We start from the raw sequence: 121,896 nt of genomic DNA, 5'->3' as shown, positions 1-121,896 counted from the left end.
TTCCAAAATCCATGAATGCTCAAGTTTCATTATACACAACAGTGTAGTAAATTGGTATCCATTACATAAAATGGCAACACTAAAGTTTGACTTTTCAATTTTTTTAAATTTCAAGGCATGTATGGTTGAAACTATAGATACAGAGGGCCAAGTGTAGTCTCAATGTATTAGAGTTCTGTAGTGTGGCACAGACCAAGCTCTCATATCACATGGTAAACTTTCCTTCTGAAAAACAGCACTGTACCCCTTCTGTAGTTGTTCTCACCTTATGTGCCCCTTTGTGTATTAGCTATTTATCTCTTTTAAATATTTGGTTAGAAAATTTAAAGGAAGAATTCTGCAGACTCCTCTATTGTCATATAGGAAACGAGTTTGACTCAGTTAATAATGAGGTGGCAAAATGTACTCTACTTTCCACCTGAAAGCCCCAGAACACATTTTAAGTAGGGCAGAGATGCCGTGATTATTCACTTGCTGAAAAGAGAATAGGTCCAGATGTATTAAAGCAGTCATCTAAGCAACAAAGCAAAATACAGGTCAGGGGAAGGGTCAAAGTCACTTGTTTCTGCTGTGATAGTTCACAGCTTCTTGAGAATTTTAGTACATAGATATTTGTTGTTATCTGGAGTCTAAACCCCCCTTTTCCAGAATGGCCTGAATCCAGCTGCTAGTCCCAATTATAATATATCCACTGAAGCAACTATTAAGCAGCTATTTCACTGGGTGTGCTCTAGCTGAGGTTACACTGGGTTTATGCTAATAACTGCTGCTATGAAAAACATTTTAAGGTACTTCACAGTCTGCTAAATTTCAAAGAAACTCTGATGTGCTGGGACTTTGAACAGTAAGTATTTGCTTCATCCTCCGAGTTTGCTTACTCTTGTACATTATAAAACAAAGAAAAGTTTGTGCAGATGACACACAACAAGCCACCTTTGGTTCTGTATTAATTTTACTGTACATGTATTAAAGTATCAAAATATACATTTTAAAAAAGACATTTATTGAATACAAAACTCAATTACACTCTGCCTTAATATAAAGTATTACATGCAAAGAAAGTGGTAAAAACAACAAAGATGGATCAGCTTACTAATATCACATGTTTTTTAGAATATAGATTTATCATCTTTGATTCTTCAACCACACATTTCTATGATATTTTAAAACCTGCTGTGCTTGTCATCAATACAGTCATGGAGAAATGAATTGAACTTCACGTTATGACACATACTTATTTGGCATTTGTTCGTGGAGTTTTAACTCATGATCATACTTCTGTGGGCAGGTACTTATTTCTTGATCAATAAAATGCATTAATATTTGGGCCAAATGCAACATTATCCCTGCTCGGACCAGGCCTGCTGAAATGAATGGGACTTTTTTGCACAGAAAAATAAATGAAATCTCATAATTTCAATGGGACTAATCTACACAGGGCCAAGACTGAATTTAACCCTGTGGTGGAATTAGAAAATCTTCCACAGACGACAAGACTGTAAATCACACAGTCATAGTCATCACAGCCCGTGGCTAACACTCATGACTTAACCTCTCAGGTTTTCATTCAGTCAGGTATTCCAGTTTACTAGGCCAAATCCAACTGCTAGTCACAACTAGAATGGACATACTGATTCAATGGGATCTACTTATTCAGAGAGTGATTCAATGTGACATACACATTGGCAATTTAATCCTCTGGAATGAATTTAATATTGCTCCCCACTAGAACAAACAAACTGAAATTAATGAGAATTTCACAAATGATGATTAGCAATATACTTAACTATCATCCCATATTTGAATATACTTTCGTTACAGATACAGCCAAGCCACAATACTAAATTGGCCAGGATATACCACAAAAGTTATTTTCTTTATCTAAGGGACCACTTGGTTTCTTGGTCATGTATTGCCCAGGAACAGCTGGAAGAACATGCAGTAAACATGGCCACTTAACAAAGGGAAGACATAGTTTGTAAGTCAATGCTCTACTTGTTCTTTTCTATATAGAAACCTCAGCTTAAAGATCATCAAGTAAAGCCTTTGGATTTCAGCCAGATCTCACTCTACCCTGTTAAACACTGAAAATGATTAGTGAATTAACTTTTTCTTTACAAAACAAACAAATGCCAGCTTTTTGCACAGGAGTTATACTTGCTTCTTAACTAACCCTAGCCTCATTCATGAACACTGACATTGGTTATAAATCCCTTAAAAACACAACGATTTTCTGTTTTTAGACCAAAAACATCTGAATTAAGCTTATATACAAACAGAAAGTTTTTTAAAAGTACAAAAATAACATTTATGAGTTACCATGCTTTGAAAATGTTCAGATGTATACACATGCAAGATAGTATAAAATTATGGAATTTCTAGTTGGGACATCCGCCTTACTCCAGATTTTAGTAAATTGATACGTATTCTAAATAAATGTAATGTTTGATACTGTCGTTGTTAACAATTGCTGCATGTGTATGTACAGATACATCAGTTTTCATATTAATTGATCTTTTAAAAAAGATCTCTACAGTGCAATACACTAAAATCTATAACAGCTATAGTACATCTGCATGATGTACCAAGTATAAGCAGATAACACGTATTAACATGGAAAACTTAACTGCATCCAACACAATTTTTGAAAGATAAAGTAATTTCCATAAACACTCAGAGCATCAAGCTAGTAGAATCATCCCTGACTTAATACTACGCTGTACCAAATAGGCAAAACAAAAAAATAAAAGGAGACAAAAATATTTTTGCTGGTGTTTGTAAAATATTTAAATCCATGGGAACTTCTCTGGAGACTTCTTTCCTTCTCATTAGATCACGAAATCAGCTAAAAAGAGAAAAGTTTGGATACTTTAAAATCTTTTGACTACTTTATAAATCCCTTTCCCACAAAACACATTACCAATACTGTAAACTCTACAAGATGAATTGGAAGGAAGTTCTAGAGAAATTAAAAGGATTTACTTCCCAGAAAATATTCAAGCTCAAGTTAAGCCTTTGAATGTCCATGGTTCATACACAACTAAGATTAAAATGGAACTAAGCAAATCTATCTTACAATTACTAAATTACTAAGCATGCCAATGGATAAATTCAGAGATGATTCTAAACATTCTGTTGGACATTTGATACTTTCTTACTACCCAATATCTCCAAATGTAAAAAGGAGCTTGTTTTTGCAACTGGATAACCAAATGATCAAGTATTTACCTCTGTCACTGTCTTTTTGATGAACTCTTTTCTGCCAGACAAATCATGGCAGGGATAGTTTTCATATACCTGAAACAACCAATTAAACAAAAAGGTTAAGTCAAACATTTTTCTGATGATTAATGATTCAATTAGAACCAATTCTCACATGTTTTAAGCTTCTTAATACGAAGTATTAGGATACAGAGTGGGGACTTATAATGGGACTACTGCATTAGGGGAATTAAAGTTAAAAACATGTCATTATCCTCTTCAGCTGCAATTCCACTACACAATGGAAAATCGGGAGTGATCTCAAGTTTCAGTTTTTCCCCTCGATAGTCGAATTCCCTGCTCCAGCTATTCTGCCAAGTAGGAATTAATAAATGCCCGAGCAGAAAGAAGTTGAACAAATCATCACTACTTTATTATGTATTGCAAAGGACAGAGGGGATGCAATATTCAATTAGAAACCAGACATTCCACACTAAAATTAGGAACACAAAGTTCAGATCTCTGTTCGGCAACTGCTCCGGGTTGTTATAAAAAGAAAAGAATGCAATAACTGGTCTGCCTCTGTACCACCATTTAACCTTGTCCTCATAAAATCATAAAGTTGGAAGAGACCCCAAGGACCATCAGGTCCAACCCCCTCCATGCAAAAACGCAATCAAAGCACTCCCGATAGATGGCCATCCAGCCTCTGCTTAAAAACCTCCAGAGAAGACGACTCCATCACACTCCGATGCAGCATATTCCACTGCCAAACAGCTCTTGCCATCAGGAAGTTCTTCCTAATGGAATCTTCTTTCCTCCATTTTGAATCCATTGCTCCATGACCTAGTCTCCAGAGCAACAGAAAACAAGCTTGCTCCCTCCTCAATGTGACCTCATTTCAAATATTTAAACATGGCTATCATATCCCTCTCAGCCTTCTTTTCTCCAAGCTAAACATACCCTGATGCTCCTCACAGGACTTGGTTTTCATTTTGGTCACCCTTCTCTGGAGACATTCAGCTTGCCAATATCCTTCTTGAATTGTGGTGCCCAGAACGGGACACTATGACATCCCTCCGTCTCAAACTGTACTTCTATTGATGCAGCCTAGAATCGCATTGGCTTTTTTAAGCTGCTCATCGCACTGTTGATTCCTGTTCAGCATGTGTTCTACAAAGACTCTGGGATCCCTTTCACATGGACTGTTTTCAAGCCAGGTGTTTCCTATCCTATATCTGTGCATTTCATTTTTATTGCTGAAGTGTAGCGCCATAAATTTTTCCTTGTTGAAATTGATTTTGCTAGTTTCAGTCCAGCTCTCTGTTACAGTTATTTTGGATTCTGATCATGTCCCCTGGGGTATTAGCTATCCCTCCCAATTTGATGCCATTTGCAAATTTGATAAGCATGCCTTCTATTCCATTGTCTAAGGAATTGATAAAGATGTTGAATAGCACTGGGCCTAGGAAGAGAACCCTGCAGCACCCCACTGGTCACTTTTCTCCAGGATGAAGAAGAGCCATTGGTGAGCACCCTTTGGGTTCTTTGAGAATGTCCTGGGGAACCTTGTCACAGGCCTCAGTGTTGTTACAAAAAGAAAAGGGGGAGATGAAAAGACTACATTCCTGCCTTGAGCATCTTGGAAGAAGGGAAGGATCTGGAAAATGTAGGTAATGGATCTGGAACTTAAAAACACAAGAAAGATAGCTTGTTCGTTATCTTTTGAGGTGCACCCTAATTACTGTATACACACACAATTTAGATGGCCGTTGACAAAAACAGAAGGGAAACACTGAATTCACTTCAATCTCTTCTTGCATGAAGGGAGTGTAAGAACGTATGAAACACACAATATAGCCAGAGTACTAAACACATAGGCCAAATACATACCTTTTTACAAATCTGTTTCATAGTAACTTCCTCTAGGTTTGCATTAGCTAACAGCTTCTTCACTGTTTCTTTCAGTTCTTCATCTGTAGGTGGCTTTTTCACCTTTTTAATTAAAGGCTCATCATCAGAACTATCCTCAGATTCACTTTCTAAAATAAAAATACTTGGTAATTGAAATACGGATGATGATGCGTCATTTTCTTTTCTCACAAATCAACATTTATGTATGGACCCAAAGAGCTGCAAATTCTAGTGAAAGTGCTTTTGAAGTAGCAACTTCTTAAATAACTTTTCTCACATATCAAATGGGAAATCACTTTACAAATTTCCAAAGCAAGGTTTCAAAATGGGTTTGTGAGGTCTAATTTCTTTTTTTCTCTATTCTCATCTGATCCTCCAACTGTACCCATCCTTAGCCAATGGTCTTCTGCTGCCTTGAACCCGTTCATTCCTCCTGCTGCTCTTGTATACAGACATGTACAAAAAAGTGTACTTCATTGCCACTTATACAAACCACTTGTCTACCTTTCAAAAAAATTTTCCCCATCTTTTCAATAAAGTCTCAATTTTCATATACCCCTGGAACTGTACCAGCATTTCTGCATGGTGTGGTGGTTTGAGTGCTGGACTGTCTCTGAAGTCCAGCATTCAAAGCTTGGTAATTCTGGGCAAGTCACATTCTCTCAGAGGAAGGCTAACACAAAAACCCTTTGATAGGTTTGGTAACAACTTGACAGTATACAACAAGATTTTTTCTCTAATCATCTTTGCTTCTTATCATAATTACTTTAGTTCTGTTTTGGATGTGTTGAGTATATATTGATAGCAATATAATAGAACTAATCTATTTCTTCGTCTGCAGCTACAATGAACAGTATGGACAATCATAGCAGAAAATTGACATTCTGACAGCATTTATTATAGAATCTGTCCCCAGGAGCTTTAATGTATTTCCTGGGAAGCGGTTCTACTAACCTGAATCAATGAAGGAAAGCAGACTTCTCTGTAGTCATAGTGGCCTCTGGATTGTTGATGCAACCAACCCATTATTGGAGCAGGATAAACACAATTGGTGTAGAAAATGTCTTCAAGAGTAATGGGACATCTACTCAATTGGTATAATGTTTGAACTCTACTCTGATCAGCTTTTAAAAATAATGGTCACTTCTATCTTCCACTGTAATATAGTGTAACATTACTGAAAGATTAAGGACTGAAACTTAGATGAGTCCTAGCAAGCTTCAACTGTGGAGTTATGAGCACTTCATACAAGTTTAGCTCAACCATTATTCTTTCAGAGAATCCGTTTCCAGCTGGATAAGATGAAGTTTCTGCTGCTATACTGGCACACTCAGAGATGAACGTGGAAAAACAGAAAAACTAGATAACAGTACTAAGGATTTGTGAAGTTAGTTACTATGTTACGTTAAATGTTGCCTCTTATTTAAGGAGATCCTAGTTCTGTTGCAGGACCTTAGAATCCTATATTAATAGAGTTGGAAGAAACCACATGGGCCATCTAGTCCAACCCCCTCAGATGCGCGTTCTGAAATAGGGATTTACCTTTTTTGGAATTGTTCTGATTCTTCTTGGTTGTGCTGCTATCTGCTTTCTTGACATAAGCAGTCTTTGTGCCCTTTTTGCTTTTTGAAGGTGTCTTCGGTTTGGGTTTTTCTTTTTTCGATGACTTTTTAGGTTGCTGTAGGAGAAATCAAGAACTTTAAAAATTACTACAATTACTACTGACAAAAAGGTATTCGCTTTTACACTATCAGTGATCAGAAAGGTATTTTTCTGCAGGAAAAGCTCACATACTTTCCAGTCAGAAAAGTGACAACTACATTGCACTATGTCATGCGATTTTTGTTCCTGGTTATAAAGGTTATTTCCTAATTGGTTCTATCATAAAAACATGGGAAGAGTTTATTAAACTGCGGTCTGCACAAAAGGTTAAAAATGGCACAAGAAAGGTCAAAAATGACACATTGAAAGGTTAGAAATGGCAGATACAGAAGTTTCTGGAGTTTTTTTCTCTCAAAAAAATCATGTCAGAACTGATGTGGGAACTTACTGTAAGTCGCTTTCTGGTGTGAGAGAATTGGCAATCTACAAAGACATTGCCCGGGGACGCCCCACATGTGTTACCATCCTGTGGGAGGCTTCTCTCATGTCCCCACATGGGAAGCTGACAGACGGGAGCTCACCCCATCTTGCGGATATGCACTGCCGACCTTCAGGTCAGCAGTTCAGCCAGCACAAGGATTTAACCGATTGCCCCGCTGCAGCTCCTTTGTTTCTGGAGTATAACAACTACTTTCAAAGTAAGTACAGCATAATTAAAATGAGGACCAGATTTTTTTCCAAATTTTGTTACATAGTTATCTATATCCAGTTCTACCTACGCTCCCACTTTGCTAGAGAATACAGCTTTTAATTTTTTTTTGCATCAACCTTGTATGATGTAACAAAGAGAGCCTGAGATTTGTGACAAGCACTTTATTCTAAATTTACAGGCTACAATTACTTGAGATCCACTGAACTCATGGGAAATTCCTAAAAGAAATGTGTTACAGAACTTGCCATAATGTAAACCATTTTAATAATTCAGGGAGTGCTTCCAAATATCCAACTCCTAGTATTTCCAGCCATCACTTTGTTACTATGTTTTGTGTGGAATTACCAGACACTAACCATATGGTTAGAGCAAAGACGCAGTTACAGATACAGATTGGTGGAGGCAGGGAGGACAAGTAAGGGAGAGTGATAGAGTTAAACCCTGACTAGAATCCCATCTTTCCTTCCCTCTCCACTAGACAGAATATAGTACTCTCTAAGTACACTTCTTCCTGGCAAAGTGGACAGTACATAGTAATCTTGTTCGTAGCTTACAGCAATGTGCTTTTCCTACTTAACAGGTTTTTGGTGATGATGAGACAGATATGCAAGGAATGGGAAACACAGGCATACAAGTAAGTGATATCTGGAATTTCTAAATTTGCATGGAAGTATGGCCAAGCACCACCTGGGAGAACCAAGTATCTCTTCTACTATGAATATTTTAGAAATACTATGATTATGGAATTACAGCTTTTACTCTGTCACCATGGCACAATAATCACTCAAGAGAAGCAAAGACTTCCAATAAAAGTTGTGTTTCAAGGTGCTTAACTGATGAATGCTTTGTTGGTTAAAAATAAAGTCAAATACACTACACCCCACTGAACAAATTAGAGACTACTATAACCTGGTTACAATACAGGCAATCACAATAGTTTTACCTCTTCTTCACTCTCTTTATCTTCTTCAGATGATTCATCTTTCTCTTTCTTTTCATCTTCTTCACTGCTAGATTCATCTGACAGGATCTCTGGATCTTTGGTCTTTTTGGCTTTTCGCGCTGTTCCAGAACTACCACGTTCTTTCTTGCCACCTTTGCTAGGTGTTCTCTTGGATTTTGGCAATTGCTATTAAATATAAATAAAATAAAGATGATAGTTTTATGGCACTTTCTCGACAGATCACACCAAGTGTTGTCATCTACCTTTTAACCTTCTTCAAAGTGTCACACCACATATTATTTGGAACATGTAAGATTGTAGCAAAACCACAGCCATTTTGACATAAAACCAGATAAAGGAATCTGTAAGCATTTTTCAGACTAAAAATAAATTCATAAGATGCATTGTTTGTACCATTTTACTGTGTATATAGATCTGTCTACTGTTGAGCATAAGGATACAAAAGAAATGAGGAGTGATTTCACTATCATATAGCACAAAAAACTGAAAATTTGGCAAGGGTAAGGTTGTAATTTTTAAAAAGAGAACTAGCAAAACTTTCTTTTATAATAAATGAGTTGCTATATCTTCCTCATGTGGGATCATACAGATCTACCATGGTAAAGCAGGGATAGGGGTGATCAAGCCCTTTGATTGCTACATTTATTGGTTTGAGTGCTCTCCTTGTTTTGATGTTCTTTGAATGAAATGTTAAATCTCAAAATGACAGTACCTGAAAGCACAGTAGAAATAGCGCTTTAAAATATTCTGTTACAGTAAGTGTTCAGTTGCTGAATTCGGTATAAAATAACCAAAGGAAGATACAAATGTGCCACCCAGTGCTAATGCTACAGTCATTCATAGAAGAACACTGCCTTTACATTTTCCTCCTGGTCTCTACTGTTCTTCAGTGCTTTTTATTTTCCATAAATGCCAATGTTTTTCAGGCTATCTGATGTGGGGACTAATATTTTTTCTCTTTAATATGCAGACTACATTTGTGCTTTATGGCATGGACTTGCTGATAATGGCTTATAGACCTGCACTAGTCCAGGGACCATGGGTTGGAGCACACTGTCCATTTTAACTTGTGAATTTTAACCTGTATTTTATCTGTTTATATTTGTTCTGTGTGTTTCAATAGTGTTTTTTTATCTTGCTGTTTTATCTTGCCTCGAGCCACAAGGAGAGATGAGTAAGAAATAAATAAATAAATAACATACACAGCATACAGAAGGGATGGGCAAAGAAACCAAACACTTTAGGTTTTAATTCCCACTCTCTATAACTCACTCCTGGGACTAGTTCAGTCCATGGTGTCCTAGGGGACCAAATACTGCTTCTAAGATTTTCCGGGATTTCTGACTGTAGTATATATAATATTTGTACAATAAACAAAACATTCATGGAAAATTATTCTGCTTCATAGCGAACAAAATATGCAGTTTATAATATCTTCTCACCTTGCCAGAAGGTTTTGGATGCATCAAGAAGTTTAAGATTCGTTTCACCAATTCACTGTTAACTCCTGATCTTTCTAAATCAAGAACTTCACAAATACTTTTCAGCACTGCATTTCTGTATCTATAGAGAGATACATTTATTTAATATGGGTAGGTACATTTAATGTCTCCTTAGTCTATTTGAGTATCTCCATCCAGAATTACACAGCAACTTAAGTTGTTAAACACCCATTTGTTAATATATTACTAAATAAACAAATTATCTGATAGCATCTGCAGTTCCTACTATTTTACAATTTTACCACTGAATATTGTGTCTGTTTGTTGTTATCCCTTCAAAACATAGGCCATAAAAATTATGCAAAGCAGTCAAACTAGAAAAAGTGATCTGTCATGCAATTTAACTGTTTATTCCAATGGCTTTGCACATAATCCCTAAAATAAAATTATATACCATTGTTGACAAAAGCAGTTATTCTAATTTTGACTATAGATATGTGAAAAATATGTGAAAAATTTAAAGTATCCTTAAGTACAGTTAGTAAGTGGCTAGAAATACATTGCTAGTGCATCTACGTTATGTACTGAATTACACTGTTGAAGAGAACACTGGGTTTCAAGCAGTTGCACTGCTTAACATTAAATTGTATACATTAACATAAATTATACCAGTTGAATTTGCCAAGAAGTTTTAAAAGTTTACTTTTTCAACATTTCTTCCTTTTTCTTATATTGGTCACTTCCTTTTTCAAAGGGGAACCCACTGAATTGGCCAACATTCTTCTTTAGCGAAGCAACCTACAATGAATGGTAAGATACATGCATTTTAGAAATAGCAGAATCCTTATTTTTAGTTTGACTCTTTTCCAAATCAAATGCAGTTTAGTAGAGAAAGACATGACTGCTGGGGTTCAAGAGTTCATATTATATTCACTCAAGCCCTTCTACACTGCTGTATAAAATCCATATTATTTGCTTTGAACTGAATTATATGGCAGTGTGGACTCATATAATCGAGTTCAAACCAGATAATGTGGATTATATGGCTGTGTAGAAGGGGCCTCAGTAGAAAAATCAGGAGAGAAATGAGAGGTGAGTACTTTACAAAGAAACTTAGTTAACCCTTACATTTCCTTAACCTGGAAGAAATACATTTCTTCCATGGCACTATCTGTACATAATAAGGTGTGATAAAATCTGCAAAACTATAAAATCATCTTTAATGTCTCAAGAGAAAAAAACCTGCCTAATAGAAGAAAGGTTACTTTCTTCTATTAGGCCCTGGAAATGTACAGCCATAGACTCTACCTAATTTTCCGGGCCTTCTAAAATTGCACTAGCCCGGCCCAGTCTTTTAAATTGCCTTGAACAGGCAGGATTATTTTAAATATATATGTGCTATTGTGGTTTTTAATGCTTATAATGTCTTGTTAATTTTATGTTTATACTTTTTTCCTTGTATGTATTGATTATGTTATTTGGAAATTGCTCTGAGTCCCCTCGGGGAGATAGAACGGTATATAAATAAAGTTTTGTTGTTGTTAATAGCCAGGAGGTGCTGACTGTATGACGTGGGAGATAGAAAAAAATAACAGAGGGGTATATGGTGGAAAAGTTATTACTTGATGGCAAGACAGTTATGGCTGGACAGCAAGAATTCTAAATTAAAACATTCTATTGAAAAGTTTAAAAATCCCAACAGCAGGATCAATGAGGAAAAGCTAGACACTTGAAACTAGATGTATCTACAGGCTTCTTTATAAAGAAGAATTACCAAGTACCAAACATTTTATTGCAGCAATCCACACTTGAGAATCTGTTTGGGAAATGGAAGGGATCTGGGAGCCAAGTATTCAAAACAAATCCAAGCATAGCTGTGGTTACAATATCTGCTTGGATGCAGGACATTTATCTGGACATCACTGCCACTGATTTCAGAAAGTTAGAAACGTACAGGTTTGCTGCTTTCAAAATCAAATCTATTCTATATCCTGGGTCAATTTCAAACCAACTTTATTTGAGACTTCTTACTGTTCCTGGTCTGTTGTAAAGAAGCTTGTGCAGGTTTCGAAGTTCATCTGTTTTTTTCTTGCTTAAAAAGTATTGTATCCTTTCAATCTCACAAAGTTTTTGTCCCTTTCCTAAAAAGAAAAGAAAAGAAAAAAATGTGCTATATTAGGTATCAATATGCAAAACTGTTTAAATAATTTCCGGATCAAACTTATGAGGAAGTGAGAGAACACCTACTTATTGCAGCTATAAGTCACATACTAATCATATATAAGAAACAGTATGTGGCCCAAAAGCATTTTCCATGCAAATATCTCCTCTTAGACCCCCATCACATGCTCCAGTTTGACAGCCAAGTAATAAATTTCAGTCTATGTCTATGGTGTATTGACTACTAGCAAATGTTATTTATTATTGAATACAAACAGTAGTACATCTACTGTATGCAGGAGCTAGAATAACTGTCCTATTTCCTTTTAGTTTGGGTGTGATTTGGTATTTCCTATTTCATAGCTGCAGTTGATCTCTGGCACTTATATAATGAAATACGTTGTTCACAATACCAGTAAAGACAGTTCTCTTTTACAAACTACATGCTTGTACAGAAAGGCAGAAGAGTCAGGCGAATACAAGTTTGGTATGAAGAAGGAAGAGAGCAGTATTCTACAAAACAAAGCAGGAGTAACTCACTGAGCAACACTTCCTTTCAGCCTCTAGATTACTTTGCTGTCTGCAAAGCCAACTGTTGTTTACTCCCATAAAATGTGAAGTTATTCAAAGAAACAAATAAAGGGTGCACCTACACTGCAGTTTAACACCACTTTTATTGCCATAGACCAACATGATGGAATCATGGAAGCTGTAGTTTTATGACTTTAGCTTTCACTGCCAAATAGTGCTGGTGCCTCACCAAGCTACAACTCCCATGATTACACAGCACTAAGTCATGGCAGTTAAAATGTCAAACAACATTAATTCTACAGCGTAGGAGCAGACAAATGATCAGACCTACTAAAATTCATTGTTGATCCTTTCCTTTCTTAGGAACAACATTATAATTTAACATTAGATAAAGATTTCACATAAAAGATAATTCACCCTTAAAATATAATACATTTAAAACAACTTGCCTGGTGTAATTGTAAAGGGTTCCTTCTGCAATGAGGACACTTGCATGGTCAATCTGTCTACTTTTTTCTTTTCCCTTTTCCCTTCTACAATGAGACTTTTTTCTGAAATAGAAAGTCAATTAAGTTTAATTATTTCATAAAATAAAGTTTTTGAATTAACATACAGAATAAAAAGAAGACCAGTAAGATCAAAGTGTTGCCACCATCTTCAGGAAAGCATCCGTACAATTTTGACACATACATCGATTACCAAAATAAATTTAGGAAATGGCATCATTAATTTTTTTCTGGTTTTTATCCTTCAACATTAGTTTCAATCTAATGTAAAATTAACACCACAGACATCTAAAATATGGTAGCAAAAATTTAAGACAACTTTTAAAAAAGAAGCAGACAATTCACAATCAGCAGCTTCACAGTAACCACCCCACCGATATTTAATCAGTATGTCAAATCAGTGACAAATTCACAAATGTTGAAAAAGAAAAGAAAATCTTTTCACATATAACCTTCTGTACAGGTATATTTCAGCACATGGTCAGATTTGTCATTAATTTTTCTGTTTGAACTTTAAATTCAGAAACAGCAATACATCTTTTTTACTTATGGGATGTAATCCAGGAAGCCGACTATTGCAAGAGAATATCTGATAGCATTACCCTTGGGCCACTGACTGCTAGCACATTCAAGCCTTACAAACCCCCTTTAAACATCAGTTTCCTAAATCTTGCCATCAATTTAAGCTCTGTATCACATTTCAGAATTTTTAAAAAAATAAAAAAATTTAATGCCTCGGACTGATACAAAATTGCAGCCAAAATGGAGGTCACAACGGAAAGTCAGCAATCCTATTATTTTGTCTTTCTTTTTGAGTGACAGCAAAAGCTTATTCCTTCTATACTTATTTCAAGCCAACTTGGGTTGGTGTGCAAAAATGAATCCTTTCTAAGACAAGTGGAGCTCTAACTAGAAGTGTATGAAAATGTAGACTCTAACTAAGAGAAACACAAGCATTTAATGACAGTGGAAACATCAAAAAAACTGTTACACATCTAGAAACATTTTTAAAGTTTAGATACCAGACAAAAGCAGTCATATTGCTCTCCCAAAACTGTTATGCAATGTCTCGAGCAAAGGTACTATGTCTGTGGATTTATATACCCGCAAATGTATATATGAAAGGACTAATCTCAAACTGCTATCTGATACTAACCTAATCCCAGTAAGTGCATAAAAGGCTTTTAAAACAAAGTTTTTAAATAATGTGCTTGGCACTGTATTGTAACTGAAGTTTTTTTAAAAAACCTTATACTATTTTAAATTGTGTTATAGTTGCATTAGACTAGTTTTACTATTGCATTTGTTTAATTCTACTCTGATGTTAACTTTTTGTAAATTTAGTTAAAGTATATTGTTCTTTTAAACTATGAGTCAATCCGAGTACGGATCCCGAGAAGGGAGGCAAGGGATTATAACTGTAATAATAATGATAATAACTACAGCTATCTGAGAATACCCAAATCCCAGAAAGTGTATAAAAGGCTTTTAAAACAAAATTTGTAAAAGAATGGCATAGGTGCTGAAGTGTAAATAAGAGCGATAAATCTTTCAAATTGCATGATATCCTTTATCTGATCTGAACTGCTTCAATATCGCTATTTGTTTACTGTAAGTCTAATTCAGCATTTACTTTTTGTATGTTGTTAATTACATTGTTTTTTGAACTGTGAACCACCTGGAGTCCCAATCCTGGGGGAAAAGCAAGTCAATAGCAATAATGATGATGGGAATCATATTTGCACAGACTGAAAAAACCACCATGCATTAGAAAAAAAGTCATTTTATTTTAACATAAACTTTCCAACTTTGATATTAATGTTTTGAATTGTATCGTTCTTTTAAAAATGTGAATTCTGGGGGGGGGGGGAAGATAATAATGATAATGATAATAATAATAATAATAATAATGGTGTTTGCATAGGCTACATACAATCATGCATGAGAAGGAAGCAATCTTTCTTTCTAATAACTTTCTCTATTTTAATACAAACTTTTCTACTATAACATTAACGTTCTGTATGTTTTGAATTGTATTGTTCTTTTAACTTGTGAATCATTTGGGAGTCTCAATCCTGGGGAATGCACAATATTATTATTACTACTACTACTACTACTACTACTACTACTAACAACAACACTATGCAACAAGATTAGCAGTATTTTCTGTTCCTGGTTTGACAGTGTTATTCCTATTTAATTGCGCAGAACTTTAAAAGTAGTTGTTATGCTCCAAAACTTTGTTTTTGTGTCTGCCACAAACTATGTTGAATTGGTCAAGACTCTATGAGACATTTCTTGAAAAACCAGGACCAAGAAGAGAGTGATTTTCTTTTCTTTCCCACAAATTTGCCTACTCAATGCCACAGGGAAGTAGCAGCCAGCAATGAAAGGACCAAGGCATTGACATCTCCGGCCCATCCTCTGTTCGGGTATCAGCCAGCATGCTAACGACTTAAATCAAGATACAGCTTCCTAAGATCTACAGAGATATTTGCTGGAACATCTCAGCAAGTGAGAGCCCAAAAGTGATAGGTAAAAACCCAGAATATCAATCAGTGGGTGATACCAGATAAGAAACTCCCTCATGGGCACACAGAAGACTGTGCAATTTGGAAGGCGCTGAACAAACTGCGCTCTGGCGACCTGAGCTGCAGAGGCAATCATAGAGTTTGAAGAGACCTTGTGGGCCATCCAGCCCAACACCCTGGAAATCGCATTCAAAGCACCCCTGACAGGTGGCCATCCAGCTTCTGCTTTAAAAACAGGAGAAAACAAGCCTGCTCCCTCCCATGACTTCCCCACAAATATTTATATATGGCCATCATGCTTCTTTTCAGCCTTCCCTTCTGCAGTTTAAATATGCCCATCTCTTTAAGCAGCTTCTCACAGGGCTTGTTCTCCAGACCCTTGATCATTTTAGTTGCCCTTCTCTGGGCACATTTCAGCCTGTCAATATCTCCCTTAAATTGCAGTGGCCAGAACTGGACACAGTATTCCAGCTGTGGTCTGACCAAGACAGACTAGAGAGGTAGCGCGTATTCCCTGAATCTAGACACTATACTCCTATTTATGCAGGCCAAAATCCCTATGGCTTTTTAAGATGTTGCTTCACATTGTTTGCTAATGTTTAACTTGTCCATGAGGACTACAAGATTTTACACGTACTGCTATCGGGCCAGGCGTCCTCCATTCTGTATCTTTGCATTTCATTTTTTTTTTGTCGAAGTGGAGTATCTTGTTAGTTCATTTTGTTAATTCATCTTAAGAAATGGAGCTACAAAGTGGAGCCCATAACATGAGAGTGTGGAGAAGAGCAAACCACAGACCACTTAATACAGTGGTTCTCAACCCTGTGAATCCCCAGGAGTTTTGGCCTACAACTCCCAGAAATCCCAGCCAGTTTACCAGCTGTTAGGATTTCTGAGAGTTGGAGGCCAAAACATCTGGGGACCCACAGGTTGAGAACGACTGACTTACTACGATGCAGTCTGCGCCCTGCCACATGCACAATGGAGGACTTCCTTAAAGCAACAACAGAGGCACTCAAAGTGACCAGCTTCTGCTCAAAGGAAATGTAGCATAATGCCAAGTTTTTAACTTTGTTTGTGGGTTTTTTTTAATACAACTATATTCTAAATTTGCTTCTGATATGATAAATAAATAACATTTTGTATATTTCGTACCGTTCTTTCAAATAGAGGACCACTTCCCTGGGCAGGATTATAATAATATTTGTACAGGTTCGGCAAACTTGGGCCCTCCAGGTGTTTTGGACTTCAACTCCCACAATTTCTAACAGCCTACCGGCTGTTAGGAATTGTGGGAGTTAAAGTCCAAAACTCCTGGAGGGCCGAAGTTTGCCCAGGCCTGAGCTAAAGGCTTTCTCTTTTCCTGCCTTGAAGTCCTTTCCAGCCCTATTTGTTTGTATGGAGACAAAAGGCAGCTGCCTTGAGGCGCTCTCCCTGCACACACGGACCTCTATTTACATGGCACACCCTGTTGCTTTGGATGTGGCCACGCACTTACCTTTCTCTTCCTCCTCTTCCTCGCTCTCTCCCACTTTGTTTTCGGCTTCTGAGCCCATTTCTTCCGCCTCCTCCGCGGCCTGGGAGCCGTCTTTTTCGGAAACAGACGTCATGGCTGGTTCTCCTGCAGGGAGACACAAGCAGGGAGGCGTCAACGCAGCCTCGGCCTTGAAAACGCCACGGGGTTCGACCTCTATTTGACAGAAAGGGCGCCCGGGCGGGCTTCGGCCTCTGTATCAGGGCCTACTTCGCGGTCTGGGTTGAGCGGGAAGAAGAGCCCGCCATTATTTTGAGTTGGGAAGCGGCCTACCCGACGGCGGAGGCCCGGCCCCTCCTCCTCCTCCTCTTCCTCTCCCGCCTTCTTTCTCTTCTCCTCAGACGAACAGCGCGCCTACTGAAACCTCTTCGCTCGAGATGGCGTCGAGTATAGCATCGCGAGATTTCCGCTGTCCCGCGACGGCTGACATCTCGCGGGATCCCCTAGTTCTGTTCTCATTCTCTCGCGAGACTCGAGAGGCTTTCTATAAGCCTGCCTCCAGAGTTGTTGTTCTTATTATATTTGGGTTGCTGTGAGTTTTCTGGGCTGTCTGGTCATGTTCCAGAAGCATTCTCTCCCTCATCTATGGCAGGCATCCTCAGAGGTTGTGAGGTCTGTTGGAAACTAAGCAAGTGGGGTTTATATATCTGGAATGTCCAGGGAAGGGGGAAAAAACTGTCAGCTTGAATGTTTGCAATTTTGTGTTTTGTCTGTCTGTTTGTTTTGTTCTGTTAGAAATGTAATACAATTGACTGGTTGCCCTGACACGACAAATAAATAAATAAATGCAATTGGCCGCCTTGATTACCATTGAATAGCCTTGCAGCTTCAAAGACTGGCTGATTCCTGCCTGGGGGGATGCTGGACCGCACTAACCACCACCATGTCAGACTACACAGAGAACTCTTAACTACACAGATCATAGAATCAAAGAGTTGGAAGAGACCTCATGGGCCATCCAGTCCAACCCCCTGCCGAGAAGCAGGAATATTGCATTCAAATCACCCCTAACAGATGGCCATCCAACCTCTGTTTAAAAGCTTCCAAAGATTTAAAATTATTATGTCCTGTTGCTGTAAACTTCAGTAAAAGTATCAGTTCAATTGATCATGAGAATACTCAATTCATATAGTACACAAGCATAGGGAGCTATTTACAATGGTGTAACAAACCTAATATTCATGAAAATGAACAAAATCTGGCTACCAGTATTTTTTTAAAAACTCTAAAATCAGGACAGTAAGTAAAGACTCAAAAAGCCAGGGAAGTCCAGACAATCCAATCAGGGCCAGCTAACACCTCATAGAATCAAAGAGTTGGAAGAGACCTCATGGGCCATCCAGTCCAACCCCCTGCCAAGAAGCAGGAATATTGCATTCAAATCACCCCTAACAGATAGCCATCCAGCCTTTGTTTAAAAGCTTCCAAAGAAGGAGCCTCCACCACACTCCAGGGCAGAGAGTTCCACTGCTGGACGGCTCTCACAGTCAGGAAGTTCTTCCTCATGTTCAGATGAAATCTCCTTTCTTGTAGTTCTTGTCCTAATCCCCATGGAAGCAGTAAACAAGCTTGCTCCCTCCTCCTTGTGGCTTCCTCTCACATATTTATACATGGCTATCATATCTCCTCTCATCTTCTTCAGGCTAAACATGCCCAGCTCCTTAAGATACTCCTCATAGGGCTTGTTCTCCAGACCCTTGATCATTTTAGTCGCCCTCCTCTGTACACATTCCAGCTTGTCAATATCTCTCTTGAATTGTGCCCAGAATTGGACACAATATTCCAGGTGTGGTCTAACCAAAGCAGAATATCTATAAGTACAATGTAAATACAGAAATGTCCCCAGAGTGACTCACGCTCCCACCTCCTTCGCAGGCGCTATTGGTGGGGACGAGGGAGAGTGCCTTCTCGGTGGTGGCCCCCCAACTCTGGAACTCACTTCCCAGGCACATCAGATATGCCCCAACTCTGGCAGTCTTTAGGAGGAGCATGAAAACGTGGTTGTTCCAGTGTGCCTTCCCAGAATAATGAAAACTCTCAGCAATATGCCCTCAAAACGCACTTTACCACTGATTTAGGACTGACTGCATGCCCTCATTTCTCTCTGAAAATCCTATCCCAGTTATATCCTACCTTGTTCACGTCAGCATTATTTTTTTAATTTTAATCTATTACATTTGGCCCGGCCATTGGTTTTAAATGCTTGTATGTCACTGTTGATTGTTTATTGCTTATTTTTTGTTTATGTGATTTATATGAATTGTATTGTATTGATTGTTTTATTGATGTTTTGTTTATTGATGTATTGTGGGCTTGGCCTCATGTAAGCCGCTCCGAGTCCCTTGGGGAGATGGTAGCGGGGTACAAATACAGTTTTTAAAAAAATTATTATTATTATTATGTCCTGTTGCTGTAAACTTCAGCAAAACTATCAGTTCAATTGATCATGAGAATACTCAATTCGTATAGTACACAAGCATAGGGAGCTATTTACAATGGTGTAACAAACCTAATATTCATAAAAATGAACAAAATCTGGCTACTAGTACTAAAAAACACCCTCTAAAATCACGACAGAAAGTAAAGACTCAAAAAGCCAGGGAAGCCCAGACAATCCAATCAGGGCCAGCTAACACCTCCCAACAAAGGATCCCCCAGGCAGCAACCAGTCAGGCATTGAAGCGACAAGACCATTAAATGCTAATCAAGGTGGCCAACTGCAACATTCACACCTTCCTCAAGCAGACAAGAGTTCTTTCTCCTACCCTGGACATTCCACAGATACGTAAACATCCTTAGGCAACAGACCTCACCACCTTTGAGGATGCCTGCCATAAATGCAAGTGAAATGTCAGGAGAGCCCAATCCCCTGAGAAATTTCTTTCTACTCATCTTCCCCCCTCTAAACCAACTAACCCCCAAAAGTCCCAGTGAAAAATATTTTGTTCCAGTTTTAGTGGTGGGGGAGGATCTATGTGCCAAATTTCGTCCAAATCCATCAATGATGAGGCTCGCAGTGGTCTCTGGATGTGTGTGAAGGTACTGCAACTCCCATCAATTTCTAATTTCTATGTATGGTTCTGAAAGTAGACAGTTAATTTTTTGTGCCCATTTTTACTTTCAGTATTGTTACAATAGGGCGAAGACCAACTTTTTAATGATGTTTGTAGATTGGTCTATATAGCTTTGCATTCTGTTTTGACCAGAGTCCCCAGTGTGACTCACAAAATAAAAACAATTTCATTAAAGATTAAAGATGATTACAGTTGTTCATTTGTTCAGTCATTTCTGACTCTTCGTGACCTCATGGACCAGCCCATGACAGAGCTCTCTGTCGGCTGTCACCACCCCCAGCTCCTTCATGGTCAATCCAGTCACTTCAAGGATGCCATCCATCCATCTTGCCCTTGGCCGGCCTCTCTTCCTTTTTCCTTCCATTTTCCCCAGCATCATTGTCTTCTCTAAGCTTTTCTTTCTTCTCATGATCTGGCCAAAGTACTTCATCTTTGCCTCTACTATCCTTCCCTCCAGTGAGCAGTCGGGCTTTATTTCCTGAAGTATGGACTGATTGGATCTTCTTGGGGTCCAAGGCACTCTCAGAATTTTCCTCCAGCACCACAGTTCAAAAGTGTCTATCTTCCTTCGCTCAGCCTTCTTTATGGTCCAGCTTGCACACCCATACATTACTATGGGGAATACCATTGCTTTAACTATGCGGATCTTCATTGCCAGTGTAATGTTTCTTCACTATTTTATTGAGATTGCCCATTGCTCTCCTACCAAGAAGTAAACGTCTTCTGATTTCCTTGATGCAGTCTCTGTCTGCAGTAATCTTTGCGCCTAGAAATACTAAGTCTGTCACTGCCTCCACATTTTCTCCTTCTATTTGCCAGTTATCCATCAGTCTGGTCGTCATAATCTTGGTTTTTTGATGTTTAACTGCAATCCACAATTTCTTCTTTCACCTTGGTTAGAAAGCTCCTCAATACTGTGTTAAACAATATAATGTATTATGAAATAATACCTGAGAAAAATAAATTAAGCACGAGCTCTGATCTGTAAAATGATCAGATAATAGAAAAGGACTGTAGTGCCAAAAGGATCTTCAGAGGACTTTCAAAGTTAAGAGAAAGATTTTTTCTTTCAGACATGCATAATACACTTTCCCCAAAACAAATGGGAAGAGATGCTTTTTGAAATATTGGGAACCATGCTGTTTAGAGTTTTACAAATAAGCACCAGTACCTTGAGCTGGACTTGGGGGAGCCCTTATAGTGCATTCTAACTTGATGTACTGTGTCATGAATGTATCAGAATAAACCAGCCTGAGGTACAATGCTTTTGAATTCTTTTCATGGATGGTGTGATGTAATACAATAAATCAAAATTAATGAAAATAAATATTATTGTATAACGATTGACTGATCAGGAACCGCCATGCGGCTCTAGTTCAAGGATAACAAAAGAGGCAGAAACACACTACCACTTCAGGATAATTATGTTGAAAACACAACTGAAACAGAATGCTATAAAGAAATGCAGATTCTGGCAAGTGGTTGTCTTGAAAGACAACCCTCTGCTCTGTAAACAGAGCTCTGTCATTAATCTTGACAAAAATAAGACTGTAGATAGTACTCTGATGTACAATGGGCTCCTATGGCTAAGAAGCTAAATTAGTAATTAGGTTGTTACATACTTTTGAAAGAATGGAGAGTACTGTGAAAGTCCAAAATTAAATATAATTACCACGTAACTGAGTTTTTGTACCTGCATAATGGTTCTCTCTGCAGGTAAAAAACAGAAACGATCTTCTGTATATATGGTAAACATGATCTGCCCGTAGTTTGCAGTGGGTAACTCTACTGGCTGGCATCCAATTTTGATCTTTTGGATTGAAGGGAAAATAATTAAGTACTTCATAAATCATCATAACTGCATCACCAAGAGAAATGTTAAATGATTTTTTTTGATAGTTCGTATTTCAGATACTATTACTATTATAGGTGGTCTAATGTTTTTTATTCTAAGAATTCGCCTACTTAAAATTAATGCATAACTCTTGACTTCTGTGTTCTGGTTTTGTCTATCACATTGGGAAGATGGGTTTTTTGCTTTATTATCATATATTCTTATTATGTCAGAATTAGGACCACAGTATTTGGTTATAATTATGGTTGATTAACATATTCAGACAGGAGTCAGCATGATGTATACTTTAGAGCAAATTAAAATCACAACACCTTTGTACTTTAGTTCTTTCAGCAATGATAACTCCAGGGGTGTGCTGCTCAGGGCCCTTCCACACAGCCATGTAACCCAGAATATCAAGGCAGAAAATTCCATAATAATTGCTTTGAAGTGGGCTATCATATTCCCCACCATTGGCTATGCAGTCCAACATTTAGAAAGCCTCATGATTTCTGTCCCTGGTGCAACCAGTAACATGTTGTACTGACTTTTACTTACTTTTCAAAGTTATTTAAAGAGTATTTTGATAGGCATGTTTCAATTTCTCCCTTAAACAATCCATAATGAGTGCCCAGTATTCATATTGGCTAGTAATGCATATTGACAGAAAGAAAAGGAACAAAGTGGTATTTTAGTAATAAAACTAAATTAGTAAAACTAAAGTATAGATTGTTAGATACTATACAACAGCTCTTCCCAACCTGGGACTTTCCAGCTGTGTTGGGCTGCCAGTCCTAGCTAGTAACAGGATTGTAGGATTTGTAAACAGCTGGAACGTGCTAGGTAATTTAAACTTCAATAGAAGAAAATTGGAGAAAAGGGCTGCTTTCTGGTGTCCGGATTAGCCAAAAATTATATGCTGTTTTCCTCTGCCAGGCTTCGAATTTTATGTCAGTAATTAACATAAAAGCAACTCGGTGCTCTTTTCACCAGAAGTTTTGAATTTTAAAAATAGGGGATTGTATTCACTTTTTGACACCTGCATCAGTTTGAATGAGGAAACCCCTTCCACACAGCTGAATCAAATCCCACATTTTCTGCTTTGAACTGGAATATATGGCAGTGTGGACTCAGATAACTCAGGGCCCTTCCAGACAGGCCCTATACTCCAGGATCTGATCCCCGGTTTTCTATTCATCCCAGATTATCTGGCAGTATGGACTCATATAATCCAGTTTAAATCAGAAAACCTGGGATCAGATCCTGGAATATGGAGCCTGTCTGGAAGGATCACCTGTTCAAATAAAAAAATTGTGGGATTTTCTGCCTTGATATATATGGTTATATGGCTGGGCCCTCTGTCCAGTATTTATTTTCTGAAACTAAATCTGAGGGATATCCACTAAAACACGTGAAGAATATACAGTACCTGTGGTCACATATCTTAAGCATATTACCCTTGATCTAAATAATTTGAGTAATGACTGCACCCAAATTACTTCAGCAAGCAACATGGAGAAATTCGGTTTAATCGAACATCTCCCCCAAAATATGCTGAAATATTTAATAGCTTCTGGAAAACAGCAAATTATCTGTTGGCAAGAAAGCAAGATTGAGGCTGCCTCAACAGGTATAACCTCAGATTTAGACCAATTAGCAGTATAGTCAGATAGGGTCCTATGGGTATAAATTAATTTTATCAACTCTGATAAAGAAGATTCAATTGAGAAACACACAGCAAAAGATTAGCACTCACAACACTCTGCCTCATTCTCATGCTTTTCACGTGTGTACCCAGAAAATAACTAAACGTGTTAAAATTTCCCAGCCAACCTAATCTAGTAATTGTAGAAAGTAATTCAACTTCATGCTCCTTTTGTCCCACTAGAAAGCGGGAGAGGAAAACCCTTTGCACGCAGGCGTTTGGTGAATAAGTTATTATGGAATTAGACTTCAGCAGCCTGAATAATGACTTTGGACTTTGGAAAATGACTATGTATGAGATCAAGTCTAGGCAGTTTATATGGGTTTAATCTGTTTTTAATTGTTCATATGTTTAACTGTTTATAATTTGATGGGGTGTGTTATGTCCATGTGGCATTGAATTTTGGCAGAGTTAGTAAGCTGCCTTGAGTCCCCTGAGGGTGAGAAAGGCGGGGTAAAAATGAAGTAAGTAAGCGAGTAAGTAAATAAATAAAAATCAAACCAGCTTTGATATTAGGTATTGGCCTTAAGCAGCAGGAATGCTAAAAACAGACAATAGTTTTAAAAGTGATGCTTAAAAAGTCAATGTTTTCATATGTATGGATTATGACCTTTTGATTTTTTTTTTTTTACAAACATAACCTATTTCATTGTGGAAAAGTACCTCATCAATTAAAATTTCTTGCATGGAGCAAATATTCTGCTTATGTCTGTCCTTTAATCTGTATAATATATAGTTTACATGCATTTTATATCTTGGTAGTGTTACCCTTGGTTAGGGGCAAAGGGTACAGGGCCCCCAAGAAAGTGGAACAAACACAAATAAAAAAACCTGTTTTTTTAACACAGATCTCCTCCCTATAAATTTCTGGGTCCTCCAACCCAAAGTCTGGCAAAAGTGACCACAGACTTGCACTGGAGGACTTAGTGATTCAGTCTAAACCTATACACTATTTAAACATTTACTTATTTATATGCAAGGTACATATTGGATTGCTCACTTTTTTACTGACAGGCTTGAATACATATTACTGTCCTAAACTCAAAGAGTAACAACTTTGTTCTCCTTCTTTTATGTTGTTCCTAAGAGTACTGGTATAGTACATATTTCCTGATAATCACATTGCTACACTGAGTGAGCATCTTTCTTTTGTGGGAAGGCTTCCTTACTCCCTACTTCAGTTGCCAAGGCAGTAGTTCTCAGAATCCTTAGAGTCTTAGACAGACTCCTCCACTGTATTCCTGACCTGTAATGCAGAATGAATTTGCCCTTTGTAGGAGGAGGAGGTGCCTTCAGACACAAACTGCCTGTATCAATTTCTGTGGGGCGAAAAAGCCGGCTGCATTTGTAAATCTCCTATTCAGCTGAGGACAGTTCTAAAGAGTAACAACTCTGCCGTTCACAGACTGAGCCCAAGCGGAAGATGTATGAATGGCAAAGGAATTTCCATAGTAGTTAGCAGTTGTCCAATTCTGTCTGGTGAGCATGGAGATAACTTCTGAAGATCCTCTTGAAAATATGGAAAGATAAGTATGCAAGGAAATATGGGCAAAATTAAGAAGCATAACAAAAGTCTACTTCAGGTTTTTTTTTTTTTTGTAATTTCCTGGACCTGAAGCTGTTATTACTACCTTATCTGCCTCATTGAAGAAAGCTCCATCGGCTAGAAGAGAAGAGGCAAGACACAAGCTGCATCCAGTAGAACCAGCTTCCAGACTGTTTTAGACTCTATTCTCTGCCAAAGCACAGAAGAAAGATGGACTCACTCTATGCTGCTGTATAATGGTAAATATATTGTGCATATAATCTTGGTTTCCCAAATCTTTTCACTCTCAAAGCTTCTTTTGCAAACTGTTAGCTTGGCAAATTTATGGCAAGGCATTGCAGTCATATTTGTGGTGAAGTGGAAATGTGTGTGTGCTGGGCATGATGCCTTCTAGTGGTTCAGTTATGCTCTTACCGCAGTTTTCTTGAAGCAGCTACGGTACATTCACCCATACAGCATTGCCACAGAGAAAGCTTGTGGAAATTTGCCATTAAATTCAGTTCAGGAGACCCAGAAGAACTACCCACACAGTCCTCATCAGGACAAAATTAGATGCCCATGTGTTGAAGAATATGCTGGTGTTTATGGCCTTTTAAAAGACCAAGCTCTCTTGCAAGGTATTATCATTTCCTAATATTTGAGTAAAATTGGTGCATTCATGATCTGTTCCATCCAGGTCCACAGTGTGGAAAATAAGTCTGATCCTGCTTAGCTTCCAAGATTAGATGAGATCTGGTGCCTTCAGACAGGCTAATACATTTATGTGCTGGATATTCTTACAATATGATTGTTCACTTAGCCATGTCTGAAAAAATGTCCTATCTGGACATTTTTCTAAGTCTCCCAGCATGATTCTATGGTATGCTTCCTCCTGAAGCTGACCAAGTTGCAGTGGAGGACCTAGAAATAATGGAAAGACCTCTCTAGGCATTTTCTAGGTCCTCTAGTGCTAGTCTGTGGTGTGCTTTCATTTCAGTCGTTCATTTCAATAAGGTTCATGATTACCCAGTTTCACATCTTCACAGTAAGCCCAAGAATGTTTTCCTTTCTGATACGGGGATCATGTTGTATATCTGACACTGATCAAAATATTGGCACATAATTTTCCAAGGAATATATTATAGTTGCTGTATTTATTCAGTTCCAAGACATACTTTTCCCTATACTGTATAAACATCTCTAAAAATGTATACAAATACACACACACAGACACACACAGAATAATAGAATTATAGAGTTGAAAGAAACCACATGGGCCATCTAGTCCAACCTGTTGCCATGCAGGAAAATCACAATCAAAGTACCCCTGACAGATGGCCATCCAGCCTCTGTTTAAAAGCTTCCAAGGGAGGAACTTCCACCATACTCTGAGGCAGATAGTTCCACTGCTGAATAGCTCTTAACAGTCAGGAAGTTCTTCCTAATGTTTAAGTGTAATCTCCTTTTCTGTAATTTGAACCCATTGCTCCAAGTCCTAGTCTCCAGAGCATCAGAAAACAAGCCCGCACCCTCTTTCTTAGGGTATCTTTTCAACTATTTAAACATGGCTATCATGTCTCCTCTCAACCTTCTCTTCTGCATGTTAAACATACCCACCTCTTCAAGATGCTCTTCATAGCGCATGATCTCCAGACCTTTGATAATTTTAGTCACCCTCCTCTGGACATGTTCCAGCTTGTCAATACCTCTTAAATTGTGATGCCCACAATTTGACACGGTATTCGAGGTGAGGTCTGACCAAAGCAGAAAGAGAGCCACCATTATTTCCCTTAATCAAGATACTGTATTCCTTTTGATGCAACCCAAAATTCCATTGGCCTTTTAAGCTGCTGCATCACATTGTTGGCTCATGTTTAACTTGTTGTTCACTAAGCCAGGCATCACCCATCCTGTATCCTTGTGTTTCATTTTTTCTGCCTAAGTGTAGTATCTTACATTTGTCCTTGTTGCAATTTATTTTGTTAGTTTTGGCCCAACTCTCTAATTTGTTTAGGTCGTTTTGAAATCTGATCCTGTCCTCTGGAGTATTAGCTATCCCTCCCAATTTGATGTCATCTGTAAACTTATAAGCATGCCCTCTAAATCTTCATCAAAGTCATGAATAAAGATGTTGAACAGAACTGGGTCCAGGACTGAACCCTGCGGCACTCCACTAGTAACTTCTTTCCAGGATGAAGAGGAACAATAGGTGAGCACCCTTTGGGTTTGGTCAATTAATCAATTAAAAATCCACCTAACAGTAGTATTAGCTATCCCACATTTACTAGTTTATTTTGAAAGAAGACCACGGGGAACCTAGTCAAAGGCATTACTGAAATCATGATATGCTACATCCATAGTATTACCTGCATCTATCAAGCATGTAACACACACATATATAGCATTTTTCCTGTTGGTGATACTGAAAGTAGAGTGTGTCTTACAATTAGCCTTTCCAGACAGGCCGTTATCCCAGGAGCCTCTGCGTTTAAAAAATGTGGAGGTTCCTGGGGGCTTGTCCACACACACCCCAGAAAGCATGTGATTTCTGGGGTGGGTATCCAGATGTCCTTCAGGGAGACCCTACCCCCCTCCCAAAAATCCTAAAAACCCCTTTAAAAATAAAATAGGATAGCTGCAGCAGCTCTCCTGGTGCGTAGAAATGACACACCAGGAGAAGCGGGGGGGGGGGGGGGAGTGGAGTGATTTTCCTCCCCCTCCTGGCACGTCATTTCTATGTGCTGGGAGAGCTGCTGCAGCTCTATGGAAACCGGTAAGTACTTTTATTTTTTAAAAGCTTTTTTTAAAGCACTTTGAGGGAGGGGTGGGTATTCCCACAGTTTTCTGGGCTAATTTAGCCTGGAAAATTGTGGGAATGGTGTCTGGACTGCAGTCCAGACACTAGAAGTATTGGGTTTATAAAGTATTGGGTTTATAATATAGAAGTATTGGGTTTCTAAAGTATTGGGTTTATAAAGTATTGGGTTTATAAAGAAGTATTGGGTTTATAAAACCAGGGTTTTCCTGGTTTGTGGTGAATTAATTCGGGATTGTCCAGAACGTTCTGCAATAAAAGGACAGTCCCATTTTTATTGCAGAAATTTCTGAATAAAGGGGCTGTCTAGATCCACCCTCAGAATAGAAGAAAGTATACACAATGTCACTGAAGGCTGGGATAAGGTTAGCAACAGTTATAAAGTAATTTCTTCTTTAAAGTCCTTGGGAATCACACAAACTGGTCTTTGTGCCTATACACGGTCTCATTGGGAATGTTTTAGATTTGAGCAGCTTTGGTGGGAACTATACCACCTCACACCTGCTCCTTCATTTCTTTTTAGTTCACTGTGTTCCTTTCAACACACAATGTCCTTCAAGCACTATCAAGTTGAGAGCACACTAGTGTATACTGTATTGGAATTTTGCCATCTATCTTCACTTGAATTTTCTATAATGGGTTAATCAACTATTTGTCTGAATCCTAGAGGTCCTGAAGAAAAAGTTGTTTATCTGTAACTGGTTCTTCAAGTAGTTATCTTTGAACACAAACAATCTACTTATTTCCCTATTTTACAGGTCCAACTAAGGAAAGTAGCTTTGGCACACTGGTCCATGCGCATTGGAAACAGTATTGAAAAGGGAGATGGTACACATTGCTGCGACGTCTGCAGTGGCAATAATTTTGCATCTCCCTTGCAATAGTGCCTTTAAAAGTCAATTGCAGAAAAACAAACCAATAGCACCATTCTAATGAAATTTTGTTACACCCCTGTTACAAAACTGTCAAACAGCAATGAAAATAAATTTAACATGCTTGCCACAAAACAAGACCATTGGAAAATCCTGAATCACCAGCTTTCCTTGGCTTGAGAAGGGCTACCTTAAGGAAACCACAACATACTTTCCTGTTGGAATCCTTGACAGTCCTGAAGCTTGATATTCTGCTGGTATTAAGCAAACAAATGGAATACTTTGGCATGGCTGTAGTTTCTGACCTTAAAGAAACCTCGCCCTGATCTCATCAATGCCGGTTCAGTTTCAAAGGCCTCTTACTTGTGCTGACTTGGCTCTTTCTGTTGCAGATCATGTCCCCAAAGGGGTTGACCTTCCACTTCAATAAGCATGGCCTTGTAGTATTTTTGTTTGTTTTGGTTTATTTGCTAACTTTTCCTTTCATTTAGAACAGGGGTTGGCAAAATATGCCCTTTGAGATCTTTTTGGACTGTATTTCCTAGCATTCTGCAAAAGAGTTGTTGGGAGTCATAGCCCAACAACATTTGGAAATACATGTTCCCCGCCCCAGACTTCTAGGTAGATTCACAAAAAATACATTTGTATTATCTATTGGTTACATCTCTAGTTGTCCTTTCCTCTATTGAGGTCAAGGCAACAGACAGGGATGCCCTGACTTTCATGGTTCAGTGCAGATGTCAGGAATGTATGTTTAGGCTCTGCCATGCTTTCTATAACTTTGCTTTGTGCTTTTGCTATGTATAACAACTGCCCCATATACACTGATATATAATGCAATTTCAAATGACATCATATGGTCAGTGTAAAGTAAAGGTAAAGGTTTCTCCTTGACATTAAGTCTAGTCGAGTCCAACTCTGGGTGGTGGTATTCATCTCCTTTTCTAAGCCAAAGAGCCGGCGTTGTCATGTGGCCAGCATGACTGCATGGAGCACCGTTACCTTCCTGCCAAAACGGTACCGATTGATCTACTCACATTTGCATGTTTTCGAAGTGCTAGGTTGGCAGAAGCTGGGGCTAACAGCGGGAACTCACCCTGGAGATTAGAACCGCCGACCTTCCGGTCATTAAGTTCTGCCGCTTAGCAGTTTAACCTACTCTGCCACCACGTGTTTCAACTGCATTACTGCATTTTATGAGTCTGTATTGAACATATAATGAAGTTTAATATGGGGCCTATATTAGCTAATGTTTCAATGTTAAACCTGCTTTGGTATTATACGGTATTATAATAGATCAGTGGTTCTCAATATTTTTTTGACCAGGGAGCACTTGACAAGGGAGCACTTTGACCAGGGACGACTCTCCAACATTAGTACCAAAAGGGTTACAAATCAGTTTTTGGTTTGGTTATTTGGGGTGCTGGCTCAGAAAATTACATTGGATAGACCACACCAGCTCTAGTTTCTGATACAGAACATATGCCACCCAGTAGTTGCCATCTGCTTGCTCACAGAAAACCATAATAAGCCTCGGCACTATAAGATGGTTTTGCCAGACCAGTCACTCATGGCAATGGTATCGTAATAGTGAGGCTACGGACTATATTTTAGTTCTCGTGGACCTCTGGTGGTCCACGGGCCACAGATTGGGAACCACTGTTATAGAAAGACTACCTGTCTGCCTGACTGCCAGCCAGCCAACTACAACGTAAATGTTCATATATATGATGAGAGTTAAAATATATGAGAAAACTGCTTGTTAGAAAATGATTGTTTCCTTAGCTAGGCATTCAAGTAGATCTTGTTTGGGCTGCTTGCTCTCTTTTGTTTTGAAAACGAGAAACTACCCAAGGTCATGTGAAACTTGAAAGACTGGAAATGAGGCAATGTTCTGATGACCTGACCATTGGGGGAGGGGGGGGAGACTGTGAAAAGTGTAACATATAGCAAAATTTTGACAAATGGCAAATCAGTGCACAAGTATTTGAATTGTACAACTTATAAATATTGTGATGTTTATGATGACTGCCTGCTTTGACAACCAGATTATAGTAGTTTGTTCCTGTTTTTCTTTGCCTCTTCAAAGTAAGCTTATTTTCTGAAACAAGGAAGACTTGTATCTGACTTGGATCTCCCAAGAGCCAGTCTCTCTCCTTTTAGACCAGTGGTTCTCAACCTGTGGGTCCCCAGGTGTTTTGGCCTACATTTCCCAGAAATCCCAGCTAGTTTACCAGCTGTTAGGATTTCTGGGAGCTGAAGGCCAAAACATCTGGGGACCCATAGGTTGAGAACCATTGTTTTAGACTTTCTGTCTTTTATGCAGTGATGACCTGGAGTTCTTACTACCTCCTTTGCAGTTCCTCTTCATTTCTTAGGGCCCTTCCACACAGCCATATAACCCAGAATATCAAGGCAGAAAATCCCACAATATCTGCTTTGAACTTCGTTATCTGAGTCTGCACTGTCATATATTCCAGTTCAAAGCAGAACATGTGGGATTTTATACAGCTGTGTGGAAAGGGCCCTTAGTCATTTTCCTTCACTGCCCCCTCTTATAAAAGAAAATAAGAAGTCTTGTTTCCTTATTTTTTTGAGCAGGTTTATTTCAAACCATCTTCTTACCAATGTTTAGCAGTGGGTTATCAGACAGACATCTGAAAAGCTGATCTCTTAGGGATCTTAATGCCCAGGTTGAGGGAAGTCACTCACATTCTCTGTAATAAAATGTGTAAATTATCTCTCTCTCTTGAAGCTGTCTGTTGATGTCCAGATTGTTGCAGTGGCTCTTCACATCCTTTTCTAATTATGACAAATCTAAGGTGACCCTATCAAAGGGTTTGGGGTGAGAGTATATGATTTGCCCAAGATAACCCAGTGGATTTTCATTGCTGAGTGGAGAATTGAACCCTGATCTCCAAAGTTGTAGTCTAATGCGCAAACCAAACTACTGTGCCATACTCACTTATGTACAGCCAGTTCCTGAGTTGCAAACATCTGACTTACAAACAAAGTCATAGTTAAGAGCAGGGGTGAGACAACAGGAAGTTAGAAAAATCTACCCCTCGGAAGGGAAATTCACTTCTGAAAAAGTTATAGAGAAAAGGTGTCTCAACTAAAGGTTGATCACCAAACCTTGATGCCACAACAAGACCAATTTTTCAAAATCAAATTATCACAGGGATAGTAAGTGGGGCGAAATCTTCTGACCAGGGCATAGAGAGCAAAACAGACACCACAGGGTTGTTAATTCTTCCCTATGCTATCAGAAGCTCTCTCTCACACACCCCTGGCAGGCATGTAGCCAGGGAGGAGGCTTGGGGGGCTTCAGCCCCCCCCCCCGAAATTCTCATGGTGGTCTGCGAAAAGGCCTTACTGGTACATTATTTAAACTATTATGTTGATTCAAATCATGATCTGATCACCATGCTCAATATATCCCATATGCATGGGGGTATTGGGGTAACAATACAAAAGGTTTGCTAGGGTAGACCCTCTTTCACTCAAACTCAGTCCCCCCCCCCCCCGAATCAAAATCCTGCCTTACGGGCCTGACCCCTGGTGTTACATTTTAAAAATGTACCTGTTTCGACTTGCATACGAATTCAGCTTAAGAACAAACTAACAGAATATATCTTGTTCATAACTTGGGGTGACAGGCCATCCCCTTGCTGAAAAGGCAGTGGTTTGGCCCTTGTTTGGGCAGACAGATCTGGTTCCCTGCACATTTTTTGCAGTGTAGAAGAGCCCTCATATAATATAGTTTAACTGCATTGAGCTGAATTATGTAAGTCTGCATTGATCATTTAATGTAGTTCGATCTGCATTAAATGATCTGTGTAGATAGGGCCTGTATGTTAACTGGAAAAGCACATGTGACACTGGTATCAGTTTCTTGATGCCTGAGTGAGACAGCCAAATTGATTTGGATGTACATGTTGCTTTCTATTGTACTACTCAAAAATGCATTCCAGATAACTTATAAATAAGTTGAGCAGTTCAGTGTTATTTATTCATTAATTTTTGCGTCTTTCCCTTCAATAATTTTAAAAGCAAAACCTCAGTCAATTTACTTGAGAAAATGCAATAAACATTTTTTTAAAACCTGTAAACTGCTCTGGGAACTTTGTCAGCTAAATCTTAAGGTGAAATGCTATCTTTTTTGGTCTTCAAAACAATTATAATTTTGTGTAAGAATCTCTCTCCATTCCAACAACCCACATGTTTTGCGTTCTTTCTTTGAGACATATCAGAGATCTGTAAAGGTGCGACTAACTAATAATAACTCTATTATCCCTGTATTCTTTTTATATTCCCTTTTTTGTTTCTTCTCCTCACCCCCATATTCCTTAAGTGTAAAATTTTTTAATTTTATTTGGAAATGCTTAATATAGTATATTTTTAAAAAACCAAAACAGTTGAAATAGGCGAGCATCCATATTTTTAAAGCAATTTGCTTTCTATTTTAATGATATACTGCCTACTTTGTAAGTTCTTAAGGTGTTACAAAACTGTTATACTTTCCTAATGATTTTAGAAAGCCAAGGAAAATGTATGCCTTCACTGCAGGTTTTGTCTTACATGAACTGCTTGCCGTCTTTGCAAGAGCTACACAAAGACACTACTGTCAAATTAAATTTTCAGATCACTTACTGCGGTTCTCATTCCAAGGCATGGAAAAGCAAACATTAAGGACTCAAAGTAATCTATGTCTAGAATACCCTAATACACAAAATGTTGTAAGGTAAAGTTATAGGTTTCCCCTGACATGAAGTCTAGCCATGTTTGACTCTGGGGGACTTAGAGCCGACAACAGGGGCTCTAAGCCAAAGAGCTGGCTTTGTCCGTAGACTCCTCCAAGGTCACACCATTACCTTCCTGCAGAAGCAGAACCTACTGATCTATTCACATTTACATATTTTTGAACTGCTAGGTTGGCAGAAGCTGGGGCTAACAGCTGTAACTCACCCTGCTCCCTGGATTCGAATTGCTGACCTGTTGGTCAGCAAGTTCAGCAGCTCAACAGTTTAACCCACTGCATCACTAGGGATGATTTAAAATTGTTTGATATACACCTACCTTATTGTTTTTTATTATTATTTAACAAATGAGACATTTTTCCTTGCTTGGATCTTCTCCCACAGCATTTCCTGCATAAACAACCCAGCACATTTGTGCTTTGAGAGCAGAATTGTATTGTAAAGAGAGAGTTTGGTCTTGTAAACATTTCTCAGAGTGCAAAGAGCAATGACATACAATATTGAAAGCCTCATAAACCTATCATATGGATTTCTTTTTTTTTTTCAATTGGCACTGATTTCCAGCCCTGTATTTTCTTCCAAGAAATGGATCATCTACTCACTGCTCCTCAGCTTTATTTGCCTCTGCATCAACATTCAGAGATGGAAGAGGAATGTGCTATTCATAATGCATTTGATGCTTTTTCTTATGAAATAATATTAGGAGCTTTATCTATCTATATAAATAAAAACGTAATGTTCATTTGTGGGATTAAGAGAACTCCAAAACCACTGGACGAATTGACACCAAATTTGGACACAAGACACCTAACAACCCAATGTATGTCCTTCACTCAAAAAATTGATTTTGTCATTTGGGAGTTGTAATTGCTGGGATTTATAGTTAACCTACAATCAAAGAGCATTCTGAACCCCACCAACGATGGAATTGAACCAAACTTGGCACACAGTTCTCCCATGGCCAACAGAAAATACTGGAAGGGTTTGGTGGGCAGTGTCCTTTGGTTTTGGAGTTGTAGTTCATCTACATCCAGAGATCATTGTAGATCCAAACAATGATGGATCTGGACCAAACTCTACACTAATACTCAATATGCCCAAATGTGAACACTGGAGCAGTTTGGGGAAAATAGAATCTTGACATTTGGGAGTTGTAGTTGCTGGGATTTATAGTTCACCTACATTACAGAGCATTCTGAACCCCAACAATGATAGAATTGGGCCTAACCTCCCACACAGAACCCCCATGTGGGCCACAGCAATGTGTGGCAGGGGACAGCTAGTACATACTATTTTTGTAGTTACACCATCAAACATAAAACAAAAGCCCTGCTATATCAGTCAAAATAGTGTTGCATGTAGACATTGCTGCTGTTGTATGCCTTCAAGTTAACATGGCAACTTCTAAGGTGAATCAGTTAAGGGGGTTTCAGGGCAGGATTTGTTCGGAAAGCAGTTGCCTTTGTCTTCCTCTGAGGCTGTGAGAGTGTTACTTGCCCAAGGTCATCCAGTGGATTTCCATGGCTGAGTGGGGATTTGAACCTTTGTCTCTGGAGTTCAGCGCTCAGACCATCACACTAGTTCCTGGATTCAGACAGACACAATCCTTAAATTACATCGAGAACTTAAAGCAGAGGTGGGTCTGAGGGAGACAGAGAGAATGAATGAGAATGCTTCATGTATGCCACTTCCAGAATAGGACTGATAATGGTACGTCTTCTCTCTTCAGATGGCTAAAACTATTAATAACTATGCTATTAATATTTTCAGAGAATGTGATTTGAAGTTGTGTAATTATATTCATGGTGATAATTTTGACCTAGGCACCTTTTAAAATAATTGTTTTATGACTGATTTGAAATCCATTTTTTAAAAACAACAACACCTGATATAAATTGAAAATGGTTACTGAAAAAAAGGGGGAAGGGTGTCATGTGATGAAATATTTGAACCACATTTTATTTCCCTCAGACTTCACTGTCTACAGACTGATCCTCAGCCTATGGATTTTATATACACACCTGAAATTCTAGCTGTGCCATGCATGTAATAGTAGTCCACCGGTAGAGTAATTCCATTGTTTTTATAACGCCACAGGAATTTATAATTTTCTTCCTCCAAAACGGGATTTGCCTTGTTGTTCCTTGTGTTGAAAAAGCTGGTGCTGGACACTAGGAGGTGGTGTTGGTAGAGTTATGCTGCATACCTTCCATCATCACAAGAGTTAGGTAGGAACAAGATGATAAATGCTCAGATTCATCAGCCTTGCTTTAAATGGCTTGCCTGACAACCTGACAGAAGTATACGTCTATTGCAAATGTCCATGGGAATCTATCCTCAGAACTGAAGAGTGTTATGTTGGCTGGAGGATTCTTAAATTCCAAAATGTAATGTTTACAATCTCTGACATTTTATCAACCTTACTGACCATCTCAACATTGTCTCTCTCCCTTGCCATGTGATTCTTTTTGACCAGCAGTGTCTGAAAACCACTGGTTGCGCTCCAGACAAATCATTACTGTTGGGATATTGCAAGCCTCTGCAGCAGAGTTCTAAATTGCCTAATGGATGGGCTGCTACAATTGTTTAGCACATGTCTAGGAATCCGGGACTCTGTAATTACCTTCTCCTGATGAGTCCATGTGAAATAATGAACCCTTTGTGCACAAATTATTTATTATGCATTGGTTAATGAGCTGCCTTTCTTTGTAGGGGGAAAAGGGCGACTTTGCTTCCATTCTTTCCCTCTCGGGATCCCACAAGGGGATAAACAGAAATGAGCAGTTCCTTCCCTGGGCATATGATCCATTGCTCTTATACACAGTATAAAGCTTGCTTGTGCTTGACTCTAGATCAGGGTCCTCAAACTACAGCCCGCAGGCCAAACCTGGCTCCCTGAGGGCATTTATCCAGCCTGCTGGATGTGCTGGGCTGCTGTACCTCAAGGGCAGCAAGAAAGTTAGTTGCTCTCTTTAATCCTATTGTCTTGTATATGGAAAAATCATCCAGGTGTCCCCTGGGCAACGTCCTTGCAGACGGCCAATTCTCTCACACCAGAAACAACTTGCAGTTTCTCAAGTCGCTCCTGACACGACCAAAAAAAAAAGTATATGGAAAATAAGAAAGGGATATAAAGGTCATGATGCATTGTTTTTGTCTAGATCAAATTCTGAGTAGACAGCTGAACTATTATGGATTGTTATCTGCCATGGTCCAATCTCTCTATGCCATGCTGGTGAACAATTTTGTGATAAAGTATTTTCAGGCTAAAAGTTCCTTAATATAAATAGATAGTACCACAATAACTTTGGTCTTATTTGCATAAGCAGGCTGTCAGTTGTAAAATAAAAGGTGGGAGAATGATGAGGGAGGGTTACAAGTTGAAAAAAGATTGGGCCCTATCACATAATATTGTTATATCACTTTGATTGCACTTTAACTGCTATGGCTACATCCTGTGGATTTCTGGGAATTGTGGTTTAGTGAGAGCCAGTCTGGCATAGTGGTTTGCGCACTGAACTGTAACTCTGGAGCCCAGGGTTTGAATTCCTGCTTGACCATGGAAACCCACTGGATGACTTTGGTCAAGTCAAACTCTAAGCCTCAGAAAATCCTTAAGTCATCAATGCCTTGAAGGCACACAACAACAGCAGCTCTCTGGCTGAGAGTTTGAAATTTCCTGCTCTAAACTACAAATCTCAACATTCCATATGGTATTGTTGTGGCAGTTAAAATGGAATAATAGTACTATAAAATATCACTTGATAAGGCCCATCATTTGGAGTTCTTTTAAAATTTGAGGCTGGGCAGGGTTATTATAAAAGATTTGTTTAAAACTGTTACATGGGAAGAGGTCACAGTACAGCATAACGATTGTATTATTTCCGCCAATGTCATGTTTCAAAATGGAAACCTTTCACTACAGTGGCAATAGCTTTGGAAATATCTGTCATAAAAGATTTTTGCACCGAGTTTGTATTTGACAGCCAGAGTGAAAAAGTTGGAAGATTTGGACAGTTTTGACACTCTTCTTCAAACTAATTGGTAGTTACCAAGCCATGGGGGTTTATCTACACTATATAATTAATGCAGTTTGACAACAGTTCAACTGCTGTGGCTCAATGCTGTAGAATCAATTGTAGTTTGCTTTATTTATTGTGTCAGAAGCAAATTGAGAATACAGTTATAGAGTAGGAAGGAGCTACTTCAAAGCCAATGTTCACTTGTGCATATTTGCAAATATTTGTTTAGGAATCCTTAAAGCAAGTATGAGTCTGTTTGATCTTGTGCTTGTCTGTCAAGCTTCTCAGTAAAACCTGTTTGAGTGGTTTTCCCCTCTTCAACTCAGAATATGAAATTAAGACCAGCTTTAAAAATAATGAATGCCAATAGATGATAGAGAGAAAATCCTGGTGAGTCCAAGAGTTTATTCTTGTATACATCGATTTTATTTTGGAAATCCACATGAAGTTTTTGAAATGCTTCCAAGAAGCTCCCACCATTACCAAGGGCTATTTCCCCATGCCACAGGTTTAAATGAACCCAGTACTTTCTGAAATGAAATGTATCTCTGCTTGCCTAAGACCCCTTCCACACAGCTGAGTAAAATCCCACATTATCTGCTTTGAACTGGAATATATGAAAGTGTGGACTCAGATAACCTGGTTCAAAGTACTGTAGATATTGTGGAATTTTCCTGCCTTGACATTCTGGGTTATATGGCTGTCTGGAAGGGCTCTCTGTGTTTGTTCCATCTCAGGAGATGGTCATTGTAAATAAACACAGCTATTGTTTACAGGACATATTGTTTACAGCACTGAAGAATGCTTCTGAGCAGGTTGTAGTAATAATGTCCGATAGTTGAGTAACCCAAGTTTTTCCTCCTTGTCTATAAATCCTGACCCATCTGTGATGTAAACAACCCCAATACTTAGGGTGTTTTTCCACCTCTTCTCTCATTCTCAGTATTCTCTTAGCTCTTCCTTAGAATGAAGTTAGATTACATTAACACTCTGAGTAACTTTCCTATCTTAGAATAGAGTTTCCATGATAAAGCTTTTAGTTTTTTCCTCCAAGGGCCCTTCCACACAGCCATATAACCCAGAATATTAAGACAGAAAATCCCACAATATCTGCTTTAAACTGGGTTATCTGAGTCCACACTGCCATAACTTCCAGTTCAAAGCAGATAGTGTGAGATTTTATTCAGCTGTGTGGAAGGGACTCAAGTCACTCTGGTGCCTTTGCTCCTTAATCAGGATTTCTAATTACTGGATACATCTGTCCACAAAATGATCCAAATTCTTAATTAGTTTAATATAACTAAAGCATTTTGACTTCAATTCCTGAGTCAAAGTAAAACCTGGTAAAAACCTGAAATGTTACATGACACATGTTCGGAGGTAGGGAGAGAAACTCACTTAAGCAAGAGCTTCTGGAACATGGCCATACAGCCCGGAAAACTCACAGCAACCCAGTGATTCTGGCCATGAAAGCCTTTCACAACAACACTTGTGAATAAACAAGTATTAACAAAACAGAAAGAACTGGAAACTCTTGAGACTTTCAGACTTTCCCCTCATCTGGAGGTACCTAGTGATAGTTTCATAGTTGGCAGATCTGCATTAGAAAAGTAAAAAAAAAAAATCTGGGAGACCTCCTAAAATGTATAATTGGAATAGATAAATACATTAAAATGGGATGATGGTAATGGGGATGATGATATGAAAGAAGAGAGAGAGAAAAGGAGGAAGAAAAGGAGAATATATATAGCCATGAGTGGTGGGAGGATGCAGGGAGCGGACAGAAGTGAAATCAAGAACTAAAAGAGAAAGGAATCAAGTAGACTAGAAGAAGGAATATTTGAAGCAGACTAACTAGCAATGATATAATCCAAGCATCATCTCACAGCTGAGAAAGGAAATGGAGATATGTCAAAGAAAGTGGGCTCATAGAGCTCTAATTATGTTGTGTGAAAGTGCACCTTTGATGAAGGAGCCCCCTTCATCAAAGTGAGGCTCAGAAAGAGGAGAGAAAGAGAAAGATTGATGCCCTTCCCTGTAGACTGAGGGCCCATCCTTCCACAATAAACTTCCACAATAAAAAGGGAGCTGTTCTGGTAAAGTTCTGGACAATCCCAAATTAATTCACCACAAACTAGGAAAACCCTTGGCTGGGTCTCCCGGTGTGTAGAAATAATGCACCAGGAGAGTTGGGGGGCGGGGGAGGTAATTTCTACATGCCAAGAGAGTCGGCTGAGTCTTGTAATGGAGGCTGGGTAAGTTTTTATTACTTTTCTAAGGGTTTTTTTTGGGGGGGGGGCTCGGGGAGGGGGATATTCCCACTGTTTACTGGGTTTATTTAGGCCGGCAAACTGTGAGAATACTGTCTGGACTGTAGTATTCTGCAGTCCAGACACTGGAAATAGTGGATTTATCCTATGCCTTTCAAGAAAGTGCGGAATAAATCCACTATCAAATTAATTTGCTTCGTTGTTTGGACAGCCCCTCCTTTATTGTAGGAGTTACCGCAATAAAGCTACTGTCTGGACAGGCCCCTGAACTATAAAATTAATGCAATTTCACACCACTTTAATTGCCATGGCTCCATGCTATGGAATCGTGGGAGATGCAGTTTAAAAAGGTCTTCAGCCTTTTCTGCCAAAGAGTACTGATACTTCACTAAACTACAGGATCCTATAGCATTGAGTCATGGCAAAATAGTGTTAACCTGCATTAATTATACAGTGTAGATGCACTTCTAGTCCAATGACCAAAACACTACACCATATTGGCTCTCTCAAAATTATTCCATGCTGTGCTAAGAAAAAGAAAAGACAAAAGTATTGGAGGGAAAAAAAACCCCTAACAAACAATAGGGTCATAATGGAAGATTTAGTTGCTTGGGACTCCTGAAAAATTCCACAGATAAGGCAGGGCAATTTGCTTTACATAATAATAGTCTCATCTGGAAGTATCCCAGTTCCTTTGTTATCTCCTCCTCCTCCTCCTCCTCCTCCTCCTCCTCCTCCGTCATTCTTTTGTTCTACAAGTTTATTTGCTTTTATGTTTCCACTAATGTCATCCAGAGTTTGTTAGGTGTTTGTATAATTGCCGGGATCCCAATAGGATCCTTTTGCAGAACAGCTCCTCAGCAGTACTTTCAGCACTTGCCTCCAATCCTTGTTGCACAGGTACAGCTCTGTATTCTCTGTACTCTCATTACAGCAGGGTTCATGTCTATATATACACAGTTTTTAAAATTTGCGTACATTGTTTGATCTATTCAAGCTTTCTAGGCAATTCTAGGTGTATCGTAGTTCAACACAGTGACTTTACCAAGCTCTTTTTCCTATGTAATATTTCTTTCTGTATAGGAAAGCTATGAAGTAGCATTTTCTGTTTATCTCGGAAAAGGATAGCTTTCCTGTTGAAAGTGATTGCTTGGAACTAGAAATGACTGCCAAGAGATTACTCACCAGTAAGATTTTGGGATTGTAGGCTGTGGTTCTTTCCGGTGCTTTGAAATACAATGGAAGATGTTTGCATAAATGGCATTTTAAAAAAAATGGCTTATGACTGAACAAATAATCAAAGAAGTTATCCTTTCATTTTTTTAAAAAAAATGTGATTAAATACAAGCATATCACATCTATATATATCTAACAAGTGAGCATATTTCTCTTTGCTTACCTTTCACATAGTTTATGGCCCAATAGGGTGTTTCTGTTGGAAATAGCAACATTCCACAAGCCTCATATACTGGTTATTTGTTATGTATGTAATTCAGATTGCTTACCATATTATATATGTATGTTTTAGTATGCAGCTTCCCTAACTCTATTTTGTTTGAGATTGTGAGAGGGGCAGCAGACCATGTGATCAGATCTGGGACTATTCAGACTGAGAGTCCATTTTAGAAGTCAGTACAGTTTAGTGTCAGTGTTCAGTATTGTATTGCATTGTATAGTCAGTGTTCTGTGTGCATTAGACTGTGTCTAGTCAGTTTGCATCAAGAGAGTATGCTTTTAGACAATCAGAGAAGAGACTTACTGCTTACACTTTCATCTGATAAGCAATGCACCTGTATGCTAAATACATAAAGTTTGTAAGTGAACCAACTAAGACTACTTATTTTTGTCAAAGACTAGTTATTTTTGTCTCTTGAGAGCATAATTTAAAACCAAATATATTTTATGGGAAAGTATATGTTTTTGGGCAAGTGAAATAACACTTCTGAAGGTCTGCTATATATTTTGTGCATTGTCATAATCTTTGTTCCTAACAGTTCAAAGAGAAAACCAGGTATGTCAGTCTAACAGCTGAGAAACCTAAATTGCCTTGCATGAATACTAGTGGATATTTACCACTAAAGAGAAGATTCATTCAAACATATTTTTAGCTCTTCTCAGGAAAATCATACTTTACAAAAGAGTTATGATTATTCCAAATAGTGTGAATGCCAATTAGTCTCCTGAGGTCATTCCTTCCAAAAGGCTTTGGAGATTCTGGTTTTCCCCAAAAGGTTATGATCTCAAATGTCATCCCTTTTCCCAAAAAGTTATGAATGCCTTTCCAAAAATTTCCAGAGTATAAAACTGAAACCCATTATTGTTTCAAGCTAGGTTTTGCAGTGGAAGCTGGTCTAACTTCATGGGAGTTGATTGAAGTGAATTTCAATTGTTATAGACTGCTGCAAACTCTTGAATTGTGATCCTCTGTATCCACTTAGTAGGTGTAAGATTGTGTAAGGAGTGAATTGAACTGTTTGCCTCTGGCACCAAAACAGCATGGGCCACTTTTGCCTGAAAATGTAAAGATATGCTACTCATCCATTTAATGTCTTGCTGAAGGCTCATTTCATTTGGTATAAAAGAATAGCTTTTTAAAGTGAAAATGGGAAATTGTATTTTCCGGTCAAGCTCCATCCGTCCACAAATGGATTGGGGCTTTGCACAGTTATATATATATATATATATATATATATATATATATATATATATATATATATACATACATACATACATACACACATACATATGTGTGTGTGTGTGTGTGTGTATTACAAATGCATGGAAATATTACAGTGCTTTGGACAAGGTTGACTACTACACGTGATTCCTTCCCATTCACTACCACAGTTGTGTTTTCTTAAGACTGAAACTTCAAAGCCAGCATGTATCTCACGTTCAATGGATCCTTAGATTCAATGAACGCCAGTATTTATTTTTGAATATTTTCAAGCTGTGGATGCAAAATCCATGGCTATGGAATGCCAACTGTACTGCTAGATTGTGTCAACTTCTTATGATGATATTGCAAAATCCCTTTAAATATATGTAAAAGAAATAATATGGAATTCATATTCTACATCAGAATGAAATAATAGCAGAGGAGGCGCACTTAGGAAAAAGTGGAAATTATGGATAAGGATTTCTAAAACGATTTTTAAAAACTTGGCAATGAAGGAGTGGGACAGCAGGAAAGGAGTGGAATCATGCAATACACACTGATGGATTTAACAAAATGTTATTAATATTGGGGATGCATTATGCCTATTAGCATGCTTGTCTTTAGGTGTGGAGACTTCATTGATTCACCCATCTGATCACCAGTATATATGCAAACCCCCCAAAAGCTCATCAATAATGGAGTGCCAAATATTACCTGGCTGCTATCAATCACAAGAGGAAAAGGATGGTCAAGAATCATTGGGGAAGGCAAAACCAGGAACCGACTCCATTAAACTGACATTGCAACAAACGTGAGAGGTATTGTTCTTCCACTGCCTTTCAAATTAGAAAAAAGTGGAACAAGCGGTTGTAATAAGGTCCTTGCCCATTTGCATTTTTCATTACAACACAAATTGTAAACATCCCCTCCTTGCTTCCTCTCCATAATTTCTAAACTGCCATTTCTATGTAGACCAAACTGGTCTGGTACAGCAAGTCGGTGCCAAGGGTAAGCAGGAAATGCATAAATAGGGTATGATGTCCTTTATAGGAGAGACATTATATATATGTGACACAGTGAAACTTGAGTCAAAAGGAAGCCCTGGCATCTGAAGTTGATTGACTTGGAGTATTTCAGTGCAAGTGAAAATCTATGTCACCGGCTTGTTTTGAACCTACTGTGCTAATCTCAGGAATGCAGCACTAGGTGGTGGGTGTGGGAAGCAACATTCCAAAGCGATTATTCTCATTACCTTTATCCCTTGCTCTGAAATCATTTGTGAAACAAGGCACTGAGAAATGCCTTACCCTGCAGAGTGATAACACACACTTTCCTAAGCAAGAAGAGCACCTCTGTGATCATATAAGTAAAAGTCTTGGTCCGATGGAGAGTATATGGATCTAATCTCTCCAGTTTACAGGTTACTTATTTATCATATTAGAAACAAACTGAGAGTATAGTTGTAATGCATTTAAAAACACAAAGTTTACAAAATGTCCTTTGACCAGTAGCTGGCCACTTGGAGTGCCTCTGGTGTTGCTATAGGAAGGTCCTACATTGTGCATGTGGCAGCGCTCAGACTGCATTGTAATAGGTGGCCTGTGGTTTGCTCTTCTCCACACTCGCATGTCGTGGAATCTGCTTTGTGGCCCCATTTCTGAAGGTTGGCTCTGCAACTCATATTGCCAGCGCGCAGTGTGTTCAGCGCCTTCCAAGATGCCCAGTCTTTTGTATGCCCAGGGGAAAGTCTCTCATCTGATATTAACCATGGCTTAAGGTTCCGGGTTTTAGCCTGCTGAGGTGTTCCTGCGAGTATTTCTGTAGCTCTTAAAAAAACTATTTTTTGATTTAAGGCATTGGCGTGCTGGCTGATATCCAAACAGAGGATGGGCCAGATATGTCACTGCCTTAGTCCTTTCATTATTGGTTGCTACTTTCTGGCGGATGTCAGGTGGTGCAATACTTGTTAAACAGTATAATTTCTCCAGTGGTGTGGTGTTTACAGGTAAATGGAGAGAAATGTTACCACAGTATAACGTTACCACAGTATAAACCGAGAAATGTCAAGATATGAACCCAGAATGGGTCTTGAATCTTGGACATATAAAACGTCAGCCTGCGATTCTAAATTGCCACAATAACATGGAGAACTATAGTTGAGGCACCAGCACACCTTTACAGACAAAACTAAAAACCTTGGAAAAATTGCAACACCCATGATTCTACAACATTGAACCATGGCGGTACAAGTAGTGTGAGACTGCATTAATTCTACAGTGTAGATGCACCCTTTTGTAAAAAGAAGTTTTACTATCAGAGGCTTTGTTACCTGCTAAATACCCTGTATGGGCCCACTGGTAGCACAGCGGATTAAACCACTGAGCTGCTGAACTTGCTGATTGAAAGGTTGGTGGTTCATATCTGGGGAGTGGGGTGAACTCCTGCTGTTAGGCCCAGTTTCTGCCAACCTAGCAATTCGAAAACATGCAAATGTGAGTAGATCAGTAAGTACTGCTTCTGCAAGAAGGTAACAGAGCTCCATGTAGTTATGCTGGCCACGTGACCTTGGAGACATCTATGGACATCTATGCCAGCTCTTCAGCAGGCCCGTAGCCAGGATTTCGTTTCGGGGGGGGGGGGGGGGGTGTTGAATTTTTTTCAGGAGGGGTTTCGGGGGGGCTGAGTTTCGGGGGGGGGGGCTGAGTCTGAGTGAAAGAGGGTCTAGCCTAGCAAACCTTTTGTATCATTACCCCAATACCCCCATGCATATGGGATATATTGAGTATGGTGATCAGATCATGATATGAATAAACATAACAGTTTAAATAATGCACCAGTAAGGCCTTTTCACGAACCACCATGAGAATTTCGGGGGGGGGGGGCTGAAGCCCCTCAAGCCCCCACCCCCCCGGCTACATGCCTACTCTTCAGCATAGAAATAGAAATGAGCACCACCACCTCCCCCCATAGCCGGACACGACTAGATTTAATGTCAGGGAAAATCCTTACTTTACCTTTATATGCCTGTATTGTTTGTGCTGCTTGCCAGCAACAGTCAGTGATCCACACAGAAAATTTTACCATCCCAGGCTAGAGATATCAAAAGTTAAATCCAATATCATCTATAAGCAAAGATTATCCAACATGGATTTTAAAAGCAAAGAATGCGACTCAGAAAATCTTTTGAGTAATTTTGGCCAAACTGGCTGAACTTCTGGAAGCTGTTGCCTAAAAAAGTAATTTCCCAGGATTCTACACCATTGAGCCATGATAGTTGAAGTACTGTAGTGTCAGACTGCAATAATTCTGCAGTGTAGATGCACCATTTATATCTGGCCACCTCTCCTGTTCTTGCTCACTCTCTGTCTAGCTGGATGGTCTTTAACAGCACTGGTGAAGGAGAAACTCAAATTTACACTGTCAGGTTGCAGCAGTACAATAACCAAAGGTCATTGGGAAAGAAGAGGATTCTGTGGTCATATAAGCAAGGTAAACAGCACCTGTCTCAAGAATTTCTTACTGTGCATGCGTGAACAACAAAACAGACTGAAAAGCGAGACAGCATATAAGCTTTATTCAACAGCATACCAAAACACCAATAACATAGATCTTTAACTTTGTTGGTCTAAGCAACAAGGAATGCTTGCTATTGTATTAGACTGCCTTGCCTTTGCTTTCCCCTGACTCACTTTAAAATGATCTGATGGTCCTGGCTGAGTGATTTGCAATCATCTAAATAGGATTACTACATAGTGTACAAGTAGCATACTGAAGTTTATGTCTTGAAGAAGGTGTTTGGCTAGATTTGGCGTTCTCATACTGGCCTTGTCCAATTATCTTAGTCAAGCATAGAACTATTCCCGTTGTCCCTAACTATTGGCCATGGTCAAAGGACTTCTGGGTTTTACAGTCCAAAATATCTGAAGAGCACCACATTTGAAAAGGTTGGTCACCGATCTCCAGCTACTTTAAACATATATGGTAGTTTTCGGTAGTAGCCATGTTAGTGTCTTGCAGAGTAAGAAGAGGAAGGAAAGAAGAGGGAAAAATCTTGCAGAAGCCTCCAGACCTTTCTTTGACTGATGAAGAAGATAGCTGTGGTAGAACTAGTATGTATGGAATAATATATACAGTCAGAAAGTGGGCAAATAAAAAAAATACAAACTAAAATGACTAATAAGTATCTGCAAGTAGATCTTCATTTGTGACCGCTACAGGAAATAAGTCAATGTATGATTATAGTAGATTCATACAGTCTGCAGATATATTAAAATGTTGACTACTGAGCACACAATGTCTATTTAACCATCCTAATAAACTGTGTCTTCTTGTACTGTATGTTTTAGACTGCAGCTTGTCATGCACAGTTGAGTGTTGAATGAAGGTGATAAATTATAGTTAGTACAGTGTGTTCTCATCTTGGTAAGTTGTGATCAAGGTACATGCATTTAAACAGTCACAGAGATGCTTCACAGGGTGCTTCTTTTGACAAGCCATAGATCTGCAGAGTATGGCACATTTAGAAGCCGTATGTAATTGCATCAGTATAGATAGTGTGTGTGTGTGTAATATATAACAGTAATGTAACAGAGGTTTACTCCAGATGATTTTGTGGGTATAAGTTCTTTCATCTATAATTTTGGCTGTACTTTCTACAACATTTGGAAACTTTTTTTTCGTGTCAGGAGCGATTTGAGAAACTACAAGTCGCTTCTGGTGTGAGAGGATTGGCAGTCTGCAAGGGCGTTGCCCAGGGGACACCCGGATGTTTTACCATCCTGTGGGAGGCTTCTCTCACATCCCTGCATGAGAAGCTGGAGCTGACATATGGGAGCTCACCCTGCTCCCCAGGTTTGAACCACTGACCTTTCAGTCAGCAGTTCTGTCAGCAAAATAATTTAATCCATTGTGCCACCAGGGGCTGTAGCTCAACAATATGTGGAAGGCCTCCCATCCTTTATCTTTGCTCTATGCTATGTGCAAAAACATTTTTTCCAGTTCCTGCCCAGTCCATCCCAAATACTGAGTGTATTTTAATAGTATGCCAGTATGGTGTAATGGTTTGTGTTTTGGCTTTGGGCAAGTAAAAGGAAGGTAAAGGCAAACCCTCTCTGAACAAATATTTCCAAGAAAATCCTGTGATGGGTTCACTTTGAGGTCACCATAAGTCAAAAATGACTCAGAGGCAGAGAACAACAAATAAATTCTGAACATTGGCCAGCAACATGTAGTCATGAAATGATGTATGTATGCATTATTTGAACCTTAAGTGGCAATTCTGCTAAACTTTAATTTGAAGCTAGTTTTATATCCTAACCCTGAGGTGAAGGAAGGAATACAAAAGCTTGAATGTCTTAATGATTAATTTTTTTTGAAATAAAGGAACAGTGAAAGAAAACCCCAGTTTGTGATCTGATAATATTTTTCCCTTGGTTATTAGGCTATACTTGATCTTTAAGATAGCAAAAGTGATCTGTTTGCCAAGACCATGCTTTTGATCTTCTTGTTTGTAGCATAGTGTAACATGACTGCCTTGTTGCAACATTAGGTAGGTCATCAAGGTATGTAATTAATAGTACAAAGATAGCAGCACTTTTGGCTTACAGCCAAACCCAGAAAGGTATATTTAAATTAAATGAGGATCAGGGAACTCCATGAACACAGCGAAGAATCTGTTCCTGTTTCAGTCACCTAACCATCATATTATGCATCCTGATATTTTGCTTATCTACTCAAATATAAAATCTTATGCTATTTCTGCACCTTATTTCTAGATAATAGGTTAGTGCGATCAATGAAAAAATGTTTCAATATTCATTACAAAATTAGAGGGATGATGGCGGCAGCAAATAGTTTTGAAAGTGTTTCTAAAATATCATAAGGGGTCCATATTATAACTATAACAATATAATGAAAAAATTGTTACTTTTTCGTTATATAATTGTGCAAGTAGATGAGCTTCCGGGGCTCCTTTCTCCCGCATTTTTAGAGCTACCAGGATAAAATTTGTTACAATTGTAGAGCACATTTACCACTGTAACCCCCCCATCCCCCAGTTTCAGAAAGTTCCACACATTCACTGATTTTGAGGAATTTAAAAAAGTTTTTATGAACTTAAATAAAAACCAACAAGAGCCATCTCTTTTAATTTCTATTTTCAATGATACAATATAACCAAGGCATCATTCCCTCAAGGTTTCAGCCTACTCACCTTCTGCTAGACAGGAAAAGCACAGTCAAAGCACCCCCAACGGATGCCCATCCAGCCTCTGAAATAATAATAATAATAATAATAATAATAATAATAATAGGAAACCTACTAGGTAAACATTGGAGTTACTGCCTCTCAACCTACCTCACAGGGTTGATTCAACTCCCAGAAATCTCTCTCTATCTTGAAATCCCTTTAGAGAATGAATATGGGTATCCCCTCACCAGAACTTTCAGAGAGGAATTTTGGGAAATGTAGTTTGGGAAGGCAAGGGCCCCTGTGGCAGATAATTCAAAAGGCCCCATCTTAAACTACTGCCTGCACATTGAGGTTTTAATGTGACGAGTTTGGTCTCCGCCTGACTCTCTCTGGGCCACCCATGTGCCAGAGGGACTTCTTCCTTGCCTGGCCATCCAGCCAGGTATCCCTCCCTCCCTTCCTCCCACCACCATGGGCCTCCCTTGCCACTCCCTTTGGGGAAAGAGTGGGGTTTACCCCTCCACTTTGGCCTTGTCATCGTCCTTGGAGTCCTTCTGGGGAACCAAACCCAGTCTTTTTGGGGGAGAAGCGGCTCCTGTGATGGAGACCTGGAACCACTTATGAGACTTACATAACTCTTCTGCAAAGTCATTGGTCAGTGTTTTGAATCTTTAGTTTTTTGTGTGGGTGCCACCTGCATTTCTTAATATTGCATTGTATGTATGAATCTTATGAAATAGATCCAACATACAATGCACAAACGACTTTTTGCATAGCCTAATAGATAGACATGCATAGGAGTCTAGCCTTAGCCTGCTAGCTGGAAACTTCTTATATAGGTAACTAACTGCCCTAAATTTGAAACAAAACAATATGCTAAATATATCCAATGGTATATTCTACCCACTGTGATTAAGATATAGCTAGGGAACAGCTACATATCATTTAAACAAATTAAATTAAACATATAGATGGTAGCAACAATCTCTTCCTGCCTTGACCACTCTCCCATTTCACACTTTCTCTTGATGTTCTAGGTGACATCTATATGTGCATATATCATGGCCTCTTTGTAATGGGAAGTGAAGAACAGTCAGTACTCCGTATCCACAGATTCTGCATCTATAGATGCAGCTTACCATGACAATATTATTCAAAAATTTATTTATTTATTTATTTACGGTATTTCTAACCTAAAAATCCCAAAAGCAAGCATTGATTTTGGCATTTTACATTTTACACCATTTTACTACACCCTTGTAAATAATGGCATGTGAGCATTCATGGATTTTGGAGAGGTTCTGGAACCAAACCTCAATGGCCTCTATGTGGTTGCAAGGATACACTCCTTGAATGAAGAAAGGTTTTTCCTCTTCTATCCAGATGGTTGTCCTTTTCCACTGGGGGTGGGGGAGGTGAACATGCAGGGGTGAAGGAAGGTGAAAACCATTTAGCCAGTCAGATCAGCAGAATCAATACTGGTGATTAATAAGATACTAGATGGTGCAGTCAGATCCCATACAATGATATACAGCTATGTTCCACGGAGAACAACCTTCTCTGACCTGGTACTCTCCATATGGTTTGGATTGTGATTCCAACCTGCTCCAATCATCATGGACACTGGTCTAAAACATCTAAAGAACTGATTCACAAAACTAGTCCTCCGGGTATTTTTGACCAACTCACAGAAGCTTCAGCTGACCTTGACCAATGATGAGAGATACCGGGCGCTGAAGTCCAAAACATGTAGAGCCCCAAAGTTTGGGAAACATTACTTGATGAAGGCTGGTGTGAAAAGCAGAGGAAGAATTATTCCCTTTGTAATCACCAAGTGGAAAGTCTACACAGTATCGAACATAAAAAGAACCCTGCTGTAACAGATTAGAGACCTTGTGTTCTCTTTTCACAGTGGGCAGCCAGAGACTGATTCAGGACATGACGGAACAGCACCCTCCTGGTTGTGTTTCCTAGCAACTCATGTTTAGAGCTGTACTACCTCCCATGTTGGTTGATGAGTAGTGATTGATAGCCTTATTCTCCATGAATACAGATGCAGGTAATTGTAAAATAACAAGCATTTCAATAAATGTGTATATCTGTATTGGTTTTGGAGACCTTTTATATCACTGATTGGAAAGTAGCTGATTGGGAAGTCACATCATATTGTGACACTTTGTAATATCACAATAATGGCTATTTTTAGTAGATTGCAAGTTTATTTTTCTTAATTTAGACTGCAATCCTATGTACATATAAGTGTAAGTAAGTCCTATTGAACTCAATAGATCTGATTTTATATTATGTTTTTATATGACTGGGCTGTTAGCTGGTTGTAGTATGTACTGTATATTTACTAGATAAAAGATGATGTGATATACAATGTCTCAAAAACCAATTTTGTCTTTTTAAAAACATATAATGTGGTGAAAACATCCAAATGTCCAGGCGAATGGGATGGATTGCTCATTGCTTTCTTTATCCAAAATGACCATACGTTTTTATTTACTAAAGTGACAATGTTGTGAGATGGATAAGGAGGTCACTAAATGATGGTGTGGATGAACTAGTGATAATATCAATCACTCGTGTTTTTAGGTTCACTTTATTAGTATACCTCATGTCTACCACCAACAGGGGCCTATTCACACTAGACAATTATAGGGGTATATAATTCCACTTCAACTATCATGGTTCTATCCATATTACTACTTCCAGGATCCCATAGGATGGAACCATGGCAGTTAAACTGGAAAAATAGTGTTAGAATTGTCTAACATGAATGGGCCCCAGGTTTTATTTATTTTATTTACTTGTGATGTTTGTATACCACTCTTCTCAATCCCGAGGGGACTCGTTTTTAGCCTTCTGGCTGCAAATAGTTTTTAGTCCAGGACTTATCGAACCACTTCAATACTAATTGGGGTGCTTATATTTAGAAATTATTTCCTATATCTGTCTACAATTAAAATAATACTATTGGTTTTATCTGTTATGATCATTCATGACGGATCAAATATTTAGAAAGAAATGTACCAATAATGCCCAGACAACTCTGTTTTGAGGATGAGAATTCAGAATGTTTCAGTGGTTATTCATTTGTATCTCCTCCCATGTGTTATTATTGAAGCTTATTAGTATTTTTATTAAGTTGTTCAGTTTGATAGCTATACTGTACTTCACAGTTGAACCCCCTTATACAGGAAAGTGTATTATTTAGCTCAAATTTTGAAGCTGCAGAATAACAGTGATACCTTAATAGAAGTAGGCAATGATATTATTTGTTGATAACATAGAATCATAGAGTTGGGCCATCCAGTTCAACCCCCTGCCAAGAAGCAGGAATATTGCATTCAAAGCACCCCTGACAGATGGCCATCCAGCCTCTGTTAAAAAGCTTCCAAAGAGGGAGCCTACATCACACTCCAAGGCTGAGAGTTCCACTGCTGAATGGCTCTCACAGTCAGGAAGTTCATCCTCATGTTCAGATGGAATCTCCTTTTCTTGTAGTTTGAAGTCATTGTTCCGCGTCCTAGTCTCCAGGGAAGCAGAAAACAAGCTTGTTCCCTCCTCCCTGTGACTTACCTTCACATACTTATACATGGCTATCATATCTCCTCTCAGCCTTCTCTTCTATGAGGAGCGCCAAGCTCCTTAAGGCGCTCCTCATAGGGCTTGTTCTTCAGACCCTTGATCATTTCAGTTGCCCTCCTCTGGACACATTCCAGCTTGTCAATATCTCTCTTTAATTGTGATGCCCAAATAGAAATGAACTTAATAATGATAATGATAATAATGATATGCCAGTCAAGGTGGTCCCAGTGGTGATCGGCACACTGGGTGTAGTGCCTAAAGACCTTGGCCTGCACTTAAACACAATCGGTGCTGACAAGATTACCATCTGCCAGCTGCAAAAAGCCACCTTACTGGGATCTGCACACATTATTCGCCGATACATCATACAGTCAGGGGCGGCTCAACCCATTACGCAAAGTAAGCATTCGCAGTATAGTTGATTTTGCCCAGGGGCGCTCTTGAGGTGCTCTTGGGGGAAAATAGACCTTGACATATGCAAGTTGTAGTTACTGGGATGTATAGTTCACCTAAAATCAAAGAGCATTCTGAACTCCACCAATGATGGAATTGAACCAAATATGGCACACAGAACTCCCATGACGAACAGAAAATATATATCAATGATAGGGTTGGGGGAGGGCCAAAATACTGTTTGCTTACCGTTGAAAATTACCTAGGGCTGCCTCTGCACACAGTCCTAGACACTTGGGAAGTGTCCAACATGTGATCCAGTACAACAGCTAGCAGAAGAGTGTCTACTGTGGACTCATCTTGTTGTGTTTCAAATAACAACAACAACAACAACACACCCAATGCCTTGAAACAATGAAACACAGACACACAGATGAAGGTAAAAGCTTTCCCTTTATCTCTGGCTCTGGGATGGTGCTCATCTCCATTTCTAAGCCGAAGAGTCACCTGTGGCCGGCATGACTTAACCTTCCTGCCGAGGTGGTACCTATTGATCTACTCACATTTGCATGTTTTTGAACTGCTAGGTTGGCAGGAGCTGGGGCTAACAGTGGGAGCTCACTCCATCCCACAGATTTGAATTACCAAACTTCTGGTCAGCAAGTTCAACAGTTGAGCCATTGCAGCACTGTGGCAAACTTCACATTTTGGGGGATACTAATGATTTTTAGCTGTATCAAAATACAGAATATGGAAGCCTCCTTACTTTTATTCATAACAAGCACAAATGAGTGCATGCAATCATCTGTGTGCTCATGTCAATTCCTTACAAAAAGCACGCAGACTCCACCACTGAGAGGAACTATATTGCACATACATTCCTTTCAACATATATTCACTCTCTTTTGCCAAACTTCAGACAGACTCTTCCTCTTTCTTACCACTTTCAACCCAGCCTACTTTCCTTAGGAATTCCCTACAATATCCATTTTGTAATCATGAAGATGGTGTTGCTATCTTGCTGAAACTGCCCTTCCTAAACTTTTTTGACAAAATGTAGCTTGTTTGGACAGTAGAGGTCAAGATTCTGAGGCAGTTGCAAATGCATGTCATTCAAAAGCACTTAAGAGTTCGTTCTTCTGTTGATGTGACTTGTGCCATTAACCTATGATTTGATAAAGAGAGACATTCCCACTGGTGTAACATTTGAGCATGAACTCAGCTCAAATAATAGGCATTTGCATTGCTGTTTCGTGGCTTCAAATCATGTGTGGCAAACTTACCAATAGTTTTTTTAGGCTGACAGTATGCGACTTGCCCAAGGTCTATGACCAAGCAGGGGATTGAACTTTGGATTCCTGCTGATACTCAGGGATCTAAATACCTCTGTTTTCCCCCCAGTTTCTGTATGCATTTGATATTTTCCTGGCTATCTATAGAAGTTATGTAAATAACCTCCCAAAAGTTACAAGTCTGAAAAGCTATTTATTAGACTGGGTTGCTGTAGGTTTTTCTGGCTATATGGCCATGTTCTAGAAGCATTCTCTCTTGATGTTTCGCCTGCATCTATGGCATCCTCAGAGGTTGTGAGGCGAAACATCAGGAGAGAATGCTTCTAGAACATGGCCGTACAGCCAGAAAAACCTACAACAACCCAGTGATTCCAGCCACGAAAGCCTTCGACAATACATATTTATTAGATACCCGGGAAATACTAGAGCAGTAGCAGAAATTTTCACATAGGATCACCCCCTTTGCTGCTATGTTAAACACAGAGGATGGAGGTGCCCACATGTATCACCAAGCTTTGTTTTTATATTGAAGTAGACAGATAGGCCAAAATGTGCTTCTTTTTCTCCAGAGGAAAAGGCTCCCAAAACAGCAACTTAAGAGAAGTAAATTTGACCAAGACAAAGTCTATCCAAAGATGAAGGGAAATTTAAAGAATCTCTGATGAGGAATCTAAAAGATGGAAGAAAATGGGATCTCGGGGTATTCAAGAAGGTTCTTTATTATGCCCTAGTAAGGCAAAGTTGATGATCGAAAGCGAGGAGAAGCTGAGGAGCCTTCTAATCAAGGTGAAAGAAAAAAGCGCAAAAGCTGGGTTGCGGTTAAACATAAAAAAACCAAGATTATGGCAACAAGAATTATTGACAACTGGGAAATAGAGGGAGAAAACGTGGAGGCTGTGACAGACTTTGTATTTCTAGGTGCAAAGATTACTGCAGACGCAGACTGCAGCCAGGAAATCAGGAGACACTTACTTCTTGGGAGGAGAGCAATGACCAGTCTTGATAAAATAGTGAAGAGTAGAGACATCACACTGGCAACAAAGATTCGCATAGTTAAAGCAATGGTATTCCCCGTAGTCACCTACGGATGTGAGAGCTGGACCATAGGGAAGGCTGAGCAAAGGAAGATAGATGCTTTTGAACTGTGGTGCTGGAGGAAAGTTCTGAGAGTGCCTTGGACAGCGAGAAGATCCAACCAGTCCATACTTCAAGAAATAAAGCCTGACTTCTCATTGGAGGGAAGAATAGTAGAGGCCAAGATGAAGTACATACTTTGGCCACATCATGAGGAGACAGGAAAGCTTAGAGAAGACAATGATGCTGGGGGAAATGGAAGGAAAAAAGGAAGAGGGGCCGACCAAGGGCAAGATGGATGGATGGCATCCTTGAAGTGACTGGATTGACCTTGAAGGAGCTGGGGGTGGTGACGCCCGACAGGGAGCTCTGGCGTGGACTGGTCCATGAAGTCACGAAGAGTCGGAAATGACTGAACGAATGAACAACAACAGGGCAAAGTTGGGAAATTTTGGCCCGTAAGCCATACATGACCCTGGGAGCGTGTGTGTGTGTGTTTTACCTCCTTCTGCTGCTGCATGTCTTCAAGACATTTCTGACTTACAACAACTCTAAGGCAAACTTTTCATGGGTTTTTCTTGGCAAGATTTCTCATAGGGGGTTTGCCATTACCTTCCTCCGAAGCTGACATAGATCTTTAGCACGCCAACGTGTTGCCTCTTAACACTTTTAAAAAAGAAATGGAAACATATTGGTATGGAAACGATCACTCCCACACTTCTCTGCAATTGTGCTGTTTTTGTGCCATGGCGATATATGATCCTGCAATCATTTTTCCACACTCCCTAGCTAACACTGGGTTTCTTCTCACATATACCTTATCCAGCTCATGCTCACCTTTCAAGTTTATTTATTTATTTATTGTTTGATGGCAAAACAGGATAAAATAAAATAACATGAAAAGGAATAGAAACGGAAAGGTAAACAGAGTAAAAGGAACCTCAGCCTGCTTGGGAACAGTGAGATGAGGAGAAAGGGAAAGAACAATGCCCACTCCTGCCACATAACATGATGGAATACTGCAACTGCAGAAAAAGACTGATTGCACTAGAGATGCTATTGTAACACCAGCAGTATTGGGAGCCATTGGTGGATTTTTCCATCACTGAAAAGTTGCAAACCACAAACAGGAGAGGCACAATTTTGTGTGATAAATACCAGTCAAAGGTGCCATTATCTTGCTGTAATTGTGATTTACCAGACTCATGTGATAAAGCCTTGAGTCTGACATGTACAAGGCACCCAGTGAGTAAAGATTTGAACCTTGGCTCCTAGCATCCTAGTCCAACCATTACACCACACTAGGTATCTTGCCCCCAAATGCCCTCTAGGCAAGGGTGGCTCAACCCAATACGCAAAGTAAGCATTTGCAGTATAGTTGATTTTGCCCAGGGGCACTCTTGAGGGGCTCTTGGGGGAAAATAGACCTTGACATATGCGAGTTGTATTTACTGGGATGTATAGTTCATCTAAAATCAAAGAGCATTCTGAACTCCACCAATGATGGAATTGAACCAAACTTGGCACACAGTTCTCCCATGACCAACAGAAAATATATATCAGTGATTGGTTGGGGGTGGTGGTGGTGGTGGTGGTGGGGCGAGGTGCCAAAATACTGTTTGCTTACCGTTGAAAATTACCTAGGGCCGCCTCTGCCTCTAGGTATGGGGCGACTTTGTCACATTTTTGCCCTAAAAGTTCTTTTAGGTCCAGGAGGACCTCCCCCCCCCCCAACAGGTAGTAACCCAGAAGTCAATTTATGATGGGTGTTTTCTGGCTGTTTCAGGTACCATTGTGTGGTGTAATGCAGACAAGCTAGACTGTGTAATATCCACGGGAATATGAATAAGTTGTGACATCACATCCAATACAAGAACACACATGAAGCAATTTCACTTACCCCAGCAATTGGTAAGGTGTGTGGGTTCAGAGCAATATGTGCGGTATGCATGATGTGAAAGTTCCAAGAGCAGATGACTGCAATAGTTTAATATCATCACTGTGTACTTCCTCCTGTTTTTAAGATTACTTTAACAACAACAACAAAAACAAAAGTTTGTTTATACCTTGCCACTGTCTCTCATAGGGACTCAGGGTGGTTTACAAATAGCACATACTGGTGCCATGCAAAACATAAAATGCAATACATCAACATTAAAATCAATAAAACATATAGATAAAACCACACACATACAATTCACACAAGCAAATAAAATCAGTAGTAGCCGTAGATTAAAAGGTTCATACAATCAGTTTAGGATCCCAGCTATAAACCAATCAAATGTGAATATAAAATGCTAGAATAGTTGGGAGTCAATCCTGGCTACCATCTAAATGAGTCGTTCTCAACCTTCCTAATGACGCGACTCCTTAATAGAGTTCCTCATGATGTGGTGACCCCAACCATAACATTATTTTCATTGCTACTTCATAACTGTAATTTTTGTACTGTTAACGAAGATCCGCTTAGTTAAAGCAATGGTATTCCCCGTAGTAACCTATGGATGTGAGAGCTGGACCATAAGGGAGGCTGAGCGAAGGAAGATAGATTCTTTTGAACTGTGGTGTTGGAGGAAAATTCTGAGAATACCTTGGACCACAAAAAGATCAAACCAGTCCATATTTCAGAAAATAAAGCCCAACTGCTCATTGGAGGGAAGGATATTAGAGGCCAATATGAAGTATTTTGGCCACATCATGAGAAGACAGGAAAGCTTGGAGAAGACAATGATGCTGGGGAAAATGGAAGGAAAAAGGAAGAGGGGTTGACCAAAGGCAAGATAGACAGATGGTGTTCTTGAAGTGACTGCTTTGACTCTGAAGAAGCTGGGGGTGGACATGGCCAACAGGGAGCTCTGGCGTGGGCTGGTCCATGAGGTTACAAAGAGTTGGAAGCAACTGAACGAATAAACAACAACAACAATGAATCCTCATGTAAATATCTAATATGCAGGATGTATTTTCATTTACTGGACCAAATTTGGCACCAATACCCAATACACCCAAATTTGAATACTGGTGGAGTTGGGAGGGGGGATTAATTTTGTCATTTGAAAGTTGTAGTTGCTGGGATTTATAGTTCACTAACAATCAAAGAGCACTTTGAATCCCACCAATGGTAGTATTGGGTCAAACTTCCCACACAGAACCCCCATGACCAACAGAAAATACTGTTTCCTCTTATGGTCTTTGGCAACTCCTCTGATACCCCCTCACGACCCCCCCCCCCGGGGTTCCGACCCACAGGTTGAGAAATGCCGATCTAAACCTTGTCAAAGGCCTGCTGAAAAAACCAAGTTTTAAACATTTTTTGAAAGTTCTGTAGAGTGGGGGCTTGCCTAAGTTCCCTGGGGAGGGCGTTCTAGAGCCAGGGAGCCACCGTTGGGAAGACCCTTTCCCTCGTCCTCACTAACCGCACGTGAGATGAAGGCGGAACTGAAAGGAGGGCCTCCATCTTAGAGCCCGTGCTATCTTATTGGGGAAGATGTGGTCACAAAGATAGACTGGATCCGGACTGTGTAGGGCTTTGTAGGTAATAACCTGCACTTTGAATTGGGAATGCAATTTTTACAAGTCATTTGAATTCTATACCAGAAATGGGGTGGTGCTTCTAGAAATCCAATAGCTGCTGCCCTTGGTGGTGTCTAAAGTTGCATTTCTCCCTGCCATGCAAACATTAAAAACATTGCAGCCTGCTTAAAAAAAGAAAGAAAAGGTGGCAATCTTAAGCAAGGCTTTTGACTGTGTGAAGATTTGAAAAAAAAAAATGCATTGTAAAGGATTCGAATCTTCAGCCAGATCTAGAACGGGAGTGTTAACATTTGCCCTCACACGTTTTCCGGTCAGAGTTCAGAGTCAATTTGTCGTTCTAAAGAGAAAAGCCAGTTGTGGTATGGATCAGCGAGGCTTGGGGAGGGTTAAAAATAATCACCTGCAGTTGAAATGAGACGTGGGAAGTAGGAAGTGCTGCAGCTTAAGCTTCCTGTATAAATAAGTGTAGCTTTCCCACAGCTCCTGATATGTGTGGCGACATACGTTTGAAGAGATAATGGCAACATGCTCTTAATAGTAGGGAGGAGATTATTCCTCAGAGCACTGAGAGGGTTGGACAATGAGTCCTCTTTCAGACCTGTAATGTGTCAAGCTTTCAAGCTGTGGAGGAAGGAAGAAGGAAGGAAGGAAAGAAGAAAAGAAGGAGAGAAATATGTTTTTTCAGACTCCGAGCTGGTGCTGGCTGTGACATGTCTTGGAAGCACTGAAGTGTGAGCGAAGCTATTGAAAAGTCAAACGTCTGGGAGTGAATTCTGCTTTCCGTCCGCAAGGTAGGCTGCAATGACCTGTGTTTCTTTCCAGCAGGAGGTGGAATGTTCATTTTCAGTGCTTAAAGGGAAAAGGGGATCTAACATATCCCAAAATCACTCCGGTACGTGATTTTAATGTAAGGAAGCAGAGCCGTGGTTCTTAGAAAATGATCTGAGGCAAAAGACGTGTTTCTTAGATATTTGATTCCAGTGTCAGAATGATAACTATGTATCAGGTTCTTTGGGGAAGAGAGGGGGGCTGCTTTTATCAGCCCAACACTGCAACCTCTCCCCTTCCCCAAAAACAGATACCTTGTTAGATTATTGAAAAATGCTCATTTTATTTATGTGGAACCAGAAACTGGAGTGGTGAGAGATAATTACAAATCCATTGACTTGATCTAGAAAGGGGAGTTTTGTTTATGTAAAAGCACAATCTATACATTGTATGTTGTGTCATCTGACTGGTAGCACATCTCCATATGTGTCTTGTGTGGGAGAAATACACCAGATTACATGGACACAAGGTTATTTGTTTTCTCTAATTGCTTTAAGACTTTAGAAATCAGCATTATAGTGGCAAATGCTAAATGTGTGGTATTTGTATTTTTTACTTCCTCATTGTAGATAGAAAATGAAACCCAAAAGCTTATATGTTTGAATATATCATCATGGAGACACTGGCTTTTCATAGAGATGGCAATAGAAAGTAGCATTTTGTGATATTGCCTGCTGTGAATATTTTATATATGTGTATGTGGTTTTCATAATGCAATGCTGATCAGGTTAACAGACCCCCAAATTCCAGTTAATATTCTGAAAGATTTTTGAAAGTGCTGCTCAGTATGAAGTCTTGTGCTTGGCAGATACTCCTTCTGCATTTTGCCATATCTATCTTAGACTTATGCAAGTGATAAAACTGGAAAGAAATGTTTGTGTGGAAAGAGAGGAACTGACATTGCACCTGCTGGCAAAACCTATGACCTTTGCAACTTCTTCACATGGTCTCTCATATCTATCCAGGTGACTTGTATTTTCTCTTTCTGCAAGATACAAAACATGTGATCAAAGCCAACTGTACCAGAGATATGCTGGTGTAGACCCCTGCACACGATTTACGGACAATCTACTGGTGATAAATTGGACATCTGCTAGTGCAGCGTTTCTCAACATGGGAGTCATGAGTGGGTTGCCAAAGACCATCAGAAAATGGGGGTTCTTCGTGGGAAGTTTGACCCAATTCTATTGTTGGTGGGGTTCAGAATGCTCTTTGATTATAGGTGAACTAGAAATCACAGCGACTACAACTCCCAAATGTCAAGGTCTACTTTCCCCAAACTCCACCAGTGTTCACATTTGGGCATATTGAGTATTTGTGTCAAGTTTGGTCCAGATCCATCATTGTTTGAGTCCACAATGCTCTCTGGATGTAGGTGAACTACACCTCCAAAACTCAAGATCAATGCCCATCAAACCCTTCCAGTATTTTCTGTTGGTCATGGGAGTTCTGTATGCCAAGTTTGGTTCAATTCCATCACTGGTGGAGGTCAGAATTCTTTTTGATTGTAGGCGAAACATACATTCCAGTAAGTACAACTCCCAAATGACAAAATCAATCCCTCACAACCCCGCCAGTATTCAAATTTGGCCATTTTGGTTGTTTGTGCTAGATTTCATCCAGTGAATGAAATTACATCCTGCATATCAAATATTTACATTATGATTTATAACAGTAGCAAAATTACAGTTATGAAGTGGCAACAAAAATAATTTCATGGTTGGGTGTCACCACAACATGAGGAACTGTATTAAGGGGTCGTGGCATTAGGAAGGTTGAGAAACACTTGGCTAGCGTGACACTCCCCCTGCTTCTGCTTTCTATGTGAATATTCCTATGTACAGGGTTCTTGACAAATGAATGGTGCAGACTACTAACTGTCTGCACATTTTGCTCTTTTACAAATTGAAAAACTGTGATCCATTTTCACCCCCTGCACCACAATGTTACTGGTATCATCTTTTCATCTTCACAATTCTGGAGCAAACTGAGTGGATTTATTCTTCTTGGGGATGTGTCACTTGTTGAGTTTTGCCCTTTACTTCCTTCTCAGACAATGTGTATGTGTCTTTTGACTTTGCCCCAATGTGTACTTCTGGTTTCCTCTGTTATTTCCTTAGCTGTTTTCAGTGGAAGAATGCCAGAGGTAGTCAGAAAGATCCATGCTGCATGATGACCACAGGTAAAAACCACAGGGTGAGATTTGCAATCCAGTCTACGGAGGCATTAATAAACTTGAAGCTTTCTGAATTTCCTGGTATGATGTAGGGCCATACATGAGGCACAAAAGGTGGAACCAGAAAACTTGACTGAGGGTCCTTCCACACAGCCCTATATCCCAGAATATCAAAGCAGAAAATCCCACATTATCTGAATGTGGACTCAGATCACCCAGTTCAAAGCAGATATTGTGGGATTTTCTGCCTTGATATTCTGAGATATAAAGCTGTGTGGAAGGGCCCCCAATCCACACTGCCATATATTCCAGTTCAAAGCACATAATGTGGGATTTTCTGCCTTGATATTCTGGGGTATAGGGCTGTGTGGAAGGGCCCTGAGTTATTTTTTTCCAAGTCAAAGGGGGAACTAGCTCAGATTTATTACAGGTGGCTGTGATTGCTTATTGTTGTCAGACTTCCCTTTTTTCTCTTCCTTTTTTTACAAAGAGGAAAAGGGCCTCAGTGAATAGGTTCATATGAGAATGGGCTGAAAGCCATTGTAAGGCGTAGACAAGAATTGTTGCAGGGAGCCATAGTATAATTGTGAAAACTGTACTGTCTGGGTAGATATGAATACGCCTGAGTTTCTTTTTATATTTTGCAGCCATTACACTGTATTGGGTGTTGCACAGTTTCTTGATGGATCACCTAGTTATACCTGTGTAGCTGCCGTAGATCATAGAGTTTTGGTGTGGCAGGAACATTATCTTTAGTTTTGAAAATAAGTTCCAGTTGAGAAATAATGAAAATCCAGTTAACCTGATCCATAGGATGCAGACAGATATTCTTAACAAACAAATGCAAAAAATAATAATAATGACATATTATTTTCTTCTGTACTGGTTTAGTTAAACAGAACACTAGAATTTCTGCCCTTAAAGTCTTTGTCACATGAAGATTGTAGTTCTGAGTGTTGTCGAATCATTGAGAGCTGTTGAATCATCAGGTTAGTTTGCAATGTTTAGAAATATTTGCTTAGTTTCCTGTGCCAAATAACTTTGAGTTTCGTATTCATAGTTTTGCCTTTCGCATACAAGGTGCAAGCTTAGGAGGGGTTTTCTTGTACTAATAAACAAAAGAAGTATGATACTAATTTTTAATTTTAAAAGGACCTCGCCAAAACTTTAAAATGTATATATGATTTTGCTGGCTGTAGTCATAAACCTGGATTTGATTGTTCGAATGTGCTTTCAGAGAACCTGCTTGTTGTATAGCTCATTATTTTCACATTTTTGCAAAGTAGGGCCCTAGGCTAAAGCTTCTATTACTGGATTAAAAAAGCAGAGGCACAACTTCAGTTGTATGAACAGGACAATAAACAGGTTTTAGAGCTTTGAAACCTTAGATATAAACTCTTTACTTTTGATTTTTCAAGTTTTGGTTTTATAAATCAGCCTTTCCCAGACTTTACATATATGTACTATAGCTCCTATCATATCTAAGCACTGGGCATGCTGGCATGGGTTTCTCGGAATTGTAATCTAAATCATGTGGTGGGCACCAGGTTCAGGAAGGAACGTCTACGACCACAGTTAGTGATAGCCAATATTTGGTTCTCCAGATGCTTTGGTGAGGCTTTCTGGAGTTGAAGTCAAAAGCATTTAGAACAGCGGTTCTCAGAGTGTGCGCTGTGGAGACTTTGGGGGTCTGCAAAGCATACTGAGGGGCTCAGTGGTTTCCTCCTCCTCCTAGTCCAAGCTTTCCCTCCTCTTTCCTGTTCCTCCACCTTCCCTGTCCTCAAAAGCCTTTCCCCTCACCTACCTCACTTCCCAAAGTATTTTTCCCTTGACCCTCTCACCCCTAAAGCCTTCACTCCCTTTCCCCCTCTGCCACATCACCCCCAAAAGCCTCCCTCCTGCCTCCCAGATCCTTTCCCCCTTGCCTTCCTTGCTTCCAAAACCCTATCCCCCACCCCATCACCTCTCAGGGGGTGCTTTGATTGTGCTTTTCCTGCATGGCAAAAGGAGGTTGAACTAGATGGCCACTGGGGTTTCTGCTATTACTTCTTCTTCTTCTTCTTCTTCTTCTACTACTACTACTACTACTGCTACTACTACTACTACTACAAAGACTGGGTGGCCATCTGTTTAGGGGGTGCTTTGATTGTACTTTTCCTGCATGGTAGAAGGGGGACTGGATGCCCCCTGGGATCTTCCACTGAAATACTGCTAAGTTTATTTCGTTTAAAATTGTTCTTCATGTTAAATATTGTATTGTTTTCTTTCCTTCCTAATCTTTTACATTACAAATGGGATATGTGCAGTGCACTTCGGAATTTGTCTCCCCCCCCCCCCCCCAATTAGTTCATAAAAGCACTTGTCATCATCTGCCACTGACCTGGACCATAAGTCAAATCATAAAATGCAATGCATCAAAAAGTTTTCCTATGGAGCTCCATGAGAAACTTTCGCTTCAAAAAGCTGAAAAAGTTTGAGAAACCTTGATTTAGAACAGTGGTTCTCAACCTGTAGGCCACCAGATGTTTTGGCCTTCAACTCCCAGAAATCCTAACAGCTGGTAAACTGGCAAGGATTTCTGGGAATTGTAGTCCAAAATACCTGGGGACCCACAGGTTGAGAACCACTGATTTAGACTTTTTTTCTTGAGAACGACTGGGCTAAACTTTTGTCTAGAAGCACTGGTATTTTTGATAATCACAAGTCTTGGAATTGAAATGGATAACTCTCATTTCCTGTTTAACCATGAGTGTTGTGTTCTGACATCTATATAATAACTTTTCAAAGGTTGGTTCATAATTGAATTTAGTTTGAGGCAGGGTACACGTCTCTCTGAGTGTAGTGAGCTTTGGACTTCGACTCTGGAGACCAGGATTATATTCCTGTTCGGACATGAAAACCCACTGGATGTCTTTGGGCAAGTCACACACTCCCATCTTTAGAAAACTCTGTGAGAGTCAGCATCACACAGAAATGATTTGAAGGTTCACAATAACATATCTCTCTTTTTCATCTCATGTCCCGTTCCATAGCAACTAATACTGTAGAAAAGATTCTATTGAATTTGTCAGAGAAGCAAAAAAGATATTTCAGCTCACATTATGTGTGAGTCTGTGAATTATTATTATTATTATTATTATTATTATTATTATTATTATCTGAAACACAACAAGATGAGTCCACAGCAGGCAAGATCACTCTGCTGGCTGTTGTATTGGATCACACGTCAGACACTTCCCAAGTGTCTAGGACTGTGTGATGTATTGGCGAATGATGCGTGCAGATCCCAGTAAGGTGGCCTGCAGCTCGCAGATGGTAATCTTGTCAGCGCCGATTGTGTTTAAGTGCAGGCCAAGGTCTTTAGGCACTGCACCCAGTGTGCCAATAACCACTGGGACCACCTTTACTGGCTTGTGCCAGTGTCTTTGCAGTTCGATCTTTAAATCCTCATATTGTGTCAGCTTTTCCAGTTGTTTCTCTTCAATCCTGCTGTCACCTGGGATTGCAACATCGACAATCCATACTTTGTTTTTTAACACGACAGTGAGGTCAGGAGTATTGTGCTCTAGAACTCTGTCTGTCTGAATTCGGAAGTCCCAGAGGAGTTTGACGTGTTCATTTTTTGTAACTTTTTCCGGCTTGTGATCCCAACAGTTCTTTGGTGCAGGCAGATGGTATTTGTGGCACAAGTTCCAATAGATCATCTGAGCAACGGTGTTATGCCTCTGCTTGTAGTCTGTCTGCACAATCTTCTTGCAGCAGCTGAGGATGTGATCTATTGTTTCATCTGCTTCCTTGCAGACTCTACATTTGGGATCTGTCATCGACTTTTCAATCTGGCTGTGAAGGCATTGGTTCTTCTTCTTCTTCTTCTTCTTCTTCTTCTTCTTCTTCTTCTTCTTCTTCTATTTATGTCCCACTTTTTCTCTCCACAAGGAGACTCAAAGCGGCTGAAAGAAAGGCTGGGATGGGGTACGACCATACTTTTCACTCCAGTGTTTTTTAGGAGTAGACCTCTGTGACTGAGACTCCTGCAATGCTTTTTTTTTACATTGCTTTGGAGATGACACTGAGACCCAATGCTTCATGCCTTTTGAGAAGAGATGGTAATCACAGAGGGGCACAGCCACACTGCAGCTTTATTTTTTTTAATAAACTAAAAGACTGTGCTGGGCTTTTGTTTTCTGCACTTACTCCCACATAGCAGTATTGATTTTTCAATATTAGGAAATTTGGGACTGCTTTAATGCTTTGTCTTTGTTCCTGTGCCGTAGTCATGGGAATCATGAAGAAACATTTAAAAGTGTATGATGTGAGTCATTCAAAAAGCAATCTCTAGATAAGAGGCAGATGTTTTTCCTTGGGCTAGGAATGTGATCTACCCTGAATGGCATTATATCCCCCCTTAAGAATCGATTGAGTGGCTTGGGAATATTTCTGGAGCCAATCCTATTATTGGATGGTAGTAATGACAGGAATTGCTTTCACCACTTTGGTTGATATGCCAGCTGGCAGCTGCACCCTGACCATGAAGCATCTAGCCATTGTTTTTCATACCTTGACAACTTGTACATCAGATGATGGCCATGTTCTTTGTGCGCTATTGAAAAGGCACTGAAAATGACTGATACAGAGTAACATTTTAACAAGCCAATGATACTCATAACATTTATCAACTTTGCTTCACTGCTCATTTTGGGATTCAGTTTAAATAGCTGGTGTTGATCTTCAATGTTATATCTTTTTCTAGACATACGATGCTGACAATTGTCTTCTCTTATATGACTACTTAATTTAGCAATTTTGGAAGCTCCTGAATCCAATTTTGTATCTGATTATGAATGGTGGGGCCTTCTTACTAGAGTTTCCAATAGTTCCTTTCCCTTGACAGACTTGCCTAAGCTTTCATTCTTGAAATTTTATGAACCATGTCAAGTTCATTTGCTCTTCTAGAACTTTTTAGGAGACAAAAAGGCCATAAGTTTGATGCCCCCTGCCCAGTGGCCTTTAATAGCATCTGTATTTTTGTTATTATTGCTCTTTCCACATTGAGCAATATGTTTTTGTATGGGTGTTTTGAACTCAGATTTGCATAAATTGCCTTGTAGAATTTTTTTAGATGAAATGACAGTATACAAGCAGTCCAACTCTTAACCAAAAACCCCTGCTATCATCAATGAGTCTATGGATGGCCCATGAAAGGCAATGTTTTATTTAATCACTCTTTTAGCAGAATATTCAATGGCTGTGTAGTGTCCTCAGTACTGGAGATAGATATTTTTTTTTAAATCCAAAAAGCAAATGTTGATTCTATAATTTTATATAAGAGATATCATTTTACTGCAACCATTTTATATAATGGGAAATGATATAAACAGATTTTGGTATTAACAATGTCATGGATAATTAGGACCGTGGATAAAGAGGATCCGTGCTTGGCAAGTGCAAGCTAAACAGAATAGATCAGGACAGATAAATACTTATCAGGTTGTACACAAGCCACAGAGGCTTATTTAATTTGGCCAAAAGGGATGCAAATACAGCAGATGCTTCAAAATGTAGAAGCATAAACATACAGAAAAAGGCAAGACTTCTTATATTACATGAAAGCTATTTAAAATTATCACTTCCCTCCCTGATTGACTGAGAGAGGGACTAGTCTAGATCTGTGCCCTGATTGACTGAGGGTGCTGCTGACGTTGCTAACTCCAGGCAGGGATTCCCTTTTGCAGTCTGGGATTTGCAGGCCAGGGAGCCAGTCAACTGGTGGGATGTCCCTGTGAGGGGCGTCCTTCATGAAAGAAATGTCAAGGGAATGAAAATGAGTCTCTGACTCAACTGTCCAGTTCCAACTTTAACAAAAGTGTGAGTCTCTGGAGACATCACATTCTTGGCCATCAAAGGTTGGGCTTTCAATAAAAAGGTTAAACAAATGTATATTTTCTGAGCCTCTGTTTCCACGGTCAGCAATCTCTCAGCCCAAGCAGACCACTTAGTTAAACAAATATTTGCTGGCTTACCTGGTCTGACACAGAAATTGTCTATCTCTTCACATACACATACAATAGATTATGATGATTGCTCTGGCTGGGAACAACCAGAGGGATTTGCCCAACATTTCCTGCCTGGGAAATGCCTCAGTGGGGTTACAAAAGGTTATATGAAGAAATAGATACTACACACACACATACACACTGTACCGTTCTATTTTCCGGGCAGATATCAAAAGGGGGCCTACACAGAGAAGGATAGTCCATTTTACAGGGGTGAGAAGCCATTGAAAAAGTAAAAAAGTTCCACCCTGTTTTCATGTTATTTCCCCACCCATGTTGCCATTGTGGAAATAACCTTCATTTATGACATGACAAATGTGTGTGTATAGGGTAACCAGCAAAAACGGGAGCAATGGTTTTCCTCCATTTTATTAAAGGGTTGGAATGATAAAGTCTTTGTTGGGAAGCCACTGCAGCCGGTCCATTCCCAACCTCTGATGCTTCGAAAAAGTCTTGGAAAATAATATTAACAATAAAATAATATATTTATTATAAAGCCCTTGGCAAACTATATATTTATCAGGAGGGATTATTGTGGTTTGACAACAGGGGGAATGTGAAAACAAATTCTGCAGATACCAAAAGCCCACTCTATGCAGGAAGGAGCTAGATTTTACACACAGTCCATTTGACACACTTAAAGGGAAACCAGTGGATTATACACTGGAATATTCTCTGTCATTTTATAGGAACACAAGGCAATTAAGGAAATCTCTCCTCCCTTTAGTTTCTAGGTTATTGCCATGGCATGTTTTAACGAGTTGTTTGTGCTCATATGTGACAGTGATGGTTCATTAGAAAGGTTTTCAAGCTTTATGGTTTCATTAACATTTTTCACATCAAGGATCTCCAAAGTAAGGCATATACACTTTTAGAGTGGAAAAGGGCTTTGTGGGTTTAATTTTTTGTAGATTTGATTATTTTGTGAATTTGATTAGTATGTTCTCTCCAACAATCTCTAGGTTTTCCAGCTGGAACTTGTCCATTGAATTGTGCTGTAGGACTAAGATATTCCTTGAGAAGGGTTCTCTCTAGGAATATCTACATGCGGCAGTGCAACTCTATGATCGACCTCAAGCGGACGTTGATCATAGGGTCATGCTGAAGGACCTAGAGATTGTTAGAGAGAATATATTAATCTAACCTGTAAATAATTCAGTCTGCAAAAGCTAATTATTTTGTCGCGTATCTCTCTGAGCTTCGTTGATTTGCCATGTATGAAACTGAATACTGTGAATTCAGAGAAGTGTTTGGGAACTCGGAGTCAAACCTTTGCTTTGTGGAATATTTTATCTTTTTGCTGTACCAATTTTTGTCTTCTGCAAAATAGGTGTTTATGGTCTGGCTACATCCATTGTGGCAGTCATTTTGCGAATTGCACTTGTTTTGTAGAACATCCATGACACACTCTTAAAATTTTCAGTGCCCTCATTGACCAAAAGAAGGTTGGAGATCCTAGCACAAAGTTTACTGAACTATGAAGCACAAACATTGAGATAATCAGATTTAAGCTGAGCAGGTTATCTATTTAGGAAGTTTGCCATTTGTGATCTCATTGTGGAATCAGCTACAAACTTCTGATAAACGTTGGGGCTTTCCAGAACACATTTTGAAAACCAATGCCCTGGAATAATATGGTAAGTGCCTGACACAGAACTATTGTTCTCCTAATCAGAAGTTCATCCAGTAAGATTTAGCTTTTGTTTTCAGTTTAATGTGGATGCATCTGTCAGTGAATAATTTTATATGAACCCATTGTAGCTGCATGTTAACAATCATCTTGTGCATTTGCCAAATATTATTTGAAATATTATTATTTTTGTTGCTAGTCTTATATTAAAAATCCTCTCATTGCATCCAGTTCAAAGCAGTGGAAAACGTTATGTGCTGTGATCCCTAATAGAGATTTTTTTAACTTGTTTCTTTTGGTTAGATCCACTTTGCTGATGGCATAATTTATTTCACTTTCAACATAGTGCCCTGTGATGAGAGCATAGAATGGGGAGCTTGTTCAGTTCTCACAAAGTGCCTTCCCACTTGAACTACAACTCATTCACAAATATAACCTAAGAGTTATATTAACTGTTGACTTAGCTGAACCTGTGAATCTCATAGGTTTATCTTAGCCAAGGCATGGTCAGAGGTGGTTTGCCAGTTCATTCTTTTGAGATATAGCCTAAAGCACTTGGTATTTGTGGGCATCCAAGGTCTAACTTGAACTGACCTTTCTTAGCTTCCAAGATTGCCTTGATCCCTTCTGTATCCATTTTAAAGCGATTTAATGGAGAGCAGTATCACCAGCTGTAGGAACTAGATTAGACATTATTTTAAAGCTTTTTAAATTTATATGCGAATGCTTCTTTTTTCCTGCCATATTTTGTTACTATTGTTGCATTTGTCGAAGACAGATGTCCTTGTTTGTTTGTTATGTAAAAATAGGTGATGCAAAAGATGAAGGATCTGGTTCGTTCATCATTATATTAAAGTATAGGTAGTTAAAGTTAATGCTTTTGGTAGAGTTTAAAATGGTCCCATTTCAGGCTTATTGCTTCAATAGGTTTCTAGTGGATATATTGATTGATGTCAATGGGAAGCATGGTTGATTGCTTAAACAAATGTCTATCTTTATGACCAGTGCTGTACATTTTCAGACATTTCCTCTTTCCACTGAGTTTATATACTCGAACTGTCATATGATACACAGGACAATAGGACACAGATGTTGTAGTATTATTTCTGCTCCACCTTTCAGCATTTCACTGGTTGGGGCATTTTCGAAAAGTCTCTTCTCTTTTATATTAAATCCAACTGCCATGCTGTTAATCAGGGCAAGTTACAGGGAGTGTGTCATTCCATTTTACGACTTCTTCACTCAGTGGTGTAGTCACCATTAGACTGCCCCGAGCCAACCAGTGGAGACCACCTGCATGTTCTGCCCTAGTCCATCCCAGCTTTTATCAGTAAGGATGTTACATCTTTGAGGTCCTGCAGAGTCACTCTGCATCCTACAACCAAGCACACACTGGTGTTCATAGCTATTTCACTGCTGTGAAGACCCATCTGGGTTCTGGACAGATAGAACAGCCTGCCTGCTGTGGCCAGTGAGTGAACAGATAGAACAGCCTACCTTCTGTGGCAAAATTTCTAACTTTGGGGCCTCATGGTAGGCTGGAGCAGGTTGGGTGGGCCGGGAAAGTGGGGGTTCTCCCCAAGCCCCCTCCCTGCCCTTTCCTCCCCTTCCTCTTCTCTTTTGGAGGCAGAAAGTGAAGGAAATACAGGAAATGTTTATATCTCAACAGGGTTAGCCTCACCATTGTATATTGCTCAGCAGGATTCCATTGACCTCGGTGGCTGCTACCAGAGGCACAGAACTAGAGGTGCTGTAGAAAGGAAGGTGGAGCTCTGGCCAGCCTTACAGGCCATGAACACCTACCATGATGGGCTTCCCCGGTGAAAAACATGATGGGTTAGAGAGGGAGGGGTTATAGGACAAGAAGCTCCATTGCCCCTTCTTCCCATTTGTTTCATAATTTCTTCCCAAAACATCTGTCTCTAAGGCTACTTGGATTTCCCATGAATATTTCATCCTTTGCACACAACATGAAACACAGTGAAATGAAACACTGTCTATTCATCTGTACCTGTCAAATTTCAAAGTGCTGCTTATGACCTCTAGAGCAGTATACAACATGGGAGCTATTTGAAAGACAGCACTCTCTTGTATGAGTCTGCATGGGTTTTCAGATGTTCAGGAAAGCTCTTCTCTTTATCCATTGATGCTCAGATACCCTTTGATGTGGATGTGGAAGAGGGCTTTTTCAGGGTCCATTCCCAAGCTCTGGAACTCCCTGCTGAGGGAAGTTTGGCTGACTCACTCTCTATTGTCCTTCTGATATATTTTTGAAAGTTTTGATATGGCCTGCTGACCACTTAAAATGAATGATGATGATGAGTTATGGCAGGCATGGGCAAACTTTCTAACTTGGGGGCCGCATGGCAGGCCAGAGCAGGGTGGGTGGGCCAGGAGGGTGGGGGTTCTCCCCAAGCCCCCTCCCTGCCCTTTCCTCCCCTTATTCTTCTCTTTTGGAGGAAGAAAGTGAAGGAAAGACAGGAAACGTTTGGATCCCAAAAGGGTTGGCCTTGGACAGGATGAGATGGTGAAAGGGAGAGAAAAAGTGTATCCATTAAACCCTGTATTGCCTATTCCTGAGATAGAATTCTAGAGCAGGAAGAGACTCCCAAGAGCTAACTAGTCCAACCACCTGCCATGCAAGAAGGCACAATCAAAGCACTCCTGATAGACAACCTCCATGGAAAGCCTCCAGAGGAGACTACATCACACTCCCAGGCAGCCTACGCCACTCTCCAACAGCTCTTACTCTCTTCCTAATCTTTTCAGTCGAATCTTTTTCCCTGCCATTTGAAACCATTGCTCTCTTGTGCCCTGGTCTCTAGAGAAGCAGAAAGTCAGTTTCCCCTCTCCTTCTCAATGGGGCACCCTTTTAAATCTTGAAACATGGTTCTCATGCACCCTCTCTACCTTTTCTTTTCCCAGCTCAATATCCCCAGGAGACAAGGAGGAAGGAAAAAGAGAAGAAAAGGGGGGAAGAGAAGGATGGATGGAAAGAAGGAAGGGTGGTCAACAATGGAGGGAGGGTGGAAAGAGAGAAGGAAGGAAAGACAAAAAGGAAGGAAGGAAGGAGAAAGAGAGGGAAGAAGGGAGGAAAGAGAGAAGGAAGGATGAAAGGATGGAAGGGAAGAAAGGAGGGAGAAAGCGGGAAGGGAGGAAGGGAGAGAGGGAAGGAGGAAGGAAAGAGAGAAGGAAGTATGGGACGGTGAGATAGAGGCAGGCCTGAGAAAAGAGCCCAAGGGGCCACATCCTACCCCCGGGCCTGGGTTTGTCCATACCTGAGTTATGATGATGCAAAGATCTTTCTAATCACAGAATTTGGGTATTCTTAGGTGTTTTTTCAGATACAGGGTACTACTATGTCTTCATACGGATGTGCTTCCAACTTATTTTTTTAGTTGTTTCTATATTTCCTTCAATTTTCATGTTAACGGCCTGGATTACCTTTTTTTGACAGAAAGAAGAGAAATAATGGACAGATGCCTAATCTATGTCTAATGAACTTAAAGTGCACAAAGGTATCTTGCACAAGTGTCAGATTCAGGGAGGAGAGAAATGTTCCATTAAACAGCCATACTTGACCCTGAAATAGTTCATGTTTTAGTTTATCAGCTCTTAAAATGTCATGGGCCTTGGAATCGTACAGGAGCACAATGCAAGCAGTTTGAACTTCTGCCATCTTAATAGATAGATTTATTTAGGAAAGTAACTGATTTGTTATAAAAATCTTGATAGCAATCCCACCCATCACACAGTGCTTTGCATCACAAGCTTTTTGCTTACCTTGTTCTTTTTCCAGTCAGCTGTGCTTTATGGCTAGCAAGCAATATAAAAATATTCTGTGCATTTGGTGCTTTAAAGAGATAAGGCATTTGCTTCTCACCCCCCTCTTTCCAGATGTTCTGTGGGGAAGATTAATTTTTAAATATATTTACTTAAAAGAGTGTACAAGATGATCATGAAAGATAAGAATACTGCTTGTGCCTCAGTGCTGAAAATAGGCAGCAGGACTTCTTAAAGCAGATAAAACCAAAGGTTTCTGAAGTCTATGTGATGTGCTTGCACACTCTCTCAAGGTTTTCAGAGTAATGGGTTTTAAAGGTTAAGTAAATGTAAGTTCACCTCCACTTTTCTTCACATTAGCTTGTTATGTTTTCTTTTGCAGGATTCAATTTTAGATTAATAGCCATGGTGCGTAGAATTGCACTTAGACGGTGCCTTGACAATATTTTATGAGCTACTGTCTCTGAAGCTAAGCAGTTTTAGGCCTGGCTTTGTCCTACCTTTTTGTGGGGATAGACTGGGAGGTTACAGAACAATATTGCTGAAAAACAATAGGAACCAATAATTCTAATTAATATTTTTTCTGAGGAAGGAAATACTGTTGTCAATCATTACTTAGAATGCAGCTCTTTAACAGCTTCTGATTAATGTCTGAATGTTGTAAATATGATTGGATATGGAAGGATAAAGGGATATATTTAGACCAGTGGTTCTTAACCTGTGGGCCGCGGACCATAAGTGGGCCGCAAGTATAAAAATCTGGTCCACAAGCCTCTTACCTCTTTATTTATTTATTTTATTTATTGTATTTTGCGCTGCCTGCCACTCCTTCCCTGTCACTGACCATGGCATATGTTCTGTATCAGAAACTAGAGCTGATGTAGTCTATCCAATGCAATTTTCTGAATCAGCACCCCAAACTGAATCTAAAGTTGACGAAAAACTGATTTGTAACCCTTTTACTACTAATGTTGGAGAGACCGGCCTGGTCAAGTGGTCCCTGGTCAAAAAAAAGATTGGGAACCACTGATGTAGACCCTTTCATTCTGTTATGTTCCTGTGCAAGATTGCTTTTAGGATGAAATGAGCCCAGTAAAGAAGTTTGGGAAAGGTTTTTCACAGATACATGTCATCACAACTCTAAGTGCACTGTAAACTGAAGTCTGAATTTTAGTGTAACATACAGATACAAAATATTAGGTTTTGGTTTGAATGGGTCCACATTTATTAACTATGAACATCTAGATGCAAAATGCAATGGGCAGGGGAGTTCAGGCTGGGAGTCTGGTGAGACAAAAAGCCATTTCCAACCTCTCCCTCAACTACTCATGGGTGAGATATTTATTTTTGGGAAGCAGTATACAGTGATACCTTGAGTTAAGAGATTAAGTTGTTCCGTGATTGAGCTTTTAACTCAAATCACTCTGATCTCAAAGTGAAATTTCACATTGAAATGCTATTAATCCATTCCTCCCCCCTCAAAAAAAATCCCCAATTTTTTTGGTTACGTGTTTTTAATTAAGAAAATTTACTTTATAAATAACAATGTTTAAATGCACATTTACATGGAATAATAAAAAAGAAAGATCAACTTTAAAATGGTAGAAGCACAAAGTTGTAGCAAGGAAGCACTACTGAGGCAACAAAATGTGTGTTGGCCAGTGTAACAGCAAGGCAAAACCTGCACATTCACATGAAACAATAAAAAAAGAAAGATCAGCTTTAAAATGGTAGGAGTACAAAGTTGAGACAAGGAAGCTCAAAGTGAAGAGGCAAAAGCATCATTTTCTTCACACTGTACTCAATCCAACCCCCCTCTCTTGCTCTCCCCCGCCCCCTCTTCAAGAAGCCAAATATACCAGAATAAAAACCACACAAAATCAACCCAAAGTTACTTAAAGTGGATAAGAGCAGAGCCGACAGAAATATCCCAAAGTGGACAAGAGCATGAGGCACGGAGGCTGCTCCCTTGAAGCCTAAAGCCCTGTACTCTGGTGCTAGCACTCCCTCTGGCATGCTCTCTTAACTCAAAATGCTGTCTGTATGTCAAACCAAAACTTGAGCCAAGCAATGGCTTTTAGCTCAAAATGCCCTTAAGTTCAGATGCTCTTAACTTGATATTCCACTGTAGCAAGAATCCTGTATCCATAAGGGATCTGTTCCCAGTCAGATTATATTTACCTTAAATTGTGGATATAAACAAAAGTCATTAAATCATCTTACTTCTGATGTTGGAGGACTTAGAGATTTCTATAGAGACATCTTTAGGAATTTACTAGATCCTCCAATGCAATTCCATGGGAACATCTGGAGGGAAGCATACCATACAGTCACTGGGAAAATCTAACAAATTCTTAGAGACCATTTCCATACTATTTTTTTTACCTGAGAGAACACATCTGCAGGCATCTCTACAAATGTAGAGCACTGCTACTATTTATTTCCCATTTCAAATATGTATGAAAATATGTAGACTTAAATGTGAAAAATTAATATAATCTCATGGAGCTGTGCTGCTAGTTTTGTGTGTCCAAATGGGGCTTTATGTTTATTTTCTGAAACAGCTGTGCTTCTGGCACATTACAAGCCATTTATAAAACTGAATGGCCTTTTAAAGCGAAAGCAGCAATATATATCACAGCCTGCTGATCACAAGAAGGAGATTAAAAAAGCCTTCCTTGCTGGAAGCAACCCTCAGTGTTGAGCAGAATAGTTTTAAATGGTGGGATCTTGCCCTGGCATATCAAAACAGTGGCTTTCAAAGAGGTCAAGACACCGTATTCCTCGGCATCACAAAGGTAATTGAATTCATATGGGTTTGGAAATTGTTTCCACTTGATAGCAGTGCATTTATCTTTTGCTGATTTTGTCCTGCTGTAAAGGCTCATTTCTGCTTTGCTGTTCATGAGCTGTACTGAGAGACTATAATAGAGCCAAATGTCACCCAGACAAAACAGTGGAAGTTTCCACTGAGGGGGTGTGTGCATCTACACTTTAGAATGAATGCAGTTTGACACCACTTTAACTGCCACAGCTCAATGTTGTGCAGTCCTGGGAGTTATAGCTTGGTGAATCACCAATACTCTTTGTCCTAGAAGGCTAAAGATGGTGTAAAATGTAATTCACCTGATTCTGTTGCATTGAGCCATGGCAGTTAAAGTGATGTCAAACTGCATTCATTCTACCAGGCATGTAGCAGGGTGGGGGGCTTGAGGGGCTTTAGCCCCCCTGAAATTCTCAGGGTGGTCCGCGAGAAGGCCTTACTGGTACATTATTTAAACTGTTATGTTTATTCATATCATTTATTCATGCTCAATATATCCCACATGCATGGGGCTATTGGGATAATGATACAAAAGGTTTGATAGGGTAGATCCTCAGCCCCCCCGAATCAAACTCAGCACCCTCTGAATAAAACTCCTGGCTACAGGCCTGCATTCTACAACCAAGATGTCCCTTGGAAGGGGCAGAAATGCTGATGATATTATGGACAGTAGCAAGAAAGTCTGCAAACTGAACTTGTGGCAAGCAACTTGGTTGTTTTCTTCACCAGAGTCTGACTCCTTATCTTCTCTTGAAAATGTCTTGACATAGATTGTTACTGTGTCATATGGTGCCAGCCATGTAGTTATAATAGGAAACCAGAGAGTTCCCCTTCTTCTGAAGATAACACATCACCAAAGTATATTTGAGCAATTTAAGGCAGTTGTGGATAGTGAGATTCAGACAGCAGATAGTGAAATCCAAATTGCGGATACCGAGATCCGTTAAGCAGATACTGAGTACTGTTGGCCACCTGTGGATCCGTGCTTGGCAAGATGAAGAAACTATAACCCAATGTTCCCCAATCAAGAAGTCTCACTGGTTGAAGAAGAAGCCACTGAGGTATTTTATTCAATCCAACTGGAAAGGATGACAGCTTGCGGTAAGCTGCAAAAGGAAGCCGACATGTTTTGTACAAGTAAAACAGACATTTAATGTCTTTTGTTTTCCCCATTCACAACCAGCTGGAGACAACTTTGGCTAGGTTCTGGGGGAAAAGAAGGAAAGGAGCCCTTCTCTGAGGGTTGGGGGGCTATGGGGCCAAGCAGTTACCAGGGCCAGCTGCAAGAGGCAGAAGGGGAGAGAAAAAGACACAGGAAGCAAAAAGGATACAAAGAATCTAATATAAGGGTAACACACCAAAGTGTATGTTTATTGAAGGGGTAGTTTGTAATAGAGGGGGAAGATAGAATGTATCCAGGGGGCTTGGTAGCTGCTGCTCGGTTCCTCCTCTCCTCCAATCGTATGCATACCCGATCAGCTGGACACCGGGCTCCTGCTCTCCATGGGTCTCCCCGCCGCAGTTCCAAATATATATATGTATATGTATATGCATATGTATATGTATGCTCAACCTCACAAGTTCAAAAATATAGTATATATCAACATCTTCTGGCTCTGTGGACATGCTGGCAGGAAATAGAAAGAACCGTGTTTTAAAAATTAACTTTTCCTAGCTCTGGTTCTGAGGAACCAGTGTCAATTCTGTACTTATGTCTTTTGCAAAGGAACTAAACTATTGTGGATGCATGTTATGATATAGGTAACACAAAAAGGTCAACCTGACATCTGGTTTTAAATGCTTTTGCTTTTCCCCTCCCTCCTTTTCCCAGTCTGACAGGTCCAAACCTCAGAAGTGAGGGAGTGGATTTCCTAATGAGTTACAAGCACATTTTAGATAGAGCTGTCATCACGAATTCCTTGTTCTTTTATGTTTTCAGCATGGCTTCTCCATGCTTTTTCTTCATTCACATCTAACTGAAAACCCTTGATAGTACGTACAGAGTGCATTGTGTTGTAATGTTGTTGACTTTGGGAAGGCAGTTTCTCAATGGATCTTCGTTGCACCATTCATAAACTTCTCTTTTTTATTCTTTCGATATTTTTAGAAGTCTTTAACTACTAACCAATCTGAAAGTTCCTATTTAAATTTAAGAAAGAAAAAATGTATGATTGGCCAGTCAAGTATAGAGAGAGAGGCCTTCTCCTGTTTCAGTAGGCAGCACCAACACAGCTATATAGTAGGCACTTTGTATCTGCTGGTGTTTAAAAGGAATTGTGTTATTCTAAAAATATGAATGATGTTTGCTGTTGGGATGAAATGTAGAACTATGTGGAGTAACTAATGGGTTCAGTGCCTTTCAGTATATGGTGGTAGCATATTTCTGCAGTGTTGCCACTTAATCCTGCTATCCACATGAGGCTTTTAGAACTCTAGCTCATTCACAGAATATATGTGTCCTAAGTATTTCATTTTCACTTTACAAAAACAGAACTATGTTTGTTTGATACACAATGGGAACTGTACTCTGAAAATAGGGATGCCTGAATGAAAACAGAAAACGTCTCCTGTACTTTTAATAGTTGTGTAAAGGAGGAATGAATGCCAAGTGCTGTAGGCTGTATTTCAGAGGAAGGAACTTCCAAAACAATCTCCGAGTAATCCTTGCCTAATGAAATCCAATGAAATTCATGAGATCACCATAAACTCTCTAGCTTTCAATTTGGCAACCCCATTAACAGTTGGAAGGAATTGTGTTAATCTAAAAATATGAAATATCTCTTATGTTGGGATGAAATGAGGAGCTATGTGGAGGAATTAAAAGCACTGTTGTTTTCAGTGATAGTGATAGCAAGAGTTTGTAGAAATGCTGCATAAAGAATACATATGCCTATGCTCTTGTGCTATTGGATTCAAAGGAGACTAAAGGAGACAACATGTAAAGATAGCTCTTGATGAGTCATTGTATTGTTGATGAATCATTGATCCATTGTTGCCGCAATTATGTAATGATGGCTTATGGGACCTGCCTTGGCTGAAAGCCATTGCTCTTCAGTCTTCTGGTAATAGCTCCAATTCCAGTCTTATCCATCAGGAATGATTTCTTGCTAAAAGGAGTGTAGGGGTTATTTTGTATGAATTCAGAGGCAGATGATTATTTTTATAGACGCAGACTTTCATGACTCACTCTCTTTTCATTTACCATTAGAAGAAGCTCTTAACTTTCCTTTTCTTTCCCTTTCCTAGCCATACATTTAAAGACATAGCATTGCCTATTAAGTTAGCAAATTATGAAGAAATTGAAATGGACTCCAAGAAATGTACAGTGTCCCAAAAATAGATCAGTAGAAGCAATATTGTCATAGAATCATAGAGTTGGAAGAGACCTCATGGGCCATCCAGTCCAACCCACTGCCAAGAAGCAGGAAAATTGTCAAAAGATCATCCCTTCTTCTATTATTTATTGGAGACTCCACATGATTATAGGGACAAAATTCCAGACACCCAAACCTATTTATTTGTTTATTTATAGACATTTATATTCCACTCTTCTCATCCCGAAGGGGACTCAGGGCAGAGCACAACATATAAATGGAAAACATTCAGTGCCAGGACATAAATAGACTATATACATTAAAATAACTAAAATCATTAAAATTATTTATCTCAACATTAAAAATCTAGTGTTTAAATTGTCTCAATCATCTGCATTGAATCTGGTTGGCATTGTGAGGTTTCCTATTGCTGCCTTATTGTACTATCCCAAAAGCTCGGTCCCACGGCCAAGTTTTTATCATCCTCCCAAAAGACAGGAGGGAGGGGGTTGATCTAATCTCACCAGGAAGGGAGTTCCATAGCCGGGGGGGGGGAGGGGGCAATCGCTGAGAAGGCCCTCTCTCTCATCCCCACCAATCAGGCTTGTGGTAGTGGCAGGACGAAGAGCAGGACCTCCCTGAGGATCTTAATTTCCACTGTGGTTCATAAGGGAGATGCGTTTGGACAGGTAAATTGGGCCGGGGCTGTTTAGGGCTTTATAGGCCAAAGCCAGCACTTTGAATTGTGCTCAGTAGCAAACAGGCAGCCAGTGGAGCTGACGTAACATGGGAGTTGTGTTTATTGACACATGAAAGAATCCTATGTGTGAATGTTGGGGCCAGAAGGAGGGAGGGCATGAAGTGCAATTTCACTTCTTAAATTAACGAAGCCTCTCCTTCACCAGGAGCACCGGGGCACTTCCACTGTTTGCAAAACATCCAATATTTGAGTTTCAGAGGTGTGCAGATTAAACTCCCTACTTTAGTTCTTTCATCTTAAGAGTGGGGTTGGTTTTTCGGAACCCACTGATCAGCTCAGTTGTGTACAAGCCCTTCTCAAATGAATTAAAATAATATTTACCATTGAGAAGGTGGAAATGTGCTGTTCTTGGACTAATATCAGAACCAGTGCATGACATGAACCCTGATACAGCTGGAAGGCTACAGGTTTCCACCCCTTCATTATGGAAATGGCATGTCTGATATCATGGTGGGTACCTACTACTTCTCATAAGCAATATCCTGTAGCCTATTGTGATCAAAACGATGAACCAAGATCTTGGCAACAAATGTGTCTGTGCCAGTGTTGAATTATATCTCATGCTGCATCTTGTTTTGAGACAGCAAACTCTGCCACCTTTGTATGGCTTCTCTGTATTTCTACTCTGACCTAACTGTTCAGTTATCATCATATCGTATTTATTTATATACTATTTTTTTCTTTTAAAGGGACTCAAAGTGGTAAACAGTGATAAAAATCAATATAATATGAAATTTCTTCCTGAAACTTAATCTAAATTTGTTTTCCTATGATTTATCCTTCTTTAGAATAATATCTTAATAATTAGATGTATGTTGTCAACATTTTCTAGCCTACATGAGTGAAATATGCATACCTCCTCCAGCTTACTCTAGGGCAGGTTTCCAACTTACCAGAGGTGACTAACCCCCTTTCCCCATTGGTGGCTAGTGTGCAGGTTCAACACTTGATGGACTTTTGCTGTTTTCTGTACAGCACAGGTAACTTAATGGGGCGGGAGAAAAAAAGGATCACCCATCATTCCCAATCATCTATATGTCCCAGATTGTGAGACATGAGTAGGGAGTCTTCAAAGGGTAGTGGTGGAGATGACTAAAAAGCAACAAGAAGACTTAATGCTTCAGTGTGGGTGACTGCGAACAGAAAATGTGTCTCTTCAAGCCACAATAAACCCAAGCCATGTTTGTATTGACAGTTGAGTCTTATTATAGCATGTACAGGCAGTCCCAGAGTTAGAAACATCTGATTTACAAACAACTCATAGTTAAGAGCAGGAGTGAGACAACAGGAAGTGAGAGAAATCTACCCCTAGGAAGGGATATTAACTCCTGAAAGAGTTATCATGGAGAAAAAGTGTCACAATTGAAGGTTTATCACCGATTCTTGTTTCCATAACAAGTCAAATTTTTCAAAATCCAAGGATCACAGGGACAGAAAGTGAGGTGAAATCTTCTGATTAAGGGCATGGACAGCAAAACAAACCCCAGAGGCCTGTTAACCCTTCCCTATGCTATCCAAAGGGGTGTGTGTGTGTGTGTGTGTGTGTGTGTGGAGTTACACTTAAAAATATACCTGCTCTGACTTACATACAAATTCAACTTAGCAACCTATCTTGTTTGTAACTTGGGGACTACCTGTACAGTAGGAGGCCTAGGATAAATTGTGTTGCACACACCTTATTGCCCTCTGAGAGAAGGGAACAGCTGGAGAGATAATGAGAATGGTGTGAGCTGATATTTGGTGCTATCAACCAAATGCAATCTGAAATGGCCTTTAAATGAAGCAGCAGATGCACTGGAAGTTTTTAAACTGGCTAACATATTGAATATTGTCCTGCAGAATTCTTTGTTGCAGCTTATTCTTATCTGTATCTCTTGTAGACTTGGTAAAGGTGATGGCCTCTCCTGGAAAGATTTGCCACCGCACCATGATGACTGGACTATCAGAGGTTGGGGAATTATCCTTGGAGCCTTTGGTTACTTGCAAATTGTGCTTATCTGAATATTCGCTGGATAAAATGACTTCTCTGCAAGACTGCAGCTGCATCTTTTGTACATCGGTAAGTCTGGAGAGCAAGGAAGAGAGTAGGTTGAAATCATCAAGCAGCTAAATAACTATATTGAGTATACTTGATGTATAGCATTCATACATCACTTTGTAGCTGTAAAGGATCTCAGAGCAACTTCTATATTAAACACAAGATGGTTCTTGCCCTCATGTCTAGGATACAAAAAAAATGGAGAAGAAGGAGGGAGAAGGGCAACAAGAAGACTTGTGGCCAAATTATTATGTTATAATGATTACATTTAACATAAGTGTAATGCTGTAATGCAGACAACCTAATTAAGACTAAACAGAACTAGTCCTTATTTTTTTTTGCTTACAGATATTATATGTGTGTCTCCATACTGGTTAAAAAAGTGTCTAAACCTGAATGTTTTCTAGATCTGTTGAAGAATATATTTCCTGTGCAAAACTAAATATACCTTGATACTAATTTGAACTTATAAATACGCTTTCCTTTAAGGTGTAGCTCTTTCATCAAAATAGTAAATCCTATTTGGAGAAAAGCAGAATATTTCCCTTTGCAGTTCTAGAGTGAATTTCTTTTCCTTAAAGAAAAACAATGTTTGGAAAAGTTGTTCCTTCTATCTCACTGTGGCCCTATATTACATTGGTTTTGTTATGCTATGGATGGTACGGTATCTTAGATTAAAAGGTATAGCAGTACTGGAAATGTGCTCAGTTTATAGTTTCGAAAAGGTCAGGGATACAGTTATTCTGTTGCCAAAAACGAGTTTGACCTTGGCGTGTAAATCATAATTCCTTGCATCATTACTAAACCAGGACCCTGTCCAGATTATCGTCTGAATGGGGTTCACCAGATGCTGCATGTTAAGAGAACAATGTATCAGTGTTTAACAATCTCTCTGGTTTATGATAATGACAATTTAGCATTGTGTGGTGCCAGAGCCTGATCTGTACATGATATCTCTGTGTTTGCTCAGTCATCCATATTCCTATATAGATAGCATTGCCAAGAAAAAATTAGCAGCTGTCACTGTATGGAGCCCTCGGTGATGCAATGGGTTAAACCCTTGTGCTAGCAGGACTGCTGACCGAAAGGTCGACAGTTCCAATCCGGGGAGTGGGGTGAGCTCCCATCTGTCAGCTCCAGACATGAAGAAAGCCTCGCACAGGATGGTAAAACATCTCTGCGTCTCCTGGGCAATATCCTTGCAGATGGCCAATTCTCTCAGCCAACTTGCCTCCTTTCTCCTCCTCCGTGCTCAGATACACAAGGATGCCGGTTGGCTCGCTCTTTTGTTCGGACTTCATGTTTGTTTTCTTCCCCATTCACTACCCTGATTATTTGAGATCAGCTGACATGACTGAGGTGATGAATGCTCCATCAATGGATGAGAACGGCTTAAGCCCTCACAAAGATGGCCTATCCTATCAGATCCTATCCTATCAAAAGCAGCTTGCAGTTTCTCAAGTCGCTTCTGATACAAACACAAAAATTGTATGGAAATTTGGTAAAGATAGAATTCATATGGTTGGACCCAGATCTTAGAAAAGCCACCATTTTGTAACAAAAATCCCCCATCAGCATGGACACATTACTGGGCAATTTGAGGAACTATAGTCCAAAAAAGTTGTTTTCCTAAGCTTTAGCAAGCCAGGTTACACCCATCTCTATTGCTGGTAAGGCTGTTGCACCCTGACATTTGAACATTTGCCTGTTGTTATTATTTTTTGGTACTGTGTAATCAAATTATTATTGCAGTATATTTCCTAGCCTTCTACCTTCAATCCAGCTCTGGGGAAACTAGGTCATCATTAGGGATGCCGAATGTAATTTGAATGTAGTGGTTGGGAATCTGCCCCTCCTCCCTCCACAACACATACCACTGAGAGTTCCTTGCATAGCCAGACAGTCATGGAAGGAAATAAGGACACTGTTCTACTTATTGCATTATATCACATTGAAGAGATCATGTTTTGGAGTGGCCTAAACTGTAACAAGTTAATTAGATGTTCTTGAAAGTAGGATAATTTCCAGGTCAGTTTTGCCAAGCTGAAACAAATGTGTTCATGTTTGTGTTTTATCATGGAATGTTGGTCCATTACAACACTTTTCCTGTTAGACAACAGAAATATGAGAGTTTGGACTAATATAATTGAAATAGCTAAGAAGAATGGGGAAATTTTAGATTCTGGGATAATCCCTTCCCACAGATTATGCTGATTGGGGCTTTCAGGAGTTATCATAAACATGTGAGGAACCATTTCCCTGCCTCTTGTTTAGGATATTTCTAAATACTTGTAGGGACATTTTGTGAGTGAGAGAGATGAGAAAAGAGTCCACTGAAGATACAGGTGCAATCAACACATTAGTTCTGCCAGAGCGTTTGTTGGTATTTGCATCTGTAAACAGGCTACTACACTTTCAGCAGCTGGATTTTGGCTCATAGATTGCTTCTCAAGACTTTATCACACAAAGTCACAGTATGATAGATAGCGGATACATGTCCACATGGGCACCTTTGATATCATCACTCACTCATTCATGTAATTGCACTGTTTCGAAAAGCCAAGTCCTGCGATAGTGCTTCCACATAGGATTGTAACCGCACTTTCCTATACTTCAGCTGCTCTGTAATTTTTAAAAATTCTTAGCAATTTCTTAAATTTTAGCAATGAATAAAAAAAGGCAAATACTACTATAGTATATTACTATAGAAGAAGAATCCTACCTCTGACACCACTTTAATGTCAACATGGTGGCATAGTAGCAGAATGAATCCATTTCACTAAGGCAGGTGATAGTAGCATTGTAGGAGTAGGAACAATTTATGGGTTTTGCCTGTCCATAGTGGGAGACAGGTTAATAGTGGGAAGATAACAGACCGGCATCAGGATGCATGTGGTGTCATTCTATATGGACTATCACCAAATGCAACAGTTCAGCTTCAATGCCAGTTTGACAGTCTCGTGCAATAAAGTCAGTAGTATCACATAGGTATAAAACAATTATGTGAACTGCCTCTCCAAATTATGGAAAGTTCTTCAACCATTTCTGTTTTTCAAAGCATATGTGAGTCAAGGTTTCATAAAGAGGAATAACATTTGTTGCTTTCCTTTATGGTCTGTGCCCCTTACACCCATTTTTGTCTTCTTCTACTTATAAAAGAAAACAAACATTATACATAATATGATCTGAGATCTGTGTTTATCTCCTTTCTCTTTTTGCTTTGAGAGTATTTTGAGGCCTGTTTCAGGAAATGCTGTTTACCACTTCTCTTTATTGACCTGAGGCATTTATATAGAACCAAAACTGCTTGAGCAGCATGTGGTTTGGTTGCCTTTTCCTCCTCCCCCACAAATCTCTACATCAATGTGAACAATGGAGAAACAGGGCTAGGAAGGTTTGTATTTGTATGCCAGTTGTCTTTTGACTCTAATGCCGTTTATCTAGATGTCACACCTATTCTATGACTCTGTGTTTCTACACTTCTTTCTGCTTCCCAGTTCTCTTAATCACTTTGATTTTTTTAGTATTTCCAAACCATGGATAGTTGAATCTATAGTTGCAGAATCTGTGAAGATGGATGGCTGACTGCGTCTTCATGTCAGAATAAAATGGTTAGCATAGGCAGGTGTGGTTCCATATCCACCCTTCATTTGGTCTCTGGCAATTCGCCAAGGTTCTGAGCGGATCATGTTTCTCACTGCCATCCTTGGTAACAATAGCTTGAAAGTCATCTAGGGAAGGGTTACTAAGGATGTTTTAGAGCATATGTGTGTAGGGAGCATTCTAAAATAGACTAGATCATATCTGATCATGTCATACAGTAGGGGTTGGCATTTGGGGATGATATCTGCCTCACACCTGTTCAATTCTCTCCAGACCATTTGTTCTCTGCCAAATTGGAAGTGACTTACATTTTCCTAGAATATCAATTTGAGTTTAAAAGACAAGGAGAACCACACTCTATAGTGGATTTCTAGAAATATGATTCCCTAGTCTTTTACCATTTTTAAAGGGGAACTTATTAGAGAGGGCACAGAAGACCCAGGGGACTGCTTACATGATTCCCATCTGTCTTAGAAGTACCTACATCTTTGGCTAGTTGCTTGGTTGCTTGGGATGAGTATGGGAATGGTGTGGTCTTCATTGTGTTGTTGGCCTACACCTTCCAGCTTTCAGACTTGGCTATGCTGGCCAGAACTGATGGGAATACAGTCCATCAAGATCTGGAGGGTGACACAATTCCTTTCTGATGTTTAAGGGCACTTGGAGCTAACCTGAAGGCAACATTGTTGAGCAACTTGTTTATGCACATGTTAGGTAGGAATAAAATGATAGCATGTCAAGTGTAATGGGTTAAATAGCACCACAAAAAGATTCAACACAATCTACTTCTCAACATGGCCTTTAATGTGCATATCTGGAAATTACTGATAGGGAGCCTAGAATAGAGGTTGGAGGATTGACCCAAGACAGGAGAGACCAGGCTCAAATCCCCACATGACTATCAATTTGTTCAGGTGACCTTGTTGATACCATATATCAACTTAACCCATCTCTATGTTGCTGTATAGATAAAACTGGGAATAGGGACATATATTGTGTCTTGAGCTCCTTCAGGGATACAAATATAATAGATGAAGAAAAACTTGTTGGCAATAAGCCTATATAGAGAACTATTCTTCCCCACTGCCCCCCCCAAACAACGTATGTTAAGTGACATGTGGTAAAAATAAATCCCCTCTCACCAATTGATGTGGTAATAGTTGGAGAAAAGCTTGCAAGAAAGATAGGCAGTTAAGATACTTATATTTTCATTCTTCATAATGGTGAATGAGCTAGGTATAATTACAGTACAACTCAGAATTTATTTTAAAAATATATCCTTCAACCAATAAGAACATCTCTCATTCCTTATGTCAGCAATGCATGTTCTTGGTTTTGTTTTGTTATTTAATTGAAAGAGCCCTAATGTAGGTACAAGAGATTGTTGCAAATATCTCCAAAAAGCATGGAATATGGAGGCAACAAGAATCAGTAAACCTCAAGCTACAGTATATTGTAAGAAGTCAAGCTTCTTTAGTCTAACTTGGAGAAGTCTGCAGGTCAGTGGTTCTCAGCCTGGGGTCCCTAGATGTTTTTGGCCTACAACTCCCAGAAATCCCAGCCAGTTTACCAGCTGTTAGGATTTTTGGGAGTTGAAGGCCAAAAACATCTGGGGTCCTCAGGTTGAGAACCACTGCTGTAAGTAATGAGGAACTATAGGCAGAAAAGTCCATGGTTAAAGGGTCAAGCCTCTTCCTCTACAGTTACCCAGTATCTCTCATGGTCCAGCAGACAAGTATACTTTTCTTTCTCAGGCAATTAATTTTTCAAACTATTGTATCTTTTGGGGAGCTTTTCTCATCCATTTCATGGTTTCACAAGGATCAATACATCCATGGAATGTCACAAAGAGTATGTTTGATGACTATTTAGAGAACAAAAATTTAAATAAATAGCTTCTGTTCTCATCTCTTTCTGGAGGAAATTGTTAAAGCATCAACTTTTTGCCAGTCCTTAGTTCATTAAAATTGTTGGGGATTCATTTCCATGTAATGTATAGTTCACCAGTCAGGCAACATGTTCAGATCTTAGGTTGCTAGGTAATGGCTCAAAAGGCTCCTCTCACTACAAGTCTATGTTATTATTCAGGACCATTTATAACCTTCCCCCACATCCACAAACAAAAAGGACTGGTATCAGTACATCACATGGGTTTTTCCTTCCAAGTACACCTAGTGCTTTCTTTGTTCAACATGTTCCATTAACTCTCCCTATTTCAGAACTTCAAAAGGTTTCCAGCTGACTAATTGCAACCCTTATTACCACTGAAAGCCAATAAAAGGTAAAACACAAGTGCAGCGCTACCCATTTTAGCATCTAATTTGCATCCAAGAAAGATGGTGAGAAATTAGGGGTGCTCTGGATGGGGCTTTTATTCAAGGGTATTCTATATGAAACCATTCAATCATCCAGATTTATTCACAAAATTGGTGTGTGTGGGTGTCGTAAAACATCTTCCAGATATCAAAATCCATAGATGTTCAAGTCCTTTATGTAAAATAGCAAACTGAATGCTTGCTTTTTGGAATTTTTGGAACACACACATACATTTCGAGCTATAGGTGATTGAATCCGTGATGGCAGAGGCCCATTTGGGATACTATACAAATCTAGATTACATACACAAATACAAACAGTTCAGTTATGTGTGTGTATACATTCAAGTCACCTATCAACTTATAGCAAACCCATAAATTCTAAGGGTTTTCTTAGGCAAGGAATAAATGATGGTTTTTGCCAATTCCCTCCTCTGAAATATAACCTACTACAGCATCTACACCATCACCTTACCTTCAAGATCAGACTGGCTCTAGTGACTTTAGGGTAGGGGTTCCAAAACTAAGGCCCGTGGGCTGGATGTGGCCCTCCTAGGTCATTTGCCCGGCTCCCACCCTAAAATTGACATGACTTGAAGGTACATAACAGCATCGATCCTAATTAACTTGACTGTCTTATCAGCCAAAAGCAGGCCCACACATCCACTGAAATACTGGTAAGTTTATGTTGGTTAAAATAGTTCTTCATTTCAATTATTATTATTATTATTATTATTATTATTATTATTATTATTATTGCACTACAAATAAGATATGTGCAGTATGCATCAGAATTCATCCATTTTTTCCAAACTATAGTCCAGCCCCCTCAACACTCTAGGGGATCGTGAACTGGCCCTCTGCTTATTTAGGCTCTTTGGCAGTTAAAATGGGTGCCTGTAAAAAAAGACTTTAATTCAGGGAAGAGCTCAAAAACTAACACTTAAGGATCCTATCACACTACATAGCAATATTTCTGTTATTTCACTATAATTGCCATGGGAACATATGTGAAACAAAGGATAATAGTGAACTTTATTGAAATGAATGACATTCAACACAAAAATACTATAGAGTTCCTCAGGAGGTTCTAGAAAATGTCCAGAGAAGTTACATTTTGTTGGAAGTAGATTTATGAAGTTGTAGGTACAAGTCCCAAAGGTATGGGGGTCACACTTTATTAACTTTTATAAGTCAAGAACACATTGGATATTATACAGTTTCTAGCATGTTGGCTAGAGGATTTGGGGAGTTGTAGCCCTGAAAAACGAATGCTTCCAAATTCTGATGTGAATCAGGAGATCTATTTTTCTGATGAAAAAAACAATTCTAATCATGTCAAACGAGAAAGCAAATGCCAAAATAGTGGAAATTGATGGTTTGGATAAATAAATAGGGAAAAGGATTTTTTTTTGTTTTTTTGCTATTTTGCCTGCGTGCTGTATCCTAACAGTTTTTCTTTCCTATGACAGAAGTATTACGCACCCATTTACGTTAGGCAAACATAAGAACAATGTACGCATATGATGTGCCATGATTACGCCTGACAACAGACAGTTTGTACACAGTCTGTCGTCCTGTGTAAGCAGCCAACAAATATGAGCATGGGTGGAAGCAAAGTGATGATCGGCAGATATTGATCTGTTCCACTAATTAACTCCCCCATCTTTTCAGTTGAGCAAATTTCTTCAAAGCAAATATCTAAACAACTTTGTCCAGTCCTCCTACAAAGCCTTTTATAGTAAAATTAAAACAAAAAGCAAACTTCTGCATCATTGCTCTTTCCCTTAGCCTTATACCATGCCTGCATTATCCTTATGATAAAGATGTGCACACATAAGAAATCGAATATCCCTTTTCTTCACTAACACATCCTTATCTTTGACTATGCGGTCAGTGGTTCCCTTGATGTATGCCAAGAGTCTGCAGGAGTCTACCGTTTTCCATGCAGCTGTGGACAAGTCTACATAGGGACCACCAAATGCAGCGCCCAAACACAAATCAAGGAACATGAAAGGCACTGTAGACTACTCCAACCAGAGAAGTCAGCCATAGTAGAGCACCTGATGAACCAACCTGGACACAGCATATTATTTGAGAACACAGAAATGCTGGACCACTCTCACAACCTCCATGTCAGACTACACAGAGAAGCCATTGAAATCCACAAGCATGTGGACAATTTCAATAGAAAGGAAGAAACCATGAAAATGAACAAAATCTGGCTACCAGTATTAAGAAACTAAAAAATTACAACAGCAAAACAACAGAGAGTAAACAATCAGGCACATCAAATCACTCTCAACAAAAGGTTCCCCCCAAGCACTTCCAAGCCATTAAATGCTAATCAAGGTGGTCAGTTGAAACATTCACACCTAGCTCCAGCAGACAAAAGTCCTTTGTCTTTCCACAGATATATAAACCCATTTTCCTACTTCCAACAGACCTCACTACCTCTGAGGATGCTTGCCATAGATGCAGGCGAAATGTCAGGAGAAAATGCCTCTACAACATGGCCATATAGCCCGGAAAAACCTACAGCAACCCAGTGATTCTGGCCATGAAAGCCTTCAACAATACATTTTTCTCATAATCCACATACAGTAACTGCTTACATAGTAGCTTTCTAAGCAGAGTGTGTCCTTGCAGCAAACAGATGCAATTTGCTCCTTGTCATCATTTGAGAGGTCCAAAATTAGTAACACACAAAGGGGGACTAGAAAACCAAAACCTGATTCTAAGTAGAGAAAAAAACATGTAATCTGATGTTTTTCATAGTTATGGGGAAAATAACATAGAAGGATTTGATTTTCTGCCTTGTGAAAAGTAAACATATGGAGAATGCCTTCATCCACATTGCACATGTCTATATTGAATCCTCAACATGCCTATATTGAGTCCTCAAAATAATCTTTACTTTGCAGTCACAGTTAAGTTTCTTGGAGCATGAACATTGCAGCACAGCTATTTGAAGAAGTGAAGGTACATGGTAAAGATCAGGTATTGGAATGGTTTCTGTTAGTTGAATATTGTTTGTAACTTAACTATATCCTTTTCCTCTATTTTCAGTGCCTAAAACAATATATGCAGTTAGCCATTCGGGAAGGTTGTGGTTCTCCCATCACTTGTCCAGACATGGTGTGCTTAAGCCGGGGGACTCTGCAAGAAACTGAGGTATCTACACTTGTCATCTCTCCCCCTTTTTTTTTTCAATTGTCTTTGTTCAGTTACATAATGAATATATTAGACTGTTTCCTCCCCTTAATTACTGTAATGACTACTTGGCAGGAGGCCCACTTGACAGGAGAAATAAGAAAGAAGCAGATGGATTCTCCCTTGTTTTGCCTTTCCTGGGGAAATGTTTACTTGGCATCCAGGCAATCTCCAAATTGCCTACTCAAAAGCAAGAATTTGCCCATATGAATGTCACCAGCCCTCCTTTAGCAATGATTGTTGGAATATGGATGGCATTCAGGGTTATAAAACACAAATTGGAGGAGGTTTTACATATCACTGACTTCTAACTTGGAAGCAGGGCCAGTGTGTGTGAACACAAATTGAGAAGAAATCGCTTAGTGGATGGATGCATTGGAATTTACCTGTACATCTCTGGATGCATATGTGTAGGCACCCTAGCCATCTTGTTTCTGTGAGACTTCCGAATGAAGTATGATTGCTTTCTAGATGAAATGACATATGATGGCAAACGTTTGGCCATCATAAATCATTGGGGGCTGCAGTGGCACGACGGATTAAACCGTTGTGCTGCTAAACTTGCTGACCTGAAGGTTAGCAGTTTGAATCTGCATGATGGGGCAAGCTCCTGCTGTTAGCCCTAGCAGTTAGAAAACATTCAAATGTGAGTAAATCACGATGACAATACAAACAATTACAATAGTAAAACCACAATTGTTGTTGTTGTTATTTGGTACCTTTGAGGACTAAGCCCAATTGCCAGTTGTTGATCCTGCTGAATCCAAAGAATTTACAAAACAATTTCTCATTCAATAGTTGATTTGGCACATTTCTTGTCATTGGGATGATTCGAGTTACATAATTTTGAGTGGCATAAACTTTTGAATACAGCTGGTCTTCAGAATGGATTAGACACAATTCAAAGTATAGAAAAAAGTGCACTAAGTAAAAATCAATTTCCCATAGTCCACCCAAATAAAAGATTTTGCTTGCTAGCAGAAGAACAAGTGGGTTGGAGCTAACTTGGACTCCCACAAAAAGGCATACCAAAGGCTGGGACCAGTGCTGAGAAGCTATATTTTTCACATCCCCTGATTTACAATGAACATTTGTATTTTCATTGTTTAAAAAACGCCTCTCATTTTTGTGATGTGACCAGATATGGTGATGGCTAAGGAGCACCCCCCCCCCAAAAAAAACCCCCAAGGGATGTGCATTATGTCCACATTTTGTTTCTAATTCTGTCTAAATATCCCATTTTCCATAATGGATCATATGGGAGGAGCTGATCTCCAAAGAGTAAATTGACTTAAGAGATGAATTTATTCTAGGTCCCAAATAAGATCTAGTAATACAAACATCTGTTTTTTCTTGAGTTCAATATCATTGTCCAGAAAAGACAGATCTCCATCTTGGACGCACAGTTTCTCTCACGGGGCATCCTCATTGTTAAATTCTATTCTATTCTCTGGTTTTGTTTGTGTAATTGGTATCAAAAAATGAAAAATGTAGCCTGAAGATGTTTGCTTTCAAATATCCAATTATTTCACTCCTTTCCACAGACCTTGTTGTTTCTAATATACCTATAAAGCATCATTGTAAATGGTGAGGGAGCTCTTTAATGGAACAAATGAATATTTTATGATGAAAGTAATGCAGTCTTTTATTAGGGTAGGAGGACTAATAATCTGACATTCAGTACAAAGCAAAAGTAGTGATGATAGCATAAGAGGGAAAGCAAATTAAATCTTGGCTCTTGATTTATTGAAATGTGTTCTTTGACACGATAGTGTCAATAGCAATCTTCCATTACTTAGCAGAGTGGTATTACGGGCACTTAAATATTTACGATGTGGATTAGGTGAATTATCTGTCGGCATAACATGGCAAATGGAATGGCTTGAAAAAATTATTGTGAAATAAAAAAGATATGTTGCCATTAGTGATTTTTGAGTCAGAGGGTTAAATAGCTAAGTCACTTTGCAAGGCAATTTTAGTTATCACTACAATATACAGAATTCAGAAATATGAATTCACAAGCTAATATCTGTGTAAAGAACTGAAGAGGTAAATAATGGGTGGAAGAATGAAAACTAAGTGCAGATTGTTTCAAGAGCCCAGGAAAGGTTTTTTCTGTATGGGGGGTAATTCTCATTACCTTACTCATTATATTTCCATTACCCCTATTGCACTCCAATTTTTTACAAAGCAGTGCCATTCTCATGACAGTGTTAGGAACTAACACTATTACACCTTCCTTTTTTCTAAATCAAAACAACAACCATATGACTGATAACAGAATGGAATAGAAATATTCCTTCAAAATGTCTCTAAAACCCAATTAAAAGACAATTTTGAAAAGTAACTGGAAAACATTTTTTCATGATGCCAGTAAAATAGCTTAGTTTTTGATGTGGCTTTCTTAAACCCTACCTACCAAAAAAGAGACACTAACTTAGACACGAACATTCTTTCTTTAAAGGACATGACAGGCAAATAGGCTTTCTCTGGCAAAGTTGAATTGGCTTCCACTTTGCTTACATTCTGCTGACATTTTAAATTGTCTTTTTCCCCCTCACAAAGCTGCAGCCTTTTTGTGTTACCAATATTTGAATTTACTAGGTCTGTGTTTTTACTTTTTATTGGAATATTACTATTTTAGTTAATCGTTGGATCATTATTTTGTTTTGTATGCATTAGCTGCTTTATCTTAAAGCTGGATGAGGGCTAACAAACTGATGCTTAATCCAGACAAGACAGAGGTCCTCTTGGTCAGTTGCAAAGCTGATCAGGGTATAGGGTGGCAACCTGTGCTCGATGGGGTTACACTCCCCTGATGACACAGGTCCACAATCTGGGGGTCCTCCTGGACTCAGCGCTGATGCTTGAAGTTCACGTGTTGGCAGCGGTCAAGAGGGACTATGTACAACTTGTGTTCCAGCTCCAACCCTACCTCGAAAAGCCAGACTTGGTCATGGTGGTCCACGCCTTAGTTATATCTCATATGGATTATTTTCGAAGCATTCTACATGTGGCTGCCTCTGAAGACGATCCGGAAGGTTCGATTAGTATAAAGATCTGCAGCCAGACTGCTTACAGGGGTGGGTTTCTGAGCTTAAATCAAAGTACAGGTTATTACCTACAAAGCCCTATACACCTTGGGTCCTGCTTATTTACATGACCACATATCTCCCTATGAACCTGGCCAGACTTTAAGATCAGCTGGGGAGGCCCTCCTCTTGATCCCACCGCTCTCACAAGCGAGGTTGGTGGGGGCAAGGGAGAGGGCCTTCTCGATAGTGGCCCCTGACTCTGCAATGCTCTCCAAGGAATTAAGACAAGCACCCACTTGTTAATCTTCAGGAAGGAGTTAAAACTTGGCTATTTAAGCCTTTGCCAATGGCTAGACTGTATTGGAAACTATCAAGCAAGATTCGGAATGTGACCATAAGATTGTAAATTATAACTGCTGGATAACTTGACAATAGGAATGGCTGGTTTAAACGGTGACACACACACACACACACACACACATTATTTTTAGAGGGCAAATAGCTTTTAAATTGCTATTTTAATTCTTATGGTATTTTAAACTGCACTAATACAATAATTGTTTATTGTTATTGCTGTTTACTATGCATTGCCTATATTTTTATGATTTTTGGCTTGCTGTAAGCTGTCCTAAGTCCCTTCAGGGAGAGGGGGTGGGGTATAAATAATTTATTATTATTATTATTATTATTATTATTATTATTATTTTAATTAGGTGGAGAAGCAGGTTATAAATGTTACTGTGACTAAAATAAAGAAATTATCAAAGTGTAGATAAATGTGACTAGACAGTTTTTTTTTCTGGCATAGCTCTTTAAATAAAGAAAGGCACTCACTGTTTGTTTCAAAGGAAGGAAACAAGTATTGTTCAGAGAAGGGTGGGAACAGGGGGACTAAATTGTTTAACTCTTTTGTGTTAGAGATAATAATTTGTTTTTACATTCAAAACCGAGAAAGTAAAATTGATCAGTATGAGGGGACTCTAATATTTTAAACCTCATATTGCTATCTCAGTGCATTAACTTTAAAGTAGATAATGAAAACAGTAAAATAATTCAAGATTTTTCCATACATTGGCTCAGTCATTAATCAGACTGATATTGCAGTCAGAAAACCAGAAGATGACCAGGATTTGGAAGGGTAGCTATGGAGAAGCTAGAAAAGATCCTGAAGTCTCAAGTCTGAATATTAAAGTTGGGATTGTCCATGGCATTGCATTTCTCATTTTACTGAGACTAAATAAGCATTTCAAGGTATGCTAAATAGGCTTTTTATGAAGTACAGCTGAAGCATTTTCTGTAGAGTCCACTGTAAACACCTCTAAGAGGTTTGTTTAAATGGGGGGGGGGGGTGCCCAAAAACCTTTTACTGCTGCTAAATTTTTCATGACTCCAACATTGAGCTAAGGGTACCCCATTTGGGGATGGGACACACAATTCAAGAAACAGTGGTCTGACACCTCTGAATGACACGAGATTAGGGAAACTTTCTCTTGAGGTACCATAATAATAATAATAATAATAATAATAATGATAATGATAATAATAATAATAATAATAATAATAATAATAATAATAATAATGTATATTCTGCCTGATCTCCCTGAAGGGACTCATCTCCACATGCTGAAAAAACTGGCATCTGCCTTAAAACACACACACAATGTTTTTTTAAATTGGCCTTTGAAACTAAAAGCAAAATTGCCATTAATCTCCCAAGAATTCTTCCTAAGGTTTGAAATAATGTCATCAGATCTTTTTTCCTTCCTCTATTCCTCCTCCCTCAGACATTTACAGAATTCTCCAATCTTGATATCAACTGTGTTGTGTTGTTTTAATGTCAAGTTGTTATTTTCCTCAAGTAAGCAACCCAATTATCTGCCTTTTGAAATAATATAATGTTTAGAGAGACTGAGTCATATCCTTTTGTTAAAAAGGAAAGCTTATTTTCTAAGAAAGAGGCTGTGTGTCCCCTCCACCTTGTACCCTGCCAATCTCCAGCTCTCATATGGCAACATCTATACTTCTGGAAGATTACTCCGAATAGTTTTTCATTGCAACCCAGGATGGCCTCATCTGCCCTTATGTTCTTGTTTCTGTGGTGGCAGGATTAGAGTCCAAGTGATTAATATCTAAGGAAAATACTAAAGATGTCCACTTTCTCAAGATAATTTACTGGAGATACATTGTCCTTACACAGAGAAATAGTTTATTCTGGAATAATAACTATCTGCTACTGTATGCTAATTGGACTGTTTTGAGATATTATAGTTACATAATGATGGCAATTATTACAAGATAGTCTGGTCATATTGAAACAGGCATGACTTCTTATCCCCATTTCTCTAGACCAGTGGTTCCCAACCTTTTTTTGACCAGGGACTACTTGACTAGGGACCACTTTTGACTATGGGCCATTTTGACCAGGAACCACTTGGATTAGGGACCTCTCTTCACTATCAAGTTGGGTTTTAGATCAAGTGTGTGTTTGTGCCTCATATCTGGAGAAGAAAAAGGTCTCCCTAGAAGGAATGAACTGAGGACAGAGGAGAGTAAATAGTTAAGCAGTAATGGATGGGAGATTGCACCAGGATATATAAAATTTCAAAAATGCTGATATCTTGCAGACACATTTACATACATATTTATTGGTTAGTTTGCTGCCTGGCAATTTCATCTGTTGGCCTACTGAGTCTTGGACTCTCACATATCTGACACCATTATGTTGGAACACCAGATGTCCATTGGTATGTGGATTTTCTTTAGAAATTGTAGTGATGCACCCTGTGCCAAGCCTCTTTCCATGTTCTATGTTCTATGTGTTATGTGCTCTTTGCTCAGTGATGTGCCTTCAATGTTCATTGTTTTCCCAAGCTAAACACACTATACCTAAATGGCATGTGTTCCTTTCTTTTTTTGTTATTGTCTTAAACTATTTGAAAGACTGGGATTGCCCTGCCACTTCTTGTGAATAAACAAACACATTCTTATAATTGTTTCTCCACAATGACTTGCCTTCTTCACCTCTTATTATTCTTATAGATCTTTCCTGAATGTTTTGTTATTAGCTTTTGGGGCATTGTCTTCTGGAATGGAAATACATTCTGGAATGTGTATACCTTAGAATTACCACACTAATTCAAAGAGCAAAGTTGAGAATTACAGCTATATGAGACTGGTCTTGCACAACATGAATTGTTTGGGGAACTAGCTTTCAATGCAGTGATGGTAAATATCTGCACACTCTGCAGTAGAATTAGTGGGTTGTTGAAGGCTTTCATGGCCGGAATCACTGGGTTGTTGTAGGGTTTTTTGGGCCATGTGGGTTGTGACCTCACTACCTCTGAGGATGCTTGCTATAGATGCAGGCGAAACGTCAGGAGAGAATGCCTCTAGAACATGGCCATATAGCCCGAAAAAACCTACAACAACCCAGAATTAGTGGGTGCTGTCATTTCTCAATATCTGATTCTACTTGAATCCCAATTGAATGTGGGTATTGGAAAAGGGTCCAAATTAGTCATGCAGAAAGTATGATCCAACTTTGTTTAAAAGCACTTTTAGTAAAGATAAGATACAGTAACAATTTTAATAATAAAGGATGTAGTCAATGGGAATGTTTATCTCTCTCTGTTGGATTTCAGAAAAAACTTGTTGGGTTTCAGAAAAATTGGTGCAATGGGACATATGTGGGCAAACTTTTGGTGTTTTGTATCCCAAGTTTCTGATCTTACACAGAATTTATGGAGTGAGGAGTAAATAATGAATCATGACGAAATTTTATTGGACCTGAATTTCAGACTGGATAATTCCCAATAGTTCATTCTTAATATTTTGTCGTGTTCTTTGTTTCAGATTTCCAGCTTAGTTCCTGCTGATCAATTTCAGTTATACCAGCGACTGAAATTTGAAAGAGGTATATTTTTATATTATCTTATAAAAGTTAGCATGGTAAATATGTCCATATAAATTAATATTGCAAGAAAACAAAAAATACTTAGGAAGACATCCCAGGCTGCAATCACTATCATATATTTGCCTATACAGGATTAAGTCCAGTTAACTTAAAGGTTGCAGTCTAAGCAAATGTGTCTTCAAAAAGCAGTCAGAATATTCAAGCCTTGCCTAACAGGCTGCGTTTTTTAATTTAATTTTAGTTGTTAAGTCATAATTTGTGTTTATATGTTAAATTTTGTTAGTATGGGTGTATTGTTGTTGTATTCGGGCTTTGAATGTTTGCCTTTTATTTTTGGAATCCACTCTGAATCCCTCTGGGGAGATAGAGAGGAATATAAAGAAATATGATGATGGTTGTTGTTGTTATTGTTGTTGTTGTTATTATTATTATAGTTCATACCCATGGATTTCTCTTTCCAAACCTATTTTCTTTGGTAGTGTGTGTTTCAAAGAACCATGTGGTTTAGTGGCTTGAAACATAGTAGCATGGCCATAAAATAATGTGACAGATAATTTAAGATGAATATGATTTAGATGGCTTTGCTTGTAGCTTGTGGACTAGAATTGGTAATTGTAAAATACATGGATTTAATTACATACATCTCGTCTTTTTGGTACAAGGGAAAAGGTTTAGCTTTGCTCAGACCCACTGCAGTTCTGTTTTTAAAAATGAACTGTTAAATGTATTTACACTTATCACATATCATCTAGTAATCTCATGTGTAGAATAATTTTTCTCATATAGAATTTATTGATTTAAAATAACCTATATGATGCCCCAATGCCTCTTCACTAAAGTGAATTTTATAACAGCACTTCTCCAGAAATTTTGCATTAATCAGGTGGATTCTGATGCAATGCATCAGAGGGGAGGAGAAAGAGAAATCCCATTATGCTTCTTTCTTGATGCTCTGATTAAAAATACTCAGTAACTTTTGAAAGTGATCTAATCCTTAGATTAGAGCCTTCACTTATATGTTTTTCTTATTTACAATTACCTTACATTAGTTTGTATCCATCTGTCTGTGCAGCTTTTACGTCTTAGTGAAAATCATTCTATTTTTGAATTCTATTTTTGAAAATGAACAAAGATTTTGACTTTCTGTTTCCTAGAAGGTACTAATTTGGCTACACTGATTTTTGTGTGTGAATGGAGCATTCTTATCTAAGTTTAAGTATGACTAGAGAGGAATGGCAGATCAAGTACAAAACTTAAAATGTGTATGGATTTTTAAATGAACATTTTTCAGAAGTGCATCTGGATCCACTAAGAACCTGGTGCCCCTCTGCTGATTGTCAGACTGTGTGCCAAATTGAACCCAATGCATCTGAATTACCAGTGCCTGTAAAGTGCCAGTCTTGCTACTTGACATTCTGCTCATCATGCAAAGAACCCTGGCATCTAGAGAGATCGTGCCTGGAAAGCCATCTTCTTGTAGTACCAAATGAGCAAGGGTAAGAGATTTGTGCACTTGCTGCACTTTTTCCAAATGTATATTAATTGCAATAAACTCTTGATGAATCCTGTTTGATACCCTGGAGAATGACCACCCACCCCCCTTCCTTAGGATGTTGGACTGAAAAGGGGCCCAACAATCCCAACTTTGATGCCTGCTGCAAAACATAATTCCTAAATCTACATTCTTTTGGGCCTCATCACACTAGAGAATGAATCCACTTTAAATCCAGTTTCTGCCTCCTGTGGAATTCTGGGGCTTGTAGTTTAGGGAGAAGCCTTTAACAGCCTCACTAAACTACAAAACCCAGAATTCTGCAGGAGGCAGAAACCGGATTTAAAGTGGATTCATTCTCTAGTGTGATGAAGTAGAAAACTACTTAATTACACTAGAGAATGAATTCACTTTAAATCCGGTTTCTCCTTCCTGCAGAATTTTGCGGTTTGGCTGGCATCTTGTTGGTTAGTCTCAACTAGAGCAGTCTTGTTCAATCAGTTGTTGATGAGTGAGCCAAGATCTGGCAAATCCCATTGATTTAATAGGTCTATTTTAGTCAGGACTGCTCAAAGTAGCCAGCAGCCATAAATACAGTGTAGGCTACATCAGTTGCTTGGCATCTGAAAAGATTTTATCTAGAATATGAGGAAATATCCAGGTAGATTTAGTGTGATTTGCCTTTTCTGGACTCTTACACCTAAAGCCCAGTTCCATAGGCATTTCTGGCCATTATGACTTTCTCTTGGTCCCCATGGCAGAATTGCTTGGTACCTTTATAGCTGTGCCTTCTGGTTGACTTCTTATGATGATTGCCTGTTTTGGTTTTGTGCTGGGAAACTGTTATCTAAATAGACATGCAACACATAAACAAACTTTTACTGAAATCTTTATTTGTGTGATGGGAAAGCAGTGAGCAAGAATCCATCATTCAACTCCACATATGTGCTTTACATTCAAGATACTACTTGGAGGGGTGTGAATGGATATATAGACCATCCATTCCTCCAGGTGAAGAAATACGTGAATTCCATCTTTGCACAGTCCTTGGATATAAAGAAACAAATTGTATGGAAAAATTGGAGTTTTTCTTGTTGATGCACATGTCCTCAGAATCCAAAATCTCAGAATAAATGTCTTACCCCTTCTATTTGTTGCATAGGTTATGCTAAAGAGACGTGGTTTTTAATAGCATTGCATGGAGGGTAAAACACCTGACATTGCCTACATTTATCTTGGAGAGTCAGCATGATACATGACTGAACGTACGAGCTGTTCAACAGTGGAACTCTCTGCCTGTGGCGGAAGCTTCTTCCTTGGAAACTTTTAAACAGAGGCAGGATGGCCATCTATCAGGGATACTTTGAATGTGCTTTTCCAGCATGGCAGGAGGTTGGACTAGATGGCCCATGTGGTCTCTTCCAACTCTGATTTTATGATTATATAGACAGCATGCCATGAAAAATTTAGGGCACTCTTAAGATAAACGACTGTTGCTCACAGGTATTTTTCCTTCCTACTTTTCCAGAGCACTTATCCAGACTGACACGGAAGCTCCAATTAAACAGTGCCCAATTTGTCGCATCCATATAGAACGGAATGAAGGCTGTGCTCAAATGATGTGCAAGAACTGCAAGCACACATTTTGCTGGTACTGTCTGCAAAATCTGGATGTAAGTGGCCTCTGACAAAAGGCTTTAGGGTTGGGCGTTACAGGCTGATGCCTTATGCTTCCTTAACTATGTAATCCAAAACTATGGTGAACTGCTAAGGACCATAAGAACTGAGTGGATTATGCCAAAGATTCAATCATTCTATCTCTGACAGGGACCCAATAAAATTATTCTGAGGCACTGATAAACTTCAAGACAGTAGGTCTCTCCTGTGCAATACTCACTTGGCAATTCGGTTTTACTTCCCTTCCTAAACAGAGACACAGTTTCTTTACTATAGCAAACCTCTCTGTATTGGAATGTGGTTTCGTTTGTAGTGTAAGCATTGTAATGTCTGTCACCACCAATTGTGTTCCCCATCTATTGTACCAGGTGATTCATTGCCAATTCCAAACCATTTTTTCCATTTAATTGAGCCAACATCTCACTTTCAAGAGTCAATATAGGTAAGACTCAAGTTTACACCCCCCCCCCCGCTTTCTCTGGCAGGTTTCCATTTTTAGTGTATCCAGTTTATTATTAAACCCAGCAAACTATGGCTTACCTTAAATATAGGTAGTAGAAACAAACTGGTTTCAAATTGATGGTTTACAAAACCTGGCTTGTTCTGCTAACTCCAGATGAGTTTAAGCACAGTTTAATATTTGAGTGATGCAAGATGTGTCAGTATAGCTAGAGCAATAAATTAGCATATCATTACTTTATTAAAATGCTGCTATACTAATATGTTGATCTGGCTATACTGGCACTGTTACTTTATATACTTTTTGGAGGAAGGGCATTGGTTTTAAAAGTGTTCTCTCTTTCGTTCTCTTTTCTTCAACATGCTGCCCACTCTTTCTGAAGCTGGGAAAGCTGCCATATTGTGTTAAGAGAACACTGAATATCTGGTTACATTACTGCTAATGAGAAATCATTATATGTCATTCTATGTGCAAACTGTCAATAAATATAGATGCGGAGCTGGACGGATTTCACCACTATGCCAATATCTGCTTCTCTCTAATTCTGCTTCGCAATCCACTCATCTCGCCTCTCCCATCTGGAAGAAGAAAAATATAAAGAATCTAGACAGATCTTGTAATTATTTTCTTCCTCAACACCTCTTTCAAAAAATATCTGCTTTTGCTCCCATTCATTTTCTCCCTCTCCCTCTCCCTCTCCCTCTCCCTCTCCCTCTCCCTCTCCCTCTCCCTCTCCCTCTCCCTCTCCCACTCCCTCTCCCTCTCCCTCTCCCTCTCCCTCTCCCTCTCCCTCTCCCTCTCCCTCTCCCTCTCCCTCTCCCTCCCCCTCTCCCTCCCCCTCTCCCTCTCCCTCCCCCTCCCCCTCCCCCTAAAATAGGCTTCAATTTTATGTTGTCCATGCAAAAGCACATATAGACATCTATACTATAGGTCTGATATGTCAGTGTGTAACTACATGAAGCTAAAGGTCTTCTATTGCTACTGCATTCCCTATGATACTGGATAATACTGGCTCCCCCAACCTTGTGCCTACCAACTGTGCTTGAGGAGGGTGATGGAAGATGTAGTGGAATGTCCTGTTTTTGTAGGTTGGCATTCTAAGACTGTCCAGCATAGTCATATCAATTAAGAACTCAACATATACTCTTCTGCTTTCCAGAATGATATCTTCCTAAGGCATTATGACAAAGGTCCCTGCCGAAACAAACTGGGCCATTCCCGTGCCTCTGTTATGTGGAACAGAACACAGGTACAGCAAGAAATCACCCAAGTGCATGTTTTATTAGCGGTATGTTTTGTATGTGCACCCCCACAATTTCCCCATTTCTTATCACATCTTTGTATTTAATTTTTTTAGGTTGTTGGGATTCTTGTAGGTCTGGGCATCATTGCTCTGGTGACCTCACCCCTACTGCTCCTAGCCTCGCCATGCATTATCTGCTGTGTTTGCAAATCCTGCCGAAGCAAGAAAAAGAAACATGTCCCATCAACAACTTAAAGTTTTCCACCTATTATGTATGAACATCTACTTAATCTGCATCAGGGAGAGGACATGAGGGCGCACCTCGGATGCCAGTACTTTAACAACCAATTCTTCCCTTTGCCAACTTCTGCAAAAAGTGCCTACTGTATCACAGGACACCGCGTTGTTTGCAAGTTGTACTTCACCAGTGGGCGGAATGTCTGTTCTTGGTTGTGTTCTGTTTTTTTAAAAAGAGATGGATATTTTGAGGATCCTTCAGAATGGCCTACAGCTGTTTCAGTCTTACAGATGAAGATACAATCCCCCTCACATTCTGGACGTGTATCCATTTTAGAGCACTTTAATTTTATATCTCCCAAAGCAGAACTACCATTAAATGAGGAAATACGAGTAAACAATCCAGTCCGGTTTTCAGAAATCTCTGGCTATTGTAATTTTTAGCTTTTCAAAGACTAAGGGAATTTTATTATTTCTAAATGTTACCTTTTAAAAATGATGAACCTGAACCTGAAAACTGAGAAGTAATAGAAATGAAGTATTGTATATAACAGGATTCTCATTAATACGCATTTACTAAAAGCCTCAACAACAGTGACATGAAGATATTGCTGCAGAAACCAAACTCATCAGGCCAAGTAGGTTTCTCCATATGCCAAACATCTTTACATTCAAACTCAGGTTAGGTTGTGGATGTAAATTGTTTCAAGTGCATTGTAAACAATGAATGTCGAGGTGTGAAGCTGTGGGGAGAGATGTGGCAAGTGCGGACCTCTCCTTGAAATGATGTTGAGTTCCCTACTTAATATAATTGCAAGTGTTGCTGATCTTAGCTCTGGACATGAAGAATCTTTTCCTGGGTTGTGATACCATCCACCTCTACTGTACATACTATCTCCAGTACTGCATTTCTGCTACCATGTTCCATGTCTCAGGTGTTTATACTGCAAGGGTGCCAGAGAATCCTGCTTATGGCAGTGGGTTCTGCATTTACTAAAAAGGTAAAAATGAGATGCTTAAATGCACAGTAAGACCTGTGTAACCATGGAACCCCAGTCTGTACTTACCCATGCCTGGGAAAAATGGTCTCTAGAAATTTGCTAGGACCTTCAGAACATTCTATGGCAGTGGTTCTCAACCTGTGGGTCTCCAGATGTTTTGTCCTTCAACTCCCTGAAAACCTAACATCTGGTAGACTGGCTGGGATTTCTGGGAGTTGTAGGCCAAAACATCTGGGGGCCCACAGGTTGAGAACCACTGCTCTGTGGTACGCTTTCCTGAAATTTACCATATAGTTGTTCCAGAAGACCTAGAGGTTCCTAGTGAGGTGTCCTTTTAGGAATTTACTAAGTCCTACCATGTAATTTTATGATATGTTATAACTGAAACTGAGCTATTTTAACGGCATTTGATTGTATTGGCAGTTTCATGTAACCATGGTTCAGCTAGGTGATCTGCCATGGGTTATGGATTCATATTTTGGGTCCTATTTTTTTTCCAGATGGTTCTCACTTTGAAATGAATTTGTAAGTCTTCATATGAAAACGGTCCATGCATTGGTAATTAACATTTTGGATGCTTAGTTAAGATTTACCATTGAGATTATGAGACCAGTAAAACACTCATTCTACAATTTCCTTTTCATCTAGCATTATACACTGCTGGCCTTTCACTTAGGATCATTTGATAGATTTGCTGTTTTGTTGTAAACCCAATTGATTGTTCTTGTTTGGAGAAGAGATATACTTGATTTCATGATTTTCCATGGGGATCTTAATTTAGAATAAGACAATTAAGCATCAGTGGGGAAGGACAGGAAATAATGCACTAAACAGTTGTATGATTCAAATGTGTGTTTTGGGTTTTTCTAATGGAAGAACTAGAAGAAAATGGACGCATCTGTAGCATCCCTCGCAAGACTTCAAAATGTAGGACTGAAAAGGATTCAGTATTGTATACAAAAGTAAACATTGTCTACTACTACCTGTTCATTATTTGGCTTTAACTGGTTTTCATTTAATATGATGGAGGGCCAAGCTTGCGATCTTTGTAAGATTAATCAGAAACCATTTTCTTTGTATTCCAAAGGAAGCAGATGTGTATGAAGAAACTGCAAGTGCTCTTTATAAGTTTTATTTAATGATTCAGCAGTTGGAGGTTTTAAAAATTGAGATGTACTTTACTCTGTATCTTGTTACAATATATATATTTTCAACCTCTGTGGTTTCCTTCTCTTTCTCCACCCCCGCTCCAATGTCGTAATCTGCAACATGGGCAAAATTAAAAATTTAGCAAAAGCAGCCTGTTTCTGTTTTGTCTTCAACAAGCCACTTTTAAAACAGATTGTGAACAGTTAGAAAAACTTTTGTTGTTAACAGAGGACAAGTCAAAGCCATCTGTCATACATTTTGAGAATCCTTTGGGGAGGAATGTTGAAAAGGCAGCAGAAAGGAAGTCTTCCTTGAAAAAAAATATAGGTTTTGATCCTTTGTAATTTCAACAGCATAATCAGAGCCTGGAAAAGTTACTATTGTCGATTACAACTTGTGGCATAATGTAAAATAAACCTTGTGTAATTCATGTTTGATCAGCCCACACATTGCCTTGCTAGGTGAACAGTTTGCTCTTCTTAGTTCAGAACAACATATGTACAATATGATCAGTTGCATCAACTCACTAAATGTCATTTTATGAGAGATTTAAAGTGGTTGTGCTTTGTCCGTATGAGATACCTTCTTCCAGCAGCCAAGAAGCAAGTAAGTCTCTCTCTCTCTCTGCTTTTCTCTCCTTCTCTCTCTGCACTTGCATAGTCAAGCCTGAACAAAAATGTAACAGTAACCAAAAGTCCCAGGCTCACCAATCTTCCTGACCGATCAGCTTAATACATCTTAAGGGTGAAGAATGATCATCCCATTTTATTTTATTATAGCCTTTTACGGACTGGATAACTTCCCTTATACCAGTGCTAACCTTTTTGGTTGAACAGAAATCCTGAATATGCCCCTGTCTTCTTGGTCAAAGTCCAGCCTACTTCCCTCTATAGAACATTAGCAATATCAGCATATTGGTTTCCTAGATCAAATATTACCAATGATGGTTATGACCCACCGAGTATCACTTGCACTCTTATTCTTTATGCTGTTCCATTTTGGATTCTCCTATTATTCTATTTTGTTAGCACAACTTCTTTCCGGACTCTTGTACCATGCTTGCCTTCACCCGCGCTATCTAAAGAAATAGTGCCCAAATATGAAACACCATGAAATCCAATTCAGATAAACCAAGGTCCCATAGTCAAAGGCAAACTCCTGCCTTTATCTGGAAAATTGACAGCCAAGGAATATGTATGTCTTACCTGAATGGAAGATCTCCCTGTGCAACTGACCAGGGACTGCTGATAGCAGCAAACTTTTTATTTTCCATCATAAATAGCAAAGTGACTGGGGAATACCCCCCATTTCCCCTGTAATAAATATTGTATAGTTTTTCCCCCTGAACTATTTAGATCTACGCACGCAGCTCACTTCCTTGCAACACCCTGTCCTGACACTATATCAGGCATGGGCAAACTTCAGCCGTCCGGGTGTTTTGGACTACAATTCCCACAATTCCTAACAGCTGGCTTCTGCATCTTTAAAAAAATTACAGAGGAACTTAACCAAGTATCCTAGTAAAGCAGCAACTCTGGAGTGAGCAAATACTCTTTTAGAGCCAATACATATTTGGGGGGGGGGGGGGTAGGGGTTCATACCACATCTCCTATAGCTTGATTCTGGTTTTTCTATATCTTCACTATATGTATGTGATTGCATTTGGGGAGTACAATGGCCTAGAATGTTTTGTATTTAAAAAGTATAATGATCTAGAATGTTTTGATATTCAGATATAACACCAAGGACATGTGGGAACTGGAAAGACCTTTCATTGTATTGTTCATTTATTAAACTGTCAGGGCATAATCTGAATAATTCTTTGACTGACAGTCTTTTGAAGAGCATTGCAGAGTTGGCTGATTATGTGAATTGGTTTCTGACTAGATTTTGATGGACTAGTACTCCTACACTAATGAATTTCCTGAAGGGATAATTCACCTGTAGATCATGGTCTCAGATGAAGACACTGTTAAGGTATAAAGAAAACTGGATGAGTTTTTGCAAGGATCAACACCAAAGTTAAGGTAGATGTAAGTGTAAAGAAAGAAAGGGTCCACATGCAGGTGTGTTGCATGGGTTAATAGATATTCCTGTTGGGTATAACTATAGAGGTTTGAGTATACAATGTGGAGCTCTTTACAAACTGATGTTGAGGATGTTGAGCTCTGTTATTTTTCTCTTGCAAATTGTTAATACAATACTCTTTGGAAAGGAGCATTTGTATTGTAAGTCACTGAATTAAGCTAGATTTTATTTTCAATGCTGAAGGACTATATGTTTCTGCTACATCTGGATAAAGCTGTTTATTTTCCTTTCTGCTGCAAAGACTAAAGGGATTTTCTTTTTGCACAAAACTACTGCAACCCTGGTGTCATTTTATTTTTAAGGGAAATGCAGTTGGACTTAAGTTTGGTGCTATAGAGGGACAGATTGTTTTTCTGGTACTAAACCCAACAAATTCTGAGGAGAGTGATAGTGATTATGGGAGGAGGTAATAGTATAGAAAAAAAAATTGAGAGCAAAGATTTTTATGTGTTTGCAAAAGGTTTTCATGGCTGGAATCACTGGGTTGCTGCTCATGGAAATGAACAAAATTTGGCTACCAGTATTACAAAACTCTAAAATCAGGACAGTAAATAAAGAGCAACACGCAAAAAGCAAGGGAATTCTAGACAAGAATCAATCAGGGTCAGCTAAAACCTCCCAAAATATGATTCCTCCAGGCAGCAACCAGCCAGGCTTTGAAGCTACAAGGCCATTAAATGCTAATCAAGGTGGTCAATTGCTCTTGGAAGAAAATCTTACTTGTCAATTGCAACATTCATACTTGCCTCAAGCTGACAAGAATTCTTTATCCCACCTTGGACATTTCACAGATATATAAACCTCACTTGCCTAGTTTCCAACAGACCCCTCAACCTCTGAGGATGCCTGCCATAGATGTGGGTGAAACATCAGGAGAGAATGCTTCTGGAACATGGCCATAGAGCCCAGAAAGCTCACAGCAACCTGAAGATTTATTGTTGGAGTGGACTAAAGGAGCAAAGCAGATACAAGTTCATCTTCCATATTACAAAAATTGCCAAAAAGAGGACACAAATTTGATTACGTTTCAAATAGTATCTGAACAGATGTGTACTTTGAAGGGATAACCATAACTAAAATAACACATCTGAAACTTTTCATGCCAAGTACTTACTCGTGTTCAAGTCCTGCAGACTGCTGATGGGTAATATCTCTCTTTTCTACAATTATTTAAGTCAGACTTGGACTTCACAGCCTTTCTAACAGAGGGCTATCTTATGTAAAACAGGCACACTGCCTGCTAAAGAGGGATATCTATCTGCCTCCATTGCCTCTGCTTCTGGATGTGCGAATGAATATTTGATAACCAAAGTAACCAGTTTTCTCCTAACCAAAAATGGATTACTCTATTGCTGATAAAAGGCAATCCTTAGATGTACCGGAGACAGTGAAAAAGGGATGGTGATGCCTATGATATAAAGGGACTACTTGATAGCATTCATAATGTGTCAACTGCCATGCTAATCCCCCTAAGGCTCTGTATCTACCACGCAAAGTTGAAGCCCTTTAAAAACCTAGTGCTCACTTCTGTTCTAAGGAAGCTAAAAATCTGTGACTAATTTGAATAGCTGTCATTTATCCACAAGACAATGTTTTCAAATGATTATGACAATGCACCACTTTGCTCCCAAAGGAGGCCAGGCTTTTTATGATCTCAGAATTACAGTACAAGGCAAAAGCCAATGCAAAAAAAACAAAACAAAACAAAACAAAAAGCTGCAGGCAAAATTAACCAAAATGACTGGTTCTTAATTGTGTATCACAGTTCTCAGCTGTCAAACTGTCCAAAAATCTTTCCTAAATTGTGGCCTAATTATGGAGTATAAGGCCAAAGGGGATTTGATGGTTGACAAGGAGTCTGAGTCATGTAAAACACATTCTACTAAAGAGGGCAACATCATGGCACCTTTCAGTATTGGTCCAAAAGGAATCGGAAATAATTGTTTTGCTAAAACCTTCATTCTCTATTTATAATTGAGTGTCTTTTCACGCGAAGGAATTATTGGAATAAACAGCAATTCAAATTATGTTTCATTTTCCTTCAAAGTTGGAAAAATTACTCAGCAACCATAACAATCCATTCTTTCATCATTGGTGCTTCGGTCCAGTTCCACGTTTGAACAAGCAATATTCTTGCTGATGTTGTCATATACTGAAGAAGTAACCCATATTTACTCCCTAGTTCTTTATCCATAATGCTCTACATAGACATTTCTGGCAACATTACAAAATCTACCTTTACATTTTTGTTGACTAGCATATCAATCTCAAACCAGTAACTTTTCATCTTATTAGAAGTCTACCACATATGAAAAAGGAGCCGTCCTTATTTTGAGATTGCTTTCAAAGATTCTGGGACATTCTGAAGGCTTTTGATAGTTTATTTAGGATTAGATACCACACATGCATTAGGCTTGCGCATTTCGGCTGAAGCTCAAGCCGTTTCTGCTGGCCAGATACCAGTAGACCCCTGTATCCGTTTTTGTGCAATTCCCAAAAATGGACAGGTAGTCAGATAGTTGTTTTTGTACTGCAGCTGAAAAATATGGCTACATCCAGCCCATTGGTGGCTCCCCTTCCCGTCATTTTAGACAATGGTATCATTTGTTCTTATATCCTTCATTAAGACTTGGATTAAAAAGCATCAGAGTTAAGACACTACTCTTTCTGCAAACCTTTCCCTTTGATTTGTACAGGACACCTGGGTTTAATGCTTTGTTAAAGCTGTTTGTACTCTAGAGAAGACTGGCGCTACAGATGCTGCAGGCGCATACTCTCTCCCTGCACACAGGTTTCCAAGGCATTTTAAGGAGGCTTCTCACTTCCCAGGGAAGGAAGTATGATGACCTGGAGCTATCCTACCCAGGACTTCCTTTAAAAAGCCCTCTCTTTTCCCTTGATTTGCACGGAAGGCCCTGCCTGAAGTTGTATCTCCCCCTCTCCCCATGTCTTTCTGCTTCAGGTTTAATGTTTCCTTAAATCTGTTTCTACTTTCTACTCTAGTAATAATAATAATAATAATAATAATAATAATAATAATCTGTCAGAAGTATTTTCTGAAGGAGATGAAGGGAGGAGAAAAAGACGCTAAAAGGGTGATTCTCCAAGCCCCCAAAAATGTGCGCATCCCGCACATTCCCAATTCCCAGTCAGTCCCACTAAATAAAAAGGATCAAGAAAATAAAATAAAATCAAAAAGATTCAAGAGAGAGGCCAAACCAGAAGCCAAGTCAAAAAATACACTGAAGCCAGGATGCAACTGTGATACCAAATAGGGGAGGAGGAGCAGTGATCGGCTGCCACATGGTCATGTTATGGATAGGAAACAAGATGGCTGGGCCCTTGCCATTATGGCCATCTGGACAAGCCAAACAACACGGATTGGCCAAAGGGCATCAGCCAATCCGAATCTGTGCACAAGCCTAGTATACATACTTACATAGGTTTGCTTTTAAATTACTGTACAAAATGAATTTTACATCTTTGAATCACAACCCATGCATATTTCCATATAGATATTATGTCCCATCTTATCATGTATTCTTTTACAGGTTCCACAGACTCCTCTTTTCTCAAAACTACATGCCGGGTTATTGGCAGCAGTTATGTTATTGCTTTTTTCACATCACGAAGTCTTTCCAAGTGACAGCTACTATTGTTTGGAAAGATTGAGGCAGATGAGTGCACAGGTTCAGACTTTTTTTGAATAGCACTATCCCCTGTTTCTATTTCCAGGCATGGATAGGATGTGCAGAAAATATTGACTAAAATGGTTGATGTGCAAGAGCTCTCATCAACAATCATGTGATGTAACCACTAATCTAAAAACAGATCAGTGAGTGGATACTATTTGGAAAGGGTTCCAGAAATTATTACATCTCTCAAGCCACAAAATGCAATAATACCCTCCTTATTAGGTTCCCTCTGCCTTTAGGTGTCCAAAACATTGAGAAGTTTCACTAAACATGGAACATAAAAAGTCTGACCACTTTGTGTTAATTCCATACCTGAGAAAAACCTATTTTCTTACTTGGCGCACCATTGAGCAATGTTGTAATGCCATAGCGCATAAGAAGTCTGGTGAAAACCACACAAGTTATAGGACATTTCTTCTTTGACATTTGGCCAGTGATGGCTCTTTCACACTGTGCAAGTTGTCACCTGAGAATGCAACCATTAAATGCTGGCCATTCACATGAGAACTCACCCTGAGAGAATGAGGACTGGAAAGAGAGTAAGTAGTAGGAACATGGATGCCTTTGTAAAGAAAAGCAGCACAATAACATCTTGGGGGAGGGCCAACTCTACCCTTAGGCAAAGTGAGGGAGATGCCTCCTGCAACATATGTGAATTGACACAAGAGTACAGTAAATTATTGGTCATTTAATCTGTTCCAGTATTCTTATTTCCAGGGAGGAGGAGGAAACTTAATGGGATTTTCTGCTTCAGGTGCCAAAACAAGTTGGTTGGACTTGCATACTAGGCATCCTGAATGGGGAAGGATGTGTTTACCATTTTCTACCTTTCCAAAGGCAGGAAAAATGTCTGGACAGCCCTGGCCTGAAGGAATTATAGCTTGGTTTGTTTTTTCTTGTTGATGCCCAGGTACAAAAGAGGGAAGAACAGAATGAAATTTCAATAGGATAAGCAAAAAAGTTTTTGATGCAATTTGCTTTACAGGTCTCTATGTGATTGTATGATTGTGTGATTACTTACTTACAAAAGAAAATAGCTTGTTTGCCTTAAATGGTTGCATAGAGGGGGATGTTTTGAAGGCACACCTACCATATGTTCTAGTATAGTGTGAGCCCAGCTTTATCATTAAGCACAGTGGGGCAGTCAATCTAAGGTGCAAGAAAAGAGTGAAATTGATTTATGCTATATGTTTACCCCCAGAGGGAAACACCAAATGGATTTTCTGTCTCAGGATGAAAAATTAGGGAAGTGAAACTCTCTCAATCTCAATTTCATTGAGTCTCTCCAAATCCCACCTGCATTTCCCTCCTAGCCTTGTTTAATATTGGGTCGTGAGACTTTTTGTTTTGTTCTCACACTGAAAACTGTGCAAGTCTGGAACACTTAGTTTACTTAATTTATGTGATTTCTCCACTGTTGAAATTGTGTTTTTGTACATTTTTCTAATGATGTTCATTGTAACCTTTTACAATATAAAACTGAGCATTCATTGTGTACATTTTATTCCTAAATACATTCCTCTTAGACTCACAAATGTGTAGGCCCTCATGGCTAGGTGCACATTTTCTTTAACAAGTCTCAGAGGAGGTCCAATAATACTATATACAAGAAAGAAAGAAAGAGAAACAAGGAGATCTATGACAGATGAATAACATGTATTTTTATTGATTCTGACCACATCTACATTTCCATATAATGAACTTTGAAACAACATTATCTGCCCAGAATTTTGTTGTTGTTGTTGTTGTTTATTCGTTCAGTTGTTTCTGACTCTTTGTGATCTCCTGGACCAACCCACACCAGAGCTCCCTGTCGGCTGTCACCACCCCCCGGCTTCTTCAAGGTCAAGACAGCCACTTCAAGGATAACATCCATCCATCTTGCCCTTGGTCGGCCCTCTTCCTTTTTCCTTCTATTTCCCCCAGCACCGTTATCGTCTCCAAGCTTTCCTGTCTTCTCATTATGTGGCCAAAGTACTTCAATTCTGCCTCTCATATTCTTCCCTCCAGTGAGCAGTTGGGCTTTATTTCCTGGAGTATTGATTGGTTTGATCTTCTCATGGTCCAAGGCACTTTCAGAATTTCCTTCCAACATCACAGTTCAAAAGCGTCTATCTTCCTTTGCTCAGCCTTCCTTACGGTCCAGCTCTCACATCCATACGTTACTACGGGGAACACCATCGCTTTAACTATGTGGATCTTTGTTGCCAGTGATTCTCTACTCTTCACTATTGAGATTGGTCATTGCTCTCCTCCCAAAAAGAAAACGTATTTTGATTTCCTGGCTGCAGGTGCATCTGCAGTAATTTTCACACCTAGAAATACAAAGTCTGTCATTGCTTCCACGTGACACTGCTCAGAGTAGACTAGACTTATATCATGCAGCTTAAGTGCAGATGGGGCCACTGTTTAAATTATTCTTGAATTCAGTGAGGTAATGTAAAAAGTGTAATTGGCACCTGTTTTAGGATGTGTCTCATAATTCCCAATACAAGAGCAAAGCTGAAACCCTTTCCTTCTATGCTGCAGTCCAATCCCCCCCCCCCCCCCTTCATTTGCAGTAATATTTCCTTTTGGGATGATATTCTGTTCCTTTCACGACAATACTACATTAGCAAGTCTGAGTTGATTCCATGAAATTTTGCATTCTGCAAGGCAAGTGATGCTCTTAAAAATAGTGCTTTTTTTTTTACTTCTTTTAACTGAAAGGTATCTAGGATGGGTTGTAGGTTTGGAAAATAGAAATCAAAAGTGATGAGGAAGCATATCAGATGACCCACAAAAATAGCTCAGATGGCCCTTTTAGTACTATTGAATATGGTCCAGATGATTTTACATATGAATTTTATGGTATCCCCCCCCCCCATCATAGACAAACTCTCCAGCTTTTTAAAAATCTCAGCATGTAAAAGCCAGTGTCCGAAGTCAATGCATGGTGTGCAATTTAATCCAAAGATAAAAACCCATCTAATTTATCACATTTGAACAGTTCAATATGTCTATGCTCTAGAATATATAAAGACACCTTAAGGGTTTTGGGACAATCTGAATTACAACAACCTGTCAAATAAATATTCTCACTCTAAACTGTTTTATTTCTACATAAATATATTTTTTTTAAAAATACAACTTTATATAGCATTACCCGATTTTGAAGTATAGGGTCTTTGTGCCACCAAGTGGTGACATAGTATAAATCCAGACAGAGTTTTTTTCCTTTTTCCTTTCCATCTATTTTATTATGCCCAAGACCATAAGAATATGCAAGGATCCCTGAAGGGTGCCAGCATGTTATATCAAACAATGTAGTATTTTGAATAATGTTATTCATATGGATTCTCATTTTCCATTTTCTTTAAAAGTAACGATGCATGTACAGTCATAAATAATGTATAATTGTGCTTTTATTTTAAGATAAATCTCTATATTTTTTAAAATACCAACATTGGCTACACTGGCAGATGTTATTATTTTATATATCTACATACACACACCTGCATGCCTTTGAGTTGTCTGTCCTCTACTTATGACAACCTCATTGTTTTTATACAGTTTTCTTAGGCAAGGAATACTCCAAAGTATTTTTGCAAATTTCATCCTCTGAATTATAGCCTCCAGACCCAATATTTATTTGGAAATATTTGGATCAACTCTGGAGAAACGCAGGGCCAGACATTTTTACTGTCTGGAAGTGGCACCTGCTTTTCGTGTACAAAAGCCATCAAGATTGAAACAATCCTAGAGATGGTTCAGCATTTTCCACTATAGTTTTAAAGGCAGCTGGGTTGCTTTATAAAGTTCAGGAGTGTCTTCCCTTCTCTAGCATCTTTTCACTGCTTCTAAGAATCTGATGACACACGGAGGCAATCACCTCTTTCTGTCCAATGATAAGCAGGTTTGTGTCTAAAGTGATCTGAGGCTGCATCTACACTGTGGAATCAATGCAATCCCACAACAATTTAAGCCCCATAGAACAATGCTATGGAATCCTGGCGTATATAGTTTGGTGAATCACCAACACTCTTTGGCAGAGAAGGCTAAAGAGCTTATCAAACATCATCTCCCAGGATTCCTTAGCACTGACCAGTGGCAGTTAAAGTACTGTCAAACTGCATTGATTTAACAGTTCAAATGCATCCAGAAATGAAGTGGGTGAAGTGGGCTTTTGGAAGCACCTCAGATGTCCTGACAAATATTCCTGTTTTTATTTTTTCTGTTCAGTATTCTGCGTTTTTTTGTTAGTAATCTTTGCATGCATACACACATTAATTGCTAGTTTGCATGTTTCGAGACATTTTGTTTACTTTTCTACATCCAACTACCTTTCTGAATCATTCTGCCCGCAGCCATTTTCTTTTTTTTCCTTCTCTCGCCTCCATATGTAGAAGCTTTAGTATAAAATACTACTTTCATATACTTTATGACATATACTAAGCTTGTTTTTTCTCTCTCTCTGATAGGTGTTGGGTGGGTTGGAGTGTGTGGGACTGGCTATTTCATTATAAAATCAAACTCCACAATTCTTCAGGGATTGATTGAGTAAAGATTCTGAGCTTTGACATGATGAAAGGGCCTGGAGAAATCTCAAAGTCTTCCCCTGGTACAGGCAAGATATTTTAGTACCAAGCATTCTCTACATTGAAAAAAGTTTGCATCTAGTCATTAACTGATAGCAAATGGGAACAGTGGTTAGAGATCCTGATCAACCGCCTCATCACATGGTACCGGCAACCACCAGTGGTGCTCCTCTTAAGGATGAGGCATGGAGCCCTCACATTGCCTTGCCTTGCCTTGCCAGCCGACAGAACAATCACATAGAAGCACGCAAGGAGCGCGTGTAGTGCGTGTGGATTCCCCTCATAGAGCTGGCATGGATCTGGCACAATTCAAAGTGATCGCTTTAGACTATAAATCCCTAAACGGTTCTGGCCCAGCTTACCTGCACCTTGGAGGCTAAGATTATTGAGGGAGGCCCTGCTCTCGGTTCCACCCCCCTTGTAAGCTCGACTAGTGGGGATGAGAGATAAGATCTTCTCAGTGGTGGCCCTTTGTCTATGGATCTCCCTCCCCAGTAAAATTAGATCGGCTCCCTCACTCCTGGCCTTCAGGAAAAATCTAAAAACATGGTTCTGGGATCAGGCCTTTGGTCAGTAATGGGAGCAGTGCAACAAGAGACTATAAATTAACATTGACGACTTGGACTGACCCTGGATTATATGATTTAAAATTGTTGTTTTAATTTAATGTTTTAACTAGTTGGTTTTAATATTTTTGTTTATCGATTATATGTGTACACGTGGCATCTAATTATTGCCTTTGTGAGGCTGCCCTGAGTACCCTTTGGGGTTGAGAAGGGTGGGATATAAGTACAGTAAACAAATAATAAATAAATAAACAAACACAGGAAGCCTCCCATGTTGCCAGCTCCATGGAGGGAAGCTGCATGCACTACGCGTGCTCCGCACTTTCCTCCATGTGACTGTCCTGCCAGCTGGCAAGGTGAGACGAGGGCTCTATGCCCCACCTTTAAGAGGAGAGCCACTGCCAGCTGCCTCCAGGGCCTAAGGAGACACAAATGGCATGGAACAAACTAAAAGCTTGATTATAGGATGACTGTTCTAAAACAGGGTGTTGATCTAATCTAGCTTCATTCTGCGGAAAAGAGAGACCTGATGGGAAGAGAAAAGGTGGAAAAGACATCCCTAAGACTTATATCATAGAGATTTCAGGTTAGATAGACTTTGGGAAGATACTTTGTGTCACTCAAAATATTTATTACTGTCGCCTCTGAGGCATTTTTGACTTTTCAGCGTTGTGACACTTCTATCAGTAACTGGGCTAACTTCAGAAGAGGGAAGTTCTCAGAAGAGCCTCAATGATAAACAAGGTATTTTTTGGTAGATCTATGCAATCTAAGAGTAGGTAGTTCATCTAATATGCTGGTCCCAGCTTTTTAGACCTTTAAATCCAAGACCTCTGTGATGTGGAAACTGCTTTTGCTTAACTTTAAATTGAAAAAAATTAAGTTTAAAACCCATGCTCAACTTTATGTTGCACCCAAAATGCCTCTAATGGCATCTTGTGGAAGATGCACATATGTCTCATTTCTGTTTTTGTAACAACAATGGCCAGAAGCTAATCACCCCAAACTTCACATGATACGGCCCATTGTTCTTAAGTGGTGATGCTGATTCTGTTGAGATGTGATTCTCAACAAATGTACCTTGCTTTATTTTTTTCCTTGGGAAAAGATTGCTTAATGAGGGTCAATGCTTTCATTTCACATCCCCCTTCCATTCCCTGTTCCTTCGTTCCTTCATTTATCTCAAGTGAATGTTGCAAGAGGCAATGAAGCATACTCTTTCATTTTGTAATCTCTTTGCAAGGAGAGATTTAAAACAAGGTTGAAGAACAAATGTGTAATTGCATGCTTTTTTTCTTTTTTGCTAAAGAGAAGGTTATTACTTACAAAATCAACATTTGTCCCTTTAGAGAATGGGGCACTAGAGACTATTCTTTCACATATGCTAGAGACATGCATGTTTCATTTGGGAATTTATAAGACACTTCAGTGGACTTGGGAGCTATGTATCAGAGATGTTCTTGGAGCAGATAGCCTCATAATAAGGCAGTAAAGTGATACTGAGTGTCTCCAAAGGTGTATCCATCTTCTCTCTGATAGGCTTCTGGTACCTTTTGGATGCTGAGAGTATGCAAAGCTTGAAAACATCCTCAAAGTCAAAAAGTTCCTGTACATCTTCCAAACTATCTTCAGGAGTTTAAAGTCAGAGTTAGGTACAAATCACAGTCCTCTAAAGAGTAGCACTCTCTCATTGCAGTTGATACCTTTCATATTATTATTTGTTGCAGAATCCTATAACTCCTGGTTCATTTTTTGCTATTGATGGTCAGACTGTCCTTGTTATCACCATTAGGCACCCCATCAAAATAATACACCAATAGATAAGAGCAGCCTTGCTTTCCATTGGTCCTGTTTCCCCTTCTACCATCCCACGTGGTCCCAACAGTTGATAGTGACAGAAACATGTGAAATAACACATTTTTCATCCTTTATGTTTGGAAAATAATATCTAAAGATATAACCGCCCATCACAAGAACCAGTTGTGGGGTTGGAGGAATTTGCAATTAAACTGAGACGTTCCAGATTGTGTTTTATGGCTTTGTTTGTTTTTTATACTATATGTTAATGCTTTAATTGTTTTTATAATCTGTTTTTAACATGCACTTTAGAGTTGTGGAGGCATCAAATTGTTGTGAACCACCTTAAGTTGCCTTTGGGCTGAGAGAGGCGGTATATAAATGTAGTAAATAAATAAATAAACTTGAATGTCTCCTTTAAAATTTCAACAACTTTTTCATCACACGTAAGATATTCTCTTTAATGTAATGCTGATGTTGTTAAACATTTATTCACAAGAGCTAGTTTTAATAGATCATAAATACAAAAACTTGGAAAGTTATTTTCACAATCTCTTGGTTGCCATTACAGTTCCAAGGTCCCCAAATAATTATTTACTGTTTTAGATACAGTTTTTTTAAAAAGCCACTCTCTCCTGTGTCTCAGAAGTCACTGCAAATGTTGGCTTTGAATTATGTGTATAGGAGAACAAGAGAGATCAAAAGAATTAAAGAGAAGGAAAGGAAAGAGAAGCTTGGTCAGTTTATTTGGATTGAGATATACAATATTTCAACAAACAGAGTCAGGATGACATAGTGGTTTGAGCACTGAACTATGACCCTGGAAACCAAATTTTGAATTCCTGCTGGACCATGGAAACTCGGGGTGTGCAAATGTTCATTTTAGATTTGTGTATCTGAATCAATTTTAAAAATCTGCAGGAAAGGGAGGGGGGAATTTAAGAATCAAAACACCAATAATTCTAGTTAAGATTCTGTCACATTCGTATGCCTCCCAAGGTCAGTTTAATTTTCAGTATAAGCACTAAGCAACTTTGGTAAGGTCAAGAGAGCATAAAGTTTTCTAAAAACCAATATTTTCCTGTTTTTCTTTGGCTCGATCACCATAAACAAAGACACTGGGGGCGGGACTTGCAAACTTGGGTGAGAGACTGAGAACACAGCATTCTTAGAAATGTAGTTTGGGAGGCAAGACCCTTTGTGGCAGAGAATGCAAAAGGCCCTGCCCTTAACTACATTTCCCAGAATACAGTGCTCAGCATCAGAAAGCTCCCATGAGGGCTGCAGCAGCCAGCCATTTAGAGTTGGTCTAATAATAATAAATATAATGGTTGAATCTGGAAATATGACTTAAGGAAGTAAGTAATAGTATAAATCTATACGATTACTATACTAAGTTAAAGTTATGTGGTTGTGTGTCATAAGGACAGACAGACAATTAAAGTGATTGCTGTTGCTGCTTTTTTTTTGGGGGGGGGGGATACATTGATTTTGTCTAAAATTTTAAAAATCCCCCAAAATCTGAAAATGTGTGAATCTTTCTGAAACTTCTGGAGATCGATGCCCTGGTTAGCTTATGCATTATATATAAAATTCAAGTAGATAGTTCGTGTGGTTTTTAAAAAAATGTTGTTTATAAAAAAATTGAAATTTCCCCCAAAATCTATGGGTAAGTCAAACATTCTGAAATTTGGTGGGCTAATAGTGGTAAATGATTTTTTTTTACTATTGTAGCAAGTTTTACTCCAATAGCTTTAAAAACAAGGGAGAAAGGAGCCCCTGAAGTTTCCCCAATTATAGTCTAATTCTGCTTATGTCCTAGAAATGATAAAAGACTTCTGGGACAACAAAGTCTTCATGTCTATGAAGAATTGCTATCAAGTTCCATATGCATTCTTGTATGGTACACAGAGAAGAGCAAAGATTTTAGTTAAACCAGTAATAGTAACTACAAAACACGTTGGTTCTTGTTTTGGAATTACTGTAATGAAGTAGCAACGAAATTTTGTTACTCTTGTTATAGTAATGATTTTTTCACTAACTATACTTTAGAAACACTTTTTGTAATAACTTGAACCATTTTTAAATGGATCGCACATCCCCAATGAAAACCCACTGGGTGACTTTGCACATCATACTCTCTCAGTCTCGGAGTAAGTCAAAGGCAAACGCCCTCTAAATAAACAAATCTTGCCAAGAAAACCCATGATAGGTTTGTTTTAAGTTTTCCATAATTTGGAAGTTCTTGAAGATGCATAACACCATTTCAAAAGAACCTCATATGCTGAAATATGTTTTCAAAACAAATGTAATGAGTACAAAATTAAAATGATCAGCTGCCCTTTAGATAACTTAATTAGATATTAATCTGAAATTTAAAAAAATCCTTTTGTGGTTGCTTACTTATACTTTGAAACCTTAGAAAGTTTTATGTGTTGGTGGTAAAAGAAAAAAACTCCAAGCAGGAATTCTAACTGGCATAAAGCTTTGTGACTTTGAGTCCAAGGACTGAACAGATGTAGCGACATTAATACACATCACAGTAATGAAGGTGACTTATTTGGAACAGAAAGAGCTCAGCCCAAAACAGCTATGCCTGATGAGCCTATACGCTAATGATCAGTGAATTATGGTGTTGATATTTGAGGAGTTGACTTTGGGGGAAAAAACATACTTTCCTAACTCCTCTTATTGCGTAGTGGAGGATGTAAAATGAGTTTCAACTCCTCCTGGGAGTAACTTTGCATCCCTAGGTGAGGCCATCTTTGTGAACCATTGCTTCCCTTGCCAGGTACAAATCTACTGAATGATGTATATATGAGGGTTGAATGAAAAGCAATGCCTCCACCTTCGTTACTTGGGTTTGGATGGGAATATTTTAATAAATCAAATGCAGAAATAATCCTTAGATTGTGTTCTTTAACTACCATTCTTCACTTTTCCACATAATCACCAGACAATTGGATACATTTCTGCCAACGATGAACAAGTTTTCTGAAGCCATCACGGAAGAAGTCGACACTCTGTTTCAGCAACCAACGTCTCACAGTTCTCTCAAAGTTTTCATCAGAAGCATAATGATATCCCCGCAGATTGGGATCAGATGGAAGTCAGATAGTGCTAAATCTGGACTGTATGGAGGATGTCGTATGGTGGCGAGATCCAGTCTCTGAAGTTTCAAGTCTGTGTGCTTTCATTTCAGGCATCAGCATCCTGGGTACCCATCATGCACAGCAATAATGTGATCCACATATTCTTGTGAAATGCCGATTATGCTTGAAATTTCTCTCGAGTGATACGACGATCGTCCTGAATCAATCTGTCAACCTTTTGCTTGTGAAACTTGGTGGTTGCTGTCATAGGACATCCAACTCTTTGTTTATCATGCAAGTCAGATGTTCCTACCTCAACATCCTTAAACTTTCTCGCCCAATGACACACAGTACTCACATTAACACAATCACCATGAACAGCTTGCATTCTCTGATGAATCCCCTTTGGAGTGACACCTTCTTCTGTCAAGAATTAAATGACTGCACGTTGCTTAAGTCGCATTGACTGACCATCTGCGCAAAGTTCCATACTTCACACTTTAACAACACAACTGTTCAATGCTAAGGTTTTCCACTGAATGGAACTGTAGAGGAGAGTCTACTAAACAAGCCAGTACCTGCCGCGTACCAGTACTGCCATCTGTTGAGGAGTTACGAGGCATTACTTTT

General features: G+C 39.2%; 2 protein-coding genes across 5 annotated transcripts; one reads left to right on the top strand and one right to left on the bottom strand.

Moving 5' to 3' along the window:
• Positions 1-982: 982 nt before the first annotated feature.
• DEK (DEK proto-oncogene) lies at positions 983-17,503 on the bottom strand. 3 transcript variants are annotated; one of them, XM_060774887.2, is made up of 11 exons: positions 17,371-17,503; positions 17,062-17,184; positions 12,976-13,077; positions 11,867-11,976; positions 10,539-10,633; positions 9,836-9,956; positions 8,373-8,558; positions 6,658-6,793; positions 5,095-5,243; positions 3,229-3,297; positions 983-2,845 (listed from the first exon to the last, which is right to left on the bottom strand). In XM_060774887.2, the coding sequence occupies exons 2-11, from the start codon at positions 17,171-17,173 to the stop codon at positions 2,834-2,836; spliced, it is 1,092 nt and encodes a 363-aa protein (XP_060630870.2). In that variant the 5' UTR covers positions 17,174-17,184; positions 17,371-17,503; the 3' UTR covers positions 983-2,833. The 3 variants fall into 3 exon arrangements, with proteins under 3 accessions (XP_060630870.2, XP_060630869.2, XP_060630872.2); XM_060774886.2 differs by having other exon boundaries at positions 17,062-17,503; XM_060774889.2 differs by lacking the exon at positions 983-2,845 and having other exon boundaries at positions 3,217-3,297; positions 17,062-17,503.
• Positions 17,504-25,090: 7,587 nt separating this feature from the next.
• On the top strand, positions 25,091-105,601 carry RNF144B (ring finger protein 144B). Of its 2 annotated transcripts, none has more exons than XM_060774890.2 (8): positions 25,091-25,495; positions 81,956-82,134; positions 91,101-91,205; positions 98,132-98,192; positions 99,484-99,688; positions 101,213-101,357; positions 102,981-103,070; positions 103,179-105,601. In XM_060774890.2, exons 1-8 carry the CDS (start codon positions 25,480-25,482, stop codon positions 103,317-103,319), a joined length of 942 nt encoding a protein of 313 aa, XP_060630873.2. In that variant the 5' UTR covers positions 25,091-25,479; the 3' UTR covers positions 103,320-105,601. The 2 variants fall into 2 exon arrangements, with proteins under 2 accessions (XP_060630873.2, XP_060630874.2); XM_060774891.2 differs by lacking the exon at positions 25,091-25,495 and adding an exon at positions 59,053-59,498.
• Positions 105,602-121,896: the final 16,295 nt, after the last annotated feature.

This window comes from Anolis sagrei, chromosome 4 (assembly GCF_037176765.1).
Source record: "Anolis sagrei isolate rAnoSag1 chromosome 4, rAnoSag1.mat, whole genome shotgun sequence".
In the NCBI taxonomy this organism is placed as follows: Eukaryota; Metazoa; Chordata; class Lepidosauria; order Squamata; family Dactyloidae; genus Anolis; species Anolis sagrei.
The sequence above is the reverse complement of the archived record's forward strand: the minus strand, read 5'-3'. Positions and strand labels throughout refer to the sequence as shown.

Bases quoted from the DNA above. Each gene is read 5' to 3' on its own strand.
- DEK (XM_060774886.2), bottom strand. From the start codon at position 17,173: ATGACGTCTGTTTCCGAAAAAGACGGCTCCCAGGCCGCGGAGGAGGCG. The intron at 11,977-12,975 runs GCAAGTTGTTTT...TTTTCTTTTTAG, and splicing joins ACCCTTTACAATTACACCAG to GAAAGGGACAAAAACTTTGT. The intron at 8,559-9,835 runs GTGAGAAGATAT...TATATTTAATAG, and splicing joins ATCCAAAACCTTCTGGCAAG to CAATTGCCAAAATCCAAGAG.
- RNF144B (XM_060774890.2), top strand. The intron at 91,206-98,131 runs GTATCTACACTT...TCTTTGTTTCAG, and splicing joins GGACTCTGCAAGAAACTGAG to ATTTCCAGCTTAGTTCCTGC. The intron at 101,358-102,980 runs GTAAGTGGCCTC...TCTGCTTTCCAG, and splicing joins ACTGTCTGCAAAATCTGGAT to AATGATATCTTCCTAAGGCA.